The 144,179-nt window shown below is 37.8% G+C and overlaps 1 protein-coding gene across 2 annotated transcripts; it reads left to right on the top strand.

Annotated features, from left to right (window-relative positions):
* Positions 1–12,079: 12,079 nt before the first annotated feature.
* On the top strand, positions 12,080–95,778 carry PJA2 (praja ring finger ubiquitin ligase 2). Of its 2 annotated transcripts, none has more exons than XM_082837224.1 (10): positions 12,080–12,218; positions 43,559–43,676; positions 44,993–45,193; positions 46,655–47,705; positions 59,533–59,718; positions 71,408–71,593; positions 77,060–77,171; positions 89,414–89,528; positions 89,902–90,023; positions 92,598–95,778. In XM_082837224.1, exons 2-10 carry the CDS (start codon positions 43,646–43,648, stop codon positions 92,721–92,723), a joined length of 2,130 nt encoding a protein of 709 aa, XP_082693350.1. In that variant the 5' UTR covers positions 12,080–12,218; positions 43,559–43,645; the 3' UTR covers positions 92,724–95,778. The 2 variants fall into 2 exon arrangements, with proteins under 2 accessions (XP_082693350.1, XP_082693349.1); XM_082837223.1 differs by lacking the exon at positions 12,080–12,218 and adding an exon at positions 17,000–17,086.
* The last annotated feature ends 48,401 nt before the right edge of the window (positions 95,779–144,179 follow it).

Below are 144,179 nucleotides of genomic sequence, written 5' to 3' on the forward strand. Positions count from 1 at the left end.
GTACTAAATCTTTACAATCTGGTGTATATTTTATACTTATAGCCATCTTAATTCAGACTAGACTACATTTCATGTGCTCAGTAGCCACATGTAGCTAATGGCTACTATATTGCACAATGTAGCTCTATATGAAATTCCATGGGGAAAAGTAAAACAGTCAAGTGTCCATCTCCAAGACAGAATAGTTAAATATGCTTTCACTCCCCTGAAAAAACTGAATGTCCCTGGAGCAATATTTTGGCATTTAAATATCTGTGATTCTCGCAGAAAAAGAGCTTCCTCTGCTTAAAGACAAATAAAAGGCTGTCTTCCAGTCAACAAGCCCCATTCATATTCACAGAACTTGCAATTTACTTATTATTTTCAAATCAGAACACAAATCAAAGGTCATCATATATGTAAAGAAAGCTTGTAATAGAAGGGAGAGGAATACTGATATTAAAAACTACTGTAAATAACATTGAAGGAAACATAACAGAAGGGAGCTTTAAAAAAATAAAAGAAACCTTTAATTAGAATTTTTGGGGTCCGCAAGATGGCAGAATAAGAGTTTTCTATCATCGTTTCCCCCACAGAACATTGATTCTGACAACCATCCATGGATAAGAGCACCTTTGTGGGAGTCCAGGAGTCCAGCGGAGAAGTTTCAGCACACCATTGGAACAAAAAAATCCAAGAATAGATGTATTGAAGAAGGTACGAAGAATAATTTCACTTTACCCATGATACCCCTTCCCCAAGGCAGCACAGCTCAGTGCTGAGAGAGGTCCCTTTAACCAAACAATTTCTCCCACAGGGGAAAGTGAGAGCGTAGTGAATGAGTACCCACAGAAATGAGACAGATAGATGTATCTATCTATGGAATACTATTCTGCCTTTTAAAAACTTGCCATTTATACATGTGTGAACCTGGAGGACATTATTCTAAGTGAACTAAACTAGACACAGAAAGACAAATACTGCATGATCTCATTTACTTGTGGAATTTCAAAAACTCAACTCATAGTAACAGAAAGTAGGATGGTGGCTACCAGGGTGAGAGAATAGGGGAGATGTTGATCATAGGTACAAACCTTCAGTTATAATATAAACAAGTTCTAGAGGCCTGATAAATAGGCCTAACATAATATATGGTGACTATAGTTAATAATGATGTATTGTATGCTTGAAATTTGCTAAGAGGGTATATTACAAGTGTTCACACACGCACGCACGCACGCACACATAAAGTAACTGTATGATGTGATTACTATGCTAATTAGCTTGATTGTGGTAATCACTCCAAAATGTATATGTATAGCAAGACATCAGATTGTATACCTTAAATGTATACAATTTTTATTTGTCAATCATACTTCAATAAAGCTGAGTGGGGTGGAATTAATCTTTGGAAAAATTCAAGAAAAGATTACATCCAAAAAATAAGAGCAGTATGGCATAAAAAAGGAAGAAATCTTAGAAATAAAAAATATGATGGCTGAAAAAATAATTCAATAGGAGGAATTAACAGTTACAAACCCTTAGAAAGCTGAAGAAAATTTTAGAGGATGAAAGAGTGAGAGCAAAGAATTGAAAGATACCTAGAGAGAGAACAAAGAAAAGAGAGTGAAGGAAATTATCAATTACAATAATATTAAAAAAATTTCCCTGTGCTCAGATTTGTCTTCATACCAAAATGTACCCAGTGCCTAGCACGTGAATCAAAATAGACCCACAATTTAGAACAACTTGTTGTAAAAGTTTAGAACACAAAAGATAAGGAAAATGTGCTAAAAGCTTCCAGAGGGGATAAACTACAGGTCACCTACTATATCATTTAAAAACAGTTTCAGAAAACTGAAATCCACTCTAGTAAAATTTCTTATATGATAAAGAATTGCTGGGAGGAAGGGCTGATGAAATAGGCTCTGATTTGGGCATCCAAGAACTATCCATAAAGTCGCACTGAAAAGCTGGACAACCAAAAGAACTTCTGCCCTTACCATAAACAGAAAAAAAGAGTATCAGGAGCTGTTTGGCAATTCAAAGAAATGATCACCTTAGTTCCCAGCTCCAGAACTGCATCATCTCCACAACAATCGACACCAACATAATGGATATCTCACCTCCTAACTCTGGACTGCCACAAAACTTAAGAGCAGACACCAGGATCTCGGCCACAGTTGCTAGAGATAATTCCAATTCTTACAACCTGGGCTTACAGCAGAAATAAACAGAAGAGGAGAAGGGTAGCATTGACTTGTGAGATTCACTTTCATCTTACAAATCTCACATGAGTGCATGTAATTGGCAGAACCTAAATCATACCTGGAAACTTAGCAGCAATAGAATCTAAGAAGGAGAGTTCTTAACTTTCCAGTTTTCAGATATCTCAGAAGGTTGTAAGGAAAGCTGAAGAGGTCAATAATCATTGTCTGTCATACTACAGCCCCCACTTTCTTCTTTTCATACTTAAACTTTCACACAAAAACAGCTACCATATAACTGCATTTAGTCTTTCTAGGAAAGAGAACCAAAGTCTTATCAGTCACTGCACCCACTTCTCAAACCAATATTGATGTTTCGAAACCTAGTGATTCTCAAATCCTAGGCTGCATTTGATTCTCCTGGAAGGCTCATTAAACACACAGTGCTGAACCTCACCCCCAATGTTTCTGATTCAGTAAGTGTGGGATACACCTTGAAATTTTGCATTTTCAACAGGTTCCTAGGTGATGCTGTTGCACTTCTGCAGGTTCAATAGGTTGAGAACCGCAGGTGTAAGATTTTTTTTTTAGGTCTTAAAGCAAAATTCATATTTGCTCATCACAGTTTTTTTTTAATTTAATTTTATTTACATTTTTATACAGTAGGTTCTTATTAGTCATCAATTTTATACACATCAGTGTATACAAGTCAATCCCAATCAGCCAATCATCACCATTCCCACACCCCCATGGCTTTCCCCCCATTGATGTCCATACGTTTGTTCTCTATACCTGTGTCTCAATATCTGCCCCGCAAACCAGTTCATCTGTATCATTTTTCTAGGTTCTAAATATATGCGTTAATATATGATATTTGTTTTTCTCTTTCTGACTTACTTCACTCTGTATGACAGTCTCCAGATGCATCCATGTCTCAACAAATGACCCAATTTAGTTCCTTTGTATGGCTGAGTAATATTCCACTGTATGTATGTACCACAACTTCTTTATCCATTCGTCTGTCGATGGGCATTTAGGTTGCTTCTGTGACCTGGCTATTGTAAATACTGCTACAATGAACGTTGGGGTGCATGTGTCTTTTTGAATTATGGTTTTCTCTGGGTATATGCCCAGTAGTGGGATTGCTGGATCATACGGTAATTCTATTTTTAGTTTTTTAAGGAACCTCCATACTGTTCTCCATAGTGGCTGTAACAATTTACATTCCCACCAACAGTGCAAGAGGGTTCCCTTTTCTCCACGCCCTCTCCAGCATTTATTGTTTGTAGATTTTCTGATGATGCCCATTCTAACTGGTGTGAGGTGATACCTCATTGTAGTTTTGATTTGCATTTCTCTAATACTTAGTGATGTTGAGCAGCTTTTCATGTGCTTCTTGGCCATCTGTATGTCTTCTTTGGAGAAATGTCTATGTAGGTCTTCTGTACATTTTTGGATTGGGTTGTTTGTTTCTTTAATATTGAGCTTTATGAGCTGTTTATATACTTTGAGGATTGATCCTTTGTCTGATGATTCATTTGCAAATATTTTCTCCCATTCTGAGGGTTGTCTTTTAGTCTTGTTTATGGTTTCCTTTGCTGTTCAAAAGCTCTTAAGTTTCATTAGGTCCCATTTGTTTATTTTTGTTTTTATTTCCATTACTCTAGGAGGTGGATCAAAAAAGATCTTGCTGTGATTTATGTCAAAGAGTGTTCTTCCTATGTTTTCCTCTAAGAGTTTTATAGTGTCCGGTCTTACATTTAGATCTCTAATCCATTTTGCGTTTATTTTTGTGTTTGGTGTTAGGGAGTGTTTTAATTTCCTTCTTTTACATGTAGCTGTCCAGTTTTCCCAGCACCACTTATTGAAGAGACTGTCTTTTCTCCATTGTATATCCTTGCCTCCTTTGGCATAGATTAGTTGACCATAGGTGCAGGGGTTTATCTCTGGGCTTTCTGTCTTATTCCATTGATATATATTTCTGTTTTTATGTCAGTACCATATTGTCTTGATTACTGTATCTTTGTAGTATAGTCTGAAGTCACGGTGTCTGATTCCTCCAGCTCTGCTTTTTTCCCTCAAAACTGCTTTGGCTATTCGAGGTGTTTTGTGTCTCCATACAAATTTGAAGATATTTTGTTGTAGTTCCATAAAAAATGCCTTTGGTAAATTGATATGGATTGCATTGAATCTGTAGATTGCTTTGGGTACTATAGTCATTTTCACAATATTGATTCTTCCAATCCAAGAACGTGGTATATCTCTCCATCTGTTGGTATCATCTTTAATTTCTTTCATTAGTGTCTTATAGTTTTCTGCATACAGGTCTTTTGTCTCCCTAGGTAGGTTTATTCCTAGGTATTTTATTCTTTGTGTTGCAATGGTAAATGGGAGTGTTTCCTTAATTTTTCTCTCAGATTTTTCATCATTAGTTTTTAGGAATGCAAGAGATTTATGTGCATTAACTTTGTATCCTGCAACTTTACCAAATTCATTGATTAGCTCTAGTAGTTTTCTAGTGGCATTTTTAGGACTCTCTATGCATAGTATCATGTCATCTGCAAACAGTGACAGTTTTACTTCTTCTTTTCCAAGTTGTATTCCTTTTATTTCTTTTTTTTCTCTGATTGCCGTGGCTAGGACTTCCAAAACTATGTTGAATAATTGTGGTGAGAGTGGACATCCTTGTCTCATTCCTGATCTTAGATGAAATGCTTTCAGTTTTTCACCATTAAGAATGATGTTTGCTGCTGGTTTGTCTTACATGGCCTTTATTATGTTGAGGTAGCTTCCCTCTATGCCCATTTTCTGGAGAGTTTTTATCATATATCGGTGTTGAATTTTGTCAAAAGCTTTTTCTGCATCTATTGAGATGATCATATGGTTTTTATTCTTCAATTTGTTAGTATGGTGTATCACATTGATTGATTTGCATATAGTGAAGAATTCTTGCATCCCTGGGATAAATCCCACTTGATCATGGTGTATTATCCTTTTAATGTGTTGTTGGATTCTGTTTGCTAGTATTTGGTTGAGGATTTTTGGATCTATATTCATCACTGATATTGGTCTGTAATTTTCCTTTTCTGTAGCATCTTTGTCTGGTTTTTGTATCAGGGTGATGGTGGCCTCATAGAATGAATTTGGGAGTGTTCCTTCCTCTGCAAGTTTTTGGAAGAGTTTGAGAAGGATGGGTGTTAGCTCTTCTCTAAATGTTTGATAGAATTCACCTGTGAAGCCATCTGGTCCTGGGCTTTTGTTTGTTGGAAGATTTTTAATCAGACTTTCAATTTCATTACTTGTGATTGGTCTGTTCATATTTTCTGTTTCTTCCTGGTTCACTCTTGGAAGGTTATACCTGTCTAAGAATTTGTCCATTTCTTCCAGGATGTCCATTTTATTGGCATACAGTTGCTTGTAGTAGTCTTTTAGGATGTTTTCTATTTCTGTGGTGTATGTTGTAACTTCTCCTTTTTCATTTCTAATATTATTGATTTGAGTCCTCTCCCTCTTTTTCTTGATGAGTCTGGCTAATGGTTTATCAACTTTGTTTATCTTCTCAAAGAACCAGCTTTTAGTTTTATTGATCTTTGCTATTGTTTTCTTTGTTTCTATTTCATTTATATCTGCTCTGATCTTTATGATTTCTTTCCTTCTGCTAACTTTGGGTTTTGTTTGTTCTTCATTCTCTACTTCCTTTAGGTGTAAGCTTAGATTATTTAATTGAGATTTTTCTTGATTCTTGAGATGGGTTTGTATAGCTATAAACTTCCCTCTTAGAATTGCTTTTGCTGCATCCCATAGGTTTTGGATCGTCGTGTTTTCATTGTCATTTGTTTGTAGGTATTTTTTGATTTCCTCTTTGAATTCTTCAGTGAGCTCTTGGTTTTTTAGTAATGTATTGTTTAGCCTCCATGTGTTTGTGTTTTTTACGTTTTTTTTCCCTGTAATTCATTTCTAATCTCATAGCGTTGTGGTCAGAAAAGATGCTTGATATGTTTTCAGTTTTCTTAAATTTACTGAGGCTTGATTTGTGACCCAAGATGTGATCTATCCTGGAGAATGTTCCATGCACACTTGAGAAGAAAGTGTAATCTGCAGTTTGGGGATGGAATGTCCTACAAATATCCATTAAATCTATCTGGCCTGTTGTGTCATTTAAAGCTTCTGTTTCCTTATTTTTTTTTCATTTTGGATGATCTGTCCATTGGTGTAAGTGAGATGTTAATGTCCCCCACAGTTATTGTGTTACTGTCGATTTTCTCTTTTATAGCTGTTAGCAGTTGCCTTATGTATTGAGGTGCTCCTATGTTGGGTGCATATATATTTACAGTTGTTATATCTTCTTCTTGGATTAATCCCTTGATCATTATGTAGTGTCCTTCCTTGTCTCTTGTAACATTCTTTATTTTAAAGTCTATTTTATCTGATATGAGTATAGCTACTCCAGCTTTCTTTTGATTTCCATTTGCATGGAATATCTTTTTCCATCCCCTGACTTTCAGTCTGTATGTGTCCCTAGGTTTGAAGTGGGTCTCTTGTAGACAGCATATATATGGTCTTGTTTTTGTATCCATTCAGCAAGCCTGTGTCTTTTGGTTGGAACATTTAATCCATTCACGTTTAAGGTAATTATCCCTATGTATGTTCCTATTACCATTTTCTTAATTGTTTTGGGTTTGTTTTTTGTAGGTCCTTGTCTTCTCTTGTGTTTCCTACTTAGAGAAGTTCCTTTAGCATTTGTTGTAGTGCTGGTTTGGTGGTGCTGCACTCTCTTAGCTTTTGCTTGTCTGTAAAGCTTTTGATTTCTCCATCGAATCTGAATGAGATCCTTACTGGATAGAGTAATCTTGATTGTAGGTTCTTTCCTTTCATCACTTTAAGTATATCATGCCACTGCCTTCTGGCTTGTAGAGTTTCTGCTGACAAATCAGCTGTTAACCTTATGGGAGTTCCCTTGTATGTTGTCATTTTTCCCTTGCTGCTTTCAATAATTTTTCTTTGTCTTTAATTTTTGCCAATTTGATTACTATGTGTCATGGTGTGTTTCTCCTTGGGTTTATCCTGTATGGGACTCTCTGAGCTTCCTGGACTTGGGTGGCTATTTCCTTTCCCATGTTTGGGAAGTTTTCAACTATAATCTCTTCAAATATTTTCTCTGGTCCTTTCTCTCTCTCTTCTCCTTCTCCTATAATGCGAATGTTTTTGCATTTAATGTTGTCCCAGAGGTCTCTTAGGCTGTCTCAATTTCTTTTCATTCTTTTTTCTCTATTCTATTCCACAACAGTGAATTCCACTGTTCTGTCTTCCATGTCACTTTTCCGTTCTTCTGCCTCAGTATTCTGCTATTGAGTCCTTCTAGTGTAGTTTTCATTTCAGTTATTGTATTGTTCATCTCTGTTTTTTTGTTCTTTAATTATTCTAGGTCTTTGTTAAACATTTCTTGCATCGTCTCGATCTTTGCCTCCATTGTTTTTCTGAGGTCCTGGATCATCTTCACTATCATTATTGTGAATTTTTTTTTTTGGAAGGTTGCGTATCTCCACTTCATTTAGTTGTTTTTCTGGGGTTTTGTCTTGTTCCTTTATCTGGTACATAGCCCTCTGCCTTTCCATCTTGCTTATCTTTCTGTGAATGTGGTTTTTGTTCCACAGGCTGCAGGACTGTAGTTGTTCTTGCTTATGCTGTCTGCCCTCTCCAGGTGTATGATTTAGAATAAATTGTGTCACAGGCTGTAATTGGTATATTATTTGTAACCTCTTTTTCAACTACCTACTTCTTTTTTCTTTTGCCCTCTGGGTGGTCAAAGTTCTTTTTCACTATTCGGTGGGGAGTCTCAAAACAAACTTGGAACACATGGTTGTAGATTACTCAGGCTCTTCCAGGATGGGTGATTGAATTACAGTATAAAAAAGTACCTCTCCCCCATCCCCTTTCTCTCCCACCAGTAGGTGGTCCTTATGTCTACAGCAAATACGACTAGACTTCTCTTGAGTTTCTCCATAACATTTTAGGGTTTATCTGTTACATTATCTAGTTTTGCTTAATTAATACAAGATTTCTTATAACAAAATATTGTAAATACATGGCACTGACCTAGCAGTTGGTCAGCAGATGGTAAAGTGTCTGATAGTAGATGCTAGAAAAATGGAGATCCATGCTATGCAGTCTCAAAGCTTTTGGTTATAAAAGAGCTGTCACTGTGGTAATTTGGGAGGAAGATAAGGTGCCTGCAGAGTCTACAAAATTTTGAAAACAGAATGTTAGAGGTGTGTGCTGTTGCCACCAACAGTTTATCAATGTATAAGATGAAAGAGATGAGCTCAGGCAAGAAATGGTTGTATGCAAATAGAAATAGAGAATTTTCTGAAGTTTGGAGCTGCAAATTACTGGAAAAGTGGACTTCCACTCTAAGCTGTGAGATAAAAGACAGAAAGGTTTTTATCAATACAGGCCAATGAAGACTAATCTTTAGTCTTTCCCACCCAAGCCTGATGGCCTCGAGGTAATCACCATTAAATGGAAATAGAGAGGCATGGAGGTTAGAAAGCAAAGAATTAAACAAGACTTGGGAATAAAATCTGCGAAAGAAGTCTTGATATGTCTAATATCACCTAAGACTGCATGGAAGAAAAAATGTCAAAAGTTTAAGATTTGAAATGAGTTTTATTGATAAACAACCATGATTCTAAATGATGGTTCATGACTAAAAATGTGTTTCCTTGTTCAAACTTTAAAACAATCATCTGGTGTACTTCTGGTTGCAACCACAGTTGATAAACATCCATCAGACTAACCTTCCCACTGAAAGTAATTATAAAAATGGGGAAAATATATAAAACAATGTTTGAAGGCATTGAAGAGGTACCAACACAGGTAGGAGTTAAGAACCTATGATTCTTGAGAGAAGTGAAACATATGGGAAGCTTCACATTCATCCTGGATTTTTCCTTGAGAGTGTTTACCATATTGTGGTGCCAAGTACTAGAGTTGAAGCCAAAAGTGGCATTCTTAGTACACAAGGAGACAAGAAGTCAGAAGACAGGGCTGTACATAAATGATATTATTACCAATGGTTTACACAATCCAGAATCAGCATTCCAGAAAATAAGATGGGTGTTTTCAGTAAAAAAAAAAAAAGATGTGAAGAATGAAAATGCATTTTGTGAAAGGGAAAAAGGGTAGTTTTGTTCTAGAGCTGGTTGTTTCTGAATGGAAAAGAAAATAGGGGACAGATCAATATGGATACAGAAAGTTATGGAAGGTTTGTGGAAGAGGAACACTGAGGGAGTTTTGTGCTTAGTCAGGATTGGCTAAGATAAGATTGAATTTAATTAAGAAAATGGATTTAAAGGTAAAGTGGTACTAAACCTGAATTTGGTTTTCTCTCTGAGAGGACAAAGTTTCCTTAAAATGTTGAACTGCTTTTGATAATAGGTTGTGTGAGTTTCTTTGTATTTAAGTGATTTAATACAACCTTTGAGATCTTTTATTGTCACTTTGGTTGAGTGAATGGATATTGTTTCACATTGATTTATGATCCTATTTGACCAGGTGTTTTAAAACTTTTTGATATTTTTGACAAAATTCCCAAACATCAAATTTTAAATAAAGTTCATTTGACTTCTAGCTAACTTTGAGGTTTTCCAAAGGGTCTCTGAAACACCTCAAAATATTTGTTTTTTTTTCTATCTCAGAGAGAAATATTAAAGTAATTAAACTTATTTGGTATGTTGAATTACATGGGAAACATTATTGAATGAGTGGTGATAAAACTTCTTTGGTTGTATCATGTGGGTAAATGTTATTAACATAGATATTCTAGAAATTATATGGAACTCCTAAAATTCTGGTATGTCCTGGTAAAATGTTATCAGTCATATTGCTAGTAATTATCTTAAATTGCTATATGTCATAGCAGTAGCCAAGTTTCTTTTCAACTGCATTGTAATCAGTTCTTTAACCTTGACTTTTTAAGTCTTTTGTCATTTATTGTTGCACTCTGATGCTTTTGCAAAAATGCTTTATCTTCAAGAAGATTCATAGAAATGACTTTTTGACAAGTACAGGTTTCTGATAACTTTCAGATCATACCACTGAACTGGGTAAGGAATTAAAGAATTCTAGGAAAACCTGATGACTTCAAAAAAACTACTAACAGAAGATTAAGATCAAGGATAAGTTACATAGGACTGAACAAACTTATGAGTATGGTTATAATTTTTCTTTCTGTCTAAAATATCACTGTTTTTTAACCTGTGTTTTCCAGATATGAGGAAAGCTTTAAGTTATACCTCAATAAGTAGAATTGAAACATTTATCTTTCCTCTCTACCTGATCCCTCCAGAATTTGGAAACTCTTAAGTTCCCAGAAGCTTTGTCAGGCATAAGGAAGGCCAATTTCTAAAAAGTGCCAGAATCTCAAGGTATTTGGCAACCTCCACAAGAGAAGAATTCACCCAAATCCATCATCCAAATCTATAGATATCACAGTGGAATCTATGACACAGCCCTGGTGTGGCTTTCCTGGCCTTGAGAGTTTTTGTTTTTTGTTTTTTTAAAGTTCAATCTGAGATTACTTATGAAAAGTTCCAGCACAGCCAGTTTGAAAAAGCCTATGTCATCAATTAACCAGACTTATTTTACAAACAGATTAGTCTTAATTTGGCTATATTTGGTAGAAATGAGGGTAATTTTAGGGAGAAAAAGATTATGTTTTAGTGAATATTAAATTCTAGTTTTGTTAATTGAGGTCTGTACTTACTGGCAAAGACTCACTTTCTAGATAGCTCCTTGTAAAGTTTAGTTATTAAAAGGACACTCTAAATTTGTTTCTGAAGCTTATCACGGTGATCTAACTTTGGCTGAAGTTCGGATTCACCATGACCTGCAACAAGGAGATTATTCATACTGGAAGAGATTTCACATAAAGGACTCTCTACAGCCACCTTGGAAGAAACCATCTCAGCCCTCTCCTGGATGAACTGCAACTCCTGTTTTTGACACTTGACTACAACTAAGACCAGCACTACCAGGGATGAGAAGAAGATGATATCTGAAGTATACAGCTAACCCAGGACACCAGACTAGGCCTGTATACTGATTACTTTGACAATTGCTCATGCTTTTGCTTATAAACCAAATGTATTTCTTCTTTGTGCTCAATCTTATGCAAGTTTCAAAAACTAATCAAATTGCTGAGTTTATGGCCAATTACCTATGTCCATTACTCCCTGTTTGCCTTGGTGGATTTCTCCTCTCCAGGGCTCTAACTGGATGGCTCTTAGAACTTTTTATTTTAAAGGAAAGAACTCTAGCACCACTCAAGCTAATGTTACCACCAATGTCACTGAGACCCTCTTACCCAGCCAATTAATAATGCCTATTCTGAACTTGGCCATAAATACTCATTTTCATTAGATATTGAGTATTGGGTGGCTCCTAACAGGACCTAATGGATTTCTGGAAAAAGTTTATGACCTTGGCTCTCCCCAGATTGCTTAGGAAGGTATATAATTGGTGAAACAGCCCCTGCCAATCTGCCAATCTGCCTTTAATGCAGGCACATGGGGCTTGATCAGTTTTCCAATAGTACGATCATTTGATCTCATTATTTGTTCCTTCACTTGGAATAGAAGATATCATTATTCATATAAAGGCTTTAACAAAATTCACTCAGCAAGATTAGAATGATAGTAATCAAACCATTAGGTGCTCAATTTGGAAGTTTCCATGATGAAAAAAGCAATCTTACAGAATTGCATAGCCCTCAATATTTTAGCTACTTCCCAGGGGGGAACTTGTGCTGTAATATGTACTGAATACTGCATCTTTATACCTGCCGAGTCTTCAAATGTAACCAGTCTTATGACCCATATGAAGTGTCACATTTCTGCTCTGAACAATCCTCTTCCCAGTTTAGGGGAAACATTAGGAAAATGGTTTGATTCAGGAAGATCTTGGCTTAAATCTTCGCTAATGATGTTGTTGATCCTAGTGGCAATTTTAGCTACAGTTTGTGGAACTTGCAAGGTAAGAGTTTCTTGCCTTTCACACTATGTGTCACTTGCTCATACTAAGATAATGATGTCTAAATGACTTGAAAGTATAGATTACACCAATAGTTCTCTATAAAATAATGGACATACACAATGCACATGTGAGAAAAATAGGCTTAAGTCTTACTGGACAACCTAGAATTGACTGTCAGTCCTTGCCAAACATTCTGCTATTATAATCCCCCCAAAAACAGAGAACCAGGCTATTAAGACTTGGCATTGGGACTTCCCTGGTGGCGCAGTAGTTAAGAATCCGCCTGTCAGTGCAGGGGACATGGGTTCAAGCCCTGGTCCGGGAAGATCCCACATGCCGCAGAGCAACTAAACCCATGCACCACAACTACTGAGCCTGCGCTCTAGAGCCCACAAGCCACAACTACTGAGCCTGTGTGCCACAACTACTGAAGCCTGCACACCTAGAGCCCATGCTCCACAGCAAGAGAAGCCACCACAATGAGAAGCTCATGCACTGCAACCAAGAGCAGCCCCTGCTCTCCACAACTAGAGAAAGCCCGTGCACAGCCACCAAGACCCAATGCAGCCAAAAATTAATAAATAAATATATTAAAAAAAAAGACTTGGCATCAAGGGACATGATGACGCAGTGCAGGCAAGCAACCACCCTGGAAAATATTTGCTCATCTACTGCTTTCTATCAAAAGGTTAATGATCAAAAGGGGGAAATTGTGAAATAAAATTCATATTTTATGACAAGACAAGAAACAGTTAACCATAAAAAATTTTTTTTCTTCTCCCTTTGGCTTCCTCTCTCCCCTCTACTCTGCATTATATATTGACCAAACCTCCCCCATCAGCAGAAATATCTGCTAACCATAAAGAGCAACATTTTCCTGGCATCAACAAGACAACTCCTTAAAAGATAACATTGCTTCTTGATCTTGTAAGGGACCGCGATGATGCTTAGATATGGATTATGTAAACCTTCAATAATACATCATTTAATGCACAGCCCTGTCTCAAAAAGCTTATATAACTGTGCCTTGAATTCTAATGGGCAGATTATTCTCAGAGCTTTCTGAGTTGCTGTTCCCTGGGTTATAATTCTCAATTTGTCTTGAATAAAATTTTCCATTTCTTTCTTATATTGACTGATTAAGTTTTCATCAGCAGTGGTGTGTGGCCATTGATGATTCTGTTTGGTTAGCTTCATGCTCATCTAATGATTAGACAGAGATTTCCGTAGATGCCTTGAATCAGTATGTCTCCCAGGGTTTGTTGAGGGTATGTGTGTGTGTGTGTGTTTTGGGCAGGGCTTCAACACCAAGCCAGGCAGTTGACAGTTCTCCCTTAGCTTTCACTTCTTCCTTATGCAAAGCCTCAAGGTCAGCCTTAGGTGAATGTTTAGGGCCTTCTCAGGTCTTTCCTGAGCTTACGCACTGCTTAGCACAGCCCTGGGCATGTGTGTGAGTTTCTGGATTCTCATGAATATGTTGGAGCTTACAAAGTTCCTACAGACAAATCTCCAGCTTTTCCTTTTAAGTTTTTTGGTTAACCTATGTCTGCCCCAACCTGTTTCCACTGCCTAAGGTGTGGCAAAGTTAATCAATTCCCTTTCATTGTGTTTTTTTGTTTGCTTGCTTGTTTGTGTTTTTTGTTGTTGTTGTTGTTTGTTTTGTTTTGTTTTTTACAAACACTTCTGGGGAAAAGCCTTTTCCTCAGAAAACCACTGGTTTGGCTCTGAATCAAATCAAATCAAGATAGGCTTGCAAGTGAGATCTTCTGGGGAACCACCAGATAGGTTAAATGATGACTCTTCTCTTGGAATTAGGCTTTGGAGGAGTTCCAGCCTCATTCTGCCTTGTCTGATATCTGCCAGGCTGCTCTTTTCACCATGATTGTCAACTGTTGTTTTTCAGTGCTATAGTGGAGTTGGAGATGATGGGATTAGATTAGAACAAGCCAAAACATTACAAACCTTGCTCTTCTTACTGAGATTCAGCTGTTTTCTTGAATAAATGCTTCCTGGGTTGCTGCAAGCCCTTGGTTGATTTCCACAGTTCTGAAAAAGTTGACTCTGACAATTTTGCCAGTTTTCTCATTGCTTTTATGGAGAGAAGAATTTTCAGAGGTGCTTACATCTGCATTTTTGCTGATGTCACTCTAAGGATATAATTTGAATTCAGGTCCTCTCACTCCTTTACCAATCCTCCTTCTGTTACATCTGTGGTTCTCCAACTTTGCGTGCATCAGAATCACCTCAAAGGCTTGCTAAGATACAGGTCGCTTGGCTCCACACCTAGAGTTTCCAATTCAGGTCTGAGGTTGGACCTACCTGAGGATTTGCATTTTAAAAAAGTTCCCAGGTAATGCTGATGCTGTTGGTATGGGGATCACTCTTTAAGAACTAACTACTGCATTACATCCTGTGGTACCTTCAACTCATTGCCTTAGGGAGTGTTTCCCACCTCTGAAATCAATAATAATACATATGTCATTAATACGTATCTCTATATATTATGTAATAATATAATATATAAGCCAATATAAATATGTATTTAGTACTTACTACATGCTAGGTATGATATGTTTCACATTTATTAGGTTATTTAGTCTATAGTACAGCAGGTCATGAGTAGGCTTTATTACTTTCCATATATTTAAACTGGAAATTGAGGCCAGAGATGTAAGAGTCCAGAGGCACTCAGCAATAAATGCGGGAGCTAGGATGAGACTATAGTCTTTTGATTCTGGAATACATGCTATAAGCCTCCACGAGAGTGTTTCTCAAAGAGTAACATAGATCACTTCTGATGCCTTGGATAACTTTAGTTGGGACATGCATGCAGGATTAAAAACAATGACTATTTTTCTAACCTTTGATTACATCATGATAAAAATGCCATTTGCCTACCTGCTTTTTAAATGTTTCTAGTGCTTAGTAACGCTCCCTTTTTACAGGGAGTAGTCTTTAGGCTGAGAGATCTTAGTAGAAAAAATACTCTCTATCCCCAGAATTTAAAAACATTGTTTTATGTTCACTTTTCTTTCAGTTACTTTCAGCTTAGGAGAGGTGACACAGGTTTTCCATTAATAGTCCTTTATAAAAGTTTTACTCTTAAAGAAATTGAAGGAAAGACACATTTATTTAAAGAAAATAATAAATACTACTGCGAGTGGTATACACAGATATGGTATGAAAGAGATTGAAATTTGGGGAAACCCTGCCCCAACAAACTCGTTAGTGTACCCAATTGAATCAATATGCAACAACCTAAAAGGAGATCAAGGAAATGTGATTAAAGTATCAATTCTCTTTCAAAGAAGGAGAGACTTGTATGGAGAAAAAGCCACAACTTCTAGAGCAACTATGTGTAAAGCAGAGCAACATGTGTAAAGCAGAGAAATATCAAGTGGGAAATGGTTTCTGGGTAAGAAATGTACTACTGGAGTGGGCTGAGCGTTAGTTTGGCTTCACAAAATGTCAAGCAAATTCTCATAGTCCAAGTTTTATAGGAAATCTGGGATAAGTTGTTTTCATCAAAAGCAAAAAAATGAGTCTTGGTTCACTGGCAGGAGATTTCGCAGTTGCCAGGGACAGCACAAGAAATGGGGTTCTTAACTCTTGGCGGAGGGGATGCGATAAATATATCTTGGGCATTGGGCATGTGTGCGGAGGGGGTGAAGAGGTGAAGAGAGTTGGGGGTAAGATGGGAGGAGAGTGGTACTGTAATCAGAGAAGCGGACACGTTCAGGATGAAAAAAGAGGACATATGCAGGATGAAGAAACAATTTAGCACCAGTGACATGACTGCCTAAACTGTTATCCTTGTTTAAATTAAGCAAGGTGTCCAGGGACTACAGCTGTTGTTATTTATTTTGGTTGCATGTGATGTTACTTCCCGGCTTGACAACCCATCAGCCCCAAGGTGCAACTGGAAGTCTCTGGTCAGGCCATAGCTATACAGAGGAAACGCGGGCATCCCCTATAACCCGCCCCCACCCCCAAAAGAATCAGAAAAGAAGGGGCAGGCGACTGGCGGACTGCGGAGTGGGAGGGGAGAAGGCACTATATAGTGTGCAGGCAAGGTGGGCAGGGAGGAAGACCTGCCCTTCTTCCGTCTGCTATTTTCTCTTGGCCCACCCATATCTGAACTGCAAAGGTTTGAACTTCATGCCAGGAGACCCTAATCTTGTTAGGTTTCCAGTCAAATTAGGATTCATTTTAACGCCTCCATCTTGGTTGCTGCTGTTGGAATTTCTCAAAGTCTAGCTGCGCCAGTTCTTCCTTTAGCTCTCCGCACCCACTTCCCTTTCCCTGAGACCCCGCCCTTTTCTCCCAGCCCAAACCACAAAAGGCCTGCTGTTCCAGCCCTAGCATGGTGCCCCGCCCCTGCCCCCCAACGTCGCAGTGCTGCAGGGAACGGAGGCGGGGCCAGGCAGGGGTGGGTTTCGTCCTTCCGCTCTACGGCCAATCGGTGAACTTGCCCCTGGGCGAGAAAGCGGGACCAGGGTGTAAAGACAGTCCAAGTATGTTTCCCTTTTTCTGCCACGTCCCAACCATTGACGTGAGCCCACTCTCAGGTTCCGATTGGGTATGTGGATTTTTCCCGCAGAGGTCCTTTAAGCCTATTGGTCGACTCTGTTTTGGGGGCGGGGCTTGCGTTCCCTCCTCCTTCTCCTCTACCGCGGCGCAAGGGGCGGGACGCGCCGCGGCCGCTTCTGCTTCCGCCGCCGGCGCCGCCGCCGCCGCTGCCGCCGCAGCCGCCGCCGCCGCCAGCCGCTGCGCGTTCGGCGGGGGAGGAGTCGGAGGCGGAGAAGAAGGCGGTGGTGGCTGTTGCAGGATCGAGCGCTGTTCTCGCTCCGGAGGCGCTGCACAGTTCGGTGAGGGTTTTTTTTTTTTTTTTTTAATCTGGCTTGTTCTCATGTTGGGAAGGTGAGGGACGAGGCGAGGAAATTGCTGCCTTCACCTCCTCCGTTTCTTAATTTCTGTCCTCGAGAAGGAGTGGGGCCTGTCCCTGGCCCGCCGCGCCGGCCATGGTGGGTGGGGTTGATGGCTGGGAGAGGCCTTCTTCTCCTTCTGGGCCCTGTCCAGCCCGAACCTGGGGCCACGCTCTTGTTGGCGGCCGCAGCGCCCGCTGCCTCCGGCGATGGCATAGATTGGTATTGGGGTCTCCACCGGCCGCTTTTTCTTGCTGCCTCTTCTGCTGTCCTTGGTACCTTGGCCAAGGACCCCGCTGCCTTAATCCCTACAATCGCGACTGTGTTAGAAGAGTGTGTCACCTACTAACACCTCTCACCCGCCCTCTCTGCCCATTTCCAGTCACCCTGTGTAGAGCTGATCCATCTTACGCTACAGGCCTGCATCAGCACCCCTTCCTCGAAAAACCTTCCATTGCCGTCGCTCTACTGACTGTATTTGCATTTTTCCCGATTGTCACCGAGGCTCTGTCACGCAGACACCCTGTACAGACCATAACAATCGTTCATCTCCCGATATTAGCACCATTCCATCAATGCTTCGCCTAGTTAGAGCTGTCAGGTCAGAGCACGCCTCTGGCGGATGCACCTTCAATTTCGGCCTCCCTGAGATTACTGCTTGTTAATCATTTTGCGCACATTCAAAATGGTGAGTTTAAAGCCGCTCAGACCAAGTTGAAGAAGAGGGGAGGAGGTAGTCTTTTTTACTGAGAGGAAGAATCTATTTAGGAGACTTAACCTCTCCAGGCATTTTTTTTTTTTCTTCTTTTTCTTTTTTAACATACGCATAGGCACTGCTTTGAGTCTGCTGGTTCGGGGAAGTTTATGATTTTTTTAAAGGCCTAATATGTTGTTATTTTTATCATATCTGGTAAGTTAAATTTCTTTACATTGGCAGCCACCTCTGGTGAAGACTATAGATCATTTGCAGAGTATGTAAATAAACATGAAGATAAACATTTTAAAGATTTTTATAAACGTTTAAACTATTTTTCCCATGTCCTCTGGAATTTATCATTTTTATATGAAATAACTTTAATTAAAAAAAATTAATTACAGACATACGAACTAGATGTAAAATTCAGCAATACAGAAAATGAACTATTAAGTAAAATGTGAACATTTCCTTTCATCCCCCAGTCTCATGCCACTGCCTAGAGTTAACAGTATTGTACTTCTTTCTCATGTACACTTTTAAACACATATGCATACATGTAAAGTTGGGGGAGTTTGGTGGGATATACCAAACACATTGGTATATCACTTGCTTTTTTCACTAAATTACATATCTTGGCCATCTTTACTTGTTAAACCTGTCTCCCTGATACTTTTTAAAAACTAAATGATATTTCAATAGCTTCAGTGGGCTGTAATTTACTTAACCATTCCCTTACTGAAAGACATTTGAATTAATTAGTTTCTTTTTCCTATCACAAATAATGCTTTATTTGAAGCCAACTTTTACATTTATTTGTTTTTAATTACAAACTTTAAATCTTCTTAAATTTTAAAACTTCAGACAGTATGGAAGACTGTAATGTAAAAAGTCTTGTCCTTCTAGTTCTACCTTCATCCTAAGAGCTGTTCAGGAAACTTCCTCTTTATGTGATTATTTCTGGAGCATGGATTCCTAGAAATGGAATTGCTGGGTTAAAAAGAGAATGCATATTTAAAATTTTGATAACCATTTCTCCCTCCTTATTACTCATTTTGAAATTATTCTTGACTCTTATGCATTTCTTCTCCAAATGAACTTTAGACTCAACTTGTAAATTAAATTAAAAATCCTCAGGTATTTTGAATGAGATTATATTGAAATTTTAGATTAATATGGGGCAAACTGACCTTCATGATAACTGGGTCTCTCCCCTCAGAAATATGTGTATGTATGGTATGTCTCTACATTTTATTCACACCTTGCTTAGGGAAAGTTTTATAGTTTTATTCCCATATGTATGACATTCCTTCTTAGTATTCCTAGCTATTTTATGATTTGATAGCTCTGGTGGATGGAAACTTTCTAGTAACATTTTTTCTCTTTTTCTCCCCCTCCAGTTACATGAAAGCTTTTGAATTTTTTTCTGCTTATCATGTATCTAATCACTTTATTGAAAATACAGTTTTTTGGCTTTCTTTTAAATTTTATAATTTGTGTGTTTTCCTCATTGCTTTGGCTATTATATGTTTTATATAATGTTAAATAATAGCAGTGATAGTTCAACTTGGTGTTGTTTCAGACTTTAAGGGGATTGTTTCTGATTTTTTAGCCATCAATTATGATGTTTGATGAAGCTTTCTGATAAATGGAGAGTATGATAGGTTAAAATGTGTTTTTGTATTCTTAGCTTTCCAAGATGATTTTATTGTTGTTTTTCATTTCTGATGACATTTTAAAAAGCCATAAATGGGTATTGAATTTTATTGATGTTTTTGATATCTTTTGAGTGGTCGTATAGGGGCATCACCAGTATTCCCTTAATATTTTCCCAAGAGAACTCTTTTTTAAAGAATCAACTTTATTGGGGATAATTTACATACAATAAAATGTACAGCTCGGTGTGTTTTTTCTTGTTTTTTTTTTTTTTTTTTGTGGTACGCGGGCCTTTCAATGTTGTGGCCTCTCCCGTTGCGGAGCACAGGCTCCGGACGCGCAGGCCTAGCGGCCATGGCTCACGGGCCCAGCCGCTCCGCGGCATGTGGGATCTTCCCGGACCGGGGCACGAACCCGTGTCCCCTGCATCGGCAGGCGGACTCTCAACCACTGCGCCACCAGGGAAGCCCCAGCTCGGTGTGTTTTGACATATGTATACACCCATGTCTCCACTACCACAATCAAGAGTAGAATATTTTCATTACCCCAATAAAGATACAGAATATTTCTGTCATCCCCAAAAGTTCCCTTCTGCCCTTTTGCAGTAAGTCACATTTTCACCCTCAGCTCTAGGAAACAGTTTGTCCTCTTTTTCTCACTATAAATGGGTTTCATTTGTTCTAGAATTTTATATAAACAGAATTATGTAATATGTATTCTTTTGCATCCATGTTTTTTTCTTTCACTATGATTTTGAGGATAATGCATATGTTTGTATGTTTAGCTGCTTCACTTTTATTGCTGAGTAGTAGTTTATGGTATTGATTTACTACAGTTATTGACCATTTCACCTATATATGGATATTTGGATTGTCTCCAGTTTGGGGTTGTTATTAGTAAAGCCGCTATGAACATTCATTCATGAGTTATTGTGTGAACATATGTTTTCATTTCTCTCGGGTAAATACTTAGAAATGGATTTGTTGGGTTGTATTGTAAACAAATGTTTAATTATAAGAACCTGCCAAACTGTTTCCCATTTTACAGTTCTAGTTGATCTACATTCTCATCAACACTTGGTTGTTTTAGTCTTTTTAATTTTAGCCCTTCTAGTGGATATGTGGTAGTATGACACTGTATTTTAAATTTGTATTTATCTGATGATTAATGATATTGAGAATTTGTTCATGTGTTATGGGTCATTTGTATGTCTTCCTTTGTGAAGTACGTGTTCAAATCTTTTGCCCATTTTTAAACGTTGAGTTGTTTGTCTTATTGAGTTGGAGGAATTCTTTATACATTTTTCTGTACAAGTCCTTTGACCCACACAGATGCATATACAGAGAGTGCAGTCTGAAGCTTACCTTTTCATTTTCCTAACTGTTTAAAATAGAGGGGCTTTTAATTTTGACTAAATTCACTTTGTCAGTTTTTCCTTTTATGATTTGTATTTCTGTGTTCTGTTTGCTCAGTGCAAAGTTACACATATTTCCTCTTACGTTTTCTTCTACAAATGTTATAGTTTTTATGTCAAGGTGTATCATCCATTTTGAGTTAATTTTTGTATATGGTGTGAGATAGGGTCAAGTTTATTTTCCCAATTCTAGCACCATTTTGGGGGAACACTTTCCTTTCCAGCCTTGAATTAACTTAGTCAAAAATCAATTGACCGTGTATGTGAGTCTGTTTCTGGACTGTCCCCTTGATCTTTGTATCTATCATTTTGCCAATGCCACATTGTCATGATTATTGTTGCTTTATAGTAAGTTTTTAAATCAGGTAATGTAAGTTCTTCAGCTTTATTTTTTTCCAAAATCATTCTGGCTATTCTAGTTCTTTTGCTTTTCCATAAATTTTTTAGAAACGACTTGTTGGTTTCTACAGAGAGTACTGAGGGGATGTTAATTTAGATTATATTGAATGCATGGATCCATTTTGGAAGAATTGACATCTTAATATTGAGTCTTTCAATCAATGAACACAGGATATCTCCGTCTATTTTGTTTTAATCAAAGATCTTCATTTTCCATCATTAGCATTTTATAGTTTCAACATACAGATGTTCATATTTTGTCAGATTTATATCCAAGTATTTCATCACTTCTGATGGTATTATAAATATAATTTTCCTAAATTTCCATGTCCAGTTGTTCACTGACAGTATTTAGAAATACAGTTTTGTATACTGACTTTGAACCTGGCAACCTTGCTAAACTCACCTATTCTAGTAACATTTTTTTTTTTGTAGATTCTTTTGGATTTTCTCATGTAGATAGTTGTATCATTTGTGGATATAGGACAGTTTTGTTTCTCTTGTTTTCAGTTTGTGTGTAACCACCTCCCCTACCACCCTTTTTTTTTCCTTATTGCACTGGCTAGGCCCTCCAGTATGATGTTGAACAGGAGTGGTGAGAGCAGATATCCTTGTTTTGTTCCTGATCTTAAGAGAAAAGCTTTCAATCTTTCATTATTAAGTATACAAGGGCCTTTTATCAGGTTTTATTATATACTACATATTATTATATTAAGTATAATAATCCTTTTATCAAGTTAATGATGTCCCCATTCTGTTTCTAGACTGCTGAGAGTTTTTTAATCATGATTGGACATTGTGCTCAAATGTTTTAACTGTACTTATTGAGATGATCTTATGGTTTATCTTCTTTGGTGTGTTAATAAGATAGATTACATTGATTTATTTTCAGATGTTGAGTCAACCTTGCATTCTCTAGATATGCTTCACTTGGTTGTGATGTATTATCATTTTCATAAATTGGTGGATTAGGTTTGCTAATTGTTGAGTATTTTTTGGTATCTGTGTACATGAAGAATAACTTTTTGTGTAATATTTTTGTATCAGAATAATGCTGGCCTCATAGGTTTAAGGTGTTTATTCCTCTTATATTTCCCGAAAAATCTTGGATAGGATTAGTATTATTTCATAAATGTTTGTCAGAGTTTGCAAGCTAACTCATCTGGGCCTAGTTTAATATGTTGAAAGGCTTTAAAGGATAAATTTAATTACTTTAATAGGTATAGGATGGTTAGGGTTATCTAATTTTTCTTAAAAACTTCCAGTCTTTGACTATGTGAGTGACCTACAATATGAGCTTTAGTAGTTTGTATCTTTCAATGAATTTGTCTCTTTCATCTATTAATTGCCATGAAGTTGTTTCTTTATTGTCCTTTTAATGTCTATAGCATCTACAGTGGTGTCTTTTCTTTCATTCCTGATATTGGCAATGTGTCCCCTCTTTTGTCTTTATTAGTTTGTTTCCACGTTTACCAATTTTGTTAATTTTTCCAAAGATCCAGCTTTTTATTTTATTACTCAGAAAACAGATGTTTTCAATTTCATTGATTTCTGCTCTTTACTATTCCTTCTTGTGTGCTTTGGATTTAAATCCACTCTGTTACAATTTTTTAAGGTATAAGCTTAGGCTATTGATTTGAGACCTTTCTTCTTTTCCTTCTAAGCACCACATTAGATGGTCCCACAATTTTTTAAAAAATTATTATTTATTTATTTATTATTTTTGGCTGTGTTGGGTCTTTGTTGCTGCGCGGGGGCTCTTTCTAGTTGGGGCGGGCGGGGGCTACTCTTCTTTGTGGTGTGCAGGCTTCTCATTGCGGTGGCTTCTCTTGTTGTGGAGCACGGGCTCTAGGTGCGTGGGCTTCAGTAGTTGTGGCTTGCAAGCTCTAGAGCGCAGGTTCAGTAGTTGTGGCACATGGGCTTAGTTACTCCATGGCATGTGGTATCTTCCGGGACCAGGGCTCGAACCCGTGTCCCCTGCATTGGCAGGATTCTTAACCACTGTGCCACCAGGGAAGCCCTGGTCCCACAAAGTTTTATGTTGATATTTTCTGAGTTCTTATGTGACTTTCACAATGACCCATGGGTTGTTTAGAAATATATTGTTTAATTTCCAATTATTTGTTGATTTTGCCTAGCTCTATAATTGATTTCTATGCTTAATTTTGTTTTAGATGGAAAGCATACTTTGTATAATTTTGTTTGAATTCTTTGAAGTTTTATTACTCAGAACATGGTAAGTCTTGGTAAATGTTCCATGTGCAATTCAAAATAATGTATATTATGCTGCTTTGGGGTGGAATATTCTATAAATTCTACATTCCATGTTAAAAACTAAATTATATGTTTATATGAAATATTCTGTAATTGTCAGTTGACTGGTGGTGCTTGTTAGGTTTTCTATTTCCTAACTGAGGTTTTGTCTACTTGTTTTGTTGGTCACTGAGAAGAATTGAAGTCTCCAAGTATAATTGTGGATTTGTCTATTTCTCCTCTTTGTTCTAACTATTTTTGCTTCATGAATTTTGAACCTCTGTTGTCAGATGCATATATGTTTAGGATTGTTATGTCTTCTTGGTGAATGGACCCCTTTGTCATTATATAGTATCCTTCTTTGTCTCTGGTAATATTTCTTCTGCAGTCTACTTTATCTGATATTAATACTGCCACTCCATCTTTCTTTTGATTCATGTTTGCATGATTAAAAAAAACACCTTTAAAAGCATTTATTTTTAAAAAAGAAAAGCACTTTAAAGGCACACATAATATGAAAGTAAAAAGATTGGATAAATATTGTTTGCAAACACTCACCAAAAGAAGGCTGATGTGCCTATATTAATATTGTACAAAATAGACATAAAGGAAGAAGTATAAGAGATAACAGGAAAGTATCATAATAAGTAGGTCAGTTCATCAAGACGATATAATAATCCTAAGTGTGTGTTTACCTAATAACATAGCTTCTGAATATAGAAGTTAATATAATTAGCAGTAAAGATAGTATGCATTCATAGCTGGAGATTTTACATATACATTTGATGTAACTGATAGAACAATTATATAAAAATATCAGTATGGGAATAGAAAATTTGAATGACATGATTAATCAACTTGATATAATTGACATTCATAGAACATATTATCTAAAGACTGAAGACTATACTTTTTTTTTTCAAGTGCACTTGGGACATTTGCCAAAATATTCTGGTCCTTGAAGTATGATCAAATTTCACAGAATTGAAATTATACAGTACATGTTTTCTGATCACTGTGGAATTAATTACAACTCAGGAACAGAAAATAACTATCAAGGCTCTAAATGTTTGAAGATTAATCAAGACATTTCTAAATAGCCCATGAATCAAAATGAAGTCACGATGGAAATTAGAAAATATTTTGATCTGAAAAACAACAGAAGTATTACATCAGAGCTTGTTGAGTGTAACTGAAGCAGTGCTTTGAGAGGACTTTATTGCTTTATACAGGCACGCTTCATTTTTATTGTGCTTTGTTTCATTGCACTTCACAGATACTGTGTTTCTCTACAAACTGAGGTTTACGGCAACCCTGCAATGAGCAAGTTTATCGGTGCCATTTGTCCAACAGCATTTTCTCACTGATAGTTAGCACTTTTTTGACAGTAAAATACTTTTTTTTTTTTTCTTTGCGGTATGCAGGCCTCTCACTGTTGTGGCCTCTCCCGTTGCGGAGCAGAGGCTCCAGACGCGCAGGCTCAGCGGCCATGGCTCACGGGCCCAGCCGCTCCGCGACATGTGGGATCCTCCCGGACCGGGGCACGAACCCGTGTCCCCTGCATCGGCAGGCGGACTCTCAACCACTGCGCCACCAGGGAAGCCTCAGTAAAATACTTTTTAATTAAGTTGTGTCCATTGGGGTTTTTTTTAACCACAATGCTATTACATGCTTAATAGACTACACTATAGCAAAAATGTAACTTTTATACACACTGTGAAACCAAAAAAAAATTTATTTCCTTTGTTGCACTGTTCACTTTATTTTGGTGGTTTGAAACTGAACCCACAATATCTCTGAGGTATGCCTGTATGCATATATTAGTAAGGAAGAAAAGTTCAAAATCAGTGGTGTAAGCTCACAACTGAAGGGAGCAACAAATTAAACCCAAAGAAAGCAGAAAGAAGGAAGTAGTCAATATAAAAGTAGAAATCAATGAAACAGAAAAATTTACAGTTTGTTGAGAAGACTTTTAAAAAATAATAAGCCTGTAGTGACTGATCAAGAAAAAATTGGGGGACAACAGACAGTACCAATACTAAGAATGAAAAACTGAAGCATCACTACAAATTGTATAGATATTAAATTGTTAAGGAAAATTATGAACAATTTTATATTAGTACATATTTGCTAACTTGAATGAAAGGTCATAATCTTTGAAAAACAAATTGAATTTATTAAAAACTTTTCCATCAAGAAAACCCCAGGCCCAGATGGCTTCACTGGTAAACCTCTCAAACATTTAAGTAAGATATAATGGTAATTTTACACAGACTTTTTCGAGAACTGAAAAAGAAAACATTTCCCTGAACATTTTATGATTTTTGCATAATCTTGGTAGGAAAAACCTAACAAGAACATGAGAAAAAAGAGATAACTACAGGCCAATAATTCTCAAGAACATAGATACAGAGATAATCCAGTGATATGTAAAAAAGATATCACAGATTTGTTCCAGGAATACAAGGTTGGTTTGTTGTTTTACAATTAATCAATGTAGTCCATGTCTTTAACAGTGTAGAAGACTCATACGATCATCTCTGTAGATAGAGAAATCATTTGACAAAAGTCACCATCTGTCGTGTTAAAAAATCCTCATCAAATTAGGAATAGAAGAAAATACTGTTAATTTTCTGGAGTATCAACAACAACAACAAAAACACTACAGCTAATATCATACTCAATGAAAAACCTTGTTTCATGTCCCATATCTTTTTTTTTCTATTTAACATTATGCTGGAATTCTAACCAGTGCCCTCAGGATAAAAAAAGTTAATTTTAAAAAATGGAAAAAAAAATTTTTTTTTTGCGGTACGCGGGCCTTTCACTGTTGTGGCCTCTCCCGTTGTGGAGCACAGGCTCTGGATGCGCAGGCTCAGCGGCCATGGCTCACGGGCCCAGCCACTCCGCGGCATGTGGGATCTTCCCGGACCGGGGCACGAACCCATGTCTCCTGCATTGGCAGGCGGACTCTCAACCACTGCGCCACCAGGGAAGCCCTAAAAATTGGAAAAAAATTTTAAAAGTGTTTACCAGCAAAGTTTTAGAATAAGTGAATTTAGCAAGGTGACTGGATACAAGGACAACATGCAAAAATTAACTGTAAGTTGTGTGTTAGCAACCAAAAAGTATGAAATAAAATTAGAAAAGTACATTTAGAATAGCATCAAAATATGTAAGATACCTAAGGATAAATATAATAAAAACTTGGGCAAAACTTCTACACTGAAAAATATAAAACAGTGCTGAGACATTTTAAAATACTTAAATAAGTGGAGAAATATTCCATCTTTATATGGTAGGAACTCAATATTGTTAAAATGTCAATTACCCCAGGTTGAGCTATAGGTTCAATAAAATTTCAATTAAAATCCCAGAATTTAAAAATTTTAATCAAATGGATTCCAAAGTTTATATCAAAATGTAAATGTCTCAAGACTTGCTATAAAGTTACAGTAATTAAGACAGTGTTATATTAGAACCAGGTAGACAAAAAGACCAATGGAAGAATATGAGTGTCTAGAAATAGACCTTCACATATGTCGTTTCTTGGTTTATGACAAAAGCTGCACTGAAGTTAAGAAAACATTTACTTTTAATAGTGTTAGATAAATTGGATATTGGATATTTGGGAATAAATGAACCTTGATTTTTACTTGATACTATATTCAAAAGCTCATTTGAGTTGGATCATAGAACTAAATGTAAAAGCTAAAATTATCAAGATTCTAGAAGAAAACCTAGAAGTATATCTTCATCACCGTGGGGTAGACAAAAATTTTTTAAATAGAACATAAAATTGATAAATTAGACTACAATCAGTTACAAATTTCTATTCATGAAGACATCATTAAAGAAAAGAGGCAAGCCACAGACTGCAAGAATATACTCACATTAAGTAAATCTGGTGAAAGACTTGTATCCAGAAAAATATAAGTAACTCTTAAAAATCAAAAAGAAAAAGGCAAACAACACACATTAAAAAATATGCAATAAAGCAGGCAGGTCTTCACAAAAGAAGTTATCCAAAAGGCCAATGTGCATAGGTAAAGGTGCTCTACATCAGTGGTCCCCAACCTTTTTGGCACCAGGGACTGGTTTCGTGGAAGACAGTTTTTCCATGGACCGGCAAGGGGGGATGGTTCAGGCGGTAATGCGAGCAGTGGGGAGAGATGGGGAGTGGTAGATGAAGCTTCCCTCTCCTGCCGCTCATCTCCTTCTGTGCGGCCTGGTTCCTAACAGGCTGCGGACTGGTAGTGGTCTGCGGCCCGGGGTTTGAGGATCCCTCCTCTACATTATTACTCATCAGGGAAATGTCACAATGAGGCACCATCACACCCCTGTCAGAATGGCTGAAATTAGAGACTGACAATATCAAGTGTTGCCAAGGGTATGAAACAACTGATACTCTTTTTTTTTTTTTTTTTTTTGCGGTACGCGGGTCTCTCACTGTTGTGGCCTCTCCCGTTGCAGAGCACGGGCTCCGCGGCCATGGCTCACGGGCCTAGCGGCTCTGCGGCATGTGGGATCTTCCCGGACTGGGGCACGAACCCGTGTCCCCTGCATCGGCAGGCGGACTCCCAACCACTGCGCCACCAGGGAAGCCCACAGCTGATACTCTTATATATTGCTGGTGGGAATGTCAGGTTGTTTCAGCCACTTTACAAAACTGTCAGTATGTGTTATAGCCAAACATAGCTGTGGACTGTGATCCCGTAATTTCAGGTCAGATGTACCCAAGAAAGGTAAACAAAACAAAACAAAACATGTACAAGGATGTTCATAACGTGAATGAATCCCAGAAACATTGTGTCAAGCAAAAGTAGACAGACACAAAAGAGTTCATGATGTATGATTCCACTTGTATGAAGTTTAAAATAGGAAAAACTAAACTGAGGTAATAGAGGTCAGGAGAGTGGTTGCCTTTGGTTCGTGAGGAGTCAGTGTCTTGGAAGGAGAGAGAGAGAGAACCCTCTGAAGTGATGGTATATGATTTACATCTTGACATAGGTGGTAGTTTTTCAGATATATACCTATGTAAAAATTCATTGAATTGTAATGTGTACTTGAGTTTTATACTTTATTATATGTAAACAATTCTTCAACAAATGATTGCAGAGAAAAGGAAAATAATTTAAGTTTTTATCATGAAAAGTTCCAAACAAATTTCAGTAGAGTACAAGGAGCCCCCACGTACATATCATCTTGCTTCAACATTTTGCCATGCTTGTTTCTGTATCTCCCCAACCGCCATTCACATATGTTCCCTTTTTTTTTTTGTTTTTTTGGTAGTGCTCACATCTAAATGTCTATCACAGATACATTAATTTATTCTGAGCATATTTTGTGTTTTTTAACATCAGATGAAATTTGCTACCTTTTCATATGCATAACATTTTATTTTTTATTTTCCTTATTTCCTGTACCCTTGTTTTTTCTTTTCCTGGCTCACTGACATGAAAATAAATCTCTGCAGCTTTTTTTTTTAATTGAAGTATAGTTGATTTACAGTGTTGTGTTAGTTCTCTGCAGCTTTTTTATTCTGAGCTGACTGACTTGCACATCTCAAAAGAGGGTAGGTTGAGCAGCATCCTTATTTGTGACACATTTGAATCAGAGATCTTCCCATCTAAATGAGGTAAATTTGACGAATGTTCTTCATCTTGTTTTTTAATGAATTGATACTATATTTTTTCATCTTACTTTTCTTTTGTTAATCTTTTTCCCCCTTAGCCAATTACGCTTCCAGTAAAACACAGAAAATATTGTTCTACTGTGTTGGGTGTATGCTCATTCAAGTCTTTCTTCAAGGATTGCTGTTGATAGTCTTTAAAAAAAACAGTATTTTGTTAACATTTTTTTTTTAACAGAATGAGAAGTTTATAAACACTTGGTGAGATAGAGGGTTTACCAGAACAGAATTTGAAAATACAGTTTTTTACCTACTTAAATATAACATTTTTGGATTATTTGTTTCTGATTATGTATATTTTATGTCTGAGTTATGTTTTGTAATGTAATTTTCACTGTACCAATGCTGAGTTTACTGTTCCTCTTTTACAGTGGTTTACAAAAAAGTTTTCAGAGAAGAGTAGTAGTTAATCAAGTATAGCCTTCTATCAGGTTACCTCTTGTAACTAGGGATAGCAAACCCATTTCATCTTAGAAGTTTAACAGTTGTACCTGAAATTTTCTCTCTGATTTAGGTATTATCATTTCTACAGCTGCTCCTTGCAGAATTTGCCAGTCATAGCCTGGAAGTTTGCTTGTGTAGCAGCTTGTAACTTTCAAGTCTTGTGGTTGATAATAGATTACTTGATTTACTGAATGTGTCCAGTTGCTTACAGTGATATATGGGAGTAATGTCACCTCAGTCCTTATTTATTGTTTACTAGTTAGATGTACTGAATATTTTGCAGTTGTATATATGTATAAGCAACTATTTGTGTTTGTGGATAGAAGACATGAAAAATCTAGAGATACATTAAAAATAATATGTAAGCGTGAAACAGAATCAAGTGCAAGCTTACATTGTTCAAAATGGATACTTTATTAATCTCCTGGGATATTTACTTTGCCTTAGCAGCTGAAAGTGGAACGATGAGATAATGTTAGGAAGCTAAGTTTCAATGTAATTGGTTCCAACATATATGAAACAGCTTTCTAGTGGCATTTGTCAGAGTTTGTCATAAACTCATTTTGTCATGAAGTGTTGATTTCTGAATATATAGCTCAAGTGTGGTAATAATTACAAAATTTTGTATGACTAAAGAATTATCTTACTAAAAGGAAATGCAGGCTAGATAATTATAAAAGTTTGTTTTTTTGTGTTTTTTTTTTTTTTTTGCGGTACGCGGGCCCCCCACTGCTGTGGCCTCTCCCGCTGCGGAGCACAGGCTCCGGACGCACAGGCTCAGCGTCCATGGCTCACGGGCCCAGCCGCTCTGCGGCATGTGGGATCCTCCCGGACCGGGGCACGAACCCACGTCCCCTGCATCGGCAGGCGGACTCTCAACCACTGCGCCACCAGGGAATCCCTATAAAAGTTTGTTTTAAGAGGAATCTTAAGAAACATTTCTAGGGCACTTTGGAAGCATATATGTAAAGCTAAATAAGGGAGAATATAAAATAAATATTCCAGTGGGCTTGGAAGAGTAATCAAGACTTCCCTCTTCAAATAGTTGGATCAAATTGTATTTGTTTCTGAACTAACTTTTTGTTTTGTTCTGTTTCTTATATAACAGTATCTGAGTTTTAGGTGTCCAACATTATGATTCAACATCTGTGTTCATTACAAAGTGATCATTACCAAAAGTCTAGTTACCATTCATTACCATATATTCTTGGTGGGAATGTAAATTGGTGCAGCCACTATGGAAAACAATATGGAGGTCCCTCAAAAAATTAAAAATAGAACTATCATCTGATCCAGAAATTCCACTTATGGGTATTTACTTGAAGAAAATGAAAACACTACCTTGAAAAGATATATGCACCCCATGTTCATTTACAACAGCCAAGATATGGGAACAGCCTAAGTGCCCATCCGTGGATAAATAGATAAAGAAGATGTGGTGTGTGTGTGTGTGTGTGTGTGTGTGTGTGTGTGTGTGTGTGTGTATGTATATAATGGGATATTAGCCATTAAAAATAATGAAATCTTGGTATTGTGACAATATGGGTGGACCTTGAGGGCATTTTGCTAAGAAATCAAACAGAGAAAGACGAATACCATGTGATCTCACATGTGGAATCTTAAAAAACAAAAAAACCCAAACTCATACATACAGAGAACAGATTGGTAGTTGCTAGAGGTGGGGGTTAGGAGCAGGCAAAATGGATGAAGGGGGTCAGAAAGTGCATATTTCCAGTTATAAAATATGTAAGTCATGGGCATGTAATGTACAGCATGTTGACTAATAGTTAATAGTACTATGTGGCATATTTGCAAGTTGCTAAGAGAGTAGATTTCAAAAGTTCTTTTCACAAGAAAAAAATTTCATAACTGTATAGTAACAGATATTAACTAGACTTGTGATTATTTCACAATATATATAAATATTGAATAATTATGTTGTACACCTAATACAATGTTATATGTCATTAACACCCCCCCCCCTTTTTTTTTTTTTTTCCAAGTGAGTTTTTTCTGGCTCCCAGCAAATGAATCACAGTGGTATAGATACAGGCTTTCAGTTGAAACTTTTCCTCTGGAAGTTCAACTGATTTCTCTCTTTCTGCCTAAAACTTCATTTAAATTATTTAGATGTAAATTCTAAAAGTAAGTGTTCCTGATCCAGTAGCTTTTCAATGAGTATCTACTAGGTGATAGGTGGAGCGTAAGTGCTAAGCAGCAGTTCTGACACTGTCAACAAGCAAAAGGCCAGTATAATTAATTTTGGTACTGTTATCCCTAACATGGCATTTTCCAAGCTGAGAATAAGTAGATCTTTTAAAGGGAGAAAATGTACTTTCATGAGATGGTATTAGAAAATCTTCATTCTGGTGATAGGTGGAAATATAAGAAAATTCAGAATCTAAGTACACGTAATTGAAATTGCTTGTATTTATCTAATACAGGATAATTTGTTATGCAGCAATAGACCTAGCAGCTCAGAACATTTATTATCTCATAGTTTCTATCGGTCAGAAATTTAGAAACAGCCTGGCTGGGTAGTTTTGGATCAAGGTCTCATGAGGCTACAATCAAGATGTAGGCTGGGACTGCAGTCATCTGAAGCCTTGACTGGGGCTGGAGGATCTGCGTCCTAGGTGGTTCATTCACATGGCTATTGCCAGAAGACCTCAGTTTCTTCTGGCTTTTGGCAGAAACTGCCAGTGCCTCATCATGTGGACCTTTCCATAGGACTGCTTGAGTGATCTTATGGTGTAGCACCTGGCTTCTCCCAGAGAGAGTGAGCCAAGAGAGAGTAAGGAGGAAGCCACAATGTCTTCTGTGCCTGAATCTTGTACATCACACACTTCTATCATTTTATCTTCATTAGAAAAAAGTCACTAATTATAGCCTACACTTAAAGGGAACAAATTAGGCTCTGCTTTTTGAAGGGAGAAGTATCAAAGAATTTGTGGACATATTATAAAACCAGCACATTATTCTAACAGAGGTATGGTGATGTTACTGAAGTGAGTGGGCTACATTGCAAAAATAATAATAATAAATGTGTAAGTTTTAAGTATTATACAAGCTGGTCTGTTAGTTGACTACTCAGTGGTGTAGGAGAACTATGTAGGCTTAGTATGTATCAACTTCAGTGTATATTGTGTTCATTTAGATATATGAACATTCATTATTCTGTTTGCTTAAGTCTTTTGCTTTATTACTATTTTATTTATTTTTTTAACATTTATTAAAGTATAGTTGCTTTACAATGGTGTGTTAGTTTCTGTTGTACAACAGAGTGAATCAGCTATATGTATACATATATCCCCATATCCCCTCCCTCTTGCGTCTCCCTCCCACCCTCCCTATCCCACCTCTCTAGGTGGTCACAAAGCACCCAGCTGATCTCCCTGTGCTATGTGGCTGCTTCCCACTGGCTATCTGTTTTACATTTGGTAGTGTATGTATGTCCATGCCACTCTCTCACTTCATCCCAGCTTACCCTTCCCCGCCCTGTGTCCTTAAGTCCATTCTCTACATCTGCATCTTTATTCCTGTCCTGCCCCTAAGTTCTTCAGAACCACTTTTGTTTTTAGATTCCATATACATGTGTTAGCATACGGTATTTTTTTTTCTCTTTCTAACTTGCTTCACTCTGTATGACAGACTCTAGGTCCATCCACCTCACTACAGATAACTCAATTTGGCTTCTTTTAATGGCTGAGTAATATTCCATTGTATGTATGTGCCACATCTTCTTTATCCATTCATCTGTCGATGGACACTTAGGTTGCTTCCATGTCCTGGCTATTGTAAATAGTGCTGCAATGAACAATGTGGTACATGACTCTTTTTGCATTATGGTCTTCTCAGGGTATATGCCTAGTAGTGGGATTACTGGGTCATATGGTAGTTTTTTTTTTTTTTAGATTTTAAGGAACCTCCATACTGTTCTCCATAGTGGCTGTATCAATTTACATTCCCACCAAAAGTGTAGGAGGGTTCCCTTTTCTCCACACCCTCTCCAGCATTTATTGTTTGTAGATTTTTTAATGATGGCCATTCTGACCTGTGTGAGGTAATACCTCATTGTAGTTTTAATTTGCATTTCTCTAATGATTAGTGATGTTGACCATCCTTTCATATGTTTGTTGGCAATCTGTATATCTTCTTAGGAGAAATGTCTATTTACGTCTTCTGCCCGTTTTTACATTGGGTTTTTTTTTTTTTTTTTTTGATGTTGAGCTGCATGAGCTGCTTGTATATTTTGAAGATTGATCCTTTGTCAGTTGCTTCATTTGCAAATATTTTCTCCCATTCTGAGGGTTGTCTTTTCATCTTGTTTATGGTTTCCTTTGCTGTGCAAAAGTTTTGAAGTTTCATTAGGTCCCATTTGTTTATTTTTGTTTTTATTTCCATTTCTCTAGGAGGTGGGTCAAAAAGGATCTTGCTGTGATTTATGTAATAGAGTGTTGTGCCTGTGTTTTCCTCTAAGAGTTTGATAGTGTCTGGTCTTACATTTTGGTCTTTAATCCATTTTGAGTTTATTTTTGTGTATGGTGTTAGTGAATGTTCTAATTTCATTCTTTTACATGTAGCTGTCCAGTTTTCCCAGCACCACTCATTGAAGAGGCTGTCTTATCTCCATTGTATATGCTTGCCTCCTTCATCAAAGATGAGGTGACCATATGTGCGTGGGTTTATCTCTGGTCTTTTCATCCTGTTCCATTGATCTATATTTCTGTTTTTGTGCCAGTACCGTACTGTATTTATTACTGTAGCTTTGTAGTATAGTTTGAAGTCAGGAAGCCACATTCCTCCAGCTCCGTTTTTCTTTCTCAAGATTGCTTTGGCTATTCAGGGTCTTTTGTGTTTCCATACAAAGTGTGAAATTTTTTGTTCTAGTTCTCTGAAAAATGCCATTGGTACTTTGATAGGGATTGCATTGAATCTGTAGATTGCTTTCGGTAGTATAGCCATTGTCACAATGTTGATTCTTTCAATCCAAGAACATGGTATATCTCTCCATCTGTTTGTATCATCTTTAATTTCTTTCATCAGTGTCTTATAGTTTTCTGCATACAGGTCTTTTGTCTCCTTAGGTAGGTTTATTCCTAGGTATTTTATTCTTTTTGTTGCAATGGTGAATGGGAGTGTTTCCTTCATTTCTCTTCCAGATTTTTCATCATTAGTATATAGGAATGCAAGAGATTTCTGTGCATTAATTTGGTATTCTGCTACTTTATCAAATTCATTGATTAGCTCTAGTAGTTTTCTGGTTGCATCTTTAGGACTCTCTATGTATAGTATCATGACATAAGCAAACAGTGAGAGCTTTACTTCTTTTCTGATCTGGATTCCTTTTATTTCTTTTTCTTCTCTGATTGCTGTGGCTGAAACTTCCAAAACTTTGTTGAATAATAGTGGTGAGAGTGGGCATCCTTGTCTTGTTAATGATCTTAGAGGAAATCATTTCAGTTTTTCACCATTGAGGACTATGTTGTCTGTGGGTTTGTCATATATGACCTTTATTATGTTGAGTTAGGTTCCCTCTATGCCCAGTTTCTGGAGAGTTTTTTATCATAAATGGGTGTTGAATTTTGTCGAAAGCTTTTTCTGCATCTACTGAGATTTTCATATGGTTTTTATCCTTCAATTTGTTAATATGGTGTATCACATTGATTTGCAAATATTGAAGAATCCTTTCATTCCTGGGATAAACCCCACTTGATCATGGTGTATGATCCTTTTAATGTGATGTTGGATTCTGTTTGCTAGTATTTGGTTGAGGATTTTTGCATCTGTGTTCGTCAGTCATATTGTCCTGTAGTTTGAGAAGGATAGGTGTTAGCTCTTCTCTAAATGTTTGATGGAATTCGCCTGTGAAGCCATCTGGTCCTGGGCTTTTGTTTGTTTGAAGATTTTTTTTTTTTTTTTTTTTTTGTGGTACGTGGGCCTCTCACTGTTTTGGCCTCTCCCGTTGCGGAGCACAGGCTCCGGACGCGCAGGCTCAGCAGCCATGGCTCACAGGCCCAGCCGCTCCGCAGCATGTGGGATCTTCCCGGACCGGGGCATGAACTTGCGTCCCCTGCATCGGCACGCAGACTCTGAACCACTGCGCCACCAGGGAAGCCCTGTTTGAAGATTTTTAATCACTGTTTCAATTTCAGTGCTTGTGATTGGTCTGTTTATATTTTCTATTTCTTCCTGGTTCAGTCTTGGAAGGCTGTACTTTTGTAAGAATTTGTCTATTTTTTCCATGTTGTCCATCTTATTGGCATACAGTTGCTTGTAGTAATCTCTCATGATCCTTTGTATTTCTGCAGTGTCAGTTGTTACTTCTCCTTTTTCATTTCTAATTCTATTGATTTGAGTCTTCTCCCTTTTTTTTTTTGTTTGTTTGTTTTTGCTGTATGCGGGCCTCTCACTGTTGTGGCCTCTCCCGTTGCGGACCACAGGCTCCGGAATCACAGGCTCAGCAGCCATGGCTCACGGGCCCAGCTGCCGCGCGGCATGTGGGATCTTCCCGAACCGTGGCACGAACCAGTGTTGCCTGCACCAGCAGGCGGAACCTCAACCACTGTACCACCAGGGAAGCCCTCCCTTTTTTTCTTGCTGAGTCTGGCTAATGGTTTATCAACTTTGTTTATCACCTCAAAGAACCAGCTTTTAGTTTTATTCATCTTTGCCCTTGTTTCCTTCATTTGTTTTTCATTTATTTCTGATCTGATCTTTATGATTTCTTTCCTTCGGCTAACGTTGGGTTTTTTTTTTTTCCTTCTTTCTCTGATTGATTTAGGCATAAGGTTAGTTTGTTTATTTGAGATGTTTCTTGTTTCTTGAGGTAGGATCGTATTGCTGTAAACTTCCCTTTTAGAACTGCTTTTGCTGCATCCCATATGTTTTGGGTCATCATGTTTCTAGGTATTGTTTGATTTCCTCTATGATTTCTTTGGTGATCTCTTGGTTATTTAGTAGCAAATTGTTTAGCCTCCATGTGTTTGTATTTTTTACAGGTTTTTTTTCCCTGTAATTGATATCTAGTCTCATAGTGTTGTGGTTGGAAAGGATACTTGATATGATTTCAGTTTTCTTAAATTTACCAAGGCTTGATTTGTGACCAAAGATATAATCTATCCTGGAGAATGTTCCATGAACACTTGAGGAGAAAGTGTATTCTGTTGTTTCTGAGTGGAATGTCCTATAAATATCAATTAAGTCCTTCTTGTTTAATGTGTCATTTAAAGCTTGTGTTTCCTTATTTTTTTTCATTTTGGATGATCTGTCCATTGGTGAAAGTGGGGTGTTAAAGTCCCCTACTATGATTGTGTTACCATTGATTTCCCCTTTTATGGCTTTTAGCATTTGCCTTATGTATTGAGGTGCTCCTATGTTGGGTGCATAAATATTTAAATTGTTATATCTTCTTCTTGGATTGATCCCTTGATCATTATGTACTGTCCTTCTTTGTCTCTTGTAATAGTCTTTATTTTAAAGTCTATTTTGTCTGATATGAGAATTGCTTCTCCAGCTGTTTTTGATTTCCATTTGCATGGAATATTTTTTTCCTTCCTCTCACTTTCAGTCTGTGTGTGTCCCTAGGTCTGAAGTGGGTCTCTTGTAGACAGCATATATACAGGTCTTGTTTTTGTATCCATTCAGCCCCTCTTTGTCTTTTGATTGGAGCATTTAATCCATTTACATTTCAGGTAATTACCAATATGTATGTTTCTGTTGCCATTTTCTTAATTGTTTTGGGTTTGTTATTGTAGACCTTTTCCTTCTCTTGTGTTTCCTGCCTTGAGAAGTTCCTTTAGTATTTGCTGTAAAGCTTTTTTGTTGGTGCTGAATTCTCTTAGCTTTTGCTTGTCTGTAAAGGTTGTAATTTCTCCATCAAATCTGAATGAGATCTTTGCTGGGTAGAGTAATCTTTGTTGTAGGCTCTTCCCTTTCATCACTTTAAATATGTCCTGCCACTCCTTTCTGGCTTGCAGAGTTTCTGCTGATAGATCAGCTGTTAACCTTATGGGGATTCTCTTGTATGTTATTTGTTGCCTTCCCCTTGCTGCTTTCAATATTTTTTCTCTTTGTATTAATTTTTTTATAGTTTACATAATATGTGTCTTGGCGTGTTTCTTCTTGGATTTATCCTTTATGGGACTCTGCGTTTCCTGGACTTGATTGACTATTTCCTCTCCCATGTTAGGGAAGTTTTCAACTATAATCTCTTCAAATATTTTGTCAGTCCCTTTCTTTTTCTCTCTTCTTCAGGACCCCTAAAATTCGAATGTTGATGTGTTTAATGTTGTCCCAGAGGTCTCTGAGACTGTCCTCAATTTTTTTCATTTTTTTTTCTTTATTCTGCTCTGCAGTAGTTATTTCCACTATTTTATCTTCCAGGTCACTTACCCGTTTTTCTGCCTCAGTTATTCTGCTGTTGATTCCTTTTAGAGAATTTTTAATTTCATTTATTGTGTTGTTCATCATTGTTTGTTTGCTCTTTAGTTCTTCCATGTCCTTGTTAAACGGTTCTTGTATTTTCTTCTATTTCCAAGATTTTGGATCATCTTTACTATCATTATTCTGAATTCTCTTTCACGTAGACTGCTTATCTCCTCTTCATTTGTTTGGTCTGGTTGGCTTTTACCTTGCTCCTTCATCTGCTGTGTATTTCTCTGTCTTCTTCTTTTGCTTACCTTACTTTGTTTGGGGTCTCCTTTTTGCAGGCTGCAGGTTCATAGTTCCCATTGTTTTTGGTATCTGCCCCCAGTGGGTAAGGCTGGTTCAGTGCGTTATGTAGGCTTCCTAGTGGAGGGGACTGGTGCCTGTGTTCTGTTGAATGAGGCTGGATCTTTTCTTTCTGGTGGGCAGGGCTGCGTCAGGTGGTGTGTTTTGGGGTGTCCGTGAACTTATGATTTTAGGCAGCCTCTCTGCTAATGGGTGGGGCTGTGTTCCTGTCTGGCTTGCTGGTTGTTTGTCATGGGGTGTCTTGCACTGGAGCTTGCTGGTCATTGAGTGGAGCTGGGTCTTAGCATTGAGTCGGGGATCTCTGGGAGAGCTCTCGCGGATTGATATTACGTGGGGCCCAGAGGTTTCTGGTGGTCCCGTGTTCTGAACTCAGCTCTCCCACCTCAGAGGCTGATGTCTGACACCCGGCTGGAACACCAAGACCCTGTCAACCAGATGGCCAGGTACATGGGGGAGTTTCTTGCCTTTTGGGAGGTCTGAGGTCTTCTGCCAGCGTTTAGTAGGTGTTCTGTAGGAGTTGTTCCACATGTAGATGTATGTTTGATGTATTTGTGGGGGGGAAGGTTATCTCCACGTCTTAACTCCTCTACCATCTTGAAGGTCCTCTTTTATTACTATTTTAGATTTTTAGTTTTCTGAATTAGTTCTACTACCACTAGCTTTCATTTAATGTGTGTAAGTATAAGTGTTGGAGTTAGAATATAAGTATTCCCAACTCTTCGTCTCTTTTCATTATATTTTCATATTTCCATCAGAGAAAGGAGCACAGAATTGCCATTCATTCATTCATTCATCCCTTTTTTCACAACTGTTTAAATTCGTATCTTGTTAGAGAATGTAAAGACACAGTGCATTTAATAGACATAATGCACTTAAAGCAATGTCTTTATCTTTAAATTCACCACAGTCTTTCAATTCTGCTGTGGGAAGTGTACACCCCATACCCATGCTTTTCCTTGTATTCTTTTGAAGGTTGTTTCCATTGCCTATCTAGAGCTGCTGGTGTACTATCCTAGTTAAAATTATAAATGATGCTATCTAGGTAAAAAGCTGGAAGATCTAGAATTAATACTTCCCTGATTAACTCCTTTAATTCTTAGACAGCAGCATATTTATGGCGTTTTTTTGGGTTTTTTTTTTTTTTTTTGGTTATTGTTTTTGCTTTTATAATTAGGAAGACGTATATGAAGATTCCACAGCATTTGAGATGAATAATCGTCACAAGTAGAGAGGAATCATATGTTACTTATTAGGTGAATAGTACTAGCAAAGGAAACGTTTCTTTAGAGAAGACTCAGAAACCAAATGTTCCCAATAAACTTTAGATACAAATTTGGCACTGATGAATTAATCATTTTAATCTTGACACACAGCTAGGTCTTTATTCTTTATTATTTATCCTCTCCTCCCTGTTTTGCTTTGTTTTCTCTTTTATACTTCAGAGATAGGAACGAGTTACATTTGTCTACATAGCTGGCCTCAGATAAAATAGAGACAATTAGTGTCTACAGAGAGATTCTAGTCTACATTTTATTCGTAAGACAAGAGCCACTATTGAAAATGATGATGATGATGATAGAAGAAGAAGGGAATAAGAAAGTGCAAGAAATTTCAAAAATTATTGTAGAGAATGTTGGAAGGCTGGAATTTAAAGCAGATGAAAGCTACCATTCCGTAAATTGAAAATGAGAAAGAAAAGTTTAGAGACAAAGGATTAAACTGCGTGGGCCAAATACAGTGAAAATAGGAAGGAAAAGAAAAAGGACATCTTTGAGACAATCTAATGAAAGCCTTTAAATTAAAGCAGCCCTACTAGGGCTATGGAGTAGAAATTTTTTAAATGGTCTAAGAAAGTCCTTGCGAAATTATAGAATACTGTTTATTAAGAGAAAATCCTAATTATTCCGAAGAGAAAAATTGGTTTACCTACAAAAGGATGAGAAATAAACTGGCAGAACAGTTTCTTAACAGCAACATGGGATGCTTAGAAAACATTGCCTTTTAGAGTTTGTAAAAAATGATTTTGTTTTGACCTATATCCAAAGTGTAAGGGAAAGATGAAAATATTTTGACATGCAAAGACTCAGTGTTTACCTCCTTAAATAAAATTCCTGAAACAATTACTTGAAGATCTTCTAGTAAAGACAAAACAAACAAATGCACACCCCGTCCCAAAACAAACAAAAGAAAGGAAAACATGGGTTTCAAATGAGGGGACCTAACTCAGAAGTACCATCAAAAGTTAGCACAGAAGTAGTTGGATCTTGAAAACAAGTAGACTAAATTTATATCAGGATGTTGGAGGGCTCCAAAAATAATCTTTTAGAAGGAAATGGATTCATGTTGAAGAAAAGTATGATTAAGAAACAGCGATTTTCATGATTTTGTACTCTTAACAGCACTCTCTCTTAACAGCACATTCTGCAGGCATTTATACCCACTGTTCTACCAAAGGTGCCCCGTGTCAGGAACTCCAGTAATCTTCCATGTTGCTAAGTCTAGTGGTCAGTTATAGATCCTTGTCATACTTTACCTTTTAGCAGCATTGGCACAGTGGATCAATTCTTTGGTCTAAAGCCCTGTCTTCATTTGACATCCACACTCCTGGATTTTTTCTTTTCTCTCACAAGCCCCTCTCATTGGTTGGTTTTCCTGATACTTCTTTTTCCCTGGCCTCTTAATTTTGGATCATCTCAGGGTTCAGCCCATGAACTTCTTTCCTTCTCCAAGCCTACTTAGACATCTCTTCCAAGTTCAAGCCCTTTTGAATATTGTCCATATCCTGATAACTCCCAAATTATACTGGCAGTTCAGAATTGTCCAGTGAACTCCAGCATCCTATTTAACATTTCTACTTGAATATCTAATAGATATCTCAAATTTAACACAGCCAGAACTAAACTCAAGATACTTTCTCCAAACCTATGTCTTCCACAGATTTTCCTGTCAGTTAATGTCAACTCTGTTTTTCTAGTTGCCCAGGCTATAAAACTTAGAATCAGCCTCAAATCCTTACCTTCTTTCATAACCTACATCAGAAAACTTTGTTGGCTCTACTTTCACAATATAGACAGAATCTGACCATTTCTCACCACCTGTTTTTACTCTGGTCCAAACCACTGTGATCTCTTGTCAGTATTTCCATAGCTTTCTAGCCAGTCTTCCTGCCTTTGACCTTGTTCCCCTTCATCTGAACACAGTAGCCAGGACTTCCCTGGTGGCGCAGTAGTTGAGAGTCCGCCTGCCGATGCAGGGGACACGGGTTCGTGCCCCGGTCCGGGAAGATCCCACATGCCGCGGAGCGGCTGGGCCTGTGAGCCATGGCCGCTGAGCCCGCGCGTCCGGAGCCTGTGCTCCGCAAGGGGAGAGGCCACAACAGTGGGAGGCCCACGTACCAAATAAATAAATAAATAAATAAATAAACACAGTAGCCAGAGTGTTCCTTTTAAAACAGAAGTTCTCTTCTCAGAACTGTTTGGTGGTTTTCCCTCTCACTCAAAATAAAACCTACATTTCTTCTATTATTCTGTAAAGACCTATGTTGTTTGTTCCACCTTACTCCCTTCTCCCTAATTAACTTTCTGACCTCATCTGTTACTTTCTCTCGTCCTCATTCCATCCCAGACTTCTTGCTAAGGTAAATTCTGGAAATTCTTACTTCAGGATCTTCTTTTTATTCTGCTGAGAATGTTCTTTCCCTAGGTTTACACGTGGCTCCCTCCTCACAGGTGTTTGCTCAAATGATTCCTTCTCAGTGAGGCCTTCCCTAACCACACTACTTTAAACTGCACACCCTTAGGAGCTCTTTATTCTCTGCTCTATTTTGCCCATAATATTTATTGTCTAACATATCTTTATTTTTTGCTTATTTGTTTAATGTCTATACCCCATACTGCAGTTTTAGGAGGGCAGGAATATTTGCCTATTTTGTTCATTGTTATATCCTCAGCACTGAAAATAGTGCCTGGAATATTGCCTTATTTCAAAGAAAAGACTTTGGGTAAAATACTCATGAACTTAAATCCATGGCCGACCTTTGAGTCTGCATGTATTATTATACTGTGAATCTGTGAAGATTCAAGTTAATTGCACATTATTTTTCTTACTATTAAAACAATATTAATCAGAGCTTGTGTTTTTGCCAGTATGGTAGAATTATTTTCTTGATATTCCTTTACCCTTTAGCTATTGTTAACCATCTGACTTGATTTAGCTATATTAGAACATTACTGTACAACCTATTGCTGAATTTATAATTTATATGGGAGGATATGTGTACTTTTATGTATGTTAATTTATAGCTATACATGGCTAGATAGATATATACAGTTAAACTAATTTTCAGAACTATCATCTTGTAACAGCTTTAAGTTGGTGGTAGGCAGTTTAGCAATAGCTCGTTTTTAAGTAATTAAAGTATTTAATTAAAAAGCTAAGCTCTTGACAAACTTTAAAAAAAAGCACAGGTTGCAACTTTTAAAATAGTAAATAAATGGATTAACTTCAAAACAGATGAAGTCATTTTATACTTTGCATGGTAAATTTTAGTTCTTCTAATTTAGAATGGGTTTTTCTTTGGGATTAAAATATCTGAATGATCAATTGACTATTATTGTAAAGAACAAGTGTATCATTTTTATACACGTTAATTATTAATTGTCATAAGCCACTATATATTTTTAAAATGTACCACTATACATTTTTAAAATGAAGTTTGTATTCCTAGGGTTAACTTCTTTTAACAGTGCCAGGGCTAAAGGAACTTAGTGTTTGATGGAGAAGCAGAGAGTGTGTAGTAGACCCCCAAACAGTTTGGTCACATACCCCAATCAACACTTCTCCCAATATATTTGCTTATTTACTTATAAATTATTTGTGTGTTGTTATCATTGTCAATCTTAAGGATGATACATACTTAAGGCAAGGTTTTTCAAGAGGAGATCTAAATCTCTTTCAAATAGCCATCTTCATAGTTTTGAGGTTTTTTGATTGACTTGTCAGATCCAATTGTGTTTTTCTCTGTTATTATGGGCTAGCTAAGAACTTCACTAGGAGAAGTAGTATTAGTTTTGCTATTTTTGTTTTGTGCTGTATTATTACTATTTTGTTTAATCCATGGTTTCTTTGTAGGAATCTCCTGCAGCTTATCCATTGTGTGAGTAAAAACTAAATCACATCCATAATTCCACTGAACTGGGCACACAAAAACTGCCATATATGTCACAGTATACTGAAAAGGAGCCAGCAGGTAAGCAAGGTGTCTCTGTCAATTCCTCTACATTGAGAACTTCATATTTTTCCTTCCAGATTCCTTGAGTACCATACGTGATGTGTGATCATCGTCTTACTTAAGGCTAGTTTCAATCCATGTATTGAATATTTATAAAGCTTAATTTCTAATTTTTGATACAAAAATGAGTATAAATAGAAACTCATATTTTCTTTCCGTACCCCCTTGGCATCTATTGTGCTTTCCACTTTGGAGACTATTCTTTTGGAGGTGGTGTTAAGGGTACTGGTCTGGAGTCATAATATTGGGTTATTGGACAAGTTTCTTACATAATTCATTTTAACCCTAGTTTTTTATTCTTTAAAATAAAATACAGTATCCACCTCAACAGGTTTGTGAGGGGATGAAGTAACAATGTAACACTTGGTATCATATGTTATAATGTTATAAATACAGGTTTTTGTGCTTAAAAGCAATTATATTTCTTATTCTAATGCAATAAAACAAAAATGTGTAACTTTTTCATTTATTGACTATTCCGTATACTGTGAGAAAATATTTTGTTTAGTTCCTGCATAATATATGTAAAACTCAATGGACTAAGCAAACTTTTACTGTATGTATATATGAGATAATGTCCTACTCAGTAAAAGATGCTACTGTTGCTACTATATGTCCCTCAGGCATCGAACTTAGTATTCGAGTTGTTCAAATGTTGATGGCTTTTTCTTTTCATACATACCATATGTATACCATTGGTAGTTTTGAAGAGTTTGACTTGGCTCACCACTGTTTTCTTTTGGAGAGTTTTACCTGACCCTGATCTTTGGGATATATTTTATTGTGGTCCCGTTAGTTCTTTATAATAGTACAGATACCATTTAAAGAAATTACCTGTTACCTTTGACTGGAATTTATTCACTTTTAATGTAATTGAAACCATCGTATCATGTACGTGTGAATAATTCACTCAACAAATATGTATTGAGCACTTATACATAAGGTACTTTGATAACTTGGAGAATCATTCTCCAATCCTTAAGGAGCTTTTGCAGTATAGTAATTTGGCAAGTGGAAAAAATTGGGGTAAGTAACGTTATAAAAATCTGAAGTACCTTAAAGGAACCAAACTTTAAGATATTTGGGGGATAAGGGGGTCACATAACTCTCATAATGTAGTATTTCATGTTTTCTTTTCAGGTATGTTTTATATTGCTAGTAAGGGGCATTCGATGTTCAGTAGCATATGATTTGGCAATATATGTTGAAACATTACCCCAAATGTCAGAATAAGTCATTGCTGTGTCTCTTTAATTTTTAACTTTGTTTTTCAGCAATGGCTCAAGAATCCAGCAAGGCGGCCTGGCCTAAACCAGCAGGAGGATATCAGACAATCACAGGCAGGCGATATGGCAGAAGACATGCATACGTCAGTTTCAAACCGTGTATGACCAGGCATGAAAGAAGCTTAGGTAGGGCTGGTGATGACTATGAAGTGTTGGAACTAGATGACGTTCCAAAAGAAAATTCCTCAGGTATGCAACATGGGATTATTTAAAAGCTATTAATAACCATGTAAGAATTGATCTTGTAATATTTGAAATAGTGGGTTTTATGTGTGTCTCTGAGTATAAATGCTATACATTTCCTATTAAGAAATTCATTTCAAAATTTTCTATTAACTTAATAGTGTATACATTTAAACATAGAAAAAGATAGAATATGGCCAATCAATAACTACATTGTCATGGCAGTGATTACATGTTGTCACATCCTTCAGCCAGAGGAATTCTTCATCTTTCAATCCAAAAAAATTTTTAATGTGAACTGAGTATATTTTTCCCTGCATATTACATTTAAATAGCTTTTTGTTTTATTTGTATCTCAATAATTTAGCTTGGTTAAGTTGATTCTTTTAGAATCATATAAAATATAAATGTCAAGTAATACATAGTTATTTAATTAAAATTTCCTAATTATTCATTAGTTTGAAAAAGTATTTTGCAGGTATCCATGTACTATAACTACACATTTTTGGACTGGAATGTCATCTTCCTCTTGTCCTGAGCAAACTTGATAATTCTAGGTTATTTTTTTTACTGTCATTTATATACAAGAATCTGAATTATTACCTAAGGTCCTTCTGTTAAAGCAGCCTTTTTGTGATATGATAAGACTTCCCTTCAGTTATTTATAAATTTTTGTTCCAACAGGTCTTAGCATCTTCATTTTTTGTTATTACATTAGTGATGGTAAAAGATAGTCATGTTTAAAGTAATTTGTGGAGTAGTTAGGATTTTACTCTTGTCTCAAAATTCTGACAAACTATGACAAAGAGAATCAACACATTGACTCTTTTGTTGTTTTTCACTGATAGCTGTAACATAGTTAAAGTTAACTCATTGTAGGTATATTTTAACAATTCATTTTGGGGATAGAAATGTAATATTATGTATCTAGGGACTGAGATATAATCTTCTGAATTGACATAAAACACAGTAGAGTCTCATTTCTGTTAGATCTGTATATAGCCTGTTCTTATATCTATTATAACCACCTTTTAAAATATCTACATGTAAAAAAAAATCTGCATGTAATAAAGTAATTTAAGTCTGAATTGCACAGTCCAACAACTGGGAGGGCAGATTGGTTACCCTGTGACTTCACTTATGCCTCTCATTGTTAGTCTCTTATTAGCCTCTCTTTTAAATGTCTTTTACAGAATGTTTTAGGTATTAGGATTTAAGTGAAAAACCTACAGAAGACATCTGAGGGAGAGGATATTAAGAGGCTACACAGTGGCATAAATGAACTCATAGGGTAACCAGTCCGCCCTCCCAGTTAAGTTAGGGAGCCTATAAGCACCTGTCAGAGAAATTCACTCATATTCTCAAATAATTAATAATTGGTATGATTTCTAGTTAAAGAGTCATTATTAAATAAAACATTATCTAAATTAATCCCTCTAAATATGTTTTCTTTTGTTCCCTATGAAGGTTCCAGTCCATTGGATCAAGTTCATTCTTCTTTACCCAATGACCCTTTATTTGAAAAAACTGAAGCAGAAATTCCCATTTGTGATACAGCATTGAATCAAACCATTGAGAGCAGTCCATCCTTTGCTGCAGTACATCATAGCGAGGAAGGCAGGGAGACCTTAGGAAGCAGTACGGATCTTCACAATCATTCTGAGGGAGAATATACTTCAGAAGTTTGTAATGCTTCAAGTGTTCAAAATGGAATTACATTGGTTCATACTGACTCTTACGATCCAGATGGCAGACATGGAGAGGATAATGACAGTCATCAGCTCTCTGCAGACGTTGTGGAAGGTGGTAGATATCAGGAAGCATTGGGCAATACAGTGTTTGAGTTGGAAAATGGAGAGGTAGAGGCATACACTGGTCTTTCACCAACAGTTCCCTCTTTTAACTGTGAATTAAGAGATGAGTTTGAAGAGGTAGATTCAGCACCTTTAGTGAAAAGTTCAACTGGTGATACTGAGTTTGTCAATCAGAACAATCAGGAATTTCAGAGGTCCTCTTCTGAAGATGAAGTGGTTAGAAAGAAACAACAAAATAATACTAGCCAGGAGAGACAAAGAGAAAATTCAGTTGAAGATTCAGCCTGTGCTCCCAGGCATATTTGCAGTGAGCAAAATACCAGTGATAGGGGCAAAAACCAGGGAAGTTCTCCTGAACAGGTAGTGAGGCCCAAAGTTAGGAAACTGATAAGTTCAAGCCAGGTGGACCAAGAAACAGGTTTTAATAGGCATGAGGCTAAACAAAGAAGTGTTCAGAGGTGGAGAGAGGCTTTGGAAGTTGAGGAAAATGGCTCAGATGACCTCTTAATAAAATGTGATGACTATGATGGAGAACATGATTGTATGTTCTTGGATCTGCCTTTCGCAAGAGTTACACAGAGAGAAACAGAAGATAACCAAATAACACCAGAAAGTGGAGCCACAGGAAGGCAAGAAGTTGTGGATAACACGTTTTGGAATGGCTGTGGAGATTATTACCAACTGTATGACAAAGATGAAGATAGGTAAGGTTTCGTGCTGTGCTTTGTGAGATGGTTTAGTGAGCAAAGTGGTTTATTTCTAGTACCATGATATTTGGTGGATGGGCTGTCTGACATGGTCAGTGAGTTAGATATTTTGACTTATCAAATATTCTTATTTACTGAGTGGTAACCATACATGTAAACTACTCGTTAGTTTTTCACAGAAACTCTCTTTGAGGGATTTCAGGATTTTACAGAAATTATAAGTTCAGGTAATGGTTATTCATTATTATAAAAAGATAGAGCTACTAATTATTTCAGTTCATGGTATTTCAGTTAATAAAATGCAAGGTAAACATTTATTGTATTAAAAAAAATTTCTAAGCCAGTCTGGGTTTAAAAAGTGATTAAAACCACAGAAAATTTTGATTGGTAATATTGCATTAACTTTGCCAGTATTTACTAATATCACCTGTTTATTCTTCCTGTTGCTGTTCCTGTCACTGTTTATTTTTTACTTATTTTTGTTTAGCATTTAATTTTCATTAACAACTTTATGTGGTACATTCTATTATTTTCCGCATTTATAGATGAAACTGAGGCATAAGAGCACTTACTAACTTCCTAAGGTCACAAAGCTAGTAAAAGGTGGAGCTGGAATTTGATTATCTACTTATTGACTAACTCCAGTCTCTGTGTTCTTCACCACTATAATTTACTATTTTCAAGAGAATATATAACTTTTCTTACAATAAGCATTCTGTTTCCTCTTACATAGATTCCTTTTTTTCCAAACTGTAGGACAACAGAAAGAAGAGAGAAATGGAGAATTTCTTTGTCCAACTGCTGACTTTTCATTACCCCAGAGTCACTTTCACCTATCCTTTTAAGCTAGTGGGAACCCTTGCTATGCTCAATTACAGTGCAATTTCAAGATTTTATTAATTTAAAGAAATAGTTTTTTTTAACTAGAAAGTACTACAAGGGAAGAAATTTATCCTTTTGAATATGAATGCATTTTATATATTTTATTTCATATCATAAAGTTAATAAAATCTTTTTGATTTTCATTGGATGTATGAATTAAGCTTCCGTAGTATAGTGTAAGTAACTTGTAGAAATAATTAAAATATTTCTACTGCTATCTTGAAGTTTGTAAACTTCAAGGGTTAGCAGACAATATTTATGTAACCTACTATTTTCTAAGCTAAGAATAAAGTTAGTTAAGAACTTGTGCCTGAGACTTCCCTGGCAGTCCAGTGGTTAGGATGCTGCACTTCCACTGCAGGGGGTACAGGTTCTATCCCTGGCTGGGGAACTAAGATTTTGTATGCCGTGTGGTGCGGCCAATTAAAAAAAAAAAAAAAAAAAAAAGAACTTGTGCCTGATTTATTTCTGTTTTTTCAGTTTAGGTCCACAGTCTTTTATCCAAAATCTGCAAAGTTCTAAAAACAGAAATTGACAACAAAACCTGACCTAATATTAACTTACTTGATGGCAGATCTAGATCTAAATTAAAACGAGGACTATTTTCAAGTATTCATACATTTTGCTACAGAAATATGAAAGTGTTTGATTTCTGGGTGCTGGCTTAGCCCCCAGTGGGAATTGTTAAGTAGTATTTCTAAGCATTTTTTACTACATTTTGCTTTTTTGAAGAAAATCATTTAATTTGGCTGTGCTTTCTCCATTATAGACACTAATCAAAAATAAAAGCTTTTCTTGTTTGCTTTTTATAATTAGGCCTGATGTCATCTAATGAAGTTGATGAAATATTTACACTGTTTTCCACCCTCAAGAAAAAGGGTAGTTTACTTGGCTCTTGGTTTTTTTTTTAAATTATTTTATTTATTTATTTTTTTAACATCTTTATTGGAGTATAATTGCTTTACAATGGTGTGTTAGTTTCTGCGTTATAACAAAGTGAATCAGTTATACATATATACATATCCCCATATCTCTTCCTTCTTGAGTCTCCCTCCCTCCCACCCTCCCTAACCCACCCCTCTAGTTGGTCACAAAGCACCAAGCTGATCTCCCTGTGCTATGTGGCTGCTTCCCACTAGCTATCTACCTTACGTTTGGTAGTGTATATGTGTCCATGCCACTCTCTCACTTCGTCCCAGTTTACCCTTCCCCCTCCCAGTATCCTCAAGTCCATTCTCTAGTAGGTCTGCGTCTTTATTCCCGTTTTGCCCCTAGGTTCTTCATGACCATTTTTTATTTGTTTTTTAGATTCCATATATATGTGTTAGCATACAGTATTTGTTTTTCTCTTTCTGACTTCACTCTGTATGACAGACTCTAGGTCCATCCACCTCACTACAAATAACTCAATTTTGTTTCTTTTTATGGCTGAGTAATATTCCATTGTATATATGTGCCACATCTTTATCCATTCATCTGTCGATGGGCACTTAGGTTGCTTCCATGTCCTGGCTATTGTAAATAGAGCTGCAGTGAACATTGTGGTACATGACTCATTTTGAATTATTGTTTTCTCAGGGTTTATGCCCAGAAGTGGGATTGCTGGGTCATATGGTAGTTCTATTTTTAGTTTTTTAAGGAACGTCCATACTGTTCTCCATAGTGGCTGTGTCAATTTACATTCCCACCAACAGTGCAAGAGGGTTCCCTTTTCTCCACACCCTCTCCAGCATATATTGTTTGTAGATTTTTTGATGATGGCCATTCTGACTGGTGTGAGATGATATCTCATTGTAGTTTTGATTTGCATTTCTCTAATGATTAATGATGTTGAGCATTCTTTCATGTATTTGTTGGCAATCTGTATATCTTCTTTGGAGAAATGTCTATTTAGGTCTTCTGCCCATTTTTGGATTGGGTTGTTTGGTTTTTTAATATTGAGATGCATGAGCTGCTTGTAAATTTTGGAGATTAATCCTTTGTCAGTTGCTTCATTTGCAAATATTTTCTCCCATTCTGAGGGTTGTCTTTTCGTCTTGTTTATGGTTTCCTTCACTGTGCAAAAGGTTTTAAGTTTCATTAGGTCCCATTTGTTTATGTTTGTTTTTATTTCCATTTCTCTAGGAGGTGGGTCAAAAAGGATCTTGCTGTGATTTATGTCATAGAGTGTTCTGCCTATGTTTTCCTCTAAGAGTTTGATAGGGTCTGACCTTACATTTAGGTCTTTACTCCATTTTGAGTTTATTTTTGTGTATGGTGTTAGGGAGTGTTCTAATTTCATTCTTTTCCATGTAGCTGTCCTGTTTTCCCAGCACCACTTATTGAAGAGGCTGTCTTTTCTCCACTGTATATTCTTGCCTCCTTTATCAAAGATAAGGTGACCATATGTGCGTGGGTTTATCTCTCGACTTTCTATCCTGTTCCATTGATCTATATTTCTGTTTTTGTGCCAGTACCATACTATCTTGATGACTGTAGCTTTGTAGTATAGTCTGAAGTCAGGGAGCCTGATTCCTCCAGCTCCGTTTTTCTTTCTCAAGATTGCTTCGGCTATTCGGGATCTTTTGTGTTTCCATACAACTTGTGAAATTTTTTGTTCTAGTTCTGTGAAAAATGCCAGTGGTAGTTTGATAGGGATTGCGTTGAATCTGTAGATTGCTTTGGGTAGTAGAGTCATTTTCACAATGTTGATTCTTCCAATCCAAGAGCATGGTATATCTCTCTATCTGTTTGTATCATCTTTAATTTCTTTCATCAGTGTCTTATAATTTTCTGCATATAGGTCTTTTGTCTCCTTAGGTAGGTTTAATCCTAGATATTTTATTCTTTTTGTTGCAGTGGTAAATGGTAGTGTTTTCGGCTCTTGCTTTTAAAATTGATTTTTGCTGTTGTTGTTGTTAATAGTAGCATTGTTTTCTTTGCCTAGAATGATTCTGGCCTTTTAAGAGTTATAGGGTGTTGTCTTTGTATATTTATTTATAAGTTTTTTCCTTGAGTGATAATGTCAGTACTCTGAAAAATGACAGATTTTTTAATAAACAGAATATAGATGAGAAAAACACAGTTAATAGAAACTTTTTAGTAATATATTGACTTATAGAACCTATAGTTGGGTGTACTTAAATGATGGAACTAATTTTAGAGTATTCTTTAAGACACATCGAAATGACAGAAACACTTACTATTTTTTTTTGTTTCTTTTTTAAGGCTTTCATCAAGGATAATGATTCTACCTAGGATTCTACCTATATATGCATCTGTAAGCCTTAAGATATATTTTAGGACCTCATTTAAATAGTCTGTACAATCTTGGGGAGTAATTCTATTTCTGTGCTACTGTTTCCAGTTCCTCTGCCCTTACTCTCTGCAAGAGATCACAGTTCCAGAATGCCTTTTAATATGGCGCCAGATAAATGTTGAAATTTCGTAGCTGTACACTCCTGTTTAGTTTCATTTTGCCACTTGTTCATCTTCCTAATGTTTTACTGTAGTTTTCCTAAGTTCTGGTATTTGCAGATTGGAGAAATGGGGAAACACAGTGACTCTCTCACCAGTACCTTGAGAAGGAAAGTATAAATAGCTTCTGCTTTGCGTCTGTGAGGGATTTTTGCATTTTCTCTGCTTTGTAAAACTTGAAGATGATATATTTGAAGAGTTTTCTTGTCATGTTAGTATTATAATAACTACAGAACTCTCTTATAAAGAACATAAACTAAAATTTACTGTGACATTTCAAGGTATAGGAATTTTTGGCCCCTTAAAAAGTATATAGTTGATTCTTTACAACTGGAAAAATACTTCAATGAATGTACGGCCTGATTCCCTGAAAAAATCTAAATGATCACTTAATCACATCTGAAACATTACACTTTATGGGATAAGCATTGTAGCTAGTTGCATTGCTCTGAGCTGTTTGACGAGAACTGAACGCCACCTTATTAAATTACAACTGCAAGGGGAACTTTAACAGGCAGCATATAATTACCAGACTTGGAATTAGACCGGAGAGTTAGGTTAATACCCTGCTCTTTTGAAATATACCCTGAGAACTTTAATAACTGTTTGAGGACAAGATCTTGAGTTTAAAAGAACCTTTCAGCCATGCCAGCACATTTTAACCTTAGGCCTAATCGCTCTGAAGAGAGGTGTGCTATCTCTTAACCACTTCTTACAGTACTTGAGGTTTTTTGGCAGAGTTTTTGTCCCTAGGCCTTAACCTTGCTTAAAAGGTAAAAAACCTTACCAAAGATAAAAATGTCAGGACAACTTTTTTGTTGTTGTTGATGACTTTGGGAGAATAAAAGGAATATTGGTTATTTAGTTGATTACAATTTGATATACTTAAAAAGGATTTATTGAAATCCTCCCAGGGGTCACATTTTGTTTCAGGTACTCTGTAAATACAAATAATCATGATTCCTGTTGCCTTGGTGTTCACCAGCCTTATGAGGAAGACAGAATATACAGATAATTATCATTGAGGCTAAATTAAGCTCCTTTCCTCTCCTGTATGTTTGCTGAAAGCCATGAAGAAAGCTCCTCTGATCTCGCTATCTCCCAACAAGTAAAACATCTATGAACAGCCAAAACAAAGATCTTTAAGCCCATGCTCTAATATTTTAGGAAAACTTTATATCTTGTTTCCAAGTTCATAGAAGTTTAAAAGGAGTAAATTGGGGATAAATAACTTCGTTCTTCAGGCATGCTAGGGAGTCATAGATTACAATATTTTGATACTAGGGGAAAAGATCAGAAAGTTGTAAAAGGCAGGCAGAATTCAAAAAGAAAAACCAGGGACTTCCTGTGGTACTGCCAAGGGCTCAGGTCCGATCCCTGGTCAGGGAACTAAGGTCCCACAACCTGCCTGGCACAGCCAAAAAACCAAACCATTTGGGCCTTATTTACTAAATTAAGTAGACATAGATTTGAACAGCTTCCATTTGTATTACTTTATTACAACATAGTTCAGTGTTAGTACTAGTAAAAAGTCCCAAACTGTTAGATTATGTTTAGTATACTATTTTGGAAAATGCATTGAATTATATAATATGTTTTAATATAATTTCCTTCCAGAGTATTTTCAATAAAATTCAAAAGTGTTTTTGATCCACAGATGGTCAGATAAGAAAATTATCTAAAATTTCACTCTTCCCTAAGCTCCTATATAGTTGAGTTTTTGTGGATGTGATAAATATCAAAGAAGACAAACAAACCATTCCTTGGGGGACTTAGGGAATAAGAGGTGGCTTTTGCCTGGTTTTACTTCTGTATCTTATTTCTACCTAGATTTGTACATAAAATGTTTTGTCTAGAAACCACATATAATTTTATTTATGTGAAAAAGGTTTTTTGATTCACAATTGAATCTGTAAAGAGTGTAATACTTGAGTAAGTTATAGTTTTTTGCTCTTGCATATAGCTCTAAATGTTAACAGGAGACAGTACTAATGAAAGACCATATAAAAGTCACAGTGGTATTTTAGTTTTTACTTTGAAAAATTTTTAATGTTTAACTCATACGCTTTTATAATCAAGAACAAATGGGTCCTCGTTAGTCCATGACCATTTTGTGTCCTGTTTGTTCTGTTGCTTGTTCTCCTTGAAAAGTTATTTTAAAATCTTTTCTCTTTTTGCTTTTAGTTCCTTATACTCCTGTCATTCTTAGTGGATAACTTTGTCTCTGCTTTCCTGGAGATACTGAAATAATTAAATGTGAACTTTCTTGTTTCCTCTCCTCCATCAGAATACATATTAACGTACTAACATATTAGAATATGTTGGTATTGGTTCCTATTTTAAATTTCTTCTTCAATGAAGAGAGCTGACTTTTCTCATTCTGTGCCTGCAGTCATATCTGACACCTTACATATCTGTTACCTTTACTCCTGGGTTCCTTCTCTAAATTTTCTAAATCCTGGGGGCAGCCTTCATTGATCTTGCTCCCTCTTTTAACTACTTGCCTGTTTATATTTTCTCTTCCACTGCTGAATTTTCAGAATAAATGTTCCACATACTCTGCTTCTGTTCTTTCACTATCCACTATTATTAAATGCCTCAAAATCTAACTCCCTGTATTATTTCTGTATTCTCCCATGTTAACAGTGACCTCCCAATTTCCATAGCCAATTGATTTTTTTCTCTACCCATTTTCTTTGACTTCAGTGCTACCATTGAGCTGTTTGCTCACCCTTTTCTGCTCCATGGTTTCTCTTCCATTGACCTATGTTCGATGCTTCTTTGCTGCGTCTTCTTTGGGGTCTGCAAACTTTTTTTAAAAGGTTGACCAGATAGTAAATATTTTAGGCTTTGTGGACCAAAAGGCAATATTGAGGATATTATGTGGATACTTGTATGACCATTTTAAAATGAAAAAAACATCCTTAGCGTCCGGGCCACTAAAAAACAGACAGGTGGCCGGATTTGGCTTCTGCTCCAGGTCATAATTTGCTGACCTCTGGTATAAAGCTGTTGGGTGACCAGGAGGCTGATACTGCTATTCAGTAAGACCAGAGGATGTCAAGTAGATTTTCTTTGGTAGAGAAAAGAGGAAAATGGTGGTGTGCTGGTAGAAAATCCAAATGAAATTTCTAAGCAAACAGCTTATATAATGAAAGAAGGAACTACCTTTATTAAATGTTTACCATTTTCCAAAAATTGTGTAAAACATTTTATCTGTGGTATTCATTTAAACAGCACTGTAGACCTGAAAAGTAAATATTAATATCCTCATTTTACAGATGAGGAGAAGTGAGCTCAGGGAAGTTCATTCATTGCCCAGGCTTGTACTAGTAAGTACTGAGCAGATCCTAACCTAAACTCTATCAGACTTCAGAGCGTGCTCTTGCCATTGTGGTGTTCCACTGCCACGGTGAAAAAGGCTATCATATGTTGTAGATGGAACTTTCACCTGATGTTAAATGTAGTATTTTGTTTCTTCAGTAAAGAAATTGCCTGTGGTAGGTTTTTTGTTTTTCATAGTAAAAAATCTTAGCCATCGATTCATAGTTTCCTCTGACTAGCCCTCTGAGCCAGTTTGGACTTTTAGAGCTACAAATTATTAATAGACATTAAGTTTGAAATTTGTCATAGATAATAACGTTCAGAATGAATTATTGATAGGAAATTATTGATATATTACTTTCTATCACTTATATCACAAATGTATGTTAATTTCTGGGGAACGTACTTTAAAGACGATTAATTGTTGGCCCTTTTTAAATAAACTGATATCACTGAAAGTTGTCTATGTAAAGTCGTTCGATAGCACAGTCTTAGTTAACTTCCAAGAGCTAACAGGTGCTTCACAATTCAGACAGATCTCCTTAGATGCTTTTCTGGGAAAAGGAACTGTGATTTTGCACTTAGAAAAATACCTTTAAATGCAGTGTTAAAGAAGCAGCTGCACTTTAGTGGTTTAGACTGAACGAATAAGAAGGCTAGTCCATTAATTAATTGAAAAACAAAAGAAGCAGTGTTTTAGAGGAAGGTCTTGAAAGAGTGATCTGGTCCTGAAATGGGAAAAAAGGTAAAGTGATTGTGAAGACATTCTTGGTGGTGGGAGGAATAGTTGTGATGAAAATTCGTATTTGGGGGACAGCATTTGGAATAAAGCATATATTGAAAGGAAAGAGTTGGATGTAAGGATGTACTCATAACTAGGATCAGATGTAGTAAATCATAAGTGCCATTCGAAGTTCAAACTTTTTTTTTCTGTAGGCCAGTATTTTTTTTTTTTTTTTTGCTGTACGCGGGCCTCTCACTGTTGTGGCCTCTCCCGTTGTGGAGCACAGGCTCCGGACGCGCAGGCTCAGTGGCCATGGCTCACGGGCCCAGCCGCTCCGCAGCATATGGGATCTTCCCGAACCGGGGCACGAACCCGTGTCCCCTGCATCGGCAGGCGGACTCTCAACCACTGCGCCACCAGGGAAGCCCTAGGCCAGTATTTTTTAAAGAGGGTAAGATATATTAAGTGGCACACAGACAAGTGTTTTTAATTTTTATCATTATATATTTATATTAGTGTGAATCAAAAAAAATATAGCTAGCACATCAAATTTGGAACTTTATGGATATTGCTTAAGAGATAACTAAAATGTATTTGAGTGAAAAAAAACTGTTGTTTAAAAAAAGATTTGATAATAGTTGCTGATGACATTATTTACTAAGCACTGTTAGAATGTTTTCTATATATTAACTCATTTATTCCTCAAATGAACTCAATGAGATAGTGGATACTATTATATTTACCTGATAGGTGAGGCAATAAAGGTACAGAGAGGTTAAGTAACCTTTTCACAGCTAATAACTGGTGCATTCAAATCCAGGCCAGCTGACTCCAGAACCTGTGTTCTCAACTGCTGTACCTTAAGACACAGTGTTAATGTATAACTGTAGCAAAAATTGTGAGGACTGTAGGCAAACGGCTTAAGTTTATGAAATGCAGCTTTAGTAGAGAGGAACTGTTGAAAGTTTTTGGAGTAATGTTAGAAATGTACTGTTTGATATAAATGGAAGTGATAGGAATATTCAGAATGCGTTCTTTGAGTTGAGGGATTTGGGATTAAGTTTAGGGACACCAGTTAATAATTGATTGTCTCAATCTAGGTTTGGAGAAAAGCACTTGAACCAAGGTTTGTTAGGGGAAATGGAGAAAAAGGAGCTAGGACATAAGAGCCATTGAACAGAAAGAATGGAAAGTAGAAAAGGACTTAAAAGTGGGGAGTTTCTGAAGAGTCAAAGATATGTGGTTTCCAGCTTAAGGGCAGGATAATACCATTAGATAGAAAATCAAGAAAGGGACTTATATGGCAGATGAATTTGTTATAAAAATATAATTTTTAAAAGGAGGCTGAAAATCTAAAAATGTTTGGTGGGCAGTTAGTGGTTATAAAAGCTTAGTATGGTGATCAGGGCTGGGGATATATATTTAAAAGTTATCTACTTCGAGGTGAGTGTTATGTGTAATGAGTAATAATGATGTAGGCCAGGGGTCTGCAAACTTTCTTAAGGGGCCAGATAGTAAATATTTTAGGTTTTTTAAACTAAGAGGCAAAATCCAATATAAATAGGTAAAAAAAAAAAACATTTTTAGCTCACATACCATAAAACAAACAAACAAAGCAGACAGCAGGGCCAGATTTGGCTGAAAGGCTATAGTTTGCCAGTCCTTGACATAAGCTTCTTAAATATGTTGACTGTTTATCATAGACATTCTTTTTCTATTGAAATTTGGAGATATTCTATCAGTTATTTCATTAATTCAGAAAAGTTCAGAAGTTTCATATGTTATCTTTCTGGACAGGATCAATCTCTGAGAGAAATGTTTAAAAAATGAAATTCACTTTTAAGTAGATGTTAAAAATTGCCGGAAATTAATCTAGAAATCCAACCCTACTTCTTAAAAACATTTCAAAACTGGAGTTGGTAATTTAGCTGTGAATTTGAGAAGCTTCATAGTCAAGGGAAGTTAGCTCAGTAAGCTCCTTTAAAACTATTTTCTGTGTTAGATTTTGACACTGATACAAGTCTGGAAATGATTTACTTGATCTTAGATTATTCTTTGGGTCACAGAAAATTTTACAGAATATAAGCAGTTTTGGCTCATACCCAGTGAAGGAACACCTTTTATTTGCTATGCCAGGGCTCTGTTCTATTTCTTCTCCAGGATATTTGGGCCCTGAAAATTGGGAGTTGATTTTATTTTTTTTTTACTTCTGCTAACTTCTCAGAGCTCAGATTAATGCTGCTCTTCGTTAATTGCATCTTGGGTTTATCTGCCTGTAGAAGGAGACAATACCAATTATCACTTCCTTTCAAAAAAGTAGATTAAATTTTGTGATTTTTGGGTTTCTTAAAAGTCAGTGCACAAAGGGTAATATCTTTAAGAGAATTCTTGACCAGAATGGTTGATATGGTTAGAAAAAGCATTTAAGATTTATTTTCAACACTGTTAAATAGTATTTTAGCTTCTGGTAGTATAAGATGTCTGATGCTTTGCTGTTGTTGAATGTGACCAAATTAACCAAAGTTAAATACGTATACTATCTAAAAGTAATTCTTCGGAGATTTTTTATTAACCCTTTTATCACACTTTTTCATTCCTTATCGAAATATTCTCTTGAGTTGAAATTTATTTTGTGTTCACAGTCTTACCAAAGGACTTCAGTAAAGATTTGTCAGTGCTGCTTTTTATGAATTGAATCTCTCTCCATTGTAAAGTGTTTTTTGTAAAAGGAAGAAAAAAGTAAGCTTTTAAAACATGGTAATAGTGAAAATTATTCATAGAGGATGTAATATCAGTTGTCAGTATGTAATTAGAAAGTTGTTTTAAGTCAGGTGAGTAATAACTCTATTATTTATTCCAGATAGCATTTAACCTGGCATTATCGAATAAATTACTGAAAATTTTGTGTAGAAGTATGTCTAAAATATAAAGAACCTGTGTCTAAGCACCACAGAATTAGTTACTTTAATGAAGAAAATAATAAATTGATAATTTCATAACTTGCCATATGCTATGTTCATTTGAAAAAGTTACATTCTGCTGAATATTTATCTCTGTATTTATTAGTTTTTTTATTTTTTTTTTATTTTTTTTTTGCGGTACGCGGGCCTTTCACTGTTGTGGCCTCTCCCGTTGCAGAGCACAGGCTCTGGATGCGCAGGCTCAGCGGCCATGGCTCACGGGCCCAGCCGCTCCGCGGCATGTGGGATCCTTCCGGACCGGGGCACGAACCCGTGTCCCCCGCATCGGCAGGCAGACTCTCAACCACTGCGCCACCAGGGAAGCCCTGTATTTATTTTTAAAATATGTTAAAATTTAATTGGCACCTGATGAAACATGTAGAGCATCAGTACTCCACTCTCTACCATGATGCCTGGTTAACACTCCAAATGATAAATGCACTTGTAATGACAGTATATTTCTGTTCTAAATTTGCAGTTCAGAATGCAGTGATGGAGAATGGTCTGCCTCTTTGCCTCATCGATTTTCTGGTACGGAAAAAGATCAGTCCTCAAGTGATGAAAGCTGGGAGACTCTGCCAGGAAAAGATGAGAATGAACCTGAACTACAAAGTGATAGCAGTGGTCCCGAAGAGGAAAACCAAGAATTATCTCTTCAGGAAGGGTATGTTAACAGTAAGATTTGTTATTTTTATGCGTACTGCACAAGAGTGTTATACATCACATTCAGATGTTGGATATGCTATTAATTGCATTTACAAGCCCTATGTAGGATCAGTAGATCCTGCTGAATTTTGTTATGCCTTCGGTGTTTTCCAAAGAACAATTAAATTGAAAATACTGGTAATTACAGTGTCTTGTCTTAGATACAGTATGTGTTTCCATTTTGCTTTATTGAAGAAATGTTGGACATTTAAAAGATCATTTTGGTAAGTCAGGTATGAGTGAATCAGAGCTGCCATTGCTATTCAGTGAAGATAATAGCAAGGGAGAAGGGAAGCCCTCAGAGGGAAATCAGTGATTTTTTCATGGAAATGCAGGCAGTAGGAAAAGTTGAAGTTTTAATATTTCTCTCTAATTGCATTGGATATCTCCAGAAATTAGTGGTTGATGATATATATCTTTGTCTTTTCCTAACTTTAATGGGAATGCTCTAGTGCAGGGCTTGTCAAATTTGTATTACAAAGGGCCAAATAGTAAATATTTCCAGCTTTGTGTGTCAGTCTCTGTTGGAGCTCCTCAGTTCTACTGTTATAGTGTAAAAGTAGCCATAGACAATATGTAAATGAATGGGTGTAACTGTCTTCCAACAAAATTGTATTTATAAAATTGGCAAGCTGGAAATAACCTGTAGGCCATAGTTTACCAGCCCTTGCTCCACTAGTATTTCCCTAGTAAGAATGATTTGGGGTTTTAGGTTGATTTCATACATGTACACACACACATACACAATTTTTTTGTCTTAAATCACACCAAGGAAATTAAAAAAAATTTTTTTTTTAAATTGGGGTATCGTTGCTTTACAATGTTGTGTTAGTTTCTGCTGTACAACAAAGTGAATCAGCTATATGTATACATATATCCCCTCTTTTTCTGGATTTTCTTCCCATTTAGGTCACCACAGAGCATTGAGTAGAGTTCCCTATGCTATACAGCAGGTTCTCATTAGTTATCTGTTTTATACATATTAGTGTATATATGTCAATCCCAATCACACTAAGGAAATTTTACCTGTTTGTATTTCATAGGTTTCTGGCAAGAATGTTTGTTGAATTTTATTAAAGTCTTGTTAGCACCAATGGAAATGATATAATGATTTTTTACTTTTGGCCTAATGATCATGAGCAATTTTATTTATTTATTTATTTATATATGTGTGTGTATATATATATACACACACATATATATACACAAATATATATATATATTTGTGTGAGAGTGTGTGTGTATATCTTTTGGTGTTTAAATAGCTATTTATTCCTTTAAAGACTGTTAGTATTTGCTTGTGAAACCTTCTAGGCTTGGTGTTTTGTTGTGAGGGAGTATTTCTTTGATAATTAAATTTTTTTTCTATAATAATTGGTTCTAATTTAGTCTCTCAAGGGAACTATTTTGGTAAATATGTTTTCTTAGGAAACACCTATTTCAACTTGGACATTACAATTTTTACTTTTCAAAAAGTTTAAATTTCCAGTTTGAGATTACTTCTGTAAGAAACTCTGGAGATAAAGCATATTAGAAAATTTGTAAAGAAAGAAATGTAAGAACATAATTGGTTTTGATAGTGGTAGGTTGAGGTGGCATTTTTTTCCTCTTCCTAACTTTATGTTTGATCATCTCTAATCACTATTAGTTAGTTTACTAAGTTTTATTAATTTTTTCATATGTAATTTGTGATAGTAGCTATTCATGCAACAGATATTTATCGAGCATATAGTATGTGCCAAGCATGGTACTGGATCCTGGGATTATTATCAGTGAACAAGACAAATAAGATTCTCCCATGAAGTTTACATTATGGTGGGAGAGGCAGGTAATAAACAAGATACAAATATGATAAATTACAAACTGATAATTACTGTGAAGGGAATAAAACACTAATGTGATAAAGTAACTGACAGAGGCTTACATTAATTAGAGTGATCAGGGAGGACTTCTCTTAGGAATTGACTTTTGAGCTGAGCTCTAAAAGATGAGAATTAGCAGTTAGTTGAAGGAGAGCTTTCTAGGCAAAAAGAAAGATGAGAGCAGAGGTACTGAAAAGGAAAGGGCTTGGCATGTAAGACGGTAGTGGGGCTGAAGCAGATGAGTGGAAAGAATAGTAATATGAGATGAAGTTGGCAGGAACCAGACTATGCAGGACATGTAGCATCTGGAATTTATTCAGAGAGCAGTGAGATTTTAAGTGAGGAATTAACTGATTTGACACACATTTTTAAAGGATCACTCTAACAGCTTTGTGGAGATTGAATTGGAAAGGGACTAAAGTAAAAAAGAGGATGAGAGTGGATTAGGCTGTGAGGGGATGGTAGTGAGAATTTAAAAAGGTGAAGAGGTTTCAGAATATTTTTGAGTTATAAGTATTAGGAAGGATTGGGTGTAAGATGAGGGAGAAATCAGTCAGTTATGCCTAGGTTTTTTGGTTGGAACATTGGGTAGATGTTAATGTTGTTGACTGAGATGAGGAAGCCTGAGGAGAGGACTGGGAAGTAGGAACTCCTTTTTGAAATTTTCAGTGCCAGTGAGACATGCATTGTAGATGGCAGGAGGCACTTGGATATTTAACCTACAAGTTTAAGGAAAGTATCCTGAATTGTAGGTAGATGTACAGGTATATGTATAAACAGAAACACATTTGAAAATCATCAGCTACTTGCATTGATATCCTACAGTAATAAAACTGGTAGTTTGATTTAAAAAAATAGAAATCAAGTGGTGAGGGGGAACAGAACTAAAATGCTGGACAGCAGTAGTATTTCAGTTGATGGGGGAAGATCAGAGTTGAAGTGTATAGTTTGGGAGAGGTCTGAAAGTTAACTGTTGACATGTTAAATTTGTATGGTAAAATTTCAAGGGTAACAACTACAAGAATAAATACAGAGTATATGTATTGGAAACCAGTAGAAGAGGAAAAAAGGAGTTGAAGACATGGAAAAATAACATTTAAAGTCAATCCAAATAACAGTTTAAAAAAAGGAAGAAAAAGCATAAAAAAGGGAAGAAAAATAAAGATGAAAAAGCAGGATGTAAGAAAAAGTCCTGTAATAAACATAAATTGCTTACTCTCTGCTTGTGAAAGAAAAGCTTCAAATCAGTTGGATTATTTTAAAGTTAAATGCTGTTTACAAAAGACACACTTAAAGCATTAATATACAGAAAGATTGAAAGTAAAAGGGCAGAAAATGATATTTCAGGGAAACACTAACTAAAAGAAAATGGACTAATTATACTAACATTAGCAATTTCGACTTAAAGACAGAAAAAGCATTAATGGGCAGAGTGGAGGTCACTATGTAGTAAGTCCAATTTACTAGTAAAATGTAGCAGTTTTAAACTTGAATGCACAGACTTAAAATATATACATCAAAATTTAACCAACCTTGAGAATATTGACAGATTTTCTGTCATATTAGAAAATTTTTAAATACCTTTCTCAATTAATAATTCATGGATATAAAAAATTAATTGCAGATTTGAACAACTTACTTAAGCTTGCTTTAATGAACACTGCATGCTGTGGAATACACAAACACACAAAAACTGAACATGTACTAGACTGCAAAGTACAGGTTAACACATTTCAAAGAATCAATGTCCTAGAGACCATTTTCTCTGACCACAGTGCAATTAATTTAGAAATAAATAATACAAATATAAATTCTTAATATATAAATATACTTTATATAAAACCCTCCATGCATTTTAAATTATCCATCCTTTTAAAAAAGCAGTAGGACAGGGCTTCCCTGGTAGCACAGCGGTTGAGAGTCTGCCTGCCGATGCAGGGGACACGGGTTCGTGCCCCGGTCCGGGAAGATCCCACATGCCGCGGAGCAGCCATGGCCGCTGAGCCTGCGCGTCTGGAGCCTGTGCTCTGCAACGGGAGAGGCCACAACAGTGAGAGGCCCGCGTACCACAAAAAAAAAAAAAAGCAGTAGGACAAAGAAGAAATCATACTAGAAGTTTAAAATGCTCACCAACTCAATGATAATGGAAATACCACCAATCAAAATCTGTGGAATTGCAATGAAATTGATATTTAAAGGGAAATTTATCTTTATAAATGCTTATGTTAGAAAAGAACAAAAGCTGAAAGTGGAGTAGCTATGCATTTAACTTAAAAAACAGAAAAGGAATATTAGAATCAACAAAGAAACTAAGGAGATAAGAATTAGAATTAGGGAAGATAAGAACAAAATTCAATAAATCAGAAAACAGTTACGATAGAATCAAAGAAATCAGAAGCTGATACTTTGAAAAGATTACGAAAAAGAGACATTCTACTTGATAGTGAACAGGAAAATAAAGATGACACAAATAAATAATTCTGAAACACAAAAGTGGACACAGCTGCAAACACAATAAAGTTTGTATAGACTTTTTAAAAAGAGTACTATGAACTTTATACCAGTAAATTTGAAAACTTAGAAGAAGTTGACAAATTCCTAGAAAAATAGAATTCACCAAAAGTCACTCAAGAAGAAATAGGAAACCTAAATAATATGATAACTATTACAGATACATAATCAGTGGTTTAAAATCTTCCCATGGAGAAAACAACTGATCCAGGTGATTTTAGAGCTGAATTCTCTTAAACTAAACTTTCAAGGATCATATCACACTACCCTTCGAGAGAATGGAAAAAGAACTATTTCTCCAAGTCATTCGAATAAGGCCAATATAACCCTAATACCAAAAGAGTTTGTGAAGGAAATTATAAACCTATTTCGTTCATTAAAATACACATCAAAATCTTAAACAGAATTATTGGAAATCTGAATTTGTAAGTGTATTTTTTTAACAGATAAAACTCAGTTACCAATCTGAGTTTATTCCAGATATGCAGAAGTAGTTTCACATTGAATACCTGTAAATGTCATCACCAAATCGTTAGCAAAATACAGGAGAAAATTCATATGATAAATTCTGTAGATGCAAGGGAAAAAAAAATCACTTAGTAATGTTCAGTGCCTCCTTATGATAAAAATTCAGAAACTAAGATCAGAACAGAATTTCCTTGCCCTCATAAAAACTGTCTAAAAAAAAATAGAAATCATTTCAATAAGGAAGCATTAAAAAAAATTCCCCCTTAAGATCAGGAGCAAGACAGGTTGCACCATTTCTGTAGCCATTGGGGGGGAAGTATTAGCATGGCAGGATGGGAGAATAATAAAAGGCAGAAAAATAAAAGAAGATGTAAAGGAAGAGACACCGAAAAGGAAAGAACCAAACTAGGAAAATATATTTATAGTATAAAGTCTTAATGTGCAGAATGTATAAAGAACTCCTAGGGCCTCCCTGGTGGCGCAGTGGTTGAGAGTCCGCCTGCCGATGCAGGGGATGCGGGTTCGTGCCCCGGTCCGGGAAGATCCCACATGCCGTGGAGCAGCTGGGCCCGTGAGCCATGGCCTCTGAGCCTGCGCGTCCAGAGCCTGTGCTCCACAACAGGAGAGGCCACAACAGTGAGAGGCCCGCGTACTGCAAAAAAAAAAAAAAGAACTCCTAGACATCAGTAAGAAAAACTGACAGTCTGATTGCAAAATCACCAAAACATTGAGCAGGTAATTCAATGAAGAAGAAATATTAATGGTGAATAAAAATATCAAAAGATGCTTACTTAGATCATTAGTAATCAGGGGAGTGTACATTAAGATTACAAGGAGGTATCATCTTTTACCCACCCATCGGATTAGCAAATATTAAGAAATATGACAATGTCAGGTGTTTTGGAGGATATAAATCAGTTCTTACACACTGCTGGTTGAGGTGGATATTACCCAAGTATTAATTAATAAGAGAAAAATGAGTGGCATATTCGTACATGGAGTATTACATAGCAATGGTAATGAATGAGCCACAGCTACATGCAAAAGCATGGGTGAACCTTAAAGATAGAATATTGAGTGAGAACAACTATTCCTGGGAAAATGTGTATGATACCTACTTCATAAAGCTTAAAAACAAGCAGTAGTAAATGTCTTGTTTAAGTACGCAAAAATAGTGAAAACATCTTTCAAAAAGCAATGGAGGTGGGCTTCCCTGGTGGCACAGTAGTTAAGAATCCGCCTGCCAATGCAGGGGACACGGGTTCAATCCTTGGTCCAAGAGGATCCCACGAGCCGTGGAGCAGCTGGGCCCACGCACTGCAACTGCTGAGCCTGCGCTCTAGAGCCAGCGAGCCACAACTACTGAGCCTGCGTGCCACAACTGTTGAGGCCCACACGCCTGAAGCCCCTGCTCCGCAACAAGAGAAGCCACCACAGTGAGAAGCCCGTGCACTGCAATGAAGAGTGGCCCCTGCTCGCTGCAACTAGAGAAAGCCCGCGTGCACAGCAACAAAGACCCAACGCAGCCAAAAATTTAAAAAATAATAATAATAAATATTTTTTAAAATTAAAAAAAAAAAGCAATAGAGGGACTTCCCTGGTGGTCCAGTGGTTAAGAATCCTCCTTGCAATGCAGGGGACGCCGGTTCAATCCCTGGTTGGGGAACTAGGATCCCGCATGCCATGGGGCATGCACACCACAACTAGAGAGCCCATGTGCCACAACAAAATATCTGGTGTGCTGCAACCAAGACCCAACGCAGCCCAAAAAAATGAATAAATAAATAAATATTAAAAAAAAGAAAAATGCAGTGGAATGACAACAGCATCAACAAGATAGTACTTTGCTCTGTGGTCAGGCCAAGGGGATAGGAAAAGTGTAGAAAACAAGGTATGTGCTAGTCAGTGGTAATATTCTAGTTCCTGGCTTAAGTGGTGGGTTTATGAATGTTCAGTATAATATACTTTATAACTAAAATAGATTGTATATATTTTGCATTTGAAAAAAAGAAATTAAAAAGTAAAGGGAATTGAAGGTGAGAAAATGGAGATACCCAATTCTTTACTAAAGGGAAGGGATTACAGGTGGATTTTGGGCCTAGAAAAGTGTTGTTCTCACCCCTAAAAACCTAAAAGCATGATTGTTTGCTTGTAGGATGTTCAAGAAGAAAGTAATTAACTGATAATTGTAGCAAAGATAAAGTGAAGTTCTTGAGAAGATAAGAAGGTGAAAAGGGATCCAGAGCTCAGGGAGAGGGTCTATAGGAGCAGAGACTCCTCCATTGTAACTAGTGGAAAGGTAACAGGTAGGTACAAGTGTAGGTGAGTCTGTAGATTTGCTGCTGGGAAGAAAAGATGAGTCTCAAGTGACTTCAGTATTCTCATTGTTACTAGATGTTGAGAGATGGGGAGGATAGGAAGGTGACATTTAATAAGAAAAGGTGGGAAATGGGCTTTCAGAGAACCAGGCAACAGACTTACTAGGTAGACACTTAGTAATTGCTGGACAGTATTAAGTGTCCATTTGAGATTTATGTTTTTGAATTTAAAGTTAAATTAGAGACATCACACTTTTGTATTTTTCTTTAGGCTTTTCCAGCTGTTCTGGTAACTTTACAAACTTTTAATGTAAATACTCTTAACAATTTTTAGTAAAAATTTAATAATAAAATTTTTCTATTAATCAATGCTAAATATATTAGACTAAAGAAACAATTCTTCAAATTAAGTGTTGGGAATCCATCTTTGCAACTGGATGCCATGAAATCCATGCAAAGGATTTGCAACAGGGTACCCTTGATTTTGTAAGCTGTAATTCCCTTTAGGCTTTTTTGACTCTTAAGTCAAATTTCATTTACTTTCTTCTGTACTTTACCTCCACGATAGGGATTAGAAATCTTAAACATTTGCTATACAATTAGTATTATTAAAAATGAGCTTATATCTAAAGCTTAGCAAGTACTTAAATGTATGTGTGTCTTGTTATAAAATGAAAACCAGTTAGTTAAATACCATTTAACTAGGAATGTTTATTATGCTGTCCAGAATTTTATAAAATAAATTTCTTATAATATAGCTATATTACTTTAAAATGTTGGTATTAACCTGAAGATTTAATATTCTGTGCTGTTTTTAATGGATACTCAAATTGCTGATTTTATTAGCTAAAGGAAGCCACTCAGATTTGTAAAATCAGAGTAGTTAGTGTTTTCAGGGATTTAATTTGATTTGTCTGCCTTTCAGAAATTCTACGATGCATGATTATATAATAACATATTTTAAAACTTTTTAATGAAAATTTCTTTAAGATACCCAATAGTATTAGTTTATTGGTATATCTTAATACTTTTAATATTGCTATTCCAGTAATGTTATTAAATTTAGTTTCTGTTATTGAAAAATAGAGATCTTTAATCATGAAGCATAAATCATAAAGGGAGCAACAGTCTATTTATCTGAAGCTTTGAAGTAACAGTATGGCCTGTAATTAAGAGAATATCATGTGGGTGGTCTTCTAGGATTTTCACTGGAGGTAGGTTGTGCAGATACCTGATGGGGCATTTTTGGCTTCCCGTTACGGCAGCAGCATTCATTTCCTCCAAACTGTGCTGAAATTGCTCAAAAGGAAAGAACAGATTGGCAATTTCCCTTCCCAGGTGAAATACTTGTGACGTTGGTAGTAGTGGCAGTAGGGCTTCTGCATCTTCCATCTACTGGGTTACTTTTTTAGACTTGACCATTTGGAGGTATGATTAAATAATATGTCTTTTTAAGTCTCATAAATTACTGTGTAACATTGTAATGACATTTTGTTGATTTTTGAATTACCAAAATGAAGAAAGGGCCTTGGAGGTCTAAATTTTTGTGAATGTGTTACTTATGGTGTGTGTGTGGTATGGGCATATGTGTATATATATATAGGGAGGAAGAAAACAGAGATTGCTGAAATGTTTTCAAGATTTTTTAAGCATCTAAACTTACATTATATACTTACATTCCCATGGGGATATTTGTTTCTCTTGTTAGCTACACAAAATGAAAGATACTTTTGACCCTATTATTCAGAATCTCTTTTTTTTTTTTTAAGATCAAAATTCCTTTTGTTATAGTTTCAAGCCAACTCTGGCCCAGCACATGGCTACTCTTCTAGCCTGATAAGTTTTGTGTTAAATGGTGAATGAACTTTATGTAACATGTTGAAAGCATATGCTAAACAGCACTTATTTTCTGTTTCTGTAACTGTGTTATAATGAGTCGTGAAAGACAATCAAATGTTTAAGCAAAATATGTAGCCAAGAATTGTTTATATAGTAAAAGAGTATTAATGACATTTTTGTTTATTGATTCAGAATTATTTCTTATTTTAGTTTCCTTCTTTGAATTTAAAAAACTCATAAATTAATGTTTATTTCTTATACTGAATCATTTTCACCAATGTATTTGAGTTTTATGTTATGTATCTGAAGTACAGAGTAACAGAGTCTTTTTTTTTTTTTTTTTTTTTTTTTGCGGTACGCGGGCCTCTCACTGTTGTGGCCTCTCCCGTTGCGGAGCACAGGCTCCAGACGAGCAGGCTCAGCAGCCATGGCTCACGGGCCCAGCCGCTCCGCGGCATGTGGGATATTCCCGGACCGGGGCACGAACCCGTGTCCCCTGCATCAGCAGGTGGACTCTCAACCACTGCGCTACCAGGGAAGCCCACAGAGTCATTTTGATGGCTGTATAATAGGAAACAGAAATGTATTTAGAAATAACAGACATTTCCAAGGACTATTCTGGGCTTAATCTCTAAATTATTCAACTTTTAAAAGATTATTTTTCAAGGATTTATTATTACATTTGCAACACAGAGAGAGAGAGTACCTATGATGTGTCAAGCACTTGTTACAGGAAGTGAGGCTACAATGATGAGAGACAACATTGTATGCCCTTGAGAAGTTCCCAGTCTAGGAGAAGACAAATGAGTCACCAGAAGAGTTACAGTACAATGTGGCAAGTACTCTCATAAAAGTGTGAAGAGAGATGTGCTGCTTAGGAATTTTTAGTTTGATTTTGTATTTTAAAACCATTTGAGGCTTAATTTTTCATTGGACCTAATTATTATGCATGAAAATAAAACATCTACTATCTTTATGTATTAGACATTAAAAATTTAACAAAATAAGCACATTTTGTTATGCTAATTTCTCTAATTTTACGAGACTAAATCTTATAAATGTGTTATTCTGAAGTGTAGTTTAGGATCTGAAATTAAAGAAACATTTATGAATTTAGCTATACAAAGAGATACTGTTTCTTTGTATTTAAAATGTGTTGATTCTTGTATGTGGGCATTATCTGCATCTCTTTCATAAATATTTTTATCCCTCAAGTTAAATTTGCACATTAGAATGAATAGAATTCTAATTAGAGTTGTTCTTCAAGTTGAAGTACATAAATTGTTGTATAACATTATTTCTCATCTTAAAACCCAAACTAAAATTAAACTTTGCCAAGACTATATTTAACCTCCTTTTGATATAGTAAAATGTATTTTTTTGTTAAATAAAATGAAAAAGAAAATCCTACCAGTATAATTTATTTATAAATGGTCATTGCAGCCTTGAAATACCTTTTTTTTCTTATATAATTATTAATATTTCTCAATTTGGTCTTTGTGTCCAGATTTTTGGTGTTTTGACTTTTCTGTAAGTGTTTTCTTTAATGTGTATGTTGTGAAATTTAACAATCTGTTTATCTTTGGCTTCAAGGTTTTGCATAATGTTTAAAATGACACTGAGATTTTTGTAAAAATGTCTATCCTGATTCTTCTTGTACTTTTTTTGTTTAGTGGTGTTGAGGATGGACATGCATTTTTTTAAAAGTAGTTATGGAATTTATTTAAGGCTAAATAATGACATAGAGATTTAACTCCCTCCCTCCAGGTGGATACCCAGTTGTCTCAATATCATTTAGCAAGTGATCCTTTTCCTTATAGTTTTGAAATACTTCTTTCATCTTTCTTATTTTCTTTATTGATTTCTCTGTCCCTGTTTCTGTGAGCTTATTTTCTAGTGGGAGAATGACTAACAGTAAACAAATAAGAAAATGATAAGTAAAAGTAAGTTCTATAATGAAAACAAGAAGAATGACATATAGTCAGTGACTGGTGATCTACTTAAAATGAGTGGTCAAGACAGGCTTCCCTGAAAGAAGTGACATTTACTCTGAAAACCAAGGAAGGAGGCTGTGCAAAACTCTGGTGAAAGTATATTTCAGGTAGAGGAAATGGCCCCAAGGTGAATGACCTCCATGTGCTCCAAGAGAAGAAAGAATAGTAGGAGTATAGTAAATGAGGGATGGGGGAAGAGCGGTGAGGAACATAGGAAGAGTTGGACAAGAGGGCTGAGGGGAAAGCATGTATAATGTAGAGATTTGTAGGCCGGGCTGAGCACTTGGGTTTTATTTTAACTGTGAAGGGAAACTACTCAAGATCAGGGCTTAAATATTCAGATTGTCTAGGATGAGTTTTTCTTATTTTTCTCCTGCAAAAGAGGAAATATAGGAACATAGTATGTATATCAAATAAATAGGTTATTATGTAATTAGGAGCTATTTCTATATACATATGACTCTATAACAAATTTGCTTCCCTTTTAAATAATTTTACATTTTAAAGAAAACAGATTTTTAGAATCATCTAAGTACCAAGAATTTAGAACTCAAAGAATAAAGTATCTACTTGCACTAAATAGAACTCTTTAAAGAAAAAATTTATGATGTGTTTTAAAAATAATATTTTTTCTTCCATTAAAATGTTTGTATTAGGGAACAGACATCCTTGGAAGAAGGAGAAATTCCTTGGTTACAGTACAATGAAGTCAATGAAAGCAGCAGTGATGAAGGAAATGAGCCTGCCAACGAATTTGCACAGCCAGAAGCTTTCATGTTGGATGGTAACAATAACCTTGAGGATGACTCCAGTGTGAGTGAAGACTTGGATGTGGACTGGAGGTATGTAGCACAGTGTGTTTACCATCCTTAATTGATCATTGAGTAGAATTTGTTTTTGATTCTGAATTAGGAAAACTGAATCTTTGATAATCAGCTAAGAAATAGCTCAATTTTCTCATCTGTCAGTCTTCCTCTCCCTCAAAGCTCATTTCAGGTGTCACTTCATACGTGAACTTCTTTCTTACTCCAGTCATGACCTCTTCCTTCTTTGACCGTTAGCTCTGTGGAAGCTCACTTTATATCCTAGTTATTTATACACTTAATGGTTTGAGGATTCCGACTTTTAAATTTGGCTTTTTAAAAAAAATTTTTTTATACAACAAATGCATGTCATGTATCCCAGTCTCCTTAATATAACACTTAGTATAATCCTTTAAAAATAAAAAGTCCATGATGAATACTACCTGAAGAATTTCAAAACCTGTAATTGAATCATAAGACTATAGTTTTCCTTCTCCATATGCAAAATATGGAAAATATAATTGTACCTTCTCAGAAATGTTGAATGTATTAAATTTACTTTATGCTGACAAAGAACAGTGAGCTTCAAATAAAAGTAACATACAAATTAAATGGATTATAGAATTGTTATGGCTCATGATATAATGATCAGAATTTAACTGTTTTGGTTTATAAACTTAGACTTATTTTTCAAGTGTGCAGTAACCCTCTGGAAGCAGCTAGTTATTGAGATACAGAGGGAATGTTCCAACTAATCCCTTTTTGTTACTTTTTCTGGAAAAATCATGACTTGGTACTACCCTCGTTTTCATCTCTGCACAGATATATTTTTAAGAATTTGTCTTGTTTTTCCAGTTAAAATTCCATTACAGAAAATTTAGAAAAATAAAGGTAAGAAAAACTCATTCATACCCCTGGTAACCCTGCAAGTTTCTAGAACTTATGTTTTTAAGGCCTGCTTTGTGTCTTCAGTTTCTCTTTCTGAGTGTTTAGTTACTTCTTTGTACTTCTCCAAATTGTTCCAGACATGAAACTCAACATCTCCATGAATTCCTCCTTACTGTTTCCTTTTCTCACTCCCCAGGGGAAGAAAAAAATTATATGTTCAGAGCAGACTCTTATTGACCATGTTGTGGAAGTAGAAGTGGGGTTTCCTTACAGCCACACAATTTGTAATTCCATCCTAAATATTCTCCTCCAAAACCTATTTTCTGTCTTCCCAAACATTGTGGAAAATCAGTGGCTTCACCTAGTCCTAGTCTTGGTGATCTTGACACCCCCTTCATCTCTTCCCTCTTTTATGTCTGCCCATTCCCCTGTTACTGAACTCCTTGTTAATTCTGATGTCTTCTCTGATGACATTATACAAAGTCATTACAGTGCTCAGCAGGTGACAGAATTGCCTATTTAGTGTCATCTATGTGTGTTGGGAAGCAGTTATGGTTTTATATGAGGAATTATGTTCTTTTGCACATTTTTGAAATTTTATGAATATAATTTTTACAGCTCCATTATATAGGTGCTCCATCCTATAGATGCACTAAAATTTAATTATTTCCCCATTGAAATAGTGCAGTAAACTTCCCCCCCATAAAACTTGATTTGTACTTCAGTTTATTTCTTTAGGACAGATTAGCAAGAGGTGACATTACTGAGATGTGTGATATTTTTTAAGATCTTGATGTATTGGATATATTTCTAAGTAACTTTCAAAACAGGTCTCACATAAAACATTTTTTTCTCCACTTGTTTTTGCAGTCCATTGGTCCCACCAGCTTTTTTTTTTTTCTTAATTTACTTATTTTATTTTATTTATTCTTGGCTGCGTTGCTTTTCTCTAGTTGCGGTGAGCGGGGGCTACTCTTTGTCGTGGTACGCAGGCTTCTCATTGCAGTGGCTTCTCTAGTTGCGGAGCTCGGGCTCTAGGCACGCAGAGAGTGCAGGCTCAGTAGTTGTGGCACACAGGCTTAGTTGCTCCGCGGCATGTGGGATCTTCCCGGACCAGGGCCCGAACCCATGTCCCCTGCATTGGCAGGCGGATTCTTAACCACTGTGCTACCCGGGAAGCACTCACATAAAAATTTGAAGGTATAATCAAGGTCTTTATTGAACAAAATTTAGCTTAAATTCGAAAACTTCTAATTCATTGATGATCTTTCTAGATATGGCTGTTGTATTAAGATTTTACAGACATGGCTGGTTGTTCCAAAATTTGGGGAGCTTCAAAGTACTTTTTTTTTTAATATGGAAAACAATTTAGCATTGATTTTAAGACAAAATTTTTGAAGGTTACTGTTCTGAATTTTGTCTAGATATGGCAATACCTCCTTATTTGCTTTTGTGGTACTCTATTCAATTTATATGGTAGTAGCTAAGTGTTGATAAGGTGAAAATGTGGTTTGATTTTCATGTTAAAATAGCATGTCATTTTGACAACTAAAAGGAAAAGCCATGACAAACAGCAGCAATTCTTATCTAAAGCCAAAATTTGAGACACTTTCTTTTCAGTTTTGCCACTGCTTAGGAAAAAAATTAAATCCCTTTGTTTTTTTTATTTTAGCTTAAAGGAAAATGGAAAAAGTCCTCTATCAAAAGTTTGTTGGTTTATTTGTTTTGACTAAGTCACAGAAATATTGTAGAATAACCAGAGAATATTTCATAGATTGGTGTGGTAGGAGTTGATGTGGAGAAAACATAGATTTTGGATTTAGACATATCCCAAATGTACCATTTATTTATTCTTTGATAACAACTTAAGCTTTCTCTTGGCTAGAAATTAGGGTTATAATTATTATTTTTTAATAATTATTAACCTAATAAGAAATCAGCATTGTAATAATTAACCTAATAAGATTGTGAGAAATTAATTCTTTGTGGCTATTACCATGCTTTAATAATAGAATTTTTAAACTCTTTTGAAATTATTTCAGACTTACAGAAAAATGGCAAAAGTAGTACAGAAAATTCCCATATATCTCTAAGATTCCCTAAATGTTAACATTTACCACATTTGTGTTACCATTCTTTCTTTCTTTTCTTTATATTCATATTTTTTTTCTGACGCATTTATGTGTAAGTTGCAAACATGATGCCTCTTTACTCATAAATAGCCTAGAATGAATTTCATAAAAACAAGGATATTTTCTTATATAGCATAATAAAATTGTCAAAATGAGGAAATTAACACTGATACAGTACCATTATCTAATCTACACACCTATTCAAATGTCTATAATTGTCCCACTAAGGCCATTTTTGGTCCAATCCAAGACCACCATGTTAGTTAACATGTTTCTTTAGTTTCTTTTAACCTGGAATATTTCCTCAGTCTTCTTTGTCTTTTATAACTTTGACATTTTTAAAAGTACAGGCCATTTATTTTGTAGAATGTCCCTCAGGTTGGTTTTGTCCAATGTCATAATTAGATTCGAGTTACACATTTTTAGCAGGAATACCTTAGAAACAATGTTCTGTTCTTCTCAGTTCATATCAGAAGGCATATGGTGTCGAATTGTCCCATTACTGATGATGTTAATTCTGATCACTTGGTAAAGGTTTTATCTTTCAGATATCATCACTGTACAGTTGCCATTTTTAGCTTTATGTAAGCGTCTAGTGGGAAGATAACCTGTTTCCTTTCAAACTGTCAAGCTACCAACTACTAGTTTTAGTGTCCTTGGTGATTGTTGTCTGAGACAGTTATGACCATAGTGTTTACCAAATGAATGATACTAGAATTTTTAATATTAGCTGATTATTCTTAAGTTACCAAATTACAACCAAATACCATGCTCTGAGTGTCTAGATTTGTTTGGCCTAGAGAAGAAAAGAATTCTTGGGGGATAGTTGACTCCAATCATTTGAAGGAGTTTTCTGCGAAGGGAAAGTGGGCATAGTTTGTGTTGCTTCAGCGGGCAGAACTAGAGCACTTACTTCACATAAGTTTCAAACTTCTATTAGGGCTCTCCCATACTGCATGCACCTGCTTAGAAAGCGCTATGTTTTCTACATGGAGGAAATGGTTCTGCTGTTTCTTGAATGCCTACTCTGGTGCCATCTCTGTGCAAGGCACCTGTGTGCATCTACTCATTTAATTTGTTTTACAGATAAAGAAACAGTAACAGTTAAATAATATTTTCATACTGTTTAACTATGACTCAGTTAAATGTGACATTGAATTCCTATCTGACTCCAAGACTCTTCCTCTTTGCACTACATTTCACTGATAGATGAATGAGTTCTAGTATTGCAGAGGAGGTTTATTCAGTAATCTTAGTTTTAATTCTAATTCTAAAATCTGTGATTGTAGGAAAATGTCTGTTCCTTTGTACCATGTGATGTCTGCTGATTTCTAGATACTACGAAGCTTTAATATATTCTTCATAGGAGTACTTCTGTATCTCTGGGCAATAGATTTGTAATTTTAATGGTGGCAGAAAGATTGACATCATGACTGTTTTGAGCTAGCATGTGTAACTGGATTTTTCTGACTATGATATTCAGTTTCTGATAGAAATGCGGAAGTCAACAGAAGTTTTCCTTTAGGTAGACAAAATAAGCTCAGTTTTGGAGATCTTGGATTTGAGGTGGTAGGAGTTCATTGAGGTAAAGTGCCCCACAGAAAACTAAAAATGTAGGTCAAGAACTCAAGAGGGATTTTGGAATTAGAGGTTTAGGGATCATCTGTAGAAAGGATAATTGAAGGGGTGGACTTGAATGTAATTGCCAAGGGAACAAGGTTTAGAAAGAAGAGGACTGAGGATACACTTAACGTTTTCTGAATCTTGAAATACTTAGTATTTCTAAGACTAGAGAAAAAGGAGGGATCCATGTATATGTAGGCATGGAGGAAGCAGATAAGGACCAGATTAAGACAATATTTTTCTTCAAGGGGCTTACAACCCTTCAGAAAAAAAAATAATAATAAAAATGAGCAGTTAGGAGCTAAATCTTTTCAAACTGAATAATAAGGGAGGAGCCCTAGTTTTTAGAAGAATAGAAGAGAGATTAATGAGATAAACTTGAGAAAATAAAATTTTCTTAAGCCTGAAGTAATTAAGCAGTACAAGGTAAGAGAAGAAAAAGAGGCTTTGACCAATGAAAGAATTAAAATAAATGCAGTATTCTTAACATGTTCTCACCTAAATTTAGATTGGAAACTAAAATAAAGGGGAAAGATATGGTAAAGAATTAGGAGGGGAAAAGTACTACCTTTATCCCAGCCATAAACAGTTCCCAGAGCTAGAACTAGAAACAGAGAATTTTCTTACAAACTTTGTGCAGTGAGTGTGGCAGCCTATTAGGGCTGGGAATGGTATCTTACCTCCTTATGCTTAGCATTTAACTCTTCTGTTGGGTTCTTCCTGCCCCTCACCGCACGAGATTTATATTAAAATATTTTAAGGTTTTCTGCTTGTAGCATCTTTATTGGCTTGTCAGTATGCTAATATAATTATGTCTTCACTATAAAGGTTTCCCAAATCACGGTTGTACTTTTTTTTCCAGCCTGTTTGACGGCTTTGCAGATGGACTAGGAGTTGCTGAAGCTATTTCTTACGTGGACCCTCAGTTCCTCACTTACATGGCACTAGAAGAACGCTTAGCCCAGGCTATGGAGGTATTTTAGTGCTTATTTTAGTGCTCTGGTACCCATATATAGGTTGGTGGGATGCCAAGTGATAACAATTAAAGGTTTCTTTAACTGCTTTTAAGAAAAGGTGAATAATTTTCTTACCAATTTAATAACAATTACTGAATAGTGATTCAGTATGTGTATAGAAATTGTACTTGACATCCTGCCAATTTGCCTAAAATTACAATATTTTCCAGTTTTTACTACAGAATGTAAAGTGTTTGTTTTGCTTGCATTTAGAAAATGTTCTTCCTCTATAGAATTACTGTATACAGGTCTGTGAATCTGAATATTTTATACACACACACACAGGTATATTTGTTAACTGCAATTAAAGATCTCTAAAGATATATTACAAATCACTTCCCTTTTTTGGTTCTTAAGGCTTCTAAATCTATCTAGCTGCTTAATGTAGTTAGAAAAGTTATTCCCTTTCATCCGCACACACATACACAGGTTAATAAATGTGGCACATTTGGTGCCTGTTTGTCTTGCCTTCTTTGCTTTATTTGACCAAAACACAACAACTTGTTCATAATTGTATTTACCTATGGTCAAAAGCCCAAGCATTTTCATGTTTGGGAACTTCCACTGCACTAGTGGATTTTGTTGTAAGAAGTCTTTCTTTAAATCGCCGTTTCCACAGTGATTTCCAAAGTAGATGAACAGTAATAACGTGAATGAGTCAAAAGTGAGGGAACAAAAATGAAAGAGGAAACTTTCAGGAACACTATAATACCATTTTATCTTGAAATGTTATGAGATTAGAAAGACCCAGTCCTGGTGGCGCAGTGGTTGAGAGTCCGCCTGCCGATGCAGGGAACATGGGTTCGCGCCCCGGTCTGGGAAAATCCCACATGCCGCGGAGCGGCTGGACCCGTGAGCCATGGCTGCTGAGCCTGCGCGTCCGGAGCCTGTGCTCCGCAATGGGAGAGGCCACAACAGTGAGAGGCCTGCGTACCGCAAAAAAAAAGAAAGCCCAGTTTAGATTTATAAATTAGGTATTAGGTAGATAGAGAGATCCAGACCTATTTATCTACACACACATGTGCATGCACAGGTACACACACAAGTTAGCTCTGCATTGGTATCACTTTTTTAAGTGTGTGTAATCTTCCATGGAGATCATTGCTGTCGTTATGCATTATAGTGTATGTTTTTCTCAAAGTGACCATAGCAGAAATACTGTGTATCATGGTGATCATTTTGAAATATATAGAAATATCATATCACTATGTAGTGTAACGAACTAATACAGTGTACTGGGTCAATTATACTTCAAAAACAAATTCAGGAAAAGAATCAGATTTCTGGTTACTAGAGGCGGGGGGTTGGGGGGAGGGGGAATTGGATGAAGGTAGTCAAAAGGCATAAACTTTCAGTTATAAGATAAATAAGTACTAGGGATGTAATGTGCAACATGATAAATATAATTAACACTGCTGTATATTATATATGAAAGTTGTTGAGAGAGTAAATCCTAAGAGTCCTCATCACAAGGAAATAACTTTTTTCCTATTTCTTTAATTTTGTATCTATATTGAGATGATGGGTGCTCACTAAACTTATTGGGATAATCATTTCATGGTGTATGTAAGTCACATCATTATGCTATATATGTTAAACTTACATGGTGCTGTATGTCAATTATATCTCAGTAAAACTGGGAGAAGAAAAAGAAAAATACTATGTACTAGAAGAAAAGTCAGAATATCATGAGACAGGATAATACACTTAGGACTTTTCCCAGATCATATAACTTGTCTTGCCAAATTCTGACACATGGGAAACAGTGGCACAGCATGATAACCTGCATCAGGAATAGAATATATAAAGATTAAGGATCACTAACTTCCTTGAGTTAAAGACATTTTAAGGGACCACATGGAATATACATCAATATTAGAGTCTGGTTTCACAGTTGTTAAATAGTTTGTTTCCATTATTATGCTAGTGGTTTATGATTCCTACAATATGAAGATGTCTTTATAAAGAAGTTTTGAAAATTAAAAGTTTTATTGTTTATTACTAATGGGAACTGTGACATTTGATTGGCATCTTGAAAGAAGAGCGAGAGAGACTGGTCATGAGAGGTCATGCTAGGTGAAGGCATTAGCAGAGTGGACAAAGACAAGAGGAAGGAAAGAATGTAGTATGTCCAGGGAACATAGAGTCTCCACATTGTTGCCTCCTGCTCTCAGGAACCCAGTGGCACTGCCGCTTTCAGTTGTTCTTACCCACCTATCCTTCTGTTTCAGATTAATAGCATTAAATGTCTCCCCTTCTCCGCAGCATAACAGCTTCTTCATATTTAGTGCTCAGCTTTATTTTATTTGAATTTGATTGAGACATGCTTCTCTTCTAGAGAATCAATACAGTTCCTTCTTCCTGTCACTCTCTGGAAATCTTTATTTTTCTAGCATGCACTTATTCATTTTGAAAAATGAAACTGAAATAATTTATAATTTAGGATTTTTCCTTTTAAATTTAATACTAACATTCTTTAAATAAAGCAAAAACAAGTAATAAGACAAACTGAGTGCTTTGATTTGTTTTTTTTCTCAGCAGCCCTATCTCTTTCTGTCGGTGGTTGTTTTCATTTCTGTTATTTTTCCAGTACTAGGCTGTTCTTTCTTTTCAGGTAGTAGATACTGGTGCATATATTGGCAATAAACATTTGCCTCAATTCTCTGTCTCAGATATGAGGGCAAAATATTTAAGATATTTAACTGTTTGAAAAAATGATTTTAAAGCTTTTTACTCACTCCCAAAGAAATCTTGGGGAAAAAAAAAGTATTCCTTTGCACATCTTTACGTTGACATCTAAAATTTTTTGGCATAAATCTTAAGTAATATTATTTACCCTATTATATCACTTTTACAATAAAAATATGTTCAGGAATTGAAATGTAAAAAAAAATGGTTTAGATTGAGTATAAAATGTTTGTTTTGTCTATTGATCAAAAATGAACTGTTATAAAATTTGATAAATAATTACTTAAACATAAAGTAAAATTTTACTAGAAATGTATCTCTTAATGAGATAGAAGCTTTTTTCCCTTCCTAATTACTTTGTGAGTGAATTTTATTCCTAGAATGAGGCATAATTCAGCATCAACTTTATTTCTGTTTTTTATCTTATGAATGTAGATTGAAAATCCTTATTCAAATAAGTAAATTGGTAGGGATGGAAGGAGTTTATCATAGCATTGTCACTGAATTCTTCTCAGATATTTACCAAAATCACAAAAACTTGGCAAAGTTGTTTAGATCCTCCTATTTTTTTGAAAGTAGAAAATTGGAAGCCATCTACAAAGATTTCTTATCAGTCATTATAGTTCAGTTTGACCCCGGTATTTCAGATTGCCCCTTTGAAGGGGGAAGAAGTATGCTTTTATTTATAAAGTGGAAAAACGGTGAGTATAAAAAGGAATGTGCGAACAGGATCAGAAGCAAAGCCCTTTTCCTCCTGCACTGTCTCTTCAGCATCCTCTATGAACAAAGCTTAACATCATGACAACTGTCAGAAGGGAATATATTTAAATGGCCCAAATCCATTTTCACAGAGCTTACAAAAACAGTGAATTTAGATCTGAGAAGCAATAATTGATTATTGGAACAGTCCATATTTTTGGCTACTTGGATTCTGTATACACATTTCTACACACATTTCAACTGCCGTCCAACGACAGTACAGCTATATTTCTACCCAACAAGATACAGCTATTCTAACAAGAGAAGAAGTTTCACCTTTTCCCCAGAATGAACAGATGAACAGTCCCAAGAGTCATTGTATTCATCGCTGGCTATATTAATTACTTCATAAATTGTCAGTCATACTGAATATTCTCTTATATAAAGATTAAATTTTAAAGTTGACTGCTATATAAAATAAAAATGGGAAGGCTGAGAAAAAAGAAAATGGTTAGTAGATACAGATAAATATATACATATAACAAGCAAATAGAAAATATGCAAAGCTACTAGTCCTTGTTTCTGTATTTGGTCACAGGCTGTAATTCATAGCTATAGTGTCTTTCTTCCTTATTTTCTCTGTCATCAGCAAGAATCTCACCTGGTTGGGATTCTTTACTTGGTGGTGTGACCCAAACCTACATTTCTCAAGAGTCTGTGTCCTCAATCATCCTGCCTTTTTTGGCTGCTGTAGTTTTCTGGTAACTAAGAGATGTATACTCTATACTTGAAATTATCACAGGATTTTCAAGTAGAGGAAGGCTGGTTTGTGGAGGGTAAGCTACTCCTACTGGTACAAGGAGGCTCAGAGTGACATGGGGATTCAAAATAGTCAGTTTCATCTGAGTTCAACCAGATGTCCCCATTCTAAGTCTCAGAATCCTGTTTTTTAACCAATCAGTGATACAATTTTTGAGAAACTTGACTGAGAATTAATTTAATTTAAAATGTATGTTTGATTTTCAAAAGTAAGAGATTTTTTTCGGGGCTATCGTGGACATGCTCTGGTTCTCATACTGTGCTTCACTTTGAGAGTTAATGGGCCCAAGTCTGTCACTGTCTCTTTGTAAATGTGCAGGAGCGCTCAGAAGGATCCATCCCACATCACAGTTTTTATAGTCATCATTATTGCCATTAGGTCAGGTGCAGCAGCCACCTGGGTTCCCAAGACATGTGCTTTAGTTGGCACTTCACTGTGTTCAACCACAGTGATAGTTTAATTTTGATTCCTCTGAAGACCATGGATTGATAGCATCCCTCTTCAGTTGGTAAAGAGCTCAGCAGTGAGCTCAAGCCCAAAAGCTCAACCAAACCAATCCCATTCTTACTTCATGGAATCATGCCTGATACCAGTTCTTTATCAGTCTGAGCTCAGTCACAGGGAGAAAACAATTAATTTGAATGGGGTAAGTTTAGTATAAAGAATTTCTAACTATGGTTAGGCTACTAGGAAGTAAAGTGAATTCTAAAGAATATAGGAATAGTAGATTTAAGGAATAGCCTTAGGGCTGAGATGAAGCACTCCACCTCCCCACCCCCCAGGGCTGAGATCTAGGCTGCGTTGAAGAGGACACAACCATGGCTCTTAGAGAAGTGTTTATGCTATTATGCTGGCAGAACTTGCTGGAAATCTGCCCTCTGGATCTTGGCAAAAATCTACCTTTGGAGTGCTAAAGAAACTATTCACAGGGAAGAGACTAACTGGAAGCGCTCCTGCTACAAAACCACCCAAGATGGGTGCCAGGGGAAGCTGCTGGCCACCTTATACTGCAGCTGTCAGGCACTGGGGAAACTGCATGTGCTTCCGGATCCAAGTGCTGGCGAAACCTTTCATCACGCTGGAGGAGCCTGGCGCAGAAGCCGTCTGTGCTCCAGAAGCCCACAACAGGGAAGCCTCACACACTGCTCCCAACAAGCGCACTAGAACTAAACAGCCCATTCCTCCTGTGATGTCTCTCCAGCACCCTCTCCTGCAGAGCCTAAGATCATGGTAGCTGACAAAGGAAAAATATTTAAAGGGCCCAGATCTATTTTCACAGGACGGAGATGAAAGGTGAATTTGTCAGAGGCAATAATTCTATTACTGGCACACTGTTTTTCTTTTTGCAATATCTATCTGCAAATCCAGAGTCAAATTTGGTGTTCAATGTTATTAACTATGTTTATTAACTTTTATTACCATGAATTTTTTTTGCTCGCTCTTTTTTTAGTCCTGACTTTGCTTTGGCCTTGGCCCTATCCTTTTTTGTAAGTCATCTCAAATCCTTTTTGGAAAGACAGTTGCTAAAATATCTTGGCTAGATCTTGAGGAGTATACAAAAGATTATGTTTGCCATCCAAGAGAACGCAATGTTAACCATCAGGCAGAAAGAATCCTATTCCTACCTAGGAAGCCTAGTTTGTTTATTTTTTATTGTGGTAACAGGCACATAATGTAAAATTTACTATTCTAACTACTTTCAAGTATATAGTTAAATGGCATTATACATAAACAATTAACCACATTCCCTCCTTTCCTCATCCTGTGGCAACCATCATTCTACTGTTTATCTTATGAATTTTACTACTTTAGGTACCTCATATCAGGTATACAATATTTATCCTAATGTAACTGGCCTATTTCACTTAGCATAATGCCTTCAGTGTTCATCCTTGTTTTAGCATGTGTTAGAATTCCCTTCTTTTTTAAGGTTGAATTCTACTCCATTGCATGTGTATACCACATTTTTCCAGCTTTATTGGGATGTATTTGACATGTAACATTGTGTAAGTTAAAGGTGTACAGTGTGTTGATTTGATACACATATATTGTGAAATTATTATCACAGTAAGGTTGTTAACCTCCATCACCTCACATAATTACCATTTCTTTCTTGTGAGAACATTTAAGATTTACTCTCTTACCAACTTTCAAGTATATAGTACAATTTGTTATCTATAATCACTTTGCTACCTTGGATCCCCAGAACTTACTCATGTTATAACTGGAAGTTTGTACCCTTTGACCAGTAACTGCCCATTTCCCCCAACTCCCAGTCTCTGGCAACCACCATTCTACTCTCTGTTTCCATAAGTTCACCTTTTTTAGATTCTGCATATAAGTTATATTATACAGTATTTGTGTTTCTCTCTCTGACTTATTTCACTTAGCATAATGCCCTCAAGTTTCATCCATGTTGTCACAAATGGCATGATTTCCTTTTTTCTCGTGGCTAAATAATATTCCATTTTATAGATAGATATATAGATAGATCTATGCACACACACACACACACACACACACACACACACACACACCACACCACACCTTCTTTATCCATTCATTCATAAGTGGATGCTTAGGTTGTTTCTATATCTTAGCTATTTTGAATAATACTACAGTGAAGATCCTGATTTTATTTCCTTTAGATAACTATCAAGAAGTGGGGTTGTTGGATCATATGGTAATTCTATTTTTAATTTTGGGGGGGGGAACTTTCTGCTGTTTTCCATAGGGGCTGCATCAGTTAACATTCCCACCAACAGTGCATGAGGGTTCCCTTATACCCCCAGCTTTACCAACACTTTGATTTCTTGTCTTTTTCATGATAGCCATTCTAACAGGGGTGAGGTGGTATCTCACTGTGGTTTTGATTTGCATTTCCCTGATGATTAGTGATATTGAGCATCTGTTAATGTACCTGTTGGCCTTTTGTATGTCTTCCTTGGAAAAATGTCTATTCAGTTCCTCTGCTCATTTTTTTATTGTTTGTTTTTTAGCTCTTAAGTTCCTTACGTGTTTTGAATATTGATCCCTTATCAGATACATGATTTGTAAATATTTTGTCCCACTTTGTAGCTAGGCTTTTCATTTTGTTGATTGTTTTTTTTCCAATGCAGAAGCTTTTGAGTTTAATGTAGTCCACTTATTTATTTTTGTTTTTGTTGCTTCTGCTTTAGTTGTCACATCCAGAAAATCATTGCCAAAACCAATGTCAAGGAACTTTTTCTCAGTATTTTCTTCTAGGAGTTTTATAGTTTCAGTCCTTATGTGTAAGTTTTTATTCCATTTCAAGTTAATTTTTGTCAGTGGTGTAAGTGGTGCATGTGATTATCCAGTTTTCCCAGTACCATTAACTGAAGAGATTATCCTTTCCCCATTGAGTATTCCTGGCTCCCTTATCAGTTTTTCGTATTTGCCAGGGTTTATTTCTGGTCTCTCGATTCTGTTATTTGGTCTATATGTCTGTTTTTATGCCAGTACCATACTGTTTTAATTACTATAGTTTTGTATACAGTTTGAAATCAGGAAATGTGATGGCTTCAGCTTTGGCTATTCAGGATGAGGATCTTTTGTGGTTCTATACAGATTTTAAGATTTTTTTCTATTTCCATGAAAAATGCCATTGGAATTTTGATAGGGATTGCATTAAACCTGTATATTGCTTTAGGTAGTATGGACATTTTAACATATATTTTAATTCTTCCAATCCATGAACATGGGATGTCTTTGCATTATTCCTGTCTTCTTTCAGCAAAGTGGTATAGTTTTCAGTGTATAGATCTTTCACCTCTTTGCTTGAGTTTATTCCTAAGTATTTTATTAAATTTTTTATGCTGTTATGAATGGGATTTTTTAAAATTTCTTTTTCAGATATTTTATTATTAATGTATAGAAACACAAGTGATTCCTATATGTTGATTTTGTATCCTGCAACTTTACTGAATTTGTTGATTAGTTCTAACTTTTTGTGTGTGTGTGTGTGGAGTCTAGGAATTTCTATATATATAAGATCTTATCTGCAAACAAAGACACTTTTACTTCTTCCTTTCCAATTTGATGCCATTTATTTATTTTTCTTGCCTGATTACTTTGGCTAGGATTTCTGTACTATGTTTAATAGGAGTGGTGAGAGTGGGCACCCTTGTCTTGTTCTTGATTTTAGGGGGAAAACTTTCCACCTTTCACTGTTGATTATGATGTTAGCTGTGGGCTTTGTGTGCCTTTATTATGTTGAGGTATGTTCCTTCTATACCCATCTGTGAAAAGTTTTTATCATGAAAGGTTGCTGTGTTTTGTCAAATGAGTGTTTTCCTTTTCTTTTTCTTTTTTTTTTTTTTTGCATCTATTGGGATGATCATATGCATTTTATCTTCTCATTTTATAAATGTGCTGTATCATATTTATTGATTCATATGTGTTGATCCATCCTTGCATCCCAGGGATAAATATCACTTGATCATGGTGTGTGATCCGTTTATGTGCTGTTGAATATGGTCTGTTACTATTTTGTTGAGGATTTTTGCATCTATGTTCATCAGGATTATTGGGCTGTAACTTTCTTTTCTTGTACAGGCATACCTCAGAGATATTGCGGGTTTGGCTCCAGACCACCGCAGTAAAGTGAATATCACAATAAAGCAAGTCAACAAATTTTTTCATTTCCCAGTGCATATAAAAAGTTATGTTTACACTATACTTACTCAAGTAGGCAATAGCATTATGTCTAGAAAAACAATGTATATACCTTAATTTTTAAATACTTCATTGCTAAAAAAGCTAACTGTCATGCAAGGTTGCCACAAACCTTGAATTTGTAAATAACACAATATCTGTGAAGCGCAATGAAGCAGAACTCAATGAAGCAAGGTATGCCTCTTGTTTCATGAACTGGCTTTGCTATCAGAGTAATGCTGGACTCATAAAATGAGTTTGGGAGTGTTCCCTCCTCCTCTTGAAGGAGTTTGAGAAGGATTGGCATTAATTCTTTAAATGTTTGGTAGAATTTCCCAGGGAAACCATCTGTTCCTGGGCTTTTCTTTTGGGGGAGATTTTTGATTACTGATTCATTCTCCCTGCTTGTATTGGTCTGTTCGGTATTTCTGTTTCTTTATGATTCATTCTTGGTAGGTTTTATGTTTCTCTTCTAATATATCCAATTTGTTGTTGTACAGTTATTCATGATAGTCTCCTTTGATACTTTGTATTTCTGTGTTATCAGTTGTAATGTCTCCTCTTTCATTTATTATTTTATTTGGGTCTTTTGTCTTTTTTCTTAGTCTAACTAAAGGCTTGTCAATGTTACTTTTTCAAAAAAAAACAGGTGTTAATTGGTATTTTCTATTTTTCTGGTCTCTACACTTTCTGCTCTGATCTTTGTTACTTCCTTCCTCCTGATAACTTTCAGCTTAGTTTCTTTTTCAGATATTTTGAAAAAATTTTTCAAACTATTTTCTGCTTCCTTGAGGTGTAAAGTTAGGTTGTTTGGTATATTTCCTTTTTCTTAATGTAGGCATTTTTTTGCTACAAACTTCCCTCTTAGAACTGCTTTTGTTTTGTCCTGTAAGTTTTGGTATATTGTGTTTCCATTATTGTTTGTTTCAAGATATCTTCTGATTCCTTCTTTGCCTCATTGGTTGTTCAGGAGTGTGTTGTTTAATTTCCACATTTTTGTGAATTTTCCAGTTTTCTTCCTATTGTTGATTTTTCATTTCTTGCCATTTTGGTCAGAAAAGATAATTGGTGTGACTTCAGTCTTCTCAAATTTGCCAAGACTTGTTTTGTGACATATATGATCTAACCTGGATAATGTTTCATGTGCATTCAAGAAGAATGTGTCTTCCGCTGCTGTTTTGTGGAATGTTCTGTATATGTCTGTTAGGTCCATTTTACCTAAAGTATAGTTCAAGTCCAATATTTCCTTTTTGTTTTCTGTCCGGATAATATCTCCATTATTGAAAGTGAAATATTGAACTCCCCTAATATCATATTGTTGTCTAATCTCACTTCAGATCTGTTTTTATTTGCTTAATATATTTAGTTGCTCTTTTTTTTGGGTACATATTCATTTATGATTGTTGTATTCTCTTGATGAGTTGATTCTGTATCATTGTATAATAATCTTCTTTGCCTCTTGTTACCATTTTTGGCTCAAAGTCTCTTTTGTCTGATATAAGTATAGCTGCCCCTGCTCTCTTTGGTTTCCACTTGAATGCAGTGTCTTTTTCCATCCCTGCACTTTGAGCCTATGTGTTTCCTTAAAGCTGAAGTGAGTCTCTTACAGGCAGCATGTAGTTGGGTCTTGTTTTTTTTTCCATTCACCACTGTATGCCTTTTGATTGGAGAATTTAGTCCATTTATATTAGAGTAATTATTGATAGATAAGAACTTACTAATGCCTTCTTATTATGTTGTCTGGCTGTTTTGTAGTTCCCTTGTTACTTTCTCCCTCTCTTATTGTCTTCTTTTGTGACTTGGTGATTTTTTTACCTTTGTGAATCTAATGTAGACTTTTGCTTTGTGGTTACCATGAGGTTTACATAAAACATCTTAACAGCCTACTTTATGCTGATAACTTCAATTGCCTACAAAAACTCTACCCTTTTATTTCCCCACTCTTATGTTTTTGATGTCACAGTTTACCTTTTCTTATATTGAGTATTCATTAATAAGTTATTGTAGTATAATTATTTTTAATACTCTTGTCCTTTAACGTTTATTCTTAGTGAAGTGGTTAATATACTACCATATTACGATATCAGAATATTCTGAATTTGACTATATATTGAATATCTTTACCAACCACATTTTGTTCATCCATTCATCTGTGGATACTTGGTGTGTTTCTACCTTTTAGATCCTGTGATCATAGGTCCTATCTGCAGTTCTAACCTAATTGTAGCCATAAGGGCTAATCAAGCCACAAAAAGATGAGGGTGACTCGTACTAGATGGTCATATGATTTGCTGTTCTTTCCATTCCTGTTAGTGACTTTTTCCAGACATTTGAACTCCTAAATAAAGTTCACAACCCAGATAACCTAGGAATACAGGCATACCTCAGAGATATTCCAGGTTCAGTTCAAGAGCACTACAATAAAGTGAGTCACACAAATTTTTGGTTTCTCAGTGCATATAAAAGTTATGTTTACACTATACTGTAGTCAATTAAGTGTGCAATAGCAGTATGTCCAAAAAAAATGTACATACCTGAATTAAAAAACACTTTATTGCTAAAAAATGCTAACCATCATCTTAGCCTTCAGTGAGTCATAGTAGTAACATCAAAGATCACTGATCACAGATCACCATAACAATTATAATAATATTGAAAAAGTTTTAAATATTGTGAGAATTACCAGAATGTGACACAGAGACATGAAGTGAGAAATGCTGTTGGAAAAAGTGGCACTGATAGATTTGTTTGAGCCAGGATTGCCAGAAACCTTCAATTTGTAAAAACATGCAGTACCTGCAAAGTGCAATAAAATGAGTTGTGCCAGTACTAGTGAACCAGTAATGTGGGTGTGCTGACTCTATACCAGTAGTAGATACAGCCGTTCAGAAATGCATTATTTGCTTCCCTACCTTGAACATCTTGTAACCTTGGCCACATTTTATATTTCATGAGTTGAACCTGTTCAGAGTATTTATTTTCTTTCATGTTATTGATCTCATATATAAGCTCATAAGTTGGAAGAGGTAACCACTCTTGAAAATATAAGTATGATGGACAAGTAAATGGTTATTGAGACAAGATAGATTTTTGTTGTACTTGTGAAAAGTAGGGATTTTTTTTTCCTGTGTTTTTTGATTTTTTGGTTTGGTGATGGTTCCTTTTGGAAGGAGGCAAAAAGGGCAGGGACTGAAGCAAAAGAAACCAGTAGGAAGAGGATAATGGTGGATATAATTTTGGAAGATACCTTTAAAAATAGTTTTTCATTACTGTTTTAAAAAGTGTTTCCTAACAAAGAAATGCGACTTTTCATTTTCAGACTGCCCTGGCACATTTAGAGTCTCTTGCAGTGGATGTTGAGGTGGCCAATCCACCAGCCAGTAAGGAGAGCATTGATGGTCTTCCAGAGACCCTTGTTCTTGAAGATCACACTGGTAAGGGCAAAGTTGATCTCTAATGTTGAACGACACTTTGCATATTCAAGTATATTACCAATGCACCTAGAAGATAAAATAGTGACTGTCAGAAACTTTCATTAGATTTTGTATGAAACCTAATTCAGACAAACTTTTACCTAGTGGAATTTTTTAATTTATCCAGTGATAGGCTGGGACAACTTTTCTACAAAAGCAATGTTTATTAAATTCCAAATTGTCATGTATTAAGCTGAAACTCTTTTGCCAATTAATTCACCAAAGTCTGGTTCTTTTGTCTTTCATAGGTGTTGTCTATGAGTTAATATGTTGGTTTTCAATTTTATTAAAATTGAACTTCATGGGATTGATAAATCAAATTATTTGTTTTCAGCTATTGGTCAGGAGCAATGCTGTCCAATCTGTTGCAGTGAGTATATTAAGGATGATATAGCAACAGAGTTACCCTGTCATCATTTCTTTCACAAACCTTGTGTCTCAATTTGGCTGCAGAAGGTGAGTTGCAGATTTACTTTTTTAAAGTTAATAGTTTCTCCTACAAGTTAATAATGATAGTAGTGTCTTTTAAGCCTATTTTATTTAGCTACATACTCGTAGTAATTTTTAATTCACTGTTTAAAATTAGTTACCTTTTAATAATTACAGATTAATGATATATCAAACTATTTTACCTTACTAACATTGTCTAAAAACAATATAGGCAAATGATTTTAGGATAAAGCTAATTAGATCTTTGATTGTATCCCTGAAATTTGATGTTTTCAAAAATATCTTAAGCAAAGAAGCCTTTAGGACTACTCAGAGTACTATAACAGTGTACAGATATTCTGCTAATATGAGATGGTATCTTTAAAAATGTATATGAGGAAAAGCAACAAGATCCTACCATATAGCACAGGGAACTATATTTAATATCCTGGGATAAACTGTAATGGCAAAGAATATGAAAAAGAATATATATATGTATAACTGAATCACTTTGCTATATAGCAAAAATTAACACAACATTGGAAATCAACTATACTACAAGAAAATAATTTTAAAAATTAAAATGTATATGATAAATATTTAATAACCTACCAAGTACCTCCTATTCAAATTTTTATATACTGTTTTTCAATGTTTACCCAATAATTTTTAAGTATATTTGAATTACTTAAGGAAAAAAAGGTTTTACTTACATCTTCTCAGTGAATTCTATTCTTGCATAAAGGATATTTACATGCAGTTCAGTAGAAATTCCCAAATCACATTCCCAGCTTAATTACTTATGGATATGGCTCCCTTTCTTCTCTATAAGCACTCCCTTCCTTCTCTCTTCTCTTATTTCCTACCCTCTCCTTTCTCCCTTCTTTTCTTTCCTTTCTCTTTCTTTGCTGTTGCTCCCCCTCTACTGCTACTTCATCTTTGTCAAAACTCTAGTTGATATCTAAAATCCAGTGCAGAAATGTTCATGATTCCTTTATAAAATCTAAAATTTCGGGCTTCCCTGGTGGCGCAGTGGTTGAGAGTCCGCCTGCCGATATAGGGGACGCGGGTTCGTGCCCCGGTCCGGGAGGATCCCACATGCCGCGGAGCGGCTGGGCCTGTGAGCCATGGCCGCTGAGCCTGCGCATCCGGAGCCTGTGCTCCGCAATGGGAGAGGCCACAACAGTGAGAGGCCCACGTACCACAAAAAAAAAAAAAAAAAAAAAAGTAAAAAATCTAAAGTTTCTGTCTAGGCTTTCCAGGCCTTCTGTGATCTAGTCTATCTCATCAGATTTACTCCTCTGTACATTTACTCATGTTTGCTTAGCCTGGTGTGATCTTCCCCTTACTGTAAGAATAGATGATCTAGGTAGGTCCGCTTAAATTCGACCTTTTCTATCCTTAATATCCTCTTTTTTAAACTCCCACAATAGTATCAGAGCCTTAAGAAGGATCTGGTGTTGTCTGTGCCTGCTCTGTGTCAGGTATCACTGGATGATTGATGTGTGTTATCCCATTTAATCCTAACAGTAACTCTGGGACATATTGGTATCCTTATTCTCATTTTCCAATCATTGTTATTCATCCAAGGTTACACAGCTAGTGTGTGGTTGATTGAGACTGTACTCATACACTTGACTCTAAAATGTTGCTCTTTTGGCCCCATCTGTATGGCAAGTGCACAATAAATGTTTGCTGAATTAAATTCTTGAATTGTAAATATTATGTATGATGTACATCTTGAATTGTCATTGATTTTGCTTTAACCCAAGGTAATAATCTCTTTAGTCTGTCTCCTGTCAGGAAGCAGCTTATTGTGAAGCCTTTCCTCTAGGGAGAAGGTTTCCAGGTTCTGAATCTTTGTCACCTTCAATAGCCTGATTTCTTCAACCTTTTTTCTATCAGGGAGATCTCTGGGAAGAAGACAAGATTTGTGAGGGGATAACATATCGCCAGATGACACATCTCTATAACCTTCCATTGGTCCTAAAATAATGTACTCCCAGTCTAACTGCTTTCCCTGTTCCACCTTCCCTCATTGATTTGTTTTATCGTTTAGAAGGCACCTAACTCTCCATATCTTTTTGAAAAGGAAGTATATGGCTTATAAAGAAGGTCTGCGGTCCATCTGCTTTGACATATCTGTGCTACACTAAAGTAAGGCTTTAGTATATATGAGGAAGGTCCTAGGGGGATAATTTGGTGTAATAAATATGTGAATTAATTAGGTCTCTGGTTTCTCTAATATACGCATTCAGTGCAGGTGAAGACATGCCCTGTGGCTCCTTGCTCACCCCTGTAGCACCAGTGCCAAGTGGAGCATGTAGTAGACTCTTAATTAATACTCACTACATGAAAGATAAGTGACCTAAAGATGCAAACATGATTAGGAGACACTGTTTACCCTCAGAGAAATTGAGTCTGATTGGGATGAAGAGGAAATAGCATCAAAATTTTGCCTCTCTACTGTGTGGATTTGAAGTTTATTTGGTTTTGTTTTTAAGTTATTTGACTTGTTTTGAGGATAATGATACTGCTCTGATACTTTGTAGCAGTTAAGATCTTTCCATTGGCTGTGAACTTGTTTTTTTCTCCCCCCAGTCAGGGACGTGCCCTGTGTGCCGCCGTCATTTCCCACCTGCTGTGATGGAAACACCTGCAGCTGCTTCCTCTGAGCCTGATCATGATGCCCCAACTGCAAATGACAGTACTGCAGAAGCCCCCTAAGCCTGAACACTTGAATGAGATCGGTCTATCCAAGTAAATCTGCAGATCCTTCTAAAATATGATGTGCAAATAATTATATATAAATATATTTAAAATGCTATATATAGTCTATGCCATAGTTTAGAAAGAGAATATTAACCTTTCTAAACTAAATTTAGGTTTGCAGAAAGTACTAAACATTTTCAAGCTGAATGTTGAAGTAGTGCGTTCATTTTCTTTAGTTTAATATGTTATTAATTGTAATGTCAAGCTTATTGATTAACTTGATCCAGAAGAAATAATCATCTGTGTGGCACACATTATTGGTTTTGTCTGAAGTACTGCCACTAAGTGATTATAATTAAGTTTTCCTATTTGCATCAAATGTGAAGATTGTGATCACAACAGTAGTAAAGTTTGGTTTCGTTGGAAATAAAAAAGAATTCTAAGGCATGCTTTTTCATTGGTCCCTTTGCTTTTGCTTCATCAAAACTTCTTGGTTCATAATACTGAGTGGTTTTATAAGAAGATAACTTACTCTTTCATCTTTGTTTAAAATTAGGACTTTTTAGAATGCCAAACAAAACTTCTGGCTAGAGCATCACAAAATTTTAAAATCTTAAATGTAATCTCCTTGAAATGGTTAGGTAGTAAAATAAGTTATTATATTTGAAATGGTGGATGTGCTTAAAGTAGGGTTAGTAAAGCATATAAACAATCTCATGTGCTCAGTGCTTGGTACAGTGAGATGAATTAGATGGCCTTATGAAGTCCTTTCTATTTGGTTAAAATTGTACTTGAAGGTCCAGAACACTCATGGCACATTTGTGTAACAAACACTGGATATAGTTAAAGGTAATTTTGGCTCTGAAATATTTTGGGAAGTCTGAAAACAAGCATAAAGTGTTTTAAAACACTCATTCTGTTGTATCCCGAAGGAAAATCTGAATCCTTAAAAAACTAGAAGAATTAATTGTGCTGTCTTGTATAAAGCATAAAACTGATGGGGTCCAGGACAGATTTGGCCATACCTTTATACAACATATCTAAACCTTACTATGTTATAATTTATTATTTTAAAATATTGTTGAACAAGGATTATTCATACTACATTATCAGCCTTTGTTTCTTTACACTAATTTATTTTGGGAAAATTATGCACCTGGAACTAAAATAAAAACAAGTAATTAAGCCATGGGTGAAAAAGGAATTGATTGTATGATTGCCTAGTGATTGTATGAACAGAACTGAACAGGTTCCGTTCTTAATTTCCTTTCTCTAAAAGAGAAAAGAAGATGCTGACCTCACATTTATCCTCTGAAAGAGATCTGTTCACAAGCTTTTACAAAAGTGAGGAAATCAGCTTTCCTTACTTTACTTTTTTTTTAATGGGAAATTTGACCCACAGGGTCATCTTTGTAATCATGTAACCAAACTAAGAGTGCACAGCTTTCTGTTTAAGTGATCACACCCAGTAGGCAAGTATGTATCAACATGGACATAATATTAATTTACGGATGTGATTAGGTATCAACACCAGAGAATGATGGGTGTTAGAATGCCACATTTGAGCAAGTAAAATAGTAAAACACATAGTGAGTGTACATCTATCCAAGTAGTACAATGATGATTTAGTTTAGACACATAAAAAGAATGTTTATATGGCTTCCCAAATGCAAAATTACATTTTATTTGTGTAATCTCTCTGCATATTTATATTCCACCTCTTTTCTTCATTCTTAAAAATAAATGAATTTTCACTGTTGGCACATTTGAGGCTTAAATATAAGGAACATAACACTTGCATTCTAATTTTTGCATATATTGTAAATGTGTCTGGTACTTACAGCAAAATACTGTGTATCGTTTTATGGGTAAAACAAAACTGAACATTGCATGCATGTAATGTGGTGACTTTGTAATTTAGGGGTTCTTTGGGGCTTCTGTGACTTTGGAAATGCTTACATTCAAGCCTTAATGTTGCATTAGGTAGCATGTTTTCCTTCTGATGTATATAGTCACTGTTGTATAAACTAATCATTGCTTGTTTTCTACTCTGTGATCTCTCCATACCGTATTTCATTGATGATCAGTTAGTGTCAAGGAGTCAAATCAAATTAAAATTAATTCTCATGTGTATATTGTGGAAATTTGTGGGTAATGTGATTTTTATTGTTGTTGTTTGTTTCCTTTAAATAATTTCCTTTAAATAATTATGATCAGTGACACTTAGTGGTTAAACTGACATTGTTACAGATTTCTCTGTAATAAGCCACACACATTATATTTAGGCAGTGTAAAGGGACCTTGGTTTTCTCTTCCTAGATAGCATCTGTCCCAAAGAAAATATTTCTTCTTTGGCTGTTAAGATTTAACTATTATCTGCCAGTTGTTAAGAGGTTTTGGTTCCAAATTCAACCAGCAGTGTTGAGAGCTGAACTTAAGATAGCTGTTGTACTTTTTGCTTTCCATCTGTTTCTGCCCTTCATTCTTGGCTCCCTACTATCTGTAAACAGCTGCTATGAAGGAGAAAAGTTGAATAAGAATTGGCTTAAAAATTCTTTTAAAAAGAAAATTGAGGTTTTAGAATTTTCATTGTAACAAGCTGATAGAAGCTGAGGCTGACAAGTTAGGACACCTAAATATTGTTTGATCACGTCTTGGCTCCTTTTGAAAAAGTAAAGAATATATGAAGGTAAATTAGAAATATAAATATTAATAAAAGTACTGTTTCTCTTATTTCTCTATTATATGTTAAGTGACTTGACCTAATAATTTTATTTTTTTAAACGTCGTCTTCTTTCTTGTAATTTGAATGCTGATATTTAAAGGTAGATCTATGTGGTTTTCTTTCGTGTTTCTTAATTGTTTATCTCTAAGCTAACTAACTCTTATTTGTGATCTGCATTTATATATAAACTGTTAAATATATGTGAACTGTTAAAATGGAATGCAAGTTTTTCAAAAGCCCAGGTCTAAACGTAATGATTGGTTTATTGTTCTACAACCTCAATCCATCATTTTTCGTGTAAATCATAAACAATAAACAGGATATACTCAGTGGTCATTTCTAATATTTAATTGTGTAGTCTTATCACTTCTATAATGTAACCCCCTGGAGGATTTAGTGTTTATAGCAAAGTACACAGCTACTAAGGAAGTCTGGAATAGGCTCCTGAGCACGTGATTTTATACTCCTTTAACTGTGATCTAAGAAGGAAAACCCTAAAAGAGACCTCAGCTGTACAGAAGTGGTTGATGGACTTCCAGAGTTGGAGCCACTCAGCACCCCTACAAGGGTTGGATTTCGTTAGAAAAGTATCACCCAAATATTCCTATACATAGCACATATGTGAAGCTAGGCAGAAAAGTCCTGTCTCTTCTGTGTGACCACCTCTTCCTGTCTTCCCTCAGCCTTCACACTTTTCTCAGGTCTTGCGTGATATCTATTCTAGACCAGCCTGGCATTGGCTATTCCCATCCCTCACTTAAAATGTGTTGCTCAGAACTAAACACAGTTCCTCTGACTAGAGCAAGGTCCAGAAGCATTATTGCCAACATCAAAGTGACTCTCATATGACTGTTATGACTCGTATATGTTGATAGTATTATCATTACCATCATTATTAGGCAAGCGTATCACGTTGTTGTCTCTTGCTAAACTTCAAGGTATTGCTGGTAAGCCAAGTCTGTTCCTAATAATTACTTACACAATTTCTTCTTAACCTAATTGGACTACATTCATCCTTACTAAATTTAACTTGTAAAGGTCCATATGAATTCTGATTCTTCGCTCATCCTGCATCAGTCCCAATTTTGATGAAGTATGCCTTTGGTGTTTAGTGGCTTTGTCCAAGTTACTGATAAATACTGAATAGAACAGGATGAAATACAGACCCTCTTCAGAATGCCACTGTAGACTGCCCTCTAGATGACTTTGATCCACCAGTCAGTACTCTGGGTACAGTTGTTGAAGCAACTACCAGTCACTTAAGTGCTTTTGTTTCTTCATGGTTCCTAAAAGGACACCGTAAGAAATTTTGTCCTGTTTGGTCGACAAGCACTATGGAAGTAGCCTAATCTGCTAGTATATTAAATCAAGAAAACAAATGAAGTTAGCTGGAAATGCTTCACTCTTAGTGAAACCATGCAACCTCCTTTTCTAACTGCTCACATGCCATCTGTTCATCTTCTCTAGAATTTGATAAGTGATCAATGTCAACCTCATTTTTCTAATTTTTGGAATCTTCCTTTTTTCCTCTCAAAAATTAATGATATTTGAAGTAACATGACCTTGACAAGTCACTTAATCACTCTGCTTCTGTTTTCTCTATAAAGACTAAATTAAAGGTTCAGTACTCCTGTTTGTGCATGGGTAAAGGTTTGAAAAAAATGTTCTTTGTTGATGTGCAAAGTCATGGGGAATAAAAAAGCATCTTAATCACCTCTCAGGAGCGGAAAGAATTTGACATGGAAACTTTATTAAATCAAAAGAAATAAAATGTAATTAATGTCAGTTTTACTAAAAGCCTACATGCCTGGATGTGGCAGTTTATTCCATTTTGTATTCTTAGTTTATAATCAATATGCAGTTTTTTAGTAAATATTAGAGAGGGGAGGTCTTTATCTTATTTTTTTTGGAAAGATAATACCTCTTAGCCATTCACTGTCAGTAAGAGAAATTATGCAAGCCACCATTATTTCTTTTCCTTTGATTATAAAGCAGCAATTCTTAATAAGATTCACTGAGAAAAATGCATTTTTACATTATAAGAATAGTTCCCATTTGTGAAGTGCTAAATATTAGACATTGTGTGAGGCTTTCTGTTTTAGCTAATCTTCATAATGAATCTGCAGCGTAGTTTATATTGCCCCAACTTTTACAAATGAAAAAATTGATTCCTGGTTCTTAAACAAGAGCCTGAGGGTTCTGTGTAGTTCATGCCACCTTCCTGGGTAGGAACAACCTATACGATCAACGTTAATATTTACTAAGTTGTTTGAAATGTAGTCTGAGTTTTAAAAATGGGAAAAGTGGGGGGTCTTTAAAATTCTGAAAAATATTTTGTTAGTTTTTCCTTTTTGTATTATTTTGCTAAATTGTTATAGAGAGACATTTTTGCCTTAAGTAATATACTGCTGACCAAAGTTATAATGTCCTACTTAGTGAAGTTTCTTAGTCACCATTAAGATCTGATGAGAACTTCCTACCTCAGCCGTACTATTTGGGATCCTTAAATTATTCTGCAGAAACTCTCTCTGGCCTGAGAGGTGTGTGGCATCCTCTTGTCTCTTCAACCAATGAGACCTTACTAATGCAGATATCTGTCTATAAGCAACTAGCCCTACCCTTTCCAAAAGTCTCTGGATTTCTTCCTTCAGAAGCCATGGACATTTGCCCTCACAGTTGCAATCACTCAGAGTGGAGAACTTACCCCCGGACTGCTTCATCATTAGAAACAAACATTTGACACAGGGTTTCCTTTTGATTTCAGTCCTTAAATGGTATTTTAAATTCTTTCCAGGCATTTAAGCTATGCCCTAGTTCTCTTGTCTATTCTATTTCCATTTTCTTGTTAAAAGACCTCAAGTGTTGCAAATATTATAAGGGGCTTCACTATGTACCACCATTGTGATCGGCCTTTGGCCTCCACAAACAATTCCTCCTCCTGACCTGGAGCAAGGATCCTTCAACCCTGGTATTGCAGTACCCTAGGTTTGGTGCCACTAAAGAATGTCAGAGTTCTTATTTTAGTTTAAATTCACATTTAAGGCAGATGAGGATAGGAATCGGGGAGCTTACAAAATCAACCTTGTCTGGAAAGCAAGCTCTAGCCTAGATTGGATGATGATGACTCACAAGTGAACCGGGGTTATAGCCCAATCTAAATGAGTAAAGAGCACCTGAAGGAAGATGCTTAAATTTTTTAATAAAAATTAGTTGTCTTATAAAATAATAAACATATCAGGCTGGCGTCCTCCCTGAATCTGTGGACACAACACCTTCATCAAAGCCAACAAATTAACTCCATGTGCTGAGCTGCTATGTGTTTAACAAATGTTTATCAAGTGCCTAATCTAGCACAACTGTTAACAAGATCATCAAACTCCCTGGCCTCCTGGAGTGTTCCCTGTATTGAGGAGACTCTATTACACGTTTCTTCCCAAAGCAGCTGGATTCACTGTATGGGAAGGAGTTCATCTTGGCGTGGAGGGTGCCTGTGATTATCCAAACAAGAAACAACCAAAGCAGGGAGAAAGAATAACACGTGCCGAGCCCCCCAAGGTGACTAGCTACCGGCAGCTACCCTCATTCCCCAATGATCTATAGCTGTGTTACTGTATTTATAGGTTGAAGATCTCTTAGGAGGTTATATGCCCTATGGCCCCCAGCAGGTCATGATATCTCACAACCAGAGAATTTGGAAAGATATATTTTTTTTTCCAGAGATGGGGCTGGCCATAATGGAGAGAAGCAAAACTTAAAAGTGTTTCACCTTATTTGTGTTGTATTATTACCTTTGCTTCCTACTCCCTGTGCTCTAAGGCATTTACACATAAGCATCCAGTGTGTTTTTCCCCAGAAAATGGAACATAACGCAGGCAATTCTGAGACATTGCTTTCCTGCTGGCTTTTGTAACCATGCTGGAAAACCAGGGCTAACATACCCTGAAAACTGTCTTACTAAGGGCTGGACAAGGAGTAAGCACCACTGTCAAATTTGCTACACTGTGATTACCATAGAAGCTGAATGAACTAGACAGCAAGGGCACTAAACGCTATGCAGATGCACAGTCGTGTTAGGACAGCCCCTGCCTGACTCAGCAGCAGCACCATGGTACACAGAGGTGCCACACCTACGCATGCCAAGGCTCACTCAGGGAGGGCAGAAATGCTGCACAATCCTTTGGGTTCTTGTCTCCTCGCCACCCCCACTGCTGTATAACGCATTTTTCTCCCCCAAATCAGGTCCTGGAGAAGCCCCTAGAGCTTATTTAATCCTTCTGTAGGTGACACTTTATAAAGAGGAAGCAGAGTAGAAGGCTGCATTAGATGGTGCCTGCCACGGCCACCCTACTTGAAGCATCCCTTCTCATTGTCCAGAGCTGCCGACTCTGCTTGTAAGCTAACACATTTCATAGATTCTAGCTGAATCTATGGGACCCCTGGATCATAGACAAAGGGTTTTATCTCTCATGGTACAGTGGGCAGCATGAGCTACATAATCGCCTAAACAGTTCCCGTTGCCCCCATGTCCCTCACGGACAATGCAGAGCTTGGCCCAGGTGGACGCTGGACACACAGTGAGTCTGTAGCACAGATGAGAAAACTCGAGCTTAGGAAACCCTAGTCTTATAAAGGGACTGCTGGTAAGCCTGCCTAACCTCGCCCTGGAGAAAGACATTATATGTTATCTTGGTCAGGAAACAAATCTGTCCTCCGACCTGGGGGGATGAGGGAGGGATAATATATATCTGTTTTCTAGGATTTTTCTATACAGACTCCAGTACAGAGCAAAGCTGTCAATGCCTCTTGCTCAGAAGACATGAGAAACACAAGAAACCCATGAATTGTCTCCCAACGCCTGTAGACCCTGCTTAAAGGGATGGGATACTGCAGGTCAAGAAATCCCACTCACCCCAGCCACAGCTGATTTGACTGGTGGGGGCATCAGACTCAAGGCCCATCCATTCAGAGGTTGGCCAGTGGCCAGGGGCTAAAGGTTACGCAGGCCAGCAGGTCCTCTCACTAAATTTGCCTATTTTGGTTGGGAAATAGGCAATTCCCAGTAGGAAATGGGAGATGAATTCAGCAAAAGGGTTGTACGAGGAGGGATTAAAGTTGTGAGTAGCCACGATCATGCTGAAGCGATGAGGCAGCAGAAAGTAAGAGCAACTAGAAACTACAAGTGGGAGGAGATATGCGAGAGTGGATTGGGAAGGAAGGCAACTGCAGTGGAGGGCAGGAAGCAGAGCCTCGTTACTGTGGACACTAGAACGGAGAAGCAGTCATAGCTCCTTACTTTTCATCCCCATCTGCTCCCCACACCAAAATGGGCATCCGTGGGCTTCCCTGGTGGCACAGTGGTTGAGAGTCCGCCTGCCGATGCAGGGGACACGGGTTCGTGCCCCGGTCCGGGAAGTTCCCACATGCCGCGGAGCGGCTGGGCCCGTGAGCCATGGCCACTGGGCCTGCGCGTCCAGAGCCTGTGCTCCGCGGTGGGAGAGGTCACAGCAGTGAGAGGCCCGCGTACCGCAAAAAAAAAAAAATGGGCATCCATTACAGTAACACATACACAAGCCATTACTGCAGAGAATTTGAGTGAGTCTTTAGCTGAAAAAGAACTCAGGTTATAAGGAACAGAAGAGGTGCAGAAAGATGTCGTAAGGCAGTAAATTAGCTAACATTTATTGAGTGCATACTATATGCCAGGAACGTTTGTAGGTAGTTCTACATGCATTATCTTAGTTAATCCTAACAAAAATTTTTAGATGTAGACTTCTAATCTCCAAAGGGCATCGAAAGGTTAAGTAGCTGCCCACGGTCACACAGCTAGTGAGTAGGGGAGTCAGGATTCCAATCCAGTGCTCTTCACTGCTTTGTTCTGTTGCATCCTGCGTAGGCAAGTGAGTTAACACTCAAGGTAAGAATAAATGAAGTAAATTTCAGCTTCAGCACTGATAGTTCTCACAGACTGACCTGCAAGTTCAATAGCCTAACCTAACATTTGGACCAAAAACTACTCTGAAGTTGGTAATTACCTTTATCAATCAGTCCAAAGAGGCTGAGAGGAGCCTAAACATATTAAATTGCTTTAGTCTCCTACCTGAAGAAAGCAAAAGATCTCAGCAGCTGCAGAAGTTTATGTTACTTTCCAATCCACTGCAGAGAGAATTCTGCCTCAATCATTCTCTTGTCAGTCCCTGTGGTCCCCACAGTACCAGTGACCATTACCCACATCTCTAAGTAAGAACAATAATGTGGTCAAGGAAGCCTGTTATTTTTCACACCGGTAAGCCCTGGGAAGAAAGCAGGTTGTGATTGAATGGGGATAAATGTCAAGTCCCTACTATTCTTCACCCTAAATCTACTCCACATGGTCTTGTTCTGTCCTAATTAGTCTCTGCCCCAGATAGCTAATCCTTTTGGTTAATGAGTACCCATGGCCTCATCATCTCCAGTTACAGATACCACGGGAAGCTGGGAGAGCATTGCCCAAGCAACTTGGCAGAAGGTGCTTTACTATTCATAGACTGCTGTGCTTAGAATCAATGAAAACTTAACAATTAAATCACCAACATATTACCTCGCCTAAGGAGGAAGCAGCAGCTTGCCCATGATCGTACAACCGGAAAATGCTGGAGCTAGGACTTGAAGCCACGCCTCCTGACCATGCCCCAAACTTCTCTTGCTTTCTGGCCCAGTGTCATCCTCTGGTGAGTCAGGGCAGCAGCAAGATTAGATCAGAAATAGGTTGTATTTACCTCCAAACCTGCTCCGTGCGTAGGTCCTCATCTGCCAGCAGACAAAGTGAGAAAATAATGACAAATAAGCAGATGAAGACTTTTGCTTGTGAATTCCTGTTTTTATTCTTCCATTTTTGGACCTTTTTAAGTTAGGAAAGACTTGGGGTGAGGAGGTGGGGGGAGAGAGAGAGAGAGAGAGAGAGAAAACAGAGTGGCAGAGCGGGGAGCTAGAATGAGACAAAAAATAAAAGCAATGTCAGTGGTTCTCTGGCTTCCAGCACCTGCGGGAATTTCGCAATAGGTGTTCCGCGCTCTTGCAGAGCACAAACGTTAAACTTCTAAGGGGGTTTAAAATACAAATGTCACGAGTTTAAAAAATAAATTTTAATAACATTGCAAAAATACCCGAGAAATTGAAAGAACATATAGCAAATCCCTATATACCCATTATCTGTCTGCAGTGGATATGACAACTTAAGAACTATTAACATTTTACCACATTGACAAAAAATGCTCATATGTATATTTATGTATAGTAGTCGTTACTTTTCCTCAAAAAAGGGCCGTGTCCCTGGGAAAGTTGTTTTGACTTCAACCTCCACTACATGATTCATTCTCAGAGGCCCTTCTAAAACCACATATGTCTCCCACCATCAAGGACCATAAATAGGCTTTGCCTAACTTGTCAACTCTGATCAGTTTGCTGGAGGGAGTACAGTTGAATCCAGGGTCAGAGAGAGAGAGTGCCACGACTGGGAAGGTATGTCCAGCTCCAGTGTGGGAGGGGTGGCTTAGGGGCTGAGAGCCGTGCTTGCTCCCAGCTCTACCTCACTACGCCCTGCGCCCCCCCCCCACCACAGCCCTCTCTGTTCACTGCGGGATGTGCCACAGCTGTTCAGCCCAGCAGCTAGATAAGCTTCCTACCCTGCGAGCTTTAAGAGACTGCGCTGTTGTAATGCTCTGCTCTCAAATCACTGTAAAAGCTGAACTGCACTGCATTCAGGAAGACATGTCTTAAAGGAATTAGTTTATCCTTCTCTGGTTAACTCCCTCTGCAGAAAATTCTACCTCTAACCTCTGGCCTGTTTTCCACCGTAGTTCCTCCCTGGAAAGACTGTGGCAGGCCTCATGCATGGGAAGCAGTGTTTCTTCCGCTCCAGGCAGGAGGTGAGGTGCATTTCATCTCTTCTAGACTGGAGCCTAGCCTGCCTTTGCGTTTCTGACAGCTTGCTTTGCAGGAAGCCCTTTATTACAATGAAAGTACAGGGTGAAATTTTGAGCTTTTTAAGGATAACACTGATTAATCATCCCTAGGAACTGGTGATTGCTTCGTGGTCCTGAAGTAGGAAAACTGCTGGGTAAAAAAAAAAATCACATTGAAGGGAACACTCTGTCTTGTAAATTGAGTAATAGCATTCTCTGGTGTTAAAAGTAAGAGATGATGTACACAGAAGTGAGGATAAGCTTCATTGCACCCAAGGAGAATATTTTTTCTTTTCAAATGGAAATACAAATTTCAGGTTGTTCTGTGTAGACTTTCTTGACCCTGAGAAGAGGGAAGATGAGGGAATATTTACATAATCCAAGTTACAAGGGAAGAGAAAAACACCTCAATCCTGCTTGTTACTCCAGAGGTGAGAGGCACTAGGCTTTTCTACTCTTTCCTCTCCCTCCTTCCCTTCCTTCTTTTACTTCTTTCCTTCATCAGCCAGATTGGCTCAGTTGAAATCCTAAATCCAACCATTTACCAGCTGCGAAATCTTGGGCAGTTTACTTGACCTCCACGTGTGTTGCCTCATCTATACATCAGGGATAGATAGTATTTCTCTTGTAGGGTGGTCATGAGAGTTCACTGAGTCAGTACAATGATACCTGAGTCTGGTCAGGCCCCTAATAACTTTTAGAGCGGAACACTTCTTCCCCACTCCCCATGTTTCCCTCCATGGGGCGGGAACTCCGCTGCTGGGACACTCCCAACCTCTCTCGCTCTCATTTGCTGGGCAGTGGCTTAATCCCGTTAGAATTAGGGCGAGTAAACCGGCGTGCTTGTCTCAGCTTCTCTTCATCTCTTGGAAGCGAGTAGTCGCCTCTGCCCTTCCGAGGGCAGTCCTCGTACGAGACTGGCTCTGGCCCAGCGCTGTAACGGCGGCGCCATCAGGCTAATCCCAGATTCCCTAGTGAGACGCGCAGCGCTGCGCTTTGCGGCAACTGAGGGTCCTGCGCCTTGGCGTTGCTTCCTCAAGGCGTTCCTGGTCCCCCTCCAGGGCCTGGGTCTGGCTGGACAGGCCGTGACGTCTGGGCAGGTATCCCTGTGAACCCCAGACCCGGCATTTGCTCCCTCACCCTCTACGTGCAAGTGGGCACAATGAGCCGTGGCCCGGCTCTGGTCCCAGGAGCATGAGCTGGCCAGCAGCTTTCTCCCGCTGACTAACAATATGTCTTTTGAAAAGTGGACAAGATTAGGCCGCCAGAATCATGCTGATCCGCAGTGCCTCTCACTCACATCAGAAAGGGAGCAAGTTCAGTCTTGGCTTGAGCTGCATGTGTGGGCCTGTGTCACTGAAGCCGCCTGTTCTATGGCACTTAAGGTGGGGGCCAGCAGGTGTCCTTCACCCTGTTCCACTCCCACCGCTGGCACCCAGGGCAGTCACCCACCCCCAGCAGTCACCCACCCCCAGCAGGTCGTCTCTGGGGTGGCAGTGCCATCGTCTCTGAGGACACTGGAGACCATTGCCCCACCACACCAGTGGGACCCTTTCCACCTGTGTCTCCTGCCTCCAGTCGTGGTGACCTCGTGGTACTCTCACAGGCTGGTCTTAAACTGTGCTGGATGAGGGAGGGATCAGCATTCTTGTGCAGAAGGAACTGCTCTCTCCCGCCATCTGACACCCCTTCTCCCTGTTGATGATGTGGAAGGGGTCTACATGGAAAGAGGTCACATTCGAGGAATGAAGTGATTGCAGCCTAAGGAGTTCAAGAGAGGATGTAGTTGGAAGATACGCTGTTCTGTTTATGCCATAAAATTCAGAACAGTACATTTAACGTATCTAGAAGATGAATTATTGTTCCCATTTTCCTGCCTACTCTGGATTAGATTTGCATATGTGGTCATCATCAATGAAGCACAATAACAACCTTTGATGGAGTCTTTGGAAGCCGGTATCCACAGGCCACACTTTGAGCAATACAGTGGCATCAGGAGTAATGATATAACCAGCATTAAATAATGGAAGGAGGAACGTGTAGAGGCAAGAAGACCTATGTTTCAACACAAACATGTTCTGAAAGCCATGGCCTCAAGAGTAATAATGCTATTGCTATCATTTCCTCCTTATGGGCGATATGAAATTAGCCAGGAACGTTGCATATGATAATAAAGAACATGAATAAATGGCTCCTGAACCTGGACGGGAAGAAATCGTGCCGGCATAGTATGAAAAATATTCACATGCATTGATGGATAATAAACAAATATGTAAGTACATCTTCTTTTCTCATTATTGGTTCTAAATCTTGATTGATGAATCACAGTACCTCACATGGGTCCATGAGTTTTATAATATATTTTTAATCAAATTATTTATTGAGACAAGGGCCCAACAAAAATATTTTTGGAGCCTTGCACACCTTAGGGGTTGTCCTGGAGAAAAGCATTTGCTCATAGAAAAAACCTATTCCCCCGTCTTACCTTTATAAGTAACAAAGGTGCTATTTTGGCCACTAACAGCAACCCTTTTGTCTTATTCCTCAGTTTGTTTAGAATTTGGTCAGGAAAGAGGGGTGCTATTTATTCAAGCCCTCTCAAAGCCCTCAATAGTAAGCACTCCAAGTTAGTTATTATCATTTTTTAAGCATTCAGGTTACATTTTGTTAATATTGAGGTAAAACTGACGTATAACATTATATTAGTTTCAGGTATACAACATAATGATTCAGTGTATATATGTATTACAAAATGATCACCACAATAAGTCTAAACATCCATCATCACACATAGTTACAAATTTTTTTCCTTGTCATGAGGACTCTTAATGTTTGCAAATATTTTCTCCCATTCAGTACATTGTCTTTTCATTTTGTTGATGCAAAGCCTTTTTTTTTTTTTTTTGCAGTGGCTTTTTGATTTGACGTAGTCCCACTTGTTTATTTTTGCTTTGTTGCTTTTGCTTTTGGAGTCAGATCTAAAAAATCATTGCTAAAACTGAGTCAAGGAGCTGACCGCTTATGTTTCTTCCAGGAGTTTTATGGTTCCAGTTCTTACACTCAAGTCTTTAATCCATTTTGAGTTAATTTTTGTGTACAGTATAAGATAATGGTCTAGTTTCATTCTTTTGCATGTGGCTGTCCAGTGTTCCCAACACCATTTATTAAAGAGACTGTCCTTTCCATTTGTATATTTTTGGCTCTTTTATCATAAATTAATTGACCATGTATGCATGAGTTTATTTCTGGACTCTCTATTCTGTTTCATTGATCTATTCATGTGTTTTTATGCAAATAAAATACAGTTTTGATTACTTTAGCTTTGTAATATAGTTTGAAGTTAAGGAGCATTATGCTGCCTCCTTTGCTCTTCTTTCTCAAGATTGCTTTAGCTATTCAGGGTCTTTTGTGGTTCCATAAAAATCTTAGGATTGTTTGTTCTATTTCTATGAAAAATGCCATTGGAATTTTGATAGGGATTGCATTGAATCTCTATATTTCTTTCAGTAATGTGGACATTTTAACACTATTAATTCTTTTTTTTTAACATCTTTATTGGAGTATAATTGCTTTACATTGTTGTGTTAGTTTCTGCTGTATAACAAAGTAAATCAGCTACACGTATACTTATATCCCCATATCCCCTCCCTCTTGCGTCTCCCTCCCACCCTCCCTATCCCACCCCTCTAGGTGGTCACAAAGCACCGAGCTGATCTCCCTGTGCTATGTGGCTGCTTTCCACTAGCTATCTGTTTTACATTTGGTAGTGTATATATGTCAGTGCCACTCTCTCACTTCGTCCCAGTTTACCCTTCCCCTCCCTGTGTCCTTAAGTCCATTCTCTACATCTGCATCTTTTTTCCTGTCCTGCCCCTATGTTCTTCAGAACCATTTTGTTTTTTAGATTCCATATATATAACACTATTAATTCTTATAATTCATGATCATGGATGTCTTTTCATTTATTTGTGTCTTCTTCAACTTTTTTCATCAATGTTTATAGTTTTTAGTGTACACCTCCTTGGTTAAATTTATTCCTAGCTATTTTATTATATTCAATGCAATTCTAGATGGCATTATTTTCCTAATTTTTCCTCCTGATAGTTTGTTATTAGAGTATAGAAACACAACAGATTTTTGTATATTGATTTTGTATCTTGCAACTTTATCATTGATTAGTTCTAACAGTTTTTGGTGAAGTCTATAAGGTTTTCTATATGTATTATTATATAATCTGTAAATAATGACAGTTTTACTTTTTCCTTTCTGATTTGGATGCCTTTTATTTCTTTTTCTTGCCTAATTGCTCTGGCTAGGACTTTCAGTACTATGTTGAGTAACAGTAGCGAGAATGGGCATCCTTGTCTTATTTCTGATTTTAGAAGAAAAGCTTGCAGCTTTTTACCATTGAGTAAGGTGTTAGCTGTGGGCTTGTCAAAAATGGCCTTTATTATGTTGAGATACATTCCCTCTATAACTACCTTACTGAGAGTTTTTATCATAAGTGAATACTGAACTTTGTCAAATGCTTTTTCTTCATCGATTGAGATGATTATATGGGTTTTAAGCCTTCATTTTGTTAATGTGGTGTGTCATGTTGATTGATTTATGAATGTTGAACCATCCTTGTATCCCTGGAATAAATCTCATTTGATCATGGTGCATGATTCTTTTAATGTACTGTTGAATTTGGTTTACTAACGTTTTGTTGAGAATTTTGGTGTCTATATTCATTTGGGATATTGGCCTACAATTGTCTTTTCTTGTATTTTTTTTCTGGTTTTGGTATCAGGATAATGCTGGCTTCATTAAATGAGTTTGGAAGTGTTTTCTTTTCTCTCTCTCTTTTTTTTTTTCTTGGAAGAGTTTGAGAAGGTTTGGTATTAATTCTACTTTGAATGTTTGGTGGAATCCCCCAGTGAAGCCATCAGGTTCTGGACTTTTGTTTGTTGAGAGATTTTTGTTTATCAGTTCAGTTTCCTTTCTAGTAATCATTCTATTTAGCTTTTCCATTTCCTTATAATTCAGTCTTGGAAGGTTGTATGTTTCTAGGAATTTATCCATTTCTTCCAGGTTGTCCAATTTGTTGATATATAATTATTTATAGAAGTCTCTTATGATTCCTTGTATTTCTGTGTATCAGTTGTAACATCTCCTGTTTTGTATGTGATTTTTACTTATTTGAGTCCTCTGCCTTTTTCTCTTGATGAGTCTAGCTAAAGGTTTGTCAATTTTGTTTATCATTAAAAGAACCAGTTCTTAGTTTCATTGATCTTTTCTCTTGTCTTTTTAGTCCCTATTTCATTTATTTTCACTCTGTTATATCTTTCCTTCTACTAATTTAGGTCTTTGTTCTTTTTTTCTAGTTACCTGAGATGTAAACTTCATTTATTTGAGGTTATTTTTATTTCTTAAGGTAGATACTTACCACTGTGAACTCTCTTAGAACTGCTTTTGCTGCATCCCACAAATTTTGGTATGTTGTATTTCCATTTTCATTTGTCTAGAGGTATTTTTTTATTTCTCCATTGACCCATTAGTTGCCCAGTAGCATGTTGTTTAATCTCCACATATTTGTGAAATTTCCAGTTTTTTCTTGTAATTGATTTATTGTTTCATGTCACTGTGATCAGAAAAGATGCTTGATATAATTTCAGTCTTTTTAAATATGTTAAGACTTGTTTTGTGGCCAAACATATGATCTATCCTTGAGAATATTCCATGTTTATATTGAGAATATGTAATCTTGAGAATATGAAATCTGCTTCTTTTGGTTGAAATGTTCTGTATGTATCTATTAAGTTTAATGTGTCATTTAAGACTGATATCTATTCATTGATGTAAGTGGGGTATTAAAGTCCCTTATTATTATTATATTGCTGTCCATTTCTTCCTTTAGGTCTATTAATATTTGCTTTATATATTTAAGTGCTCATATATTGAGTGCATAAATATTTGCAAATGTTATATCCTTTTGTTGGATTGACCCCTTTATCATATGTAATGCCCTCCTTTGTCTGTGATTACAGTCTTTGTTTTAAAGTCTGTTTTGTTAGATGTAAGTATAGCCACCCCAACTTTCTTTTGGCTTCCATTTTCTTGGAATATCCTTTTCCATCTCTTCGCTTTTAGTCTGTGTGTGCCCTTACATCTGATATAAGACTGTTATAGGCAGCATATGGATGGGTCTTATTTTTTTAATCCATTCAGCCACTCTATGTCTTTTGATTGAAGAATTTAATCCATTTTTTAAATGTAATTATTGATAGATATGTACTTATCCATGTTTAAAATTGTTTTCTGTTTTTTTATTCTTCTCTTGCTCTCTTCCCCTGTGGTTTGATGACTTTCTTTAGTGGTATGCTTAGATTCCTTTCTCATTATCTTTTGTGCATCTACTATAGATTTTTGCTTTGTGGTTACCATGAGGCTTACATATAACAACATATATTTATAACAGTATATTTTAAATTGATAACAGCTTAAGTCTGAACACATTCCAAATCTCTACATTTTTCTCTCCCCTACCACATTTGATGTTTTAGATGTCAGATTTTACATCTTTTTATCTCATGTATCCCTTAATTATTATAGTTATTTTTACTACTTTGTCTTTTAATTTTCATACTAGTTTTATAAGTGATTAATCCACTACCATCACTATATATTTACTTTTACCAGTCAGATTTATACTTTCATGTTTTCTTGTTATTAATTAGTGTCCTTTCTTTTCATCTTAGAGAAGTACTTTAACATTTCTTTTCAGGTAGATTTAGTGGTGATGAACTCCTTTAGCTTTTTTTTTTTTTTTTTTTTTGGCTGTACGCGGGCCTCTCACTGTTGTGGCCTCTCCCATTGCAGAGCACAGGCTCCGGACGCGCAGGCCCAGCGGCCATGGCTCATGGGCCTAGCCGCTCCGCGGCATGTGGGATCTTCCCAGACCGGGGTACGAACCCGTGTACCCTGCATCAGCAGGCGGACTCTCAACCACTGCGCCACCAGGGAAGCCCTCCTTTGGCTTTTGATAGCCTGAAAACTCTTTATCTGTCCTTCAATTCTGAATAATAATTTTTCCAGCTTGAGTATTCTTGGTTGGAAGTGTTTTTCTTTCAGCACTTTAAATATATCATGCTTTCTGGTCTGCAAAGTTTCTGCTGAAAAATCTGTTAATAGTCTTATGGGGGTCCCCTTGCACATAACAAGTTGCTTTCCTCTTGCAGCTTTTAAGATTCTCTTCTTGTCTTTAACTTTTGAAATTTTAATTATAATTTGTCTTGGGTCTCTTTGGATTCATCTTATTTGGACCTCTGTGGGCTTTCTGGATCTGGATATGTTTCCTTCCCCGGTTAGGGAATTTTTCAGCCATTGTTTTTTCAGATAAGTTTTCTGCCCCTTTCTCTCTTCTGCTGGGAGCCCTGTAAAGCAGATATTAATCTGTCTGATGTTGTTCCATAAGTCTCTTAAGCTATCTTCACTTTTTAAAATTCTTTTTATTTTTTTGCTGCTCTGATTGGGTGAGTTCCATTGCCCGGTCTTCAAGCTGACTGATCCTTTATTCTGCTTTATCTAGTCTTCCACTGAACCCCTCTAGTGTGTTTTTCAGCTCAGTTATTGTATTCTTCAGGTCTGTGACTTCTATTTAGTACTTTCGTATATTTTCTGTCCCTTAATTGAAATTCTCACTGTGTTCATCCATTCTTCTTTCAAGTTCAGGAAACAACTTTATGACCATTACTTAGAACCCCTTATCAGGTAGATTACTTATCTCCTTTTCACCAAGGTTTTTTTCTGAGGTTTTATCTTGTTCTTTCGTTGGAACATATTCCTCTGTTTTATCATTATGCTTGACTCTCTGTGTTTGTTTCTATGTAGTAGATAAAACAGCCACCTTTCCCAGTCATGAAGGAGTAACCTCATGTAGGAGATGAACCTTGTTCAACCTTGTCCTAGCTCTTTGTTGTCCCTTGAACTTGTGGGGTTGTCCAAGTAGTCTGTTTTATTTTTAATAGCTCTCAGTTTTTGAGGGTGTTCCAAGACCTGTCAGTGTCCCAGAGGGGTGGAATTTCAGCACCTAGATTCAGGCTGATTGGAAGCCACAGCTTCAGGTGGCAAATTTAAAGTATACAAATATATATGGTCCTGTGTAATTGCAACTGTAAGCCCTGCCAGCCACCAGAGCAGGCAATCTGGAGTGTCCCCTGGATGATAATCACAGAAATCAGGGCTTTATGTGATCTATGGGCTCCTTTCTGGGAGGTACCGGCAAGGTGTAGTGAGGCAGAGGGAAAGCACAAAGATGGTGTCCTCTGGCCTGTGTTCCCTGAGAGCACTTCCCTAGGCCCCTAGATGTGTGCCAAACCTGAAGCCTGCCCTTCAGGCTGACGCTCCAGTGTAAGCAAATAGGCCTCTTTCCTAGAGAGGCTGGGGGTGTATTTCAATCAGCTATCTGTGTAGTACCTTGGAGGTGGTAGACTGCCAAGAACTGTCTTTCTGATTGTTACAGTCCCCTTGGACACAGGAATGCAAGATCCCCTGACCTCCAGAGCCTGGTGATGAAAGGGCATCCCCTGGGCTGCAGCTGTAAAAACTGAGGCACCAGATGTAAGAACTGGGGCATCAGACATGTGTGAAAGCTCCCCTTTGGGAGATGCAGACAGAGAGTGCAAAGGTGATGTCTGTCAGTTGGAAGATAAAGAAGGCACTTGCTGAGAAAAAAACAAAGATCTAGAGTAAAATAAAAATAGTTATGTCTGCTGGCTTTAGCAAGGCAGAGGGAGAGTATAAAACTGGCACCTGCCAACTCCTCCATCCCCAGAGAATATCCCAACAAGTCTCTGCTCCTCTGGCTAACACTTTAAGATTAGCAAATGAGTCTCTTTCACATGAAGTCCGGGCACATTTCAAATGGCTGCTTCTGCCCTGGGACCTGGGGTGGGTGACAGTATGCATGAGCCCTTTAGGAGGTGTTTCTCAGTTCATTACAGCCCTTTGGTTCTCATGGAAACGAGCCCCACTGGTCAGCTGTTTTAGGGGCTTGTCGGTCGGGTGCATGTCTTAAAAACTGAGGTGTCTGGTGTGAGGTATGAAGCTTTCACTTCTCAAGGAGAAGCTCAGGGTTTGTGAGTTCCCTCCTGATTGTGGGTCCCTACACTGGGAGTGTAGTTCATGGTGAGATTGTGTCTCAGCCTCTCTGACTCACTTCAATGTGGCCTTTTTTCATTTGCCACATGTGTAGGAGTTGCTCAGCTAGTTTTCAGACCTTTTTCTGAGGAAATTGTTCCATGTGCGGCTGTAGATACAGTATGTCTGTGGGATGAGGTGAGTTCAGGGTCTTCCTACATTGCTGTCTTGAACCACTTCCTCAGTTTGCATTTTATGTTTCATTTTTCTCCTTCCCTTCCATTCTCAAAAGCTTATAAACTCTTCTCTGAGCTCTGCAAGATCCCTGGATTTTTTGTTGATGTTGTTTGTTTTTATGATTATTCCGGAGACCTGGACAATAGCACAGAAAGAAATCCCCTTCTTTCTTAATATCCTTCAGTAGTTTGGACTGAATGAAAATTCTTTACTTCCTAGCCCTCAACTGCAGTGCTCTTGAGCCCCATAGACTGTACCTGGGCCCTGACTTGAGGAAAAGATGACAAGAGGGGTGTATTCATCGGTTAAAAAACAAGATGCCCAGAAAGAAGTGTATCTACCTTAAGCATTTAATTCATAATGTCAAGGGTTATAGGAATGAAGGTATTCAACATAGCAAACTTGGAAGCAAAGTAAATGTTCACTAAATGTAGGAAGGACATGATAAAGTAAGTCATTGCTAAACCAATCAATAAACTAATATGGAGTGCTTTGCCATTATGTTAGGGAGGCCAGAGAGAGACAGGGGATAAGCCTTCTGTGAAATAAAATAAAGAGGAAAGGAGGCAACACAACTTTATAAACATATATCTTGTGATTATAACTAAGGAAAATTTAACATCTGAAAAAAGGATGGGAATAAAGTGATAATAGAGAATATGTTAGAGTAATTGGATTCTATTTCTTACTGCTTTAAAAAATGTAATATAGTTATATTACTTTAATATAATTTAATAAATGCCTTCTTTCTAAGGGAGGGTCAGCCATTGCCTTTCTCCCAGCAATCTGCAGCCCCAGGGTCCCTATGCCTGAGTCACACTAAGCAGTCTTGTCTCCTATGACAAGACTTGCTCTTTTCTCTCTAATTTGTTGTTTCTCAAAGTATGCTCTTTGTATCATTTAAAAGTCTTTGGGGATGGAGCTTAGGAATCTGCCTTGTAAACAGATTCCTGGGTGATCCTCATGCTCACTAAAGTTTAGAGCAAAATTTCTTTATTTTAGGCAAAAGCCCTCAAGGAAAAGCACACAGGGATTTCTGTGCTCTATATTATTTCTTAAAGCAAACTGAATCCTGTGAAATTATGCCATGTGTGTGTGTTTAGTTAAAAACTCAGTGAACAGAGTGTTATTTATCCTCAAGGACTTTTCTTTAGAAATTTTTATTTATAATCTAATAATTTCTGTTTAGAATATTATCTTTTAAGCAAGCTGTCCTGTCATAGGATTGTCATTTGCTTTCCCTCCACTTTGAGGCCTGCCTGCCATAGTTAGGACTGATTGACTATTCAGGACACACTTCACTTGGTTCTTGATCACAACAAAACAGAAAGCATAGGACTCTGGAGTCCTAAGACTGGCCAAAGTGTTTCAGTTGTCCTTGATTCTCTATTATTATAGTGCCATGAAATACCCAGTCATGATCCCACTGCTTCCAGCCCTCAAACTAAGGGTGGGATCCTCCACTGTCCCAACAGTCCTGGGCCTCCAGGCAGTGAGGTGCCAAGAGGAGCGGGCCTGTCCCCTGTCACCACGGAGCCTCGGCAGCACTACAGAGAGGAAACCCTGCTGAAGTGGGGCATGTCCTCACACTTTAGAGACTTCACTCACACAGTGAATTTCACTCAAGGCAGAAATTGAGAGCCCAAGGTTTCACCCAATCAAAATTGTATTTTATCTTTTTAAGAAGGGTAAGATACCTTCTGTAGGGGCAAGAATTTCCCTAATCTTTTCCAGAAACATAAAAAGTAAGCAAGCATGTTTTCTAAGACAGATGAGGCTTTTTCCTGGCGATTTATGGCTCTAGCATGAACTCCTTCCTCACTGCTGTTTCTTGGGTGGGCTCCATAGGCCTCGAGGGCTCTGCTCATGGAGAGCCCAGGCTGGGGTCCAGCCATTTGGTGCCACGTGGCATTGTCAGGAGGTCCCTGTGCTCATCTTGCCAAGTTCTGCTAAAATAGAGCTCCCAACACGAAAATTCAAGCTTCCCTCACCTCCTGTTTGTGTAAATAAGCCTACTGAGTTATTAAAAAACTCACGCTTGGGCTTCCCTGGTGGCACAGTTGTTGAGAGTCCGCCTGCCGATGCAGGGGACACAGGTTCGTGCCCCGGTCCTGGAAGATCCCACATGCCGCGGAGCGGCTAGGCCCGTGACCCTGCGCATCCGGAGTCTGTGCTCCGCAACGGGAGAGGCCACAACAGTGAGAGGCCTGCATACCGAAAAAAAAAAAAAAAAAAAAATTAACTCATGCTTTCCTTTATAATCATTTGTAATTTCTGTCCAGGATAAAATGATCATCCAGATTTTCACAGAATTCATGAATAATAATCAAATCCACCAATAACCCACTCTCCTAAATAGCAAGGGTTCCATTAAGCAGTGTGCTGAATAAAAGGCCCAAATTTATTTTCAAAGCTTTGAAGATAAATTATGAAGCCTCCCAGGACATGAGCTTTTCTGTAGCAAAAGAAAAATATATTTGAGGGTCAAGTTTCTAGGGCAGCTAAGGAGGCCAGAGGCCTCCTGGCCCTTCAGAGGCCTCCTGGCCCTCTGAAGTATGCATGCAGTTATCCTCTATAGGGTAGAATTAGTGTTGAAGAACCCAGCTGAGGTGCCCCCAAGGCTGGGCCAATGGTAGTGGTTCCCTAGGCCTGTTGTCTCTCTTAGCCATTAAGGGGAAAAGCACTTTCTCTGTGCTGGGACCTGCTTCTATAAAGACATTCATAATCCCTTCATCCATTACTCTCAGCAAAAAGCTTAAGTGAGGACCAGACTACCACTGGAAACCCTTAAAACTTCCTTCTCTTTCTTTCTTTCCAATCAAAAAGAATGGTTCACTTTTCAGTATCAAAGCTATTCTTTAAAGCACAAAAAATTTACTTAAAAAAATCTAAAGCTTACCTCTTCCTCTTTCCTTCCTGAACAATTGCAGTTCTAAAGCCATTAGGTAGAGCAGAGTGAGGGAGGTATAGGCACCGGGGTGAGGGGAGCCATGTGGCACAGAGTGGGTGCCCAAGTCTGAGAAGGGGGAGGAGATGCCTCCATAGCAGCTCATCATGGTGTGTCCAAGTGCCACAGGGTGGGGTACTGGAGCCCAACAGGTGTGGAGAGCGTCCCCACAGAGAAGGGCCCAGCAGGGTAATCAGATCGCAAGCAGTAGTGGGGTGGCTGCCAGAGAGAGTCAAGGCCAAGCTGGGTGAGGTGGGCATCCATGCAGAGGTAGCCCTGTGTAGAGAGCCAGAGCCCATGAGGGGAGTGCAGGGTGTACATGGTGGTGGCAGAGACAGGAGATTGGTTACATCCAAGGAGACTGATAAAATAAATAAATATACTAATGATACGGAATCCAGATTTTTTACTGTCAGTGAAGGGAGTTACAAATGTGGAGAGGGAGAAAATGAACCCTCTGGTATTGATTGGAATTAGATATGTCAGTGTGAATTCATGGTTTTCAGTATACACAGATATAGAAATACAGATGTAAATGCTTGTATGTGTGTGTGCATACAAACGTGCATTGCTTACCTCTGTCCACTGAGATGCCAGGAGTAGTGATAATCCTAATACCCAGATCTTGGTCTCTAAAAACCATCTTCCACTAAAAGGGACCAGAAATTGGAGAAATGTCTTATTGGAGAAATGGCTGATTCTAGGGCTGGGCTAGGAGAAGTACAACTTTAGCCTAAAACACCCTGAGTCAGAAAAGGAAGTGATCAGAGAATGATGGAGACAGTTCACAAAGTCTCAAAAGATGCTAGAAGTAGCTCCCACTGGCCAAATAGAGGACAATTTGTGCATCGAATTAAATAATGATCATGAAAGACCAAAATAGGAAACTATGAATCCATTCAGGTAATAAACAAATAAGTGAAAGGTTGATTAAAAAATAGTATAATTACATAATTTCAAAGTACTTTTCCATAAAACACTTTGCAAAAAGATAATTTTGCAGTGGAAACATCTGGCAGACACCACCTTATCCAAGTTGTCAAAGTGAACAAACATCATCAGTAATGAGACAAATTGAGATCCTGTGTCACCTGATAGGTGGCCTTCAGAAGTTCTGTGATATTCCTGCTAAAGATGCATAACCGGAGTCTAACTATGAAGGAACATCAGAAAATCCCAAGTTGAGAAACACTCCAAAGACAACTGGCCTGTCATCTTCAAAAGGTTCAAGGTCAGGAAAGTCAGAAAAGCTGAAAAACTGTTCCAGACTAAAAAGGACCTCAGAGACATGATCATTAAATGCAATGCGTGGTGCAGAACTGGACCTTTTTGCATAAACCAGAGTGAGGTCTGGGGCTTAGATGGTAGCAGTGCATCATCCTCAGGCTCCTCAGCGTGGTGCCTGACAAAGTCGCTACGGCATCTACAGCCTCACATCCTCCTACGTTTGAGTCTAAATCAAGAGAGGTCTTTTCAGTATCCTCCCCAACAGCCCGGAGGTGCAATATGATTGCAGCCAAGTTGGTCATACCCATTACTCTTCAAATCACTGTGACCAGAAGGAAGTGGTCCTGTAATTGGTCAGGCCTGAGTCATGTGTTTGAGCACAAGACCACCGCTGGAGCCTTGGATGGAGTTGCATAGACCTATATACTGATAGTGGGGAAGGGGTGGATGCCAGTGGAAAACAGGGGCAACCGCAAGAAAGAAGGGGTGATGAATGCTGGGAAGGCAAATGTCCACAAATGTCCGAAATGTCACCCACTATGTGGTCATAAAAACCTACAAATCTCTTCTGAAACTATTAATTGACTTTCACCATTGTGCAAGTTTTGAGAATCCGTGATTTAAATAAGCGCTTGGCAGTTTGGCAATAGAAAATAATTCCTTCTTATTGTTAGTTACCCAATACTTCTATCTAATTTCAATATAAATCCTGGCATGTACTTGAATTAGTAAGCTACGCTCTCTGTTTCTCCATACAGTTTCAATCATTTTGTTCATATGTCTTTCCATATCTGTAAGGAAGCATGGTCTGATCTGGAGTCCAACATATTTGTTCTCTCAGAGCCCTTTAAAAATCAAAAATTTTCTGTGGTTGAGAAAGTAAATGGTAAATCGCTGTAGCAATTTCTGTGTCCTAGCCTCTCATTATATTTTAATTAAGTCAGTCTCTATAACCTGTTTCAAGTTTTTCCATAAGTTTTTCCATAAATTTCTCAACCCCACACTTACAAAGGGATGGGCTCTATTTGCCTATGAATGCTAAATAGAAATATATAGGCTATTTTCCTTAAGTCTTGGGCCTTAGCCCTTCCACTATTGAATATTGTCGTTTAAGATTTCATGAGTTATAGTGTAATAGTGCAATAGTGTCATACCAGATTTCCCCATCTTGAGTCCCTTCGATTTCTGATGAATAGGTAAGTAAATGAGACTCAGATCCTTTGAGTCCAACAAAGGAGATTCTAAAGAACTTTAAAAGTGAAACTGATGTCATCAAAGCAGTTTCTTTTTTTGCCCCTTGTATTTGCTGTTACAAGAATATCATATTGAGATCATCTTTAGAGGTTTAAATATAAATTTAGCATTTAGTATTTAATAAACTTATAGCTATGATGTTGTCAAGGTTTGGAATAACTGTATTAAAGTCCAGTTCAGAAAACCTACTTGCTCTGCCCACATCAGATATTATGTATTATTTTCTATCTTTCTGGTTCTGATATTTGCAATGATTTTAGTCATAATTAATTACTAATACAGGATGGTAGTTATTAGTGATGTTTCAGATCCTTAGAAATAGACTCAGCTGAGTGCCCAGTATTTCTCTAACAATTTGTGCAAGCATTATTAAATCGTCTATATAGCATTCTGCCTCTCCTGAAACAACAAACTTGAAAATCTTTAGTTTCTCAAAACAAGTTTCAAGAGGTTGCTGGGAAGCAGATTGTTGGTTAGAACAGATGGGTTACCTACCTATGTTTCAACACTGATTACAGGTTCACAAATATTTTTCCCCTGGCCTAATCCAATCCTCCACTTGTATTCCCTATAGATAGTTTGACCCAGGGAAAGTCAGAAATCAGAGAATGTGAATGCCAGAAGCAACTTTAGAGATCATGTGAGAAACTTCACGATTGATGGTTTACCTTTTTTTGAGAATTTGAGGAAACACATGTGCTAACTCCCTGAGAACATGCACATTAAAACATATATGCAGAACTTCTTGGATCCCAGAAGATGAATCTGGGTTTCTTGGGCTTGGACTGTCATTGAAATAAAGTGACTTGCTCAAGACCATAGAACAAGTTGATGGAGTTGGGACTTGAGCCTGAAATACTAGGGAGTCCTGACTACCCCAGAGTTCACACAGTTGGCCAGGGGGGCTTAAAAGAAAAATGGTATCTAATGGGCCAAACAGTCATAAAGTTATTCTCCATTCAAACATTCTGCTCCATTTAGGGTTGATTCCCACCGATCACATCAATGTCTTTGTTTTTCAGACTCCAGGATTATTGGTTGTTTGGAATATCCATTGCAAAGTGAAAGTGCACATCTTGTGAAAGATGCAGGGTTTCTTGAGGTTCATGGAAGTGAAAACCGCTCAAAGGCCCATGTGCTAAGACTTTTTTTTTTTTTTGCGGTAAGCGGGCCTCTCACTGTTGTGGCCTCTCCCGTTGCGGAGCACAGGCTCCGGACGCGCAGGCTCAGTGGCTATGGCTCACAGGCCCAGCCGCTCCGCGGCATGTGGGATCTTCCCGGACCGGGGCACGAACCCGTGTCCCCTGCGTTGGCAGGCGGACTCTCAACCACTGCGCCACCAGGGAAGCCCACGTGTGCTAAGACTTTGATAAATGAAGCCCTGTTGGAGTCAGACTAATTGACAGCTGAGAGGAGAAGAGGACAAGGAGGCCAACTAGCTAAGCACCCAAGTAAATATTTGGATATGAAAGGGTTAAAGGAATCCCCTGGGGAGACCAAGGAAGCCTCACCCGTTTTTGTTAAATGATCCTGTTTGTGGTCATGTTGTGAAAATCAAGCATCAAATGAAATATGCTGAAGTCCAGTTTTGATGGAAAGTTACAGCAAAATCTGCACGGTTCTTAATTTCATTGACTTCTATGGAAACTTGTTTTGTTTTCATCATTTACTGTGAAATGTTGGTCCCTATTTTATGTAAGTTCAATTTAAATTGCTGTTTTCTTTCTCTTAGCCATTATCCTTAGATAATGAACATGTCCCGTATTTCAAGGACATGTTTCAAGAAGGAGAAACTTCTCTTATGCCTTGATCTTTACATTTTTCTGATTCCAAATCACAAAGTTCCTTGAGGACTGTCATTTTGCAATTCTCCTTCCAGGATTTTTTGGTCAAGTTCATAGATATGGAGTGTCAATGATGACCTCTGGGGAATAAAATTGTTGTGCTACAAATTGAGTAAATTTTGATTAACTGGGAGGAACTTTTCTGAAACTCCATGTGCAGCGTAACTCAATATTGTTTTGAAAAATGAGAATGTCATTGAAACCAAAGGGCATGGACATGAAATAGATGAATTCTGGGTTATTTATTGCATGCCTCTCCTAGATAGAATTTTATAAAGTCCTGTGTGGTTTGAATAATTTGTAACTATTCATGCTTCTGTTCCCAGACATTTTAATCATTAATGATTCTGCAGCATAAAACACTCTCCAAGACATTTTTACTCTGTTCAGTAATCTAAGTATGAATTATAAAATTAACCTTTATAATTAGATTGTTCGGGTTTATCCAGCAGGGCGGAATTACTGTTAATTTGAACAGCTGATCAATTTCTTATTGGGACTTAACAATGGCAATTAAATTTAGGACTCATATTTAGGCATCTCTCCAAGCTGTTAAGATCTCCCTAGTTTTTACCCTGACACTTTCAAGGCTGAGTACCAGTGGTAACATAGGGCTAGTTAGTAGGGTGACCATATAATTTATCCAAACTGGGGCACTTTTGAGAGGGGTACTTCTAATAAATACACTGGGACAACAGCTGTGCACAAGGATTATCTCAGTTCACAAGGACATATGGCCACCATACCTACTGACGGCCTGTTTGCTATTGTTGCTAAAGAGTCAGGGACCCCGGCCTTTCATTATTTACAAAGCTCCCAGTGCACATTCAGTCCCCTCCACCTGAGACCCAGGTCCTGACTCATCAGTACATGCTGCCCCCAGAGGCAGCTTCCCCAGAAGGCAAGCTTTGCTGTCGGAGGGTCAGAGAGGGTCCTGGCCCTCCGGACACTCACCTCTACTTCCTTCCTTGTCCTCGTTGGTTGAATTCTTTCTAAGAGGTCAAGGCTGAATGACATTCCAAGCATGAAAATGGGATAAATCCCATCTAAGCACAGAACACTGAGCTCTGTGTGTGTATTTGTATATGTGGTGTGTGTGTGTGTGAGAGACAGACAAAAATGTTAAACAGCAAACTAAAATGTAATCTTGTTATGAGTCCTGCCTTTTTACTGACTAATGGTGTGATCTCTGACCTCTTTAAGCCCCAGTTTCTCCATATGTAAAATGGAAATGTTACTAATCTCTATCTAATGTGATTGTTATAAGGCCTAAAGGTCTGCTTATTGTCCCCACGTCTAGTTTCCCCTTCTTCCTCTTAGTAATAGAATTCACCAGGTGTTAATTGGACACATTCTCCAAACCAGCCATGACATCTACCAGGTTCTCATGCAGCTCTGGTGAAGGTGAAGTGTGCAACTTCCCCGTCGTGTCTTCACAAGGCACTGCGGGCCCTCCTCTCCCCTCCCCTCCCTCTTTCCCCCTTTCCACGGGCTAGGAAATGGCAACAACTGGAACAGCCAGCCTAGACCCATAGAGGGAGGCTACACCTTCCACCTGGCAGAGACACTGACTTCTACACTTACATGGAGAAAAATCAGTTTATCTTAGTTAAGCCACTGTACATGGGGGCCTCATAATCACAGCCAACACTTACTAAGCAGCAGTAGTGAGTTCGAAAGCTCAATAGGCTTGGGGTCAGAAGGTGTGTGTTGTGGTCCTGCTCTGTTGTTTGCATGTCTTGAGCATCCCTAAACTTTAATTTTCTCATCATGAAATATAAGGAGAAATAAAACAAAGGTAGGTGACTATTAAATAATAGATAAACACAACATGCTGATTACTTTTCTTTCTGAACCAGGGTTCATCTCCATGAATTCATTCATTCATTTGGCAAACTTTTAAGGAGTCCAGCACTAACCAAGACACGGGTTATCTAGCATTGCATAAGATGCTGAAAGTCTGTAGTCTTCTTGTGGACGGAGAGTAAATAGACCAACAGGAAACATTATGTAGTGATGAGTGTTATGTAAGACAAGGTGATGTTTTATTTATTTAAAAAAATTTTAAAAATATTACAGATGTTTATTTTTTTCTTGTTTTTTTTAAAAATTTTTATTTTGTATTGGAGTACAGTTGACTTACAATGTTGTGTTAGTTTCAGGTGTACAGTAAAGTGATTCAGTTATACGTATACATATATCTATTCTTTTTTGAATTCTATTCCCATTTAGGTTATTACAGAGTATTTAATAGAGTTCTCTGTGCTATACAGTAGGTTCTTATTGTTATCTATTTTAAAATAGTAGTGTGAGGCTTCCCTGGTGGCGCAGTGGTTGAGAGTCCGCCTGCTGATGCAGGGGACACGGGTTCGTGCCCTGGTCCGGGAAGATCCCACATGCCGCAGAGCGGCTGGGCCCGTGAGCCATGGCCGCTGAGCCTGCACATCCGGAGCCTGTGCTCCGCAACGGGAGAGGCCACAACAGTGAGAGGCCTGCGTACCGCAAAAAAATAAATAAAATAAAATAAAGTAGTAGTGTGTATATGTTAATCCCAAACTCCTAATTTATCTCTCCCCCTCCACCTTTCCCCTTTGGTAACCATATGTATGTTTTCTAAGTCTGTGAGTCTGTTTTGTAAATAAGTTCATTTGTATTATTTTTTTTAGATTCAGCATATAAGCAATATCATATGATATTTGTCTTTCTCTGTCTGACATACTTCACTTAGTATGATAATCTCTATGTCCATCCATGTTGCTGCAAATGGCAATATTTCATTCTTTTTATGGCTGTTTAATATTGCATTGTATATATGGACCACGTCTTCTGTATCCATTCCTCTGTCGATGGACATTTAGTTTGCTTCCATATCCTGGCTATTGTAAATAGTGCTGTAATGAACATTAGGGAGCATGCATCTTTTTGAATTATGGTTTTCTCTGGATATATGCCCAGTAGTGGGATTGCTGGATCGTATGGTAGCTCTATTTTTAGTTTTTTAAGGAACTTCCGTACTGTTCTCCATAGTGGCTGTACCAATTTACATTCCTACAAACAGTATGTGAGGGTTCCCTGGTTTTCTTTTCTCCACACCCTCTCCAGGGTTTATTGCTTGTAGACTTTTTGATGATGGCCATTCTAACTGGTGTGAGGTGATACCTTATTGTGGTTTTGATTTGCATTTCTCTAAATAATTAGCAATGTTGAGCTAATTATTCATGTGCTAATTATTTCATGTGCCTCTTGGCCATCTGTATGTCTTCTTTGGAGAAATGTCTGCTTAGGTCTTCTGCCCATTTTTTAATTGAGTTGTTTTTTTTACATTGAGCCACATGAGCTGTTTGTATATTTTGGAGATTAATCCCTTGTCACTCTCATCATTTGCAAATATTTTCTCGCATTCTGTGGGCTATCTTTTCATTTTGTTTATGGTTTCCTTTGCTGTGCAAAAGCTTTTGAGTTTAATTAGGTCCCATTTGTTTATTTTTGTTTTTATTTCCATTACTCTAGGAGAAGGGTAATGTTTTAGAGATTGATTGGGGCGCCATTATGGGACATGGGCAGAAAGGACTCTCTTACATTTCTGTTGAGACTGAGTAACCAAAGAAGCCTGTTTGTGAAGACTTGGCGGGCAAGGATTCTAGACAGAGGGAACATGTAGAGCAACAACCATGGTGGGAAGAGCATAACTTATTCAAAGACTAGAAAGAAAGCCGGTGTGGCTACAGCAGAGTGAGAAAATGGCGGTTAGTAAGAGAACAAGTCAGAGGTAACAGAGGCTGGATCATTTGTTCATACAGCTCATGGAATTAATTCCAAGCACAATGAAATATCATTAGAGGGCTTTAAATAGGGGTGATACGAAGATAGCAGCACCTCAGACTTCCTCAGATGCCAATGCTACAACTAAATGCAGGCAGCTAATACCTATTTTACATGTCAAGCAGCTTCTTAAAATAGGGGAATAGCTAGTTCTAGCTACTAGTCATCTGAGAACACACGGGGGTGTTATCAAGAGAAATGTTTAAACCCAAGTCAGACACCATTGCGAAGTCCTTTACTGTCATTATTATTTATAGTTAATAGCTTAGAATTTGATGTCAGAAACACTTGGCTTTGAATCACATCTTTTCTACCACTAGATAGGTTATCTTAGATAAGACACACTACCTCTTGGAGTTTCATTTATCCACATCCATAAAATGTGGAAAATAACATCCATCTCAGCAATGTCATCATAAGGCTTTAGTGAGATATTGTGTGTAAAATGCCTGATACATTGTAAGTACTCAGTAAAAAGCAGTATATATATTTAGTTTTTGTATGGTCTTAGGATTCACTGAGAAGTCACTAGGTTAGCTTGTCACTCCAGAGGTGCTGAGGTAGAGACTGAGGCCTTCAGGACTCCTCTCCCCACCCCCACCCCACTCCGTAAACCCACGCCCTTCCCTCAGGGATCATGCTGACTACCCCCTCCTCTGACTCTCTGCCATGCGACTACTTTGAGCTGAGCTTTTGTTTTACAACATTCCACATGGTGATGCCTTCTTTCCCCTGTTCAATTAAGAGCTTCTTGAGACAAGGAACTATTGATCATTCTTCACCAGTGTTTTACAAGGTGCTTAATAATATATAGAGAGTGCTTAACAAATACGTGTTTGATGAGTAAATGAATGAACAAAGAGCTGAATTTGAGCATTTGGTTAGTCACCTCTGCTTCTCTAAATCCCCATTTACTGCCTTTCTTCCACTTGCCCTGGGATCCATTGTCCATCTTTCTCCATCCTCCCTGTGACCTAGGAGGCTAAATCAACAGGCTCCCTTGTCATCTGCCTTCCGACAGGTTTAGCTGATGGGAACCACTGGCAGGAGACGGGAGGATAGGCAGAGAGTGAGGTCTGGACTAGGAAGTGCTTTCTGCACAACTACTGTTTCTGGGGTCCTATAACTGCTCCATCCATCTAAGGCCTAGAGGTGGTGACTCCCTGCTGTTGCTAGTGCTGCAAATTTCTGTACCACTTCCCATCACCCTGCCCACAGCATTGCAAGTAGTCCATTTCAAAAAAAATCCCCTCAAATTATCTGCTTTGGATTGGCCATTTTTTCCCCAAGGACACTGATATAGCTCATATATATCATGTCAGGTAGATCTAAATGTATTCTATTCTAGATTAAAACTTGGACATTTTTGGTTTTGGGAGAGCAGATCCTACCACTTTCCTTAGTAAACTTCTATTGTTTCACAATCACACCAAATTGCTCTGAGCCTGCTGTAACTTGGGCAAACAAGTTATGATGAAGCTGTCCATTGTCTTGAGGAACTAAGCAAGTTGTTCAGAGAAATTGCAGAACTTAGCAGACATGAGCCATTGCTGACAGTTAAATGTTTTTAAGAAGAGTAAGATAAAATGTCACTTCATGGAAAAAACTAAAAATACTTTTAAAGTGTATATTGTGCGTGATTTTTTCCTATTCTGAGTTGCCAGGCTGTGGGTGTTGAAAACTCTTCAGAAGATTTGGTCTGTCATGTTTAGATGGTGGGTGGCAAAAGAAATTCTAGGTTAAAAAAGAATACAAGACATTCACTACATTATCTCTTGTTTAAGTGTGAATTGTAGAATGTTGGATCCAAAAATAATATGAGCTGGCACAGTCAAGGCCAGTTGGTGGCTCCCACGGAAGACAGGTTTCCTGTGGAATGGCATGTCCAAAGCATCCCCCTCCTGGCTTTCAGGCCACCACCTTGATCACTCTTGCACTAATTCACATGAAGACAGGGTGTTCTCTATCAAATACAATCTTAGAAGTGGCCAAAGTAGGCTCAATAAATTGGAATTTCTATAAGAAAAAAGCAGTAAAATATTTTTCATTTGCAACATTGACATATCCAAAGAGGAGGATGTTTACCAATAAAGTTAAATGAAAAAACAAAATGAGGAGATGAAAAGATTTCTGATTGGATAACCTGAGATATTGCTTTCCATTGACACCAGCTCAGTAAACATCTATCCTCAGTTCCCTGATTTCACAACATGGAGCTTCTTGGACACCCCCATGGAGCACCTAGATATTCTGCACAGTGAACAGCCCTTCTACACTTTGCACACCACCCATGCTTCCCTGCCACTTTCCCAGCTTCCTGCAGGATGGTACTCAGTGGTCTGTGGCTAATGACCTCCACCAAGTGACCTCTCCCCAAGGCAAGTACAGCTCATAGACTACAAACTCTCTCTGGCCCTCATCACTCTGGGAGTACCCTGGCCAGGGTTTCACTCCCCAGAGGGGAGGGGACATTGTGTTTGGTCAGGTGGACCAAGTGCATGCAAAGTCTGCAAATAAAGTAAGAAGCACCTAGGGCTTCCCTGGTGGCGCAGTGGTTGAGAATCCGCCTGCCGATGCAGGGGACACAGGTTCGTGTCCCGGTCTGGGAATATCCCACATGCCGGCGGAGCGGCTGGGCCCGTGAGCCATGGCCGCTGAGCCTGTGCATCCGGAGCCTGTGCTCCGCAATGGGAGAGGCCACAGCAGTGAGAGGCCCACGTAACGCAAAAAAAAAAAAAAAAAGTAAGAAGCACCTATAAGTTGGCCACTGATCTCCCAGCTTCCAAACAAACTATTTTTCTGATTAATTCATTCAATAGAAGTTCTAGGCATTGGTGATAACATCCTTGAGCCAATCAAATAAATTTCTCTCATTATGAAAAGGAGAGTTAGATAATAAATGAATAAACAAAACAACTACAAAAGTCCAATCACCTTCTTGTGCCCTAGTTTCAAAGAGAAACGATGGAAATAAAGTTTGTGAAAATTAAAGCCAGGCCCTGGGCCACGCCACTACTACAACCCCTGCCACCAGATGCAGACATACCTTCTCCCAGAGAGACACTGAAGCTACACCTGAGAAAGCAGTCAAAACTGCAGATGCATTTGGGGGCTGAAAGTTATTATAGAATTTAGGGCTGCAAGAACCTCTAATCTGTTGATAGAACTCAGTCCTCTTGGGCACAAAGGAGCCCATGTAGTTTCCAGAGATTCCTACAAGGAATGCATGTACCATCAGTAACATATTACAGGTGTGATGACCTTCAGTGAAAAGGTGTTTGTCTTCGTGTCTAAACCAAACTCATTTTATCTTACACTATTCTCAGGAGGAATTGAGACCAGTGGTTCACCTTCTATAAGAAAATAAACTTTCCAGGTCACCTGAGAATCAGACACTGGGGAGGTGCACCAGCCACGAGGGACAGGCGGAGCCCTGACGACGTTGGAACAGCCCTGGGGCTGAGTGGATGTACTTCCTCCACTGAAGTCTTGAACCCCTCAAAGTCATCCATGAGGATTGGAATTAACTTCTTCCAAACTTCCATTAATATTGGTGAGAAACAGCCTCGGGGACATTTGGGCTGTACCTGGGTTCAACAACCAGCAAGTGACTGAGGCATCACTTCATCCAGTTCTTCTGACTTTAAACCCTTCTGCTCTTTCAAATGTCAGGTGTCTGCCACAGTAATAGAAATTGAGATGGAGATAGGATTGCAAGAGGGGGAAGCAAACCATGTGGCTGGCAGGGTCTTGGTGCTCCGGCCAGGTGACAGGCCTTTGCTCTGAGGTGGGAGAGCCAAATTCAGGACATTGGTCCACCAGAGACCTCCCAGCTCCATGTAATATTAAACAGCAAAAGCTCTCCCAGAGATCGCTATCTCAATGCTAATACCCAACTCCCCTCAACAACCAGCAAGCTACAGTGCTGGACACCCTATGCCAAACAACTAGCAAGACAGGAACACAATTCCACCCATTAGCAGAGAGTCTGCCTAAAATCATAATAAGGTCACAGACACCCAAAAACACACAACCGGACGTGGTCCTGCCTACCAGGAAGACAAGATCCAGCCTCATCCTCCAGAACACAGGCACCAGTGCCCTCCACCAAGAAGCCTACACAACCCACTGAACAAACCTTAGCCACTGGGTGCAGATAACAAAAACAATGGGATCTACGAACCTGCAGCCTGTGAAAAGGAGACCCCAAACACAGTAAGTTAAGCAAAATGAGAAGACAGAGAAACACACAGCAGATGAAGGAGCAAGGTAAAAACCCACCAGCCCAAAAATATGAAGAAGGAATAGACAGTCTGCCTGAAAAAGAATTCAGAGTAATGATAGTAAAGATGATCCAAAATCTTGGAAAGAGAATAGAGAAAATACAAGAAACTTTTAACAAGGACCTAGAAGAACAAAAGAGCAAACAAACAATGATGAACAACACAATAAATGAAATTAAAAATTCTCTAGAAGGAATCAACAGCAGAATAACTGAGGCAGAAGAATGGATAAGTGACCTGGAAGATAAAATAGTGGAAATAAATACTGCAGAGCAGAATAAAGAAAAAAGAATGAAAAGAATTGAGGACAGTCTCAGAGACCTCTGGGACAACATTAAACACACCAACATTTGAATTGTAGGGGTCCCAGAAGAGGAAGAGAAAAAGAAAGGGACTGAGAAAATATTTGAAGAGATTATAGATGAAAACTTCCCTAATATGGGAGAGGAAATAGTTAATCAAGGCCAGGAAGCACTGAGAGTCCCATACAGGATAAATCCAAGGAGAAACATGCCAAGAAAGATATTAATCAAACTATCAAAAATTAAATACAAAGAAAAAAGTTTAAAAGCAGCAAGGGAAAAACAAAAAATAACATACAAGGGAATCCCGGTAAGGTTAACAGCTGATCTATCAGCAGAAACTCTGCAAGCCAGAAGGGAGTGGCAGGACATATTTAAAGTGATGAAAGGCAAAAACCTACAAACAAGATTACCCTACACAGCAAGGATCTCATTCAGATTTGACAGAGAAATTAAAACCTTTACAGACAAGCAAAAGCTAAGAGGATTCAGCACCACCAAACCAGCTTTACAACAAATACTAAAGGAACTTCTCTAGGCAGGAAACACAAGAGAAGGAAAAGGCCTACAATAACAAACCCAAAACAATTAAGAAAATGGTAATAGGAACATACATATCGATAATTACCTGAAATGTAAATGGATTAAATGCTCCAACCAAAAGACATAGACTGGCTGAATGGATATAAAAACAAGACCAGTACATATGCTGTCTACAAGAGACCTACTTCACACATAGGTACACATACAGAAGGAAAGTGAGGGGATGGAAAACGATATTCCTTGCAAATGGAAATCAAAAGAAAGCTGGAGTAGCAGTTCTCATATCAGACAAAATAGACTTTAAAATAAAGACTATTACAAGAGACAAAGAAGGAGACTACATAATGATCAAGGGATTGATCCAAGAAGAAGATATAACAATTGTAAATATTTATGCAACCAACATAGGAGCACTGCACTACATATGCTAACAGTCATAAAAGGGGAAATCAACAGTAACACAATCATAGTAGGGGACTTTACCACCCCACTTTCACCAATGGACAGATCATCCAAAATGAAATAAGGAAACACAAGCTTTAAATGACACATTTAACAAGATGGACTTAACTGATATTTATAGGACATTCCATCCAAAAACAACAGGATACTCTTTCTTCTCAAGTGCTCATGGAACATACTCCAGGATAGATCATATCTTGGGTCACAAATCAAGACTTGGTAAATTTAAGAAAATTGAAATTGTATCAAATATCTTTTCCAACCACAACGCTATGAAACTAGATATCAATTACAGGAAAAAATCTGTAAAAAATACAAATACATGGAGGCTAAACAATATGCTACTGAATAACCAAGAGATCAATGAAGAAATCAAAGAGGAAATCAAAAAATACGTAGAAACAAATGACAATGAAAACACGATGACCCAAAAACTATGGGATGAAGCAAAAGCAGTTCTGAGAAGGAAGTTTATATCAATACAATCCTACCTCAAGAAACAAGAAGCATCTCAAATAAAAAACCTAACCTTACACCTAAAGCAATTAGAGAAAGAAGAACAAAATAACCCCAAAGTTAGCAGAAAGAAAGAAATCATAAAGGTCACGCCAGAAATAAATAAAAAAGAAATGAAGAAAACAATAGCAAAGATCAATAAAACTAAAAGCTGGTTCTTTGAGAAGATAAACAAAATTGATAAACCATTAGCCAGACTCATCAAGAAAAAAAGGGAGAAGACTCAATAGAATTAGAAATGAAAAAGGTGAAGTAACAAGTGACACTGCAGAAATACAAAGGATCATGAGAGATTACTACAAGCAACTATATGCCAATAAAATGGACAACCTGGAAGAAATGAACACATTCTTAGAAAAGCACAACCTTGTGACACTGAACCAGAAAGAAATAGGAAATATAAACAGACCAATCACAAGCACTGAAATTGAGACTGTGATTAAAATCTTCCAACAAACAAAAGGCCAGGACCAGATGGCTTCACAGGTGAATTCAGTCAAACATTCAGAGAAGAGCTAACACCTTTCCTTCCCAAACTCTTCCAAAATATAGCAGAGGGAGGAACACTCCCCAACTCATTCTTCGAGGCCACCATCACCCTGATACCAAAATCAGACGAAGTTGTCACAAAGGAAGAAAACTACAGGCCAATATCACTGACGAACATCGATGCAAAAATCCTCAACATAATACTAGCAAACAGAATCCAACAGCACATTAGAAGGATCATACACCATGATCAAGTGGGGTTTATCCCAGGAATGCAAGGATTCTTCAATATACGCAAATCAATGTGATACACCACATTAACAAATGGAAGGATAAAAACCATATGATTGGGCTTCCCTGGTGGTGCAGTTGTTGAGAGTCCGCCTGCCGATGCAGGGGACACAGGTTCGTGCCCCAGTCTGGGAAGATCCCACATGCCATGGAGTGGCTGGGCCCGTGAGCCTTGGCCACTGAGCCTGCGCGTCCAGAACCTGTGCTCCGCAACAGGAGAGGTCACAACAGTGAGAGGCCCTCGTACCGCAAAAAAACAAAAAACAAAACAAAAAAAATATGATCATCTCAATAGATGCAGAAAAAGCTTTTGACAAAATTCAACACCCATTTATTATAAAAAACCCTCCAGAAAGTAAACATAGAGGGAACTTACCTCAACATAATAAAGGCCATATATGACAAACCCACAGCCAACATTGTTCTCAATGGTGAAAAACTGAAACCATTTCCACTATGATCAGGAGCAAGACAAGGTTGCCCACTCTCACCAATGTTATTCAACATTGTTTTGGAAGTTTTAGCCACAGCAATCAGAGAAGAAAAAGAAATAAAAGGAATTCAAATCGGAAAGTAGAAGTAAAGCTGTCACTGTTTGCAGATAACATGATACTATACATAGAGAATGCTAAAGATGCTACCAGAAAACTACTACAGCTAATCAATGAATTTGGTAAAGTAGCAGGATACAAAATGAATGCACAGAAACCCCTTGCATTCCTATACACCAATGATGAAAAATCTGAAAGAGAAATTAAGGAAACACTCCCATTTACCATTGCAACAAAAAGAATAAAATACCTAGGAATAAACCTACCTAAGGAGACAAAAGACCTGTATGCCGAAAACTATAAGACACTGATGAAAGAAATTAAAGATGATACAAACAGATGGAGAGACATACCATGTTCTTGGATTGGAAGAATCAACATTGTAGAAACGACTATACTACCCAAAGCAATCTACAGATTCAGTGCAATCCCTATCAAACTACCAATGGCATTTTTCACAGTACTAGAGCAAAAAATCACACAATTTGTATGGAAACACAAAATAACCCGAATAGCCAAAGCAATCTTGAGAAAGAAAAATGGAGCTGGAGGAGTCAGGCTCCCTGACTTCAGACTATACTACAAAGCTACAGTCATTAAGACAGTATGGTACTGGCACAAAAACAGAAATATAGATCAATGGAACAGGATAGAAAGCCCATGTAAACCCATGCACCTATGGTCACCTTATTTTTGATAAAGGAGGCAAGAGTAAACAATGGAGAAAAGACAGCCTCTTCAATAAGTGGTGCTGGGAAAACTGGACAGCTACATGTAAAAGAATGAAACTAGAACATTCACTAACACCATACACAAAAATAAACTCAAAATTGATTAAAGACCTAAATGTAAGGCCAGACACTAACAAACTCTTAGAGGAAAACATAGGCAGAGCACTCAATGATATAAATCACAGCAAGATCCTTTTTGACCCACCTCCTAGAGAAATGGAAATTAAAAACAAAAATAAACAAATGGGACCTAATGAAACTTCAAAGCTTTTGCACAGCAAAGGAAACTATAAACAAGATGAAAAGACAACCCTCAGAATGGGAGAAAATATTTGCAAATGAAGCAAGTGACAAAGGACTAATCTCCAAAATTTATAAGCATCTCATGCAGCTCAATATCAAATAAACAAACCAATGTAAAAACGGGCAGAAGACCTAAATAGACATTTCTCCAAAGAAGACAGACTGCCAACAAACACATGAAAAAATGCTCAACATCACTAATTATTAAAGAAATGCAAATCAAATCTACAATGAGGTATCACCTCACACCAGTCAGAATAGCTATCATCAAAAAATCTACAAACAGTAAATGCTGGAGAGGGTGTGGAGAAAAGGGAACCCTCTTGCACTGTTGCTGGGAATGTAAAGTGATACAGCCACTGTGGAGAACAGTATGGAGGGTACTTAAAAAACTAAAAATAGAACTACCAAATGACCTAGAAATCCCACTACTGGGCATATACCCTGAGAAAACCATAATTCAAAAAGAGTCATGTACCACAATGTTCATTGCAGCCCTATTTACCATAGCCAGTACATGGAAGCAACCTAAGTGTCCATCGACAGATGAATAGGTAAAGAAGATGTGACACATATATACAATGGAATATTACTCAGCCATAAAACGAAATGAAATTGAGTTATTTGTTGCGAGGTGGATGGACCTAGAGTCTGTCATACAGAGTGAAGTAAGTCAAGAAGAGAAAAACAAATACCATGTGCTAACACATAGATATGGAATCTAAAAGGAAAAAAAATGGTTATGAAGAACCTAGGGGCAGGACAGGAATAATGATGCAGATGTAGAGAATGGACTTGAGGACACAGGGAGGGTAAGGGTAAGCTGGGACGAAGTGAGTGAGTGGCATGGACATATACACACTACCAAATATAAAATAGATAGCTAGTGGGAAGCAGCTGCATAGCACAGGGAGATCAGCTCAGTGCTTTGTGACCACCTAGAGGGGTGGGGTAGGGAGGGTGGGAGAGAGACGCAAGAGGGAGGGGATATGGGGATATTTGTATATGTATAGCTGATTCACTTTGTTATAAAGTAGAAACTAACACACCATTGTAAAGCAATTATACTCCAACAAAGATGTTTAAAAATAAATAAATAAAAGGGAAAAAAAGCTTTCATATGAGTGTAGGTTAACAGCACACAATTCCTTAAAAATTCCTTCCTGCTTCATTTCATGCCTCTATTCATATTAGGGGATGTATAAGATTTTTGGTAAATAAGTATTATTTGGAAGGGAGTATGTGAAATTGTCAGTTTACCACCCCTTGGAGAGATCCTGGCTGATCCAAGGCCAAGTAAAGCAAAATTTAGGCATGGAAAGAGAAGCAGATATCTGATTCCAAAGTGTTAGTATTGTTACTGCTATCATATTGTTGTGGATATTTGAGTAGAAGTTTGATTTGGAATGACATCTTAAGAGTTATTTGTTACAAGTAGCTCCCAGTGCTGGTTGCACATCTGAACCACCTGGGGAGTTTATAAAAAGACAAATATTTAGGACCTCCCCTTGAGTATTCTGATTAGTAAGTATAGGGCCCAGGAATCTTCAGTTTAAAAAAATTTCTTCCAATGAGTTTAAAGTACAGTCAGCACCAAGAACCACTGATTGGGGCCAACTTCACCCTCCAACAGAGAAGAACATCTGTGGTTCCCCATGGAAACTCCAGTGCCATGGAGTTCATAAGGCCGTTCATTCCTCTAGAGGACAAATCTAGGTACAGATTACATCTTAATATTGGAATGCTAAAATCAGTCCTTTCTGACTTCCCCACTCTGACCCTGACTCTGTTCCCAGGAACAACACAGTACCAGTTTTCTCCCTCCTTTTCCCTTAGCCATTTCTTATTGTGACTGGAGGGAGGGAGGAGAGAAAGCTCCTCAGCAGCTTCTTTATTCTTTACATGGAAGTTTCTGTACTCTTCGGGACAGTGCTCAGAATGGTAAAAGTGTTTGGAATATGGTCCCCTGGATGCCATGTTTGTTGGAACTGTAAGTTTCTTTGGTAACATTCCTAGTGACACCCACACCTCAGAATGGCCTGTGCTCCTTAATTCCTTCTTCTCCTCTCCTTGAATGTCAGTACTTCCATCTTCTCCAGGGCACACTTTTGATTGGATTCATCATGCCACAGGAAGGGCTGTTCAAGTCCTACAGCAGAAAGGTATTCAGCGAATGCATAAAAGGTCAGACAAGGTGGAAGAGAAGCAGGGAAATGTCACACTTAACTGCAGGATACATTATGTTCATCAGAGGTGTTTATACTAAAAGGAAAATAAAACTATGACTGCATGTAAATAGAGAACCCTCAATGTAAGCTAATAAATACATTAATGCTGCATGATAAGCCTGAATCCAATAACACATAATAAAATATCTCCTCCACATTGTGGAGAGACAGAGTTGTCAAACCAAGTCTGTAAATTTTCAGCAACAGACACATCCTGTGCTTTTACCTGGTAATTGTATTAAAACAATAAAGCTGTTTAGCATTGCTTTTCAACTAATTGAAAATACTCCAAAGATGTACTGTGAAAAGACAAAGATGTGTGTGAGTGGAATGGAATGGAGTTACTGAAACAAATGTGGAGATTGATTGAAGGCACACCCAAACTGGATTTCACCTCAAGCGCTGGGATGATTCTGTGAACCTTAGCTAAATATCTTTAATGAAAAATGCAATCTCAACATCCTCGTGTGTGTTTCTGTGTGTGTGTGCATGAGCGTGCACACGTGCCCATATGCACACAATGTTTTATTTTTAATTAAGAATGAAGTATTTCTGCACATGTTAGTTAATCAAAATACATAGAAATTTTAAAAATAAAGATGCTTTTTTTATGGCCGGCATTACCTGTTATAGAAGAGGGAACAAAGAAGTTGAGGAAGGAAGACAATAGCAAAATACCTTTGCTATAGACAGAATGGTTGTATCTTTCCTAAATTCATATGTTGAAACCTAATCACCAGTGTGATGGTATTTGGAGATGAGGGCTTTGGGAGGTGCTGCATGCATGAGGTTGGCACCCTCATGAGTGGGATTAGTGCTCTTATAAAAGAGACCCCACAGAGCTCTCTTCCGCCTTCCACCATGTGAGGACACAGAGAGAAGAGGCTGTTTATGAACCAGGAAACAGGCTCTCACCAGACACCAAATCTGCCAGTGCCCTGATCTTAGACTTTCCAGCCTCCAGAACTGTGAGAAGTAAATTTCTCTTGTCTATAAGCCACCCAGTCTGTGGTATTCTGTTATAGAGTCCTGAACTAAGACCACCTTCCTGGTTTTAAAATACAGCTCCATAGCCAGTGCCCTCGAGTAAAGTAAAAAGACATGGCTGCTACTTAGCTTTGGCTACTTACAGAACAGCATAAGTCTACGGTGGTTGTTCAACATGAGACAGTAGAATCACAGAATAGCTAAATACAATCTGTTAAATTTTTCCAAAAGCAGCAGAAACAGGAGCATCTGTCACACTGCCTGTTATTAGTACATGATGTACATCGAGGTGTGTAGATACATACGAAGGAATGGGGCGTATCAACATAAGGCAGGGAAACAGATGGCATGCTCCTTTCGACATGTTTTCTCGCCAACTTTGGTAGAACAAATGCTCCTGCTATACTTTAATTTGTAAAGTACATATTTATCTTTAAAGTGAGAATGTCTACCACATAAAGAACAAAATTTAATAGAGTTCAATATTTCTTAAAAATGATTTGTCTCTTGTGCAGTACCTTCTGAGCGAAGTAACCAATTTTATTTGGAAATTGAAAAATGACAGAGGATTATTTTAAAGCAGTTTTTCTACTACTGCCCTGTAACCTCTGAAGAAGTCAGGCCTATGATGACATACACAAAGAGCAACAAAATTGTCATCATCTATATTTATTTCTTGAAGAGGACTATCTAATCAGATGTTAGATGTTGCCTTTGTGGCCAGGATTCTGAAATGGATATGACTATTCCATCTTACTACTTTTAGGAATATGATTTACAGCTCTCTTCTGCTTATTTTTCACTTGGTGTGTCTATTATGTTTCCTTTTAAAGGTTGTATTTAAAAAAAAAATTTTGACTTAATTTAAAACCAGAAAAAGAAACTGGCAGGCTGGCAGAAACAATTTGAGGTGGAGAATCTATTTAGGGGACGTAGATTTCAGATACATGACTGCTATTGTTCCTGGGCCTGGATATACTTTCTTCATTTCTGTGGCCTGGGGCCACCTGCCTTAGGGAGGTCCAGAGAGAGACCTGGATGTCGTGACCCAGAGTCTGGAGCAGAGGAGCAGTCCCCTGAGCTTCTGTAATATTCCATTTGGCCATCTGATCTCTAACATCTGTCATGGTAGCTGGACCCGACAATAGTCGGGAAGTGTGCAGCCTCCTTCCCAATAGGTTCCTTTTATTTATTTATTTTTTCTAAATATTTGCTGAATATTGGTCATGCTACTTTTATTTATTTATTTTTAAAATTATTTATTTATTTATTTCTGGCTGCGTTGGGTCTTCATTGCTGCGCTCGGGCTTTCTCCAGTCGCGGCGAGCGGGGGCTGCTCTTTGTTGCGGTGCGCGGGCTTCTCATTGCGGTGGCTTCTCTTGTTGCGGAGCACGGGCTCTAGACTGCAGGCTCAGTAGTTGTGGCACACGGGCTTAGTTGCTCTGCGGCATGTGGGATCTTCCCAAACCAGGAATAGGACCCGTGTCCCCTGCATTGGCAGGTGGATTCTTAACCACTGCGCCACCAAGGAAGCCCCTCAATGGGTTCCTTTTAGTCTTCACTTCTCGACATCTAAGGAAAGACTGCTTCTGATCCATTTAAATACCTGCTCAGAAACATCCAGTGACTTGTCACTGCCAGAGTAAAGCTCATCCCTGAGACCGGACTATGGGGTCCTACCCCATTTGAACGTGACTTTCCTCTCTGTGCTTATTTCCCTGTACTGCTCCTGAAGGGTTCCATGCATTTTGCTGAGTGGAAAATCTGCCACAGTTTCCCTTCTCAGCATCCCCATGTTTCTTCCTATGCAGTCCCCTCTGCCAGGAAGGGGCTCCCTGCACCCCACTAAGATCCTACCTATTCTCACATTCCAGCTTAGCCTCCACCTCCTCTATAAAAGCTTCTCTGATTCTTCCAAACAGAAACAGTCTCTCAGACTAAAGGCCCTTTTTTTTTTTTTTTTTTTTTTTTGTGGTACACAGGCCTCTCACTGTTGTGGCCTCTCCCGTTGTGGAGCACAGGCTCCGGACGCGCAGGCTCAGCGGCCATGGCTCACAGACCCAGCCGCTCCGCGGCATGTGGGATCTTCCCGGACTGGGGCACAAACCCGTGTCCCCTGCATCGGCAGGCGGACTCTCAACCACTGCGCCACCAGGGAAGCCCCCTAAAGGCCCTTTTTTAACGTCGGTCGTGGCCATTGTATTGGTCATCTGTGTGCACACCTGTCTTCTCCCTCAGTGAGGAGCATCTTGAGGGCAATTGCTACATCTATTGTCTTCTCATGTTTCTCATGACCCAACACAGTCCTGGCACAGGGAAGCTGCTCTGGAAAGGTTGGCTCAATCCACTGTCCAGTAAAGTTCCTGTTCCCAGTTTGGGGAAGTTGAGATGAGGAGTTCTAACGTAGAGAGTGCTCAGGGGTGAGAGCAGCTCTTGGATGAGTGCCTGTTGATACTGTAATGCAGACACACCTCTAGGGGGCGCCACGGTGTCGCCAGCCACACACCCTTGCTACACTCACAAGTTGTTCCTGTGATTTTCTTTCTGAGGCCAGCTGTTCCCTGGACTGAGGCAGTTTACAAGGTCTCCTCCTCTAGCTCTGCAAGCATGATTAAAGCCTACCGCAACTCAGGCGAAATACAGCAGCAACGGCAAACGTCTCTGTGGGGCTCCTTTCTGGCAGGAAACCATGAGTTCATTTGAACTGGTCGCTCCCTGTTGTGCAGCTGTTCAGTAGCTCTGGGTGTGAGGCCACTGCTTGCCCCCTTCACCACCATCTCTTGAACGTAACCCTCCAACTCCTCTCCAAACCCACCCCACCACATGATCCTTTGTCAAAATTATGGCTTCTGGCAAGTGAACCTCTTTAATCTCTTTTCTAAGGGCTAATTTTCCACTGAGCTGTGAAAAAGCATGAAGATAGTAAATAGAGCTGTAGACATTTTGTCAGAAAAAGATAACCAGCTGAAACTTGCTTATAATTAATACACTTTTACTTTTTTATATCCACCTTGCTTACATTAATTTATTCATACAGTAATGAATAAGTTGAGCACCTACTATGTGCCTGGCATTTTCTCAGTAGTTGGAATACACGGTGAAGAGACACGAAGAGGCAAACATCCTGCCCTCATGGCGAGGCTTAGGGTTGACAGACAATAAGCAATGAACTTAGTAAATAAGTAAATTACATCATTTACCGTGGACCAGAGGATGGAGCAAAAATTCGGGGTATTGAGAACTCTGCGACAAACTGTGCAGCTAGTGAGGGCAGATTTGATGGAGGTGGCGGGAGAGCCCAGTGGGAAGCGGGGAGGAAGAGCGGCACAAGCAGAGGGAATGGAGAGCAAGGACTTCAGGCAGGATGTCCCTGGAGTGTTTGAGGAACAGCAGGGAAGCCGTGAGGCTGGAGAGCAGTGAGCCGGGAGAGTAGATGGAGGTTTGCATGATGATAACAGGAGTATGGCCTTGTACACCACTGTAAAGATATAGGGATTTTTATTTTTATCAGAGTAAAAACCATTTTCCTTTACTGTAGTAGAAAAGAGGGAGTGCTTTGAGGTGCCTGCCCTAACCAAACACAGGACATCTATCTTCACTCAGTGTAACGACTGTCATGTAGAGTGACCAGTCCTGCAAACACACCATGCTTTAACCCAACACACAGGTATTCTCAGGTAACCCCAGAAGTTAGACACAGGAAAGAAGAATGAAAGTTGCTGGAGGTGGAGAGAGATTTTCAAGTCTAGCAAAACATTTATTAAGTACCACAATGTGCAAAAAGGGCTTTCTAGCAGAGAGAGCTGTTCAACAAGAGATGTTGCACAAAAAAGGCACAGTCACAAAATGGTTACCTAAGTGCTTAGGAGGGAATGAGAAGGAGGTCACAAAGACCAGCATTTATGGCCTCATGTGTCAATGTTCCAGAGCTCTGTCTAGGAAATAAAAAAAGCAAACTGTAAAGAAAACAAATTCATGACTGTCATTCCAGGTATTACAGAAAGCTACCTGGATAGAAGTCATGGCTACAGAATCATGGTGGAGACAAATATATTGGCAAGCATGAAGGTGTGGTTTGTAAACCAAGAAGTTATGACTACTTATAGAAATTAATGAAGCTAACAGTGAGGTGATGTGGACGAAGGACATGTGACTGAAGGTAAAAGGGGAAAACATAGATGACAGCTAACCTGCCCAGTTCCATCAGTTAAAAAAAAAAAAAGTTTGCTTACAATTTAGCATATTATGCTTGGTAAACTAACCAGAAATTCAGAGAGAAGGCTGATGCCCTTATTTTGCCATGTTGCTTGGAAACTGTCATCCTTACTTGAATGGGTGAATTTTAAGGAGGAGAAAAAAAAGTGCTGCAAAGCCAGTCTTGGTTCTTCCTTCCTGCAACAAATAGCACAGGGTGCTAGGTCATATTTCTAGCATCAGTGTGGGCACAACTGTGAAGGGGTGATGTGTGTCCTGAAACTTTATACTCTCCCTGTTCCCACTTCCTTAACACTCCCACCTCTTATGATCTCACGCAGCATCACAGGGAGCTGCCTCCTCAGCCTGTCAGCCTCTGCCCCGTCCCAGCCGAATCCCCAGGAGGTCAACAACATGAGAAGTTGACAAGAGGTCAAGGGAGATGTAGGTTGAAAGGTGTCCATTGGACTCAATGACAAGGAGCGAGAGTAGTGTTCACGGAGCTCATGTCCGGCTGCGTTTGGGTTGAGGGATGAATGAGAGAGGTAAGGAGTTGAAGCCAGTAAATGTAAGGGATCCAAATGTGAAAAGAAAGGCATAAGAGGAGGCATTTGAATTTTAAGACAGGAGCACATGGAGCATATTTAAGTGTTAAATGTTACTGGAAAGGAGCTAGTTGCGGGGAACAGGTTGATGGTACAGCAGAGGAAGGGAACAATCAATAGCACAAGGCCCTGAACCTGGCTGGGATTTTAATACAAGATGATTAATGGTCCTGCCCTGGTGTTTGGCCTGTTGCTGAGATCCAGCAAACACATGCAGGCGGGGAAAGGTTTCTGGCTGCCCCCTCACATTCAAGAATCTTAAACATCGTCATTAAGTAGGATCTTGAGCACTGGAGCCATTAAACAAATCGAAGAGAAATGGCAGGTCGTCTGCATCTAAAGTTACGTGATTGTGAAAAGACTCCCTGTGCTCTACTACGTGTGTAACATTTTCTTAATGTTCTCGGAGGTCTGTGACTAATATTATGATAAACAACTCTAACGATTTCTGAAAGCCATTTCCACATTAACATTATCCAATTGATTTTCATTATCTTGGGAACATTTTTTTTCCTCTAAAGATCTATTGCATCTGCTCTACCTTTAATTGTTTTAAAAACAAACGTCATCTCCAAGCAAGATGTTTACAGAGACATAAATTAGTTTGGTCCAAACCCAGAGCTCTATGTGATTTCGAGAGAGCTCAGCTCTGACCAACAAAGACCTGAGCTAAAGAGATATACTGGTCAGCATTGCTGTTTAGTTATATCAGTGTTAACAGTTTAATTTTCAAAGAGAATCTCACAGAAAATGCAGGTGGGAAAGAATCTCCTGGAACCATCCAAATGGGGACTCTAATTAGTCCTGGGATTCATATTCCCATATGTTGTTTAAACCTTGTGTGCTTTGGATGCTCGTTACCTCCCACCTAAAAGTAAGCATGCATAATAAATAACCCTCGCACGATGGCAGCCTGGGCAGCTGCATGGGGACGCTCAGAATCAGAGCCCTGCCCTGCAGTGCGGTGGAGAGATGCCATTCCAGGCTGTGAGTAACCAGCAGCCAGCGATGTGGGGCACAGTGATGGGAGGTAGAAGCCTCTTAGCAATCAAGTAAAGATTCAGTACTAAAGTGAGCATTGAACAACTGCATACACAGGAGCTAAGAATTTTCTGAAAATTAATAAAGAGTCTGGCAATAAAGAAGATAATAAAATCATTCATGGCACACACATGAACACCAGTAGAACCTGGCAAGTTTAAGAGACTCCCAGACCCAACCAGAACAGACCAGAAGAGGTGCAAGTCCCTGGTCACAGTGGACCGGATGTTCTCAATCATTCCTTAGTGACAGTGCTTTAGACATTGACATGAGACCCCGCTGGATGGTGAGTAGAGCTGTCGACACTGACACTACGGTGTGTCACATGTGGTTCTCATTGCGCTGTGGATCCAGCATTCCCATCTCTCCTGTTAAGAACCTGCTTCAGCTACCGTGAGGAATAACAGCAATGGCTGGATTGAGTGCACTCAAGCTTGTTGTTTCCGGCAAGCTTCTGTCGCTTGTATAGAATCTGCCTTATTCTAAGTGTGTTACATGTTACACTAGATATTGATTTCCATTTTTCAAGAGAAGGTTTTCCTCCTAAAGCTCAGTGAAGCATTTATAATTCTTTTCAGAACACCATGTTTTTATACCTACAAATAATGTCAAAGCTCAGTCATGTTGCTTTATGGGTTCAAACATGATATAGGCCAATAAAGAAGGCAGTTTCATTGTATTAAAAGTGGCCTGGGCTCATAAAGTGGATACTTCAGAATAGGCTTGATCTGAGACTAGACCAACTCTTATTGCAAGATGCTTTTCTAATTTTCTGAAAGCATTTTGCCGGTCTGTTAGATAAAATACTCCCAGCTATTTGGTTTAGGGAAGTACTTGGATGAATCTCTCGTATGTAAACTGTTGCTTTGCTTTGCACTTCGGTGAAGGTCATTGATGGTTTGATCTAAATGTGGTCCGTCCACAGCCACTCATGTTGGAGACTCAGAAGCTGCCTGACTTGGTGTGAAGCACGTCATGCCAGACCCACTGGATTCTCTTAAGTGCAACTATATTTAGCTCTGAATTTTAGAAACAACTGGACCTGGAATCTACTGGAAGCATGGAGGATAAAGAGGCAGCCCAGAGGGTTCCAAGTGGACCACTCAGAAGACCCTGATACCAGACTGCCAGAATCCATCCTTCTGCCTCTCCGGCATTGGCCAGGGCTTTCTCTGAAAAGGATTTGGCTTGTATTTTAGACCTGAGGGCAAAGCTGTCCAAAAGAATGCAAAAATTTATCTTGATTTGGGTTCTTCCAGAAGCTGACCCTGAGACAAATTTAAATGCAAGTAGGTTATTTGACGACTGACACTAGGAGCCCAGGTAGGAAGTGGGGAAGTGAGATAGGGAGAAGAAAGAGGCCAATAAAGGGTGTGCCTCAGGCCTATTGCCACTGGGGAAACCAGGGCTCAGTCCTGCCTGGGCTTTTGGGGACAGTGTGGAACACACATCAGCCACTTCACCTTAGGAGGAGGGCAGCGAGGAAGCTGGGATATTGTTCCGTCAACTCCCCATCTTTCATTGGCTAAGGGCTGCTTCCTGGTGCACAGGTGCCTGCAACAAGGAAAAGGAAGCGCTCAGGCAGAGAGTGGCAGGTACCGGCAGCCAGGTAGCCTTGGCGTGCAGAGGAGGTGCTGGGGGGTGTGGACAAAGAGTGTGTCTGCATCTTGGGCCACCAGATGAGCGGGAACCGGGTCCCTGTATGGAGAGAAAAGACCCTGTTTTAGTCTGTTCAGGCGGCGGTAACGGAAGTACCATAAACTGGGTGGCTTATAAACAACAGGCATTGATTTCTGACAGTTCTGGAGGCTGGGAGTCCAAGGTCACGCACCAGCCCAGTGGGATTCTGGTGAAGGCCCTCTTCCATGCTGCAGGCCGCTACTTCCCTCCGGGTCTTCGCAGGGCAGAAGGGGCTAGGGCGCTCTGTGGGGTCTCTTTTATAAGAGCACGAATCCCATTCATGGGGGCTCTACCTCGCAATACTACCTCCTAATACCATCAGATTGGGCATTGAGATTTCAATATATAAATTGTGGGAGGACACAAACATTCAGACCGTAGCAGACCGACCCCAAGTAAACTGTCTCAACTGGGGAAAGCTAAGGAGACGGTCCTTCTCACCCTCCTCCACCTTCTTCTTATTCCTCTCTCCCACTGTACATCCACTCACGTCTAAACGTTTTTAAATGGACAGTACCATGTTCTGGCAAGCATGTGAAGTAACCAGGATTCTCTTACATTACTGATGGGAATGCAAAATGGTACAGCCACTTCGGAAGCCAATTAGCAAGTTCTTATAAAATTAACATACACTTACCGTATGACCCAGCAACTCTACTCCTAAGTTATTACCCGAGAGAAAAGACCTAAAGATACACGTCCACAAAAAGACCTGCAAGGCAGCTTTAGTCATAATCTCCCCACCCTGGAAAGAACCAAAATGTTCATCAACTGTAAACTAATAAACAAATTGTAGAACAGCGATTCAATGAAACACGTCTCAGCCATAAGAAGAAATGAAATACTGATAAGTACAACAGCATGGATGAGTCTTATGAGCATTCTGTTAAGTGAAAGAAGTTAGATACAAAATGACGTTCTGAAAAAGGCAAAATTATAGCAACAGAAGGCAGATAAGAATTTGCCAGGAGCTGGGAGTGGGAGTGGAGTGAACTTTACTGTGTGCAAATTATACTTCAGTAAACTTGCCTTAATAAAAACTGAAGATTTGGGGGTGGGGTGGATAGCCAGACAGTGGCAGGAGAGTTACTGGATCCATTCCCACCTTGGGGGAATCAGAGAGAGAAGATAAAGGGGAGACCCCCTTTC

Source organism: Leucopleurus acutus (assembly GCF_964270905.1).
Source record: "Leucopleurus acutus genome assembly, chromosome: 3".
Classification (NCBI taxonomy): Eukaryota; Metazoa; Chordata; class Mammalia; order Artiodactyla; family Delphinidae; genus Leucopleurus; species Leucopleurus acutus.

Bases quoted from the DNA above. Each gene is read 5' to 3' on its own strand.
- PJA2 (XM_082837224.1), top strand. From the start codon at position 43,646: ATGTCACAGTATACTGAAAAGGAGCCAGCAG. The intron at 43,677-44,992 runs GTAAGCAAGGTG...TTTGTTTTTCAG, and splicing joins TACTGAAAAGGAGCCAGCAG to CAATGGCTCAAGAATCCAGC. The intron at 77,172-89,413 runs GTATTTTAGTGC...TTTCATTTTCAG, and splicing joins GCTTAGCCCAGGCTATGGAG to ACTGCCCTGGCACATTTAGA.